The sequence below is a fragment of the Vipera berus genome, assembly GCF_964194415.1.
Source record: "Vipera berus genome assembly, chromosome: 3".
NCBI classification, from domain to species: domain Eukaryota; kingdom Metazoa; phylum Chordata; class Lepidosauria; order Squamata; family Viperidae; genus Vipera; species Vipera berus.
The window spans coordinates 65,016,386-65,138,281 of record NC_138204.1 but is presented as its reverse complement, the minus strand read 5'-3'; the positions used below and the strand labels follow the sequence as shown (position 1 = coordinate 65,138,281).

General features: G+C 41.0%; 6 protein-coding genes across 8 annotated transcripts in view; 5 read left to right on the top strand and 1 right to left on the bottom strand.

Moving 5' to 3' along the window:
- The first annotated feature begins 564 nt into the window (after window positions 1-564).
- Window positions 565-15,758, top strand: DHCR24 (24-dehydrocholesterol reductase). Its single transcript, XM_081323951.1, has 9 exons — window positions 565-1,334; window positions 7,106-7,261; window positions 7,758-7,863; window positions 8,072-8,190; window positions 8,278-8,541; window positions 9,484-9,627; window positions 10,592-10,789; window positions 11,219-11,397; window positions 12,066-15,758. Exons 1-9 carry the CDS (start codon window positions 1,104-1,106, stop codon window positions 12,217-12,219), a joined length of 1,551 nt encoding a protein of 516 aa, XP_081180077.1. The 5' UTR covers window positions 565-1,103; the 3' UTR covers window positions 12,220-15,758.
- Window positions 15,759-19,122: 3,364 nt separating this feature from the next.
- CIMAP2 (ciliary microtubule associated protein 2) lies at window positions 19,123-44,770 on the bottom strand (the record flags this gene model as incomplete). Its single annotated transcript, XM_081325487.1, has 10 exons — window positions 19,123-19,393; window positions 20,994-21,124; window positions 26,014-26,142; window positions 26,500-26,664; window positions 29,825-29,968; window positions 30,345-30,473; window positions 37,622-37,744; window positions 39,015-39,185; window positions 41,128-41,215; window positions 44,721-44,770. The coding sequence occupies 10 exons, from the start codon at window positions 44,768-44,770 to the stop codon at window positions 19,339-19,341; spliced, it is 1,185 nt and encodes a 394-aa protein (XP_081181613.1). The 3' UTR covers window positions 19,123-19,338.
- Window positions 44,771-46,832: 2,062 nt separating this feature from the next.
- Window positions 46,833-62,833, top strand: TTC22 (tetratricopeptide repeat domain 22). Its single transcript, XM_081323681.1, has 7 exons — window positions 46,833-47,449; window positions 52,991-53,046; window positions 57,248-57,363; window positions 58,888-59,006; window positions 60,832-60,993; window positions 61,699-61,851; window positions 62,196-62,833. The coding sequence occupies exons 1-7, from the start codon at window positions 46,892-46,894 to the stop codon at window positions 62,724-62,726; spliced, it is 1,695 nt and encodes a 564-aa protein (XP_081179807.1). The 5' UTR covers window positions 46,833-46,891; the 3' UTR covers window positions 62,727-62,833.
- A 24,119-nt stretch (window positions 62,834-86,952) lies between these two features.
- Window positions 86,953-92,503, top strand: PARS2 (prolyl-tRNA synthetase 2, mitochondrial). Its single transcript, XM_081325988.1, has 2 exons — window positions 86,953-87,001; window positions 91,004-92,503. Exons 1-2 carry the CDS (start codon window positions 86,982-86,984, stop codon window positions 92,457-92,459), a joined length of 1,476 nt encoding a protein of 491 aa, XP_081182114.1. The 5' UTR covers window positions 86,953-86,981; the 3' UTR covers window positions 92,460-92,503.
- Window positions 92,504-95,908: 3,405 nt separating this feature from the next.
- TTC4 (tetratricopeptide repeat domain 4) lies at window positions 95,909-104,472 on the top strand. 3 transcript variants are annotated; one of them, XM_081323680.1, is made up of 10 exons: window positions 95,909-96,156; window positions 97,337-97,454; window positions 97,597-97,623; window positions 98,222-98,299; window positions 99,016-99,140; window positions 99,244-99,330; window positions 99,428-99,642; window positions 101,282-101,363; window positions 102,370-102,452; window positions 104,119-104,472. In XM_081323680.1, the coding sequence occupies exons 1-10, from the start codon at window positions 96,058-96,060 to the stop codon at window positions 104,219-104,221; spliced, it is 1,017 nt and encodes a 338-aa protein (XP_081179806.1). In that variant the 5' UTR covers window positions 95,909-96,057; the 3' UTR covers window positions 104,222-104,472. The 3 variants fall into 3 exon arrangements, with proteins under 3 accessions (XP_081179806.1, XP_081179804.1, XP_081179805.1); XM_081323678.1 differs by having other exon boundaries at window positions 95,913-96,156; window positions 97,597-97,758; XM_081323679.1 differs by having other exon boundaries at window positions 95,939-96,119; window positions 97,597-97,758.
- Window positions 104,473-118,893: 14,421 nt separating this feature from the next.
- The window catches only part of FAM151A (family with sequence similarity 151 member A), a gene marked incomplete at its 5' end in the record, with an annotated part of 12,923 nt that continues 9,920 nt past the window's right edge, over window positions 118,894-121,896 (top strand). Inside the window, 2 exons of the mRNA XM_081325486.1 lie at window positions 118,894-119,011; window positions 121,100-121,246. Coding sequence (XP_081181612.1) covers window positions 118,894-119,011; window positions 121,100-121,246 — 265 coding nt within the window. The remainder of the gene's footprint in view (window positions 119,012-121,099; window positions 121,247-121,896) is intronic.

Here is a 121,896-nt window from a genome sequence, read left to right as displayed (position 1 = left end):
CCTTCCCTGGAGCGGACGTTGCAGCCGGGCGGAAAACGCCAAGTTTCTCTTCTTAGCTTGGGCAAAATCGATCCTACCAATAAATCCTTTTGCCCGGTCAACAAACACCCGCTCGTGCCATTCTGATGGATCTGATATCGAAGAAACGCCTGGGGGAAATCTCCCCACGCTCAGAGGCTAGGTTCCATTTGGGTCTCTCGCAAGGCTTGAGCCTTCCTTCCACACCAAATCCGTTTGGCAAATCCGTTCCGAGGGCGCGGACGACAAGAGTCCACTCCTCACGCGAACCCACGCTCACGCTCATCCCGCAAGCCCGATCTCCAGGCTGGTTCCTTCCTCGCCCCTTCTACCGGCCCTGGCTCTCTCAGCCAATCCCGCCGCTCGGCCCCTGATCCGATCCAAACGGCGCTTTCTCATTAGTTAAACGGCATCCCTCTCCTCACCGCTCAGCCAACCCGAAGAGAGACGCGCGGAGAGCCGGGTGGTGTGGAGAGCGACGGGGAGGTGGCTTGGCCGCGGTCTAATAGATTAGTGCGGGTGGGCGCGATCCCTGGCTTTCGGCGATCCGTTCGACTACTACGGAGACCTCGCGCGGGGGTGCAGTCCGAGGGGAAAGGCGGAGTCTGGGAATAGACTTTTGAGGGGGTCTTGAGTGGAACGAAACGTGGTGGTTGGAAGTGGGCGAGGGAGCATCTTATGAGTGCACTTTGGGGGGTTCCTTGAGCACCGCACATAGCCACGGGCTACGCATTAGTAGCCAGAGAGAGAAAGAGAGAGAGAGAGAAAGAAAGGAAGGAAGGAAGGAAGGAAGGAAGGAAGGAAGGAAGGAAGGAAGGAAGGAAGGAAAAGAGAAAAAGAGAAAGCATAGCAGACCACTCTGGAGCTCTTCTTAAAAAAGGCGCGGTTTTTTTGATTACAAGACGCCTCGGTAGGAAGCGGCTTGCAGAAAGGTGGGGGCCCGAGGGGAGGTTGCAGGTTGTTTGGAAGCGGCGACGGTTATGTGAAAAAGGCAGCGAGGTGTGCGTAGAGCCTGGCGCGATCTTGCAGCCCCGGTTAAAGAGGAGAAGCGGAATTGGCCAACTCCCGGAGAAGCTTGGTCGACGATGGGGCCTCTGCTGTCTCTAGGGATCGGGCTTCTGCTCTTCTTGCTCTGGGCTCGCTACAGAGGCATTGAATACGTGCTAATCCACCAGCGCTGGATTTTCGTCTGCCTCTTCCTCTTGCCCCTTTCGGTCCTTTTCGACGTTTACTACCAGCTCCGGGCTTGGGTTGTGCAGAAGCTGCACTGTGCTCCTCGGCAGCATGACTTGCGGGTTCGGAACATCCAAAAACAGGTAAAGGACCAGCGGAACTACTTGGGTTTTGTTTTGGTTTTTCCCGAATCCAGAAGGTGGTGAAGGGGCCGTTTATTCTGTGATCTTAATGAGCTTTGAGGGTGTTTCTGTATCCCTTTAGCAGGGGTCTTCAAACTTGGCCCTTTTATGACTTGTGGACTTCAACTCCCAGAATTCCTCAGCCAGCTTTGCTGGCTGAGGAATTCTGGGAGTTGAAGTCCACAAGTCATAAAAGGGCCAAGTTTGAAGACCCCTGACTTTAGGATAGAGAGGGAAAAGACTGCAAGCGTGAGTAACCAGAGTTCCTCTCGCAGTTCCGAATTGCATTGTCTAGCTCAGGGGTCCCCAACCCCGGAACCGGGCCACGGCATGCCAGCAACTGGTCCGCACAAACAAGCAAAGCCCCCCCACCCAAAAAAAATCTGTGGGATGCAGGCAGCACACAAAACCACCCACCTTCCGGGTCTGCGAGGGGAAAACCTCTCTCCACGAAACCTGGTGCCCCAAAGATTGGAGACCTCTGGTCTAACTCATTTGAACTGTTCAGCAAAACCAAAGCTGAGGGGAATTCCCTTCATTCTACCGTTTTCATTTATTTTCATTTTAACTGATCAAAGTTTTTTTTAAAAAAAGCAAACCTGTTAATAAGGAGGATAATCGTTAACATGCCCTTGATCTTTTGTTTGTTTGTTGTGTTTTTTTTCATTGGCACCTCAACAGCAGTTTTACCTATGCAGTGCCTAAGTTGCGATCCTTGAAGCCAGTTTGCTTGTTTGTACTGTGTTATCTAAGCCAAATCTATTTCTTTCTTGACACTGGGTCAGCCTGGTAAATCACACAATGCAACCCTCCCCAGTTAATAACTTTTTTGGGGGGAAATGTAGTAGTTGGTTGAAATTGCAGGGAACAGATGGAATATGGTCACTTGGGACTGATGTGGAGGATCAAGCAGTCTTTGAGGTTCTTGCAACAGATGTCTAGTAAATGATGTCCTTCCAAAAACAACATTCACTTGTGCTTTTGGGCACTCATCTCATGAAGTTTCATGTTGCCTATGGCTGCCAGGCTAAGTATATCCATGAGGAAACAGGCAGGTGCTGATGAAATTGATGTACACAGTATTCCCACTGCTTAGTTATGCCTGTAGTTATTATCTATAATGCCTTGATGAAGATAATAATTTCACATTTGCATTTATAGCAGCATTCAGCCGTGCTTTGTCTATTCTGGGATTGGAGGGTTGAATTAGGATTAATTTAGTGTGGGAACTTCTCTTACAAGAGCAGCTGAAGGAACCTTTACCAATGGTCTCTTATGTTGTTTAATGCCTCTTTTTAAAAATTTGGGATGCCAAAGATGATCTCGAACAGACATGTCCAACTTGCGACGTCGCGCGACGTATCGGAACTTTTTCCCTTTGCCGGCAATGGGATGGGCTTGGTTTCTCCGTGACGCTCCGGCCGGCAGTTTGACACCCCTGATCTAGAATGTTCTGTATGCAGAACACAGACTCTGCCATCTATAGGGACGATGTGTTACTATTAGGCTATAAAATAAGAAAGCTTTTACAAGTTCAAGTCTATTCACAGACTAAAACTGTTATTACAATCTAATATTGAAAATGCCAACAAATTTTGTTTTAGGGTTTCAGTTCCTTAAAAATTATTCACTGAGATTTATATCAGACATATGCAGGCAGTATAATTATATGCAATAGCTTTATCATGAACAAATATTAAGTAAATTACAAAGAATGACAATTTCCTAAGGCCAGGGGTAGGCAACCTTGGCTCTTTTATGACTCATGGACTTCAACTCCCAGAATTCCTGAGCATAGTTCAACTTCTAGGAGTTGAAGTCCAAGGTTGCCTACCCCTGCCTTAGGCTTAAAAATGCAGTTTGCAGGCTTGCACGAAAGAGCAAATAAGTGTTGACATAATTACTTCAGAGTTGCCTTTCAAGTCATGTGCTGACATTTGGTACATTTTCTGGATTGCTGAAACAAACTATCTGCATATTGTTGATATTCACCATATAGTGCTTTTGCTATGGTTAGTAAACTAAAACCAGATCAATTATTTTATCTATCAATGAATGAGCAAAGAAAACAAGCAAGATTCCTCATACTAATATGACGTCGAGTTTAAAGCAGGGCTTTTCAACCTTTTCACCCATTGTACCACTTTTAGGATAAGGCAATGTCCGAGTACCACCAGTCGCCCAGCAAGGTGTCAAAACATGACCAAAAAAAAAAGGAAAAAAATGATAAAGTACAGATAGTCCTCGACTTACAACAATTCGCTTAGTGACTGTTCAAAGTTACGACAGCACTGAAATAAGTGACTTATGACCATTTTTCACACTTATGACCATTGCAGCATCCCCAGGGTCATGTGATTTACATTCGGATGCTTGGCAACCGATTCATATTTATGATGGTCTCATTGTTCCAGGGTCATGTGATCACCTTTTGCAACCTGACAAGCAAAGTTAGTGGGGAAACCAGATTCACTGAACCACCATGTTACTAATTTAATCTCCCTCTCTTTCTCTCCCTTTCTCTCTCCCTCTTTTTTTCTCCCTTTTTCTCTCATCTCTCTCCCTCTTTATCTCTCCCTCTTTCTGTATTTCTCTCTCCATCTCTTTCTCTCCCTCATTTTCTCTCCTTCTCTCTCCGTCTCTTTCTCTTTTTGTCTCCCTTTCTTTCTCCTCTCTCCCTCTTTTTTCCTCTCCTTTCCCTCCCTCTTTTTCTCTCTCCCTTTCTTTCTCTCTCCCTCTCCCTCTCTCTCCCTCCCTCTCTCCCATTGTCACTTTCTTCCCTCCCTCCCTCTTTGTCCTTTCCTCCTTCCCTCCCTCCCTCCCATTGTCATTTCCTTCCTTCCTTCCTAATCCGTTTTTTACCAAGAAACCTGATGCCCATTTAACTCTTTATGAAGCACCCGAGGAAAGTTGGGGAAGATCTATCAACGATACTCGGGAGGTTGCCAGCTCATTTAATAAGCTTTATTCCAGCAACAGAAACACCTCGCATTTGCTCACAGTCGATCCATGCGCGCCAACAATGCTGCTGTGGACCGCGGGGCAGGAAGGCGCCCTTCACACAGGAGGGATGGAAGACACGCCAAAGCACCCTTTCCCCTGCTGCCTTCTGTAGACGCGGCCAGAGTCCTGGGTGGGGGGAGATCCGGGGCTGAGGCGCAACTCACAACCAGTTGCTTTTGGGGGACGGACGCACAAAGCCGGCCAGACAGGGCTCGGAGCGGTTGACCATCCCGGACCACAGCTGTACTTCCACCTTTCCCAGGGCGGCCCCTGCAGACAGAGCGCAGCGCAGGGAAGACGCGCCAAAGCTCGTCCTGGAGCCTCCTGCTGCTGGAAGCCTGCAGCGGCAGCATAACGGGGCTTGCAAAAAGCGGGGCGGGCGGCGGCGGTTGCTCACGGCACCGGCCAAGGGCAAGCAGGGCAAGGCCGCTATCAAGCCCCTGGCTCGACAATCAACCGGGTGGGGGGGGGGAATCCGTGCAGCAAACCGGCTACCTGGCCTGCCAGCTGCTCATTGCAGAATACTCCCCAAAAGCATGACTTGCGAGTTCTGAACATACAAAATCAATTTAGGATGAACAGAACTATTCGGGTTGGGGGGCAGAGAAGAGATTTAAGGTCTAAAATCTGAAAATGGCATTTATTCTGCGATACTGAGTTTGAAGGTCTTTTTATCTCTGATCATCTTTTCTGTTAGGAAAAAACATGTTTTGACGAAGGAGAATGGTTTGTTATATTTTTCCCCTTGATGTTTACAGGTGATACATTTGAATTGTGCTTTGTAAACACTCCCAATATATTTTGAAAATATATTGTAATCGTGCAGTTAATTATTATTTTTTAAAAAAAATCTTAGATAAATTATAGTGAGTAACATTCTCCCCCCCCCCTCGCCCACTCCCCGGAAAAAAGAGATCCCTCTTAATAACTTGGCCACTACAGTTTTATTGGCTTTGCCTGGAAGGAGAAGAATTAGCAATGCTATATTGCAGATTTTTGTAATAAGAGAGCTTAGTGGGGCTGTGATGTTCAAATGTCATATGTCTAAACAAGAAAAAAAAACCAAGCATAATAAAACAAAGATCATATCATAATCTCTGTTCCTTGGATCTGTATCCTTCTTGAATTCTTTAAATTTGATGGGCGGACTAAGAACTCTGCCAACTTATTCTGCAAGTTCATCTTGAATAATGTGCTGATTTCATTTTATTGTGGGCCCTTCACATCAATGCTATATGCTGGGTCCTGCATATAACATGAAAAAATACCCTTATAATTTGCCTTGTGACATAGGTATGCCAGAGAGGGTGGGGGGATTGTGGCAATGAGCCACAAACATGACTTACCCTGAAATAGTATGAGAGAGTAGTCACAGAAGCAGTCAAGAGTGAGACATGCCCTCCATTGGGGGGTTGAGTTAAAGTGCAATACATGAAAATGTTGTATTGCCTTTGGAAGAGTCTATGGGATTTCTGTTCTTACAAATACATTTTTTTGGAAAGTTAAGCAAAGTGTATAAAAGTGAGGTGAAGACAAGAAGTCAGCAGTGGCCAAGTGGAACATGATAGGAACATCCAGTGCTCCACTTTAAAAAAACAAACAAAAAAACCCCTGTCAATTGCATGACATAAAGGGCAACTGGAGAAAGGCAGGCAGGTGGAGGATGCTAAAATAAGCTGGAAATCCACACTGCTATCTTACTGCCCTGCTTTTCTGGGAAATAGGTTTGGGAGACTCGTGTAGCGACTGAAGATGGCATGGTGCTTTCTCTTGCTGTTCCTTCTTTGGACCATCTGAGAAGTACAGTCTGTACTTTCCAAGGTATTTTGACACCGTCCATCTTACATGGATTACTGACTATGTTCATTCCTAAAGAGTTATGATAGTTAGTTTCAGGGGCCATCTGCATGGCAAGTTTAAAAAAAAGGCAAAATTGTGAGGAAGACATTGCAATTACACTTTTGGTGTTAGGCATCGATTAGAGAGCCTGTTGATAGTTCATTAACTAAAGAAGGAAATTATAGCTTATGATATGGTAAAGCTTTAACTTTAACCTTAGGAATATTTACCCAAATATCGTACAGAAACAAAACATTGATTTTTCAATTCTTATTTTTTTCCTCAGATACTCAATATGAGTGAAGCCCATCTATGCAAATGTGCGGTTATTTCTAATAACAAACAATTTATTATTCAGTTTAAGAGTAAGAGTTGCTGTTATTTAAAATGTATGATAATGTATGTTAATTTGACAATATTGAAAGTTAATGTGGAACAAATTTATGACATAAGATTCTAGTGCTTTGGAGTCCCTTAGCTCTCATTCTGATCTTATTTTTAACTAATAAACAATGCAGTCCTGTTTAGCTAATAAACAATGCATGTTTAGTTGGCATTCACCAAATATGTTTCTCCTGAAAACTTTATATACTGTAAGGTTGCACTGAAGCTAAGTTTCTTACTTGCAAGCTATTTGCTAACAAATAAAATTGGGAGTAATTTTCTTAATAATACATGAGGTCGATGTCACTTTAATGTTAAGTGGCTGTAGGTCACATTGATTGATAGTGCCACCTCAAAACAGTGCAAAGATTTGCATTTTTAGAATGATTTGGAAGGATGGACAGCTTTGGCACCCCGTAAGCTTGATGCCCAAGGCTAATATCTACTTGGCCTTAGCCTCAAGTTGGTCCTGTACAAAGAAGTGACTCTATCTTCTTTTCTCGTAGGTTCGAGAATGGAAAACAGAAGGCCAAAAAACATATATGTGCACAGGCCGTCCTGGCTGGCTTACAATGTCTCTTCGTATTGGGAAGTACAAGAAGACTCTCAAGAACATCACAATCAACTTGATGGATATTTTAGATGTAGACATTGAGCGACAGGTACCTTTGAGATTTTTCCAGATGAAATTGCTTTTAAATTGAGCTCAACAACTAGTCCATATGGTTGTTGTGGGATTGTCACCACTTCCTTCCAGGATGTTTTTTCAGCACTGCAATTACTTCCCACTCTGGACTTCCTGTTGACCTCTGTTATCTAGCTTTATAATAATACTTCTTAAGATGCAACGATGAAACTGTACATGATCCTATTAAGTGTGGTACAATGCTAATTTTCATAAGGGCACTGCTATAGTCAATGGTTTTATTTCTATATCCTTCCTAAATATTCCAAGAATGTTATCTGCCTTTTTAAAATAACAGATATACACTGGATTGACATTTTTCATCAAGCTGACCACTATGATTTCAGGATCCTATTCCTGATCAATCACTTCCAGTTCAGATCCTATTAATGTATTGGTTGTTGTGCAAATGAAGGACCTGTTATGCAGACTGATGGGATGTTATCTAAGCCATAAAATGTGTTCTGTTGTAGGTTGTCCGGGTGGAACCTTTGGTCTCAATGGGACAATTAACAGCTCACCTGAATCGCATGGGCTGGACTATTCCAGTGGTACCAGAACTTGATGATCTTACAGTAGGTGAGAAGCCTTGGAACATGGAACTCACGACTATCCCTTTTATTAAACTACTCAGTCATAATTTCACATATGAGAATGTTAAGCATAAGAGGTTCCAGGCCAGTATGATTTCCTGTTTTGCTTGTTGTAGGTTCTCTTGTTCTGAAGTACTGTTCTGTAAAGTTGAGCATGTATTTCAGCTCATTCTTGATCATGGTCTCTTGCATAGGTGGTTTGCTCATGGGGACTGGCATTGAATCTTCCTCTCATATCTATGGATTATTTCAGCATATCTGTGTGGCCTGTGAGCTTGTTCTTGCTGATGGCAGCCATGTGAGATGTAGCCCGGTAAGAAATTATATTTCCTTGCCATGATTTAAGAAGTTACAACAGTTCTATTTTGAGTTGCTGCTTAGCATGGTGTGCTTTTTGCAGGAGGAGAACTCTGATCTATTTTATGCAGTGCCTTGGTCTTGTGGCACATTAGGCTTTCTGGTTGCAGCAGAAATAAAAATGATCCCATCTAAAAACTATCTGAAATTACATTATGAACCTGTCAGAGGGCTGAAAAACATCTGCAAGAGATTTGCTGAAGAATCAGAAAAGAAAGAGAATCATTTTGTAGAGGGCATTGTGTATTCTTTGGAAGAGGCTGTCATAATGACTGGGGTTTTGACCGATGAAGCTGAGCAAGAAAAGGTAACCTAACTATTATCCTTGTTAAGTAAAGGGGGGCACAGGAGACAGAATGACAAAACTGTCTTTCATATGTTGAAAAAGCAAGTTGTTTCTTCTAAAAACTAGAGAGTCCACTTATACCGTCAGTGTATATTTCTATATTGTAAAGATTATTTCTCCCCCAAGAGCAGTGTTTCTCAAATTTGGCAACGTTAAGATGTGTGGACTTCAGTTCCCAGAATTCCCCAACCACTATGGTTAGCTAAGAAGTCCACACATCCAAGTTTGAAAAACATTGCCCTAAAATTCTTTTTTATTGTTCCATGCAGAATAATAATTCCAAAGACCCCTTAGGGCTGGGGTATTGCTCTATTGTTCTTAAACTGCCTGTGAAATAACTAGATCTAACTTCTCCAGCAAGTCTACATCTATGCTGACAGGGAGACAATAGAAGTGCCTGCCAAAAAAGTTGGAAAAATCTAAGCTAAACAAATTAAAACGTTCTTAGCTCTCTGCGAATTAAAATTACAATTCCTGCTAAAGACAGTTGAATTACAATATATTTTTTAATTTTTTTAAAATTTTAATCCCATTTATATCCCGCCCTTCTCCGAAGACTCAGGGCGGCTTACAATTTAAGCACAAACCAATGTGCTTAGCAATATGGGAGGAAAGGCTCAACCAAGGTTGCTTACAAGGAATAGAAGGGTGTCTGGTGTCTGCATTCTTTTGGGCAAGGTACATTTAATGTAACTGTATTGGCATCCATAATAATAATCATTTGTGGAAATTATATACTGCCAATATTAATCCTACAGAAAATGCATTGTATTTTTGGTGCTTTATTTCAATAGTAGTAGAAAGTTGCCTGATTTTTAAATCAGATCTTCAATTAAACTATAACTTGGTAAGGCTAGATCATTCGGCAAAATTATATTTTTTATTCCTGTTCTTTACATTAAGGTCAATAGAATTGGGGCGTACTACAAGCCATGGTTTTTTAAGCATGTGGAAAATTATTTGAAAGCTAATAGCACAGGAACAGAATATATTCCAGCAAGAGATTATTATCATAGGCATACAAGGAGCATTTTCTGGGAGCTCCAGGTAAGGATCTACTTGTAATTTATTGTACTGTGAATACTTAAGACCAGTCAGCCTATGGATAGCTCCTATTTTAATTGTTAATTCACTCTATATCATGCCCATTTGAAGTTTTGAATATCTTTAGTGCCTAATACCCCTCTTTTTCCTCTTCCAAGAGAAAAGGCAAACCTAAATTAGGTGCCATGTGTAACATGTTAGATAGCTGTTTGGTCATTCAAGCCAGTAAATAGTTCACAGCCAAACGGACAACGGGGAAGAATTAGTGTCTGTGATAATGGATTTAATAGTCCTTTTGTAGATAAGGCCTATTATCTTTTCTTAGCATTCTGATTTCATCTAGACCAGGCATGTCAAACTCGTGACATCACATGACGTCGCACGACGTATTGTGACTTTCCCCATTGCTGGCAATGGGGTGGGTGCGGTTTCAGTATGATGCATCTGGCCCGTGGGATGCAGTATGATGCATCAGTTTGACATGCCTGATCTAGACCTATTAATCTAGACCTAATCTGGGGTATCCGTTCCTGAAGATTTTTAAAACAAATGTTGGTATCCTTTTAAAGGGTTGGTCCTTATACCACCCAATTAGCCATTAAAGCTTTTCCTTAAATCTTAATATTCCAATGTAGTATATCTTGACAAATATATAAATCGATAATTGACATTTCTAAGTTTACTCACCAGCATTAGCAGAGTAGCATATAGAAATTAAAAACAGAGGCATAAAACAACAAGCACAAATAGGGGGGAAAAGAGATGGTTTTCCAGATAGAACAAAAAGTGAATTAACAAGGGACTTAACATCTCACCCTGCTCAGTTCCTAAGGAAAGCGCTAGGCCTTCAACCCACATTTAGTCAATAGTGAATTTTTAAAAAATACTGAATAAAGTTGCTGATATATGTAATTATACTAATTTTAAATCTTCCCTTTTCTTACTATTAGCATTGTTTCCCTTACAGGACATCATTCCGTTTGGCAATCATCCAATTTTTCGCTATCTCTTTGGCTGGATGGTTCCTCCTAAAATCTCCCTTTTAAAATTGACTCAAGGCGAAACCATGAGAAAGCTCTATGAGCAGCACCACGTGATACAAGACATGATGATCCCCATGAAGAGCCTTGAACAATGTATTCAAACCTTCCACAGTGTCATTAAAGTAAGACCATCTTTCCTAAATCCAAGACAGATCATTGGAGCAGGAATAAGATTAGTTTCTTATTTAATACGTGAAGAACATTAAAACCCAGAAATGTAAAACAAATAAGTAAGTAATGCTTAATGTAACCCCATGTACCAATGGTAGGATTCAGAAAGGACACAAGGAGCTTCCACAAAACTAATGGAATACTGTAGCAATAGTACTTAGATTTATATGCCTCTTCATTGTGCCTTACAGCCCTCTCTAAGCAGTTTACTGAGTCAGCATAGTGCCCCCAATAATCTGGTCCTCATTTTACCAAACTCAGAAAGATGGAAGGCTTCAACCTTGAGCCGTATCGAACTCCTGAGAGTGGGCAGAGTTATCCTGCAATACTGCAAGCTAACCATGGCTCCTAGTGCATCTTTTTCCTCTTCTTTTCCCTAGGTTTATCCTCTGTGGCTGTGTCCATTCATCTTGCCTCACAATCCTGGAATGGTTCATCCAAAAGGAGATGAAGAGGAGCTCTATGTAGATGTGGGAGCCTATGGAATGCCCCAGACAAAACACTTTGAAGCCATGGCGTCCACCAGACAATTAGAAAAGTTTGTAAGGAACGTTCACGGGTAAGGATTTAAACACAGGAAAAGAGTTATTTCTAATGGTACAAGAGCTCTCTAGCAATTGGATTCCTAATTACCTATGATTACACCCCATTCTTTTGCTATTCTGTACAGTAAGTAGTTCAATTTTGGCTCTGCAGCACACTTGCTGGGACACCCAACTAAATGAAAGGGTTGGTTGGTTTGCTAGAACAAATTCAATTCTGACCATGGGGCTTGCCCTATTTTGCAGGCAAAGATCATTGTCACCTTCTAATGCAACAACTCTTAAGATCTTTCTCGTTTCCTTTAGTTTTCAGATGTTACATGCAATCTGTGCACAGCAGGTCCAAATGAAGTCAGAGATGCTGAGATGAACTTGTAGTTTTATATAATAAATATTTAGCATCTATATTTACAGCAGACAAGATAGTCAGGCACTTCACTATATCAAAGAAGAGCAGCATACAGAGCACAGAGAAGCAAAAGTGGGGGGGAGGGAAACTCCCCCTTTACACCCAGCAACCAATCATAATGTAGATTGCCTCATGCAGGAGCCCACACTCTCCAGCCAATCAAGTACAACTGTGTTCTGGCCCATTATACAGTTTACTGTTCCAGCTGTTAAATTACATAACTTAACAGTCACCTTCTAATGCCACAACTCATAAGAACTTTCTCATTTCCTTTAGTTTTCAGATGTTATATGCAGACTGCTATATGACCCGCGAGGAATTCTGGGAAATGTTTGATGGCTCCCTCTATCACAAACTGAGACAAGAGCTTCAGTGTAACAAGGCTTTTCCTGAAGTATATGATAAAGTCTGCAAAGCTGCAAGACATTAAATCCAATTCGTCCATGAAGCAAAATTTGGGTCTAAATAAAAACTATATCTTCTCTTTTCCAAAACCCCCTTGTTTCTACTTCAGACACTCCATTCCAAATGTGAAATTTAGAAGAAATACTTCTGCCTTCGTATGAACAATATAACTGGTAGTATTTGTCTTAAAAAGGTGTATGCTTCTTTATCTTCTTTCTAGGAATTTCCATTTTTGACCACTGTGGTTTAATGATAGCTTAGGTATAGATTGATATATTTAGTAGAAGGAGGAAAAGCAAGTTCAGAACTTTAAAACAGAAGAGTAAGCTATTATAGATAAACGAGTGGGAGATGTATGCAAGGTCTGCTGTTACAGATGTACTATAGGCTCTTTCTGAGAGTTGTGCCAAATAAGCCTGCCTTTCTAATGTCACAGTTGCCTATATCAGATAAGTTTCTTTGCCTAGGGTTGAAAAGTCATAATTTGCAATAAAGTCATAATTATAACCTGTCTGAACACTTTGAATACTATGTATTGGAGACTATTTTTTGAATTAGTGCATGTTCTTCACGATTCCCTCTCTTTCTTGTTTTGTTGACATTTTTTCTTTGACAATTTTCATCAACGTTTTATGTGCTGCAGGAAAAAAAGAGAGATTGTTACAGACATGTCCCCAGGAAGAAGACAATTTAAAAAGTATTTTTCCCCCTTGTTTATAAATTACTGCTTTTCTTGCCTTCTCCCTGTGGTCTTCTAGTGATCTGTCTCTTGGATTATGGACGCTGGCTGAACAGTTTTATAATGTATTGCTCCAAAGTGCAAGTTTGTACTTCTGTTTTAATAGTAAAGAGGGCTGTCAGTAATCTGATATAAATAGCAGTTTTTATAGTCATTATTGCGTCTACCTATTTTATTCTTATTTTATTCATGAAATTCAATTGAGCCCCAAATTTTTGTTGCTAAGCGAGACAGTTGTTAAGTGGCTTTTCCCCATTTTACAACCTTTCTTGGCTACAGTTGTGAATCACTGCACTTGTTAAATTAGTAACATGGTTAGTGACTTTGCTTCTCAGAAGGTCGCAAAAAGTGATCACATGACCCCGGGACATGGCAACCATCATAAATATGAACTAGTTGCCAAACATCCAAAGTTTGATCACATGACCATGGGGATGCTGCAACAGTTGTAAGTGTGAAAAACAGTCACATTTTTTCATTGCCTTTGTAACTTTCAATGGTCATTAAATGAATTATTGAAAGTCGAGGACTACCTGTAAATGATGGTGGAGATTTATATGGTAGATGATTAATTATTAATAACATTATATAGAAGAAGTATTCCTCCTCACTCCTCTTTCCATTGTTACTGTTATCATAGGATTTGTCATGGTTTTCTTCTACTGAGATTGTTTAGTGCCTTAAATCACATGAGAAAAACCTGGATTGTTTTAGGCCGCCTTACTTTCAGGAATACGTTAGATGTGAGAAATGGTTTAGAAAACTACTTGGAAGGTGGATCTCTTTAACCTCTTCCTACCTAACACTTAACAATGCTTGTAAAGATAGCGTTGCTGCGAGCTTTCACCATCAGATAAATACACACTACTGCAATATCAATTTTTATAATTATCTGGATGTTGTTGATAATCGAAACACTTGAAAGAATGCTGCTTGGAATATAATAATAGTATTCTGAGTTTTGTCCCATATTGCGGCCTGGACTTTGGAATACTTCCAACTCTTATTTCGTACTTGAGACAGTTTACACTCAAACTTTTTTGCATATCATTCCTTTGCTTTTTAAGTGGAGTGACAATGGATAAGCTAGAAAAGTATATCCTATGTGAATATGTTCCTATAGTTTAATATTATAACAAATAGGTCATTGGCTAGCCGTAAGAAAAATTGATTAAACGACTTTAAAGGTTTTTTATTTCAGTTTTGTATATATTTTAATGTCACTATTAACCAAAATTGGATCCAAGGACCAAGATGCACAATTCTAGCAAAGAATTAATTATTTGTAGTTAACACTTTGATGTTATCTATAGTATCTTAACATCTGAACTGTCTATGGAGTTTTAAACAGTTGTTGATATTTAATGGAGAGATTGGTTCAGAGTGAATCAGTAAAAACATTGTAGACCAGAGGTCTCCAAGCCTGGCAACTTTAAGACGTGGACTTCCAACTCCCAGATTCATCAGCTATGCTGGCTGAGGAATTCTGGGAGTTAAAGTCCATAAGTCTTAAATTTGCCAGGTTTGGAGGCTCCTGTTTTAGACTAGTCCAGAAATAGCTTGTGTCCCTGTTGAAATCTAAGCATTCTTTGAGAGAAAAACTTGCTTATACTTTTCTAGTGCCTTCTCAGGCATCTGAGAACCATTCCCATATGCTGGAACCAGTAAAACATCTGCATAACAACACCAGAGCATCAGGCATAAGTTGAATGCAGAAGCAAATCAGAAATGAGACTGGACTCAATATTTGTGTATAATTTTTGTAATGCGTCTCAGGTTGTAAACAGTAAGATGAGTACAATGTACCTTGGTATTCATCATTAATTGGTTCTCGGAGGTGTGATGAGTACTATAAACCCTGAGTATCAAACAAATTTTAAGGAAGAATGTGAGTCACAAAGCAGCTGACACTGACAAGTTCTAGCTTGTGCGTTGAGTATCAAGGGATGAGTACTGGGGGGGAAAAATTCACATCTAAAGGTATTGAGTATCAAATTTGAAAGCAGTTGAGTACCAAAGTACCACTGTATTTGCAAGTTTGATTTTTGTTGCAACAATCCTAGCACACTATTCCAATCTTGCAGATAAATATAACAGCATCGGTATACTTTGTTTTGCAGTTGTTAGTGATGTTGTATTGCTGCAGTTGGGCCGAACTTGTTCTTTCTTACAATTACAGCTTTGGTGTGCCTGAATAAAATTGTGCTGACAGTATTTTTCCTTTATTATACATCTAACGCCGGTATTATACGTCATTTGGTGCAATGGGATTCATAGGTATGTCATAGATCTGCTGTCCTTGCTGCTAGTTAATGTTTAAATTAAAAACAGTTGATTTCTTATCCTTGGTAAAAAAAATCTATTGATTTAAGGTACAATCCTAGACAAAAATATGTAAGATTAGGATTGTCATCACTAATCATTTGTGCTGGTAGAAATACTAATTAGTGGACTTTCTCTGGCTATCACCATTTTACTCCATTATTTTCAAGTTTGGATTCTCAAAAAAATAATAATAAATACATTGAGAGTAGGAATGTTCCTAAGTGAGACAGTGGTTAAATGAACTGACCCATTTTATGACCTTTCTTGCCAGAGTTGGTAAGTGAATCACTATAGTTGCTAAGTTACTATCACAGTTGTTAAGTGAATCTGGCTTTCCCATTGACTGCTCAGAAGCTCAGAAAAATGATAAATATGAATCAGTTGTCAAGTGTCTGAATTTAGATCACGTGACCACGGGGATGCTGCAACAGTCAATAAGTGTGAAAAACAGTTCTAAGTCACTTTTTTCAGTGCTGTTGTAACTGCTTATTAAACGAGCTGTTGTAAAGGACCATCTGTATTACTTAATCCTTTAAGTGTCTGTGTTAAATGACAAAGTATCGCTGATACGATTCAGTATTAAGTTCCAGAGCTGTGTTGTTCAATCTTAGCAACTTTAAGATGTGTGGACTTCAGTTCCCAGAATTCTGCAGCTAGCAAGCTCCAGAGAAAAACATGAGAACATAGGAGGGGTACATTCAAAAAGTACAAACGTTTATTGGGGATTAATGTTTCTAGTATAATTGTCTATGCTAATATAAACTCTCCTGAACCACTTTATAGTTATCACCCCTGTGACCATGAAAAACCCAGTTTCGCTTTGACTATTTGACAATTTTCACCATGACTATTTGAGGAGGGTGTGTGTGCAATAGAATAAAGCAAAGGTACGGCAGCAGTAAAAACAACATGAATGTCTAGAGCACAGGCGTCAAACTCGTCGCGTCAAGTGACCTGTTGCGACATATCGCGAGTTTTTTCACATTGCCGGAACGGGTGGTCACGGCATCCAGATGATGCAACCAGCCTATGGTCTATACTAGAGGTTATAAGTGGGGAAACAGCTTGTGGCTGTTACTATTAGAACACAAGCATGTTTATGGCCTTAGATCAGCCAAAATATAACCCTATTCTTGCAGTCCCATCTTCAGCCAAGACATCCTCTCTGTCAGGAGAGGTTTTGATTTGTTTCTGATGTGTGCATTTGAGTATAGCACTGGCATTGGTTCACACCAGTCATTGCACAGATCGCTCAGATGAAGTCCTTGAATCTTTAATCCATTTTTTATCATCCTTTGTCTTTTTTCTCAAATGAGGATCATTCCAGGCAAAAACGAGAGCTAAATTCCATAAAGGTAACTGGGTTTTGGGTTTTTTGCCAATTATTCCTTGAGGCTCTGGGAGAGAACTTCAGCCAAGGTGGCACTCGTCAGCCTTGGAGCAGTGGGCTAATGCCTCCTTAAGCAACACCAGCTGCCTGCAATTAGTGCAGGTTCGCATCCCACCAGGCTCAAGGTTGACTCAGCCTTCCATCCTTCCGAGGTAGGTAAAATGAGGACCCAGATTGTTGGGGGCAATTAAGCTGACTTTGTAATAATGCCGCTTGGGGTGTGTGTGAAAGCCCTAATAAGCAGGCATATACATAGAATGAAGGCTACTGCTAAGCTTGTAAGCCGCCCTGGGTCTTCGGAGAAGGGCGGGATATAAATGGGATTTTAAAAAAAATCTGCTCAAACTCCAGTTGTGAACATCCATAGAGGGCTTTTATCTATTTACACATATGATTGAATCATTGATACACCACCGGGTTTTCCCCTGCCTATCGCCCGCCCAAAGCAAAACTGCCTTTGCTGCTCTTCAGCTAGGAGTCAAGCTCACTTTCTTAAACTTACCGTTCGTAGATGTAGGAGCAAATCTGATCTCGGACTGGACCAGCCCTTGTGTGCCAAAGGAGCTAAGATTGCCTGCCTTCCCCATTTTATTTTTTATTTTTTTTTATTTTAATTGCATTTATATCCCGCCCTTCTCCGAAGACTCAGGGCGGCTTACAAGCTTAGCAGTAGCCTTCATTCTATGTATATGCCTGCTTATTAGGGCTTTCACACACACACACCAAAGCGGCATTATTACAAAGTCAGCTTAATTTTAAAGTGGAGGTGGAGGAAACTAGCTTCTTTTTATGTAAATACGGTTTAAGTGCTGTTCATGATCACTGTTCAATGGGTATGAACTGATAAAAGTCAAGATACGGTACACCTTGCTATGATCCACCCACTGGGGTAGACATACTGCGTATAACATTAATATGTGCATTATTTTTAAATGGAAAAGCAGTAATATGGGAGTGAAAAACTCCACTGGATGCAGCCCTTGAGTCGATCTTCTTTTCCTCCATAAATCCATTTTAATTTTTGAAAGCTACAGATTATTGTTAGTTGCAAAGTCGTGTCCGACCCATCGCGACCCTATGGACAACGTTCCTCCAGGCCTTCCTGTCCTCTACCATCTTCTGGAGTCCATTTAGGCTCACTCCTACTGCTTCAGTGACTCCATCCAGCCACCTCATTCTCTGTCGTCCCCTTCTCTTGCCCTCAATCTTTCCCAGCATGAGGCTCTTCTCCAGTGAGTCCTTCCTTCTCATCAGGTGGCCAAAGTATTTGAGTTTTAGCTTCAGGATCTGGCCTTCTAAAGAGCAGTCAGGATTGATCTCCTCTGGGACTGACCGGTTTGATCGCCTTGCAGTCCAAGGGACTCGCAGGAGTCTTCTCCAACACCATAGTTCAAAGGCCTCAATTCTTTGACACTCAGCCTTTTTATGGTCCAACTTTCACAGCCATACATTGCAACTGGGAACATGGCGTTGACTATATGCACTTTTGTTGGCAGGATGATGTCTCTGCTTTTTAGTATGCTGTCTAAATTTGCCATGGCTTTCCTCCCCAGGAGCAAGCGTCTTAATTTCTTGGCTGCAGTCCCCATCTGCGGTAATCTTGGAGCCCAGGAAAATAAAATCTGTTACTACCTCCATTTCTTCCCCATCTATTTGCCAGGAATTGAGAGGGCCAGATGCCACAATCTTGGTTTTCTTAATGTTAAGTTTCAAGCCAACGTTTGCACTCTCCTTCACCTGCATCAAGAGGCTCTTTAGTTCCTCCTCACTTTCTGCCATTAGAGTGGTATCTGCATATCTTAGGTTGTTGGTGTTTCTCCCGGCAATCTTAATTCCAACTTTTGATTCATCTAGCCCTGCCTTTCTCATGATGTGCTCTGTGTATAAGTTAAATAGGCAGGGCGGCAGTATACAGCCTTGCCGGACTCCTTTCCCAATTTTGAACCAATCAGTGGTTCCGTGTCCAGTTCTCACTGTTGCTTCTTGACCCGCATATAGGTTTCTCAAGAGACAAATAAGATGGTCTGGTACTCCCATCTCTTTAAGAACTTGCCACAATTTGTTGTGATCTACACAATCAAAGGTTTTAGCATAGTCAATGAAGCAGAAATAGATGTTTTTCTGGAACTCCCTAGCTTTCTCCATGATCCAGCATATGTTGGCAATTTGATCTCTAGTTCCTCTGCCTCTTCGAAAAGATTCTAATGAGACCCTATTGTTAAAAATCAAAACATTGGACTGCAGTAGTTTCCTTACTGCATTACAAACTCTTCTACCAGAATCCAATTTTTTAAAAAAAAAAAACTGATACAACTGTGGACTGTGAGAATTAGGATCAGGGAAATAATAGCCCCACCCACCCTTTTAATTCAATAAAGGAAAACATTTTACAAGTGGCTGCTAAATGAATAGCAAGCATTTAAGTTTCTAGCCATTTTAATACAGTATTGACATAATTATGGCAGCAAACTGATTTTAGAAGAGAAACCTACAATTATAAAATTCTAACAAATACCTTGATTTTTTTTTTAAAAAAAGGTGAAAGTGGGTACCCAAATTTCCAAGAGTGTATTGGATGAGAATAAGAAATTCCTCAGTGCATCTTTAGTTAGCCTGGCCAAACTAAAGCTATGTAGGCATGCAGCTCATACATGATTACTTAAGATTTTTTCCCCAGATGCAACAATTTCTTAGGCTGATTTTGGGTTGCTCCAGCGACCTTTATTAACAGGAGTGATCCTCTCCCTGTGGAAAAAAAAATCCAATAAATTTTTTACATGTTCAATCCTTTATCAAAGCCAAGGTTGAGACTGTATGTTCATCCAGATATCAGTGAATTAGCATCCCTAACAATTGGACATACTGATTAAAGACTGTTGGAAGCTCTAATTAAGGAACAACTGAAAAACCATGGGTTTTTCTTCCTCTGAAGAACTTAGAGCTGAAGGTAAGCATCCCAACAAACTTAATGACCTCTCCTAAGCTACTTAAGGGATTTACAGGTGAACAGAGCTATGAATTTGCTCAATATATAGGATGGCTAGACTTATCACAAAAAGAAGAAAGATTGGATGCAAGGCAACAGTAGAAAGAGAACTGTCACAACCATTCTCTTACATCTGCTTAGTTTTTCATATCTAATTTTTGAATTTTGATGATATAGGGATACTTAAAAACTCATACATTGTTCTTAATAATAGTAATAGAGTTAGAAGGGTCCTTGGAGGTCTTCTATTCCAACCTCCTGCTCAAGCCTATGACATTCTGGGCAAATGGCTGTCCAATCTCATCTTGAAACCCTCCTGTGATGGAGCACCCATACCTTCCAGAGGCAAGCCATTCCACTGATTAATTGTTCCCACTGTCAAAAAATGTCTCCTTAGTTCTAGGTTAGATCTATCTTTAATGATCTTCCAAGTCAGTGTAGATGTCAACATTCAATTTTATCAGTTTATCATTGGATGGGTGATTGTCTAAGGAATGGCTAAGAGTTTCTTATCCTGGAGCCATTTTTCATATTATCTTCGTAGGATCTAGCTCTACAGGTAATTCTGGATATGCTGTTTCTCAATTCTCAGCTAAACTTCTCTCTTGCATCCTTAAATTTTACAAGCATTAGGAGTTTACTGATTCATTCATTTAAAAATAGAGAACACAGCAGGATGCATGCAGTTTGCTACCATTTTATCTTTGTCTTCTACACAACTCTGCCAACACTTAAGTACGTAAACGTACAATGGTGACACAACTGTTTTCTGCTTGTGTATGTGTACACATGCCAGTTTTGCAAATATGCAGAGTAAAGTGTATGAATAAACCTGCAAAAGGTAGTATTGATATAATCACAATTAACATAAAAGATCACATTAAGGTGTTGTGCTCTTTTCTTTACAGAACTATATTGATGACGAACGTGGGGAGAGATTCAAAGATGCCAAAAATTGGAACACTGAAATTTCCAATTATGGCATGAATTTTAGAAACTGAGTTGAGTGAATTTAGAAGCAGAGCAAAATAGAGAGGGTAATGGTAATAAACTAAAAATATAATAACATCTTCACTCTAAACATTGTCCTGTTAAACCCTGTTGTTTTCTGTTTCATGAATCCAATTCCATCTGCAGGACGAGGTTTTATGAGACCCGATGTACCAATGGGAATCAGGCTAAATATTCCAAACAAATGGATACATTTCATTTTAGAAAGTAAGTGTGAAATTAAACTACATACAGAACAACTAGATAAACAAGGTCAGGCATGCAAATTAAAAATCAAAACTCCAAGCCTGATGGAAGTTGGGGGATTTTAAAAAAATGATTTGCCATTCTTAATTATGTTTCACTTACTGTAAACACTTGTCCTTTTCCAAGTTACTAAGATAACGTTGTGTTTCATTCATATAAAGGGAACGGTATCTCAACTTCTTTGGATATTTCTCATGCTTTGTGGTATCATAGCGGCCAACCCCAACAGGATTCTGTGTAATAGAGAATTGGGGGTATAGTGAGTGCTTAAATCTTCCTGGTTGCCCACTTCAAAGTAATGCCATGGCAAATTGCTCCCATATTGATGTCAAAAAGCCCACATAGATTTCCCTGTAAAGTTGAAGGAGAAGGAGGAAGAATCCTAGGGGCTAGGTATGGAATTAAGCTATTTGGAAGATTATCTTGGAATGACCACCAAAGAAAGGAGGTGGCTAAGACAGCACTCAACAGCATAAAAGAAAGCTGAGGAAGCAACAAGACAAGATTTGAAAACAATAAAAAATTGTATCCTTCTTACCACACCATGATTTTCACAGGGTCATAAGTACTCCCTTACTCTATGAGGCCCTGAGCAGCTGAGCTCCACCAGAATAAAAATTTGTTTAGGATGAAGGATTTTGTGTCCTTCAGTACAAATTGCCTTTCATCTATTGCAGAGGTACTGCAGAAGTCGTTCACAATCATGTGTCATTCTTGCTATGTCTACAGCCATGCCATGTTGGGAGTGCAATTTGTACTGAATGTTCAGTTGGATGGTCTGTGTTGAAACTGATGACAGCTCTCCAACTGATGTCTGTAGTATGATAATATACCCTCATTTATTCCATTTATGCATTCTATTACCTTGACAATATACTGTATTTATAGATAAAATTACTAAAACCAAATTTGGTGGAACCTCTAACTGAATTCCCATGAATTGGTTACACAAATGGAAGAGGGAAGCAGTAATTCAATAAATAAATGAATACATGTTGTGTCTCAAATGCTCTTGATATCAGTATAAATCTTAACTTTGACCAATCCCTTAAACTTAAACAAAAGATTCTACATCTTATATCGATATCCTTGAAGGATATAGGATTACTGCCTGTTTGTTCTAATTTGTATAATAGAAGCTAGTTGGTTTTTGTGGAAAGAATGTTGGAAGAGATGTACTATTTTATCTGATCGAAATCTATATTTGATGACAATGATGATGGTGAAGATGATGATGTCCAGTCAGTTGAGTTCATCTCTTGGCAATTCAATGCGCCAGGTCTCTCCCCATCTCACAATCTTGCACTATTTCTTTGAGTATGTTCTGTTTCGTGTCAGCTTTGATGGTGTCCAGCCCCCATGTTCTTTGATGGCCTGGTTTTCTTTTACTGCTAAATCTTCCAAATATAATCGCTTTCTCCATTGAATTCACCCACATGACATGGCCAAAGTAAGTGAGACACAGTTTTGTGGTTTTGTCTTCTGGTAATATGTCTGATGTTATGCGCTCCACTACTTGCTTGTTAAGATAGGGCTCGCAACTTGGGTGTCCTCCTAGATTCACAGCTCTCCTTGGATGATCATATAGGAGCTGTGACTAGGGGGGCCTTTGCCCAGGTTCGCCTGGTGCGTCAGTTGCGGCCCTATCTAGACCGGGATGCCTTGCGCACAGTCACTCATGCACTCGTGACCTCCCGTTTGGACTACTGCAATGCTCTCTACATTGGGCTGCCCTTGAGGACTACTCGGAGGCTCCAGCTGGTGCAGAATGCAGCCGCGCGAGTGGTGGTGGGGGCTTCCCGATACTCCCATGTAACACCTCTACTCCGTGAGCTGCATTGGCTTCCGGTTGCCCTCCGGGTAAGATTCAAGGTGCTGGTTACGACCTATAAAGCCCTAAATGGCATGGGTCCGGGTTACTTCCGGGGCACCTGCTGCCGGCATCAACTTCCCTTCGTCCAGTGCGCTCCCACAGAGAGGGCCTCCTTAGGATGCCATCGGTCAAAAAGTGTCGACTGGCGGCCCCCAGGGGGAGGGCGTTCTCTGTGGGCGCGCCAGACCTTTGGAACCGTTTACCGGTGGAGCTCCGGACGGCTCCCAACCTTCGCTCCTTCCGACGTGACCTAAAAACATATTTATTTGAACAAGCCGGCCTGGACTGATGGGTTTAGGGGTATTTTAACGCTTTGTATTAATTTATTGAATTGGGCCATTGTATTTAATATTTTTTAAATTTTTATATATTGTATTTTATTGTATTGCCCTGTACACCGCCCTGAGTCCTTCGGGAGAAGGGCAGTATAAAAATTAAATAAATAAATAAATAAATAAATAAATAAATAAATAAATAAATAAATAATCACTTTCGCTATCCAAGAAATATGCAGCGTAAGTCTATATTTACATTGAGAATATTGTATGGACACCTGTATTCTTATAAGGAGAAACTGCTGGCTCTTAAAGAGAACAGGGAGACTAAATGTATAATTAAACAGAGGCCCCTTATAATCACCATATCTTGGCTTTATGTCAAAGAATGATAGGTTTGATTATTCTGTCTCTGGAGAATAGAGCAGTTAAGCTACTATAGATCACCTATAGCAGACATGTCAAACTCGCGACATCACATGACGTTGCACGACGTATCGGAGCTTTTTCCCCATTGCCAGCAATGGGGTGGGTGCGGTTTTGATATGGCAGTTTGACACCCCTGAGCTATAGGCATTTCATCCAAGACCCACTTCACAATTACTTTAACCACATGTGTTTTAAGCACATCTGCCTCAACACTGTTTACCCTGAACGCAGCAGTTCTTTAGTTTTTTCCTATCACAACTCAAGTGATAGAACTCAGCTTGTACATATATTATTGCCAGAGTAAGCTTTGCTATTTAGCTATACCTCTGAGGAGAAATCATGGCACAAATTACATTATTTCCTGTAGCACACCATATATGCAGACAATGCACTAAATCAGAGGAAGCCTGTTGCAGCCGCTTAGCACATCTAGCCTGAATCTTTGTGTAGGCAGGCAGCAACTTTCTTAAGCCTTGTCCTGGGTTTTCATATGGAAACCAGAACTCTATTTTGCCAGCTCCACCTGCCTTGAACCTAAACTGCTGATGAGCCCAGATCAGTGGGGAAGTGAGACTTTTTCTAAATGAAGCTTTTCCTAGCTACTTGAGTGCTTCTAACATCACCACAGTAACTTAGATAAATGCAAATGGTAAAAGAAAAAGCATAAACAAATATATCACTAGCATCACCCTTTGGCACACCAGAATTTTAAAAACATTGAACTGAAGGACAAAGCAAATATCACACTCTGAGGCTGCTAAGAAATTGTCTTAAATCCAATACAGAGGAAGGAGCAGTTGAACTACTGGAGACTAATTCTTTGGACTTCAGTTCCCATGAATAATAATTTCAGTATGGCCAATAGCACAACATTAAGGCAACTAAAATTAAAGTTATTCTGAAAGCTATAAAGTTGCCTGTCTCTGATTTAGGCTAAATATTACAAAGGGGTTGAGAGAAATAAATAAAAATTCATATATACTAGGAGAAAAGCAATTTAGTCATCATCTACTCATGTTGCCATTGCCATAGGCCAGTTCAGTAAATACATACATTCCAATAACTGTGTGTGTGTGTGTTTGTGTATAAGCAAATAAAGAGTGCTTCAATACCATTTACTGTTGGCCTGTAGGTTTTGCTTGAGAGAATGTGGCCTTCTGGAGAAGAGACAATATTCCTCCTGAAGCCTCTAGATGGCTTGGATTACATGATTCCCAGACACCACTGGGCCATGCTGGTAGGGGAGAAAAGCTATACTTCAAAATGTTTAGAAAGGAAGCAGATGGATGGATGGATGGATGGATGGATGGATGGATGGATGGATGGATGGGTGGATGGATGGATGGATGGATAAATGATAGATGTGTGTGTGACTGAGAGAGAGCGTGATATGGTATAGATAGGATAGATAGACAGACAGACAGACAGACAGACAGACAGACAGACAGTAGATAGACAGACAGAAATGGAAGGCAATGTTCTTCCCTCCCACCCCTATCTCTTACATATGACCTACAAAGTGAAATTAATGGCACTACGAACAGGCCCCAAGTTATTAGAGCACCTTGGAATGATCTCCTTCATTGAAGAAACTGATCCATATGTGGTTTTATCTCCTAAGAGACAGTGGCAGAACAAGCTTTATTAAAGCATGGTTTTGAACCCAGTTTCTCTCCCAGGGACATCTGCAGAGGGGGTGGCATCTCAAAAGTCAAGATGATGGTTGCAACCATGTCTTGCAAGCCCCATCTCTTTTGCAATGCACGATAAACCCCGTTGTGACAGTCATCTGTCTTTGTCTTTCTAGTCCCTGCTCCCTTCCCTAAGTGAAATTCTGCTGACTGGGTCTTACTGGCTGTCTTTTTCAGAAGGCAAATGGACTTCTTTGGGGGGGGGGGTTCCCTTTGAAAACGTTTCGCTTCTCATCCAAGAAGCTTCTTCTATTCTGAACTGAAAAGCTGAAGAAGCTTCTTGGATGAGAAGTGAAACGTTTTCAAAGGCAAAAAATACCCAAGAAAGGTCAGTTGCCTTTTGGAAAAAGCACCTTTGGGACAACTACAGGTAGTCCTTGACTTATGACCACAACTGAGCCCAAAATTTATGTTGCTAAGTAGGACATTTGTTAAGTGAGTTTTGCCCCATTTGACCACTTTTCTTGCCCCACTTGTAGTGAGCCACCGCATTTGTTAAGTTACTAACATGGTTGTTAAGTGAATCTGGCTTTCCCCATTGACTTTGCTTGTCAGAAGGTCACAAAAGGTGATCACGTGATTCCGGGAACTGCAAACGTCATAAATAGGAGTCAGTTGCCAAGCGTTTTAATTTTGAGCAGATTTACCATGGAGAGGTCCATAAGTGTAAAAAATGGGTCGTGTCATTTTTTTCAGTACTGTTGTAACTTTGAACAGTCACTAAATGAACTGTTGTAAGTCGAGGACTACCTGTATGACCTGGATGATTGAGAAGCTCCATAGATACTGGGTGTCCTGGACACAGTATCAAGGCTGCAATGAGAAAAGGAGTTATAATCAAGTTTCTGCCTTACCGTATTTCCAAAACAGAGGCGGTATGCTCTTCGGTCAAATCTTTTTGCACCAATCCAGAACGGTGGTTGATTTTTATATTCTGTTCTCTTAGTGGGCTTTATGTCATAGGAGCCTGGTCCTGTTTGATACTGGGGAAAAAGAAACAGGCAATTATTTTCTGTTATTGACTGATCTTACTATATGTTCATCATCCTGATTAAACACTCATTACAGAAATACATCCCGGAGAAGATTTGCTTTCCAGTCCCCCCTCCCCACCCCATTTTTCTTCTTTGCACAGCTGCCTAGGTAAATATAATTCTGGATGTCCTTTAATGTTTTTTGCTTAGAGAAACTATTTTGATACGTATATTCTTTAAAATATGTAAAATATGTTCTTTAAAAAAATAACCAATTGTACTTCATTCTGTTCCTATCTGCTTTGTTAATGTACTGGCAGAAGAAAATCAGTGCCGGCTCATTGCTGAAGAAGCAAAGTCACCTACTTGTTCACATGGAAACATGCCAATTTTGGACCAGAAGATCCGTTCAGTTGGGCAATCAGGATCCCGTGAAAATGTACTAAAAACACCATGTTTCTTTTTCTCCTTTGTCTCCAGTTCATCCAGGAAGGATTTGATATTGCAACCAGACAACTCAGAGGTTTTTCTCTGCCGTGATTGAATAAGAACAAAATACTGCTTTAGAAGTGGAAAGTGGTAGAATGTACCATATAGATCACCCTAGTTTTACAACCACAATTGGGACCAGAATTTCCATTGCTAAACAAGGAGGTTGCTAAGTGAGTCACTTAGGACCTTATTTGCCATGGTTGTTAAACAAATCACAGTGGTCATTAAATGAATCATACAGTCATTAGATCAGTGGTGGCAAACCTTTTAGAGACCGAGTGCCCAAACTGCAACCCAAAACCTACTTATTTATTGCTGAGTGCCAGGTGGGCGTAGCCCACTGGGTGGGTGTGGCTGTGGTGGTCATGGAAGATTGGGTGGGTGTGGCCAAGGTGGGTGTGGTCACCTCAATGTTGCTCGTGGGGAGGGACACCTGTGGGGGGGTGGGCAGGGTTGGTGGAGCTCCAGGAGGTCTCTGGCAGGTGGGGCAGTAGGCAGGAGACTCATCCTGTGGGGTGAGGTGAGGCAGGGTGGGGGTGTCATTACCATGGGGCAAGGCAAGGGCTGGACCAGCTGCTGCCTGACACCATTGGCCCCCGCACACAGAGGCCAGCGAGCACATGGGGCCCAACGGTGTCCGTCAGTAGGCACAACCTGCTGGTCCCTTGGCAGGCACACTCCGGGGCTCCACAGCCCATTGCCAGCAGTTTAAAGAAGCCGCCTCCAAGATGGATGGTCGGCCAACAGCTGAGGAGGTGATGCAGTGTGTTGTGCCTGGGAAAAGGAGAGCATACGAGGCCAGGAGGGACGGGATCGGGGGGGAGGGAAACCAGCCGTGCCGGGATTCATTCAGCCATGTGGGACCTCGGCAAATTAGCAGGCGGCTGGTTGCAGAGGGACAGTTGCTACCTCCAGGGCATGGAGCGGGTGCCCACAGAGAGGGCTCTGAGTGCCGCCTCTGGCAGCCTTGCCATAGGTTCGCCACCACTGCATTAGATAAACCCCACTTATATTTTTGACTTTCCTTGTTGGAAGCCAGCTGGGAATAGTTATAAGTCGAGAACTACCAGTATATGTGTGCATACATACAGAAACCTGTGAACAATTAATCTAAGACAGAACTGCAGAAAATCAAAGAATTTATTTCAAATGAATGTATCTACTATGGGAAAATATAATAATCTGTAATCTGTAAGAAATCTGAATCCTGTAAGAAAATTCTCACTAGTCACAAATGATGAGGCTTAAATTATCCTGCTTTGGATATATTATGTAAAGACCTAACTCTCTACAGAAGGCTCTAATGCTGGAAAAAATTGAAGGAAAAAAAAAAGATGACCAGCAACAAGGTGGATGGATTCAGTTATGGTGGCAATGAGGGCACCTGAAGGACCAAATTAGGGATCGATCTCCATGGAGAAAATTTATCTGTGTGGTCATAAGAGTCGATTTTGACTTAATGGCACATAATTAAATACATTAATCTATGATATATAATAGCAGTTTTTGTAGAATCCATGGTTCCCGAGTTCAGATAACCTGTTTATAGGAGCAAAGCTTTTCATATATTTAGAATTATTTTAAATTAAGTTGGAATTAGTCCAATTGAACAAGTGCAAAATCAAGACATTTGACAACGTCTACCAAAGCCCACTGATGTAAACTAAGTACCAGAGATGAAAACACTGCTAGGTGTTTTGTTGTTGTTTTTTTGCTATCTGTTAATTTTCTGCCATCTAATGGCTTCATATTATCTACAGTGCTGTGTATTTTGTTCTCATTCTAGAATGTGAGAAATATTAATAATAGCTGTCCTATTATGGATCTATTTCCACTGCTGTCTACAGGATTTTCCTCATGACTCAGCTAATGTGCTTTACTACCCAGAAAAGGTTTTTTCAATTGCCATTTCTAATTTATCAGTGGGAGAAGTCCTTGGTGCTCTCTGAGCTTGGTTGTTTTCTTACAAATGTTTCATTTCTCAAACTATTTAGAGTCTGATGAAAGTAATGAAACACTGCAAGAAAATAGCCGAGTTCAGAGAGCACCAAGGAACCCTCATTTCAACTCTGAGCTAGAAATATTCTCCTTTATCAGTAATTTATTCTGTTTTGGTTGCAGCCAGAGGATGATATAGTCATTTCCTATGCCAGGAAGCCTGTTCCCCACCAGCTCTTAATATCACCAGCTCTCAGGAAAATGAATAACCTATCATAGAATTACCCCAAGCTCGGAAGCTGACTTGGACCAAATAGCTGAAAGACATGTGTGTGATCTGGTTATCTCCATGAGGAATTCAGATTTTGCTTGTGCTTCTCTTGAATATGTATTTACTACTGCTCTGGAAGAGTGCTAAGCCTGTGATCGAATCAGTAAGTTTATTACAGTCAAAGACCAGAGACCAGAACAAATTAAACACTCAAGGAATGTCCAGTTAGTTGGGGTTTTTCTAAAGCAGCCTAGCTTGGTGCAAGCATGGTGGTAAGGATTTCACAAGCGGCTTCTTTTTTTGCCGCTTCACCACATTTGTCAGCTGTCGTTCAGGTTTTAGCACCCTGCTAGAGCAGTAATAAACCCATTATTAAACGTGCTGTTGTCTAATCTTTCTTTTTTTGAAAATGATCTTAAATTCAACACTGTCTTCCTGTCAGTGTGACATTTTCACTAAAATATTTAGTTTTCCAAGTCTAAACTTCCTTAAAGAACTGAATCTAGGAGTCACAGAATGCCAATCTAATACAGGATTGCAAAATGTAACGTGACTCTTATTATTTGCTCCTATTATAATATTACAGCATTCATCACCTTTTTTTTTTAGAAAATTCCCAACCAGAAAATTTCTTAATTCTATTATTCCTAAAGTCATAGAACCTGTTGGCTGGGGGAATTCTGACAGTTAAAGTCCACAAGTCTTTAAAGTTGGACAACCCTATCCTAGATTGTTTTTAAGGAAAGTGACTGGGAGAAAGAATTCACTCCTCTGTTGAAGTTGTCTCAGTCAAATGACAGCTTTCCCCAATTTGGGGTCTTCCCAAATCTTTTAACTACAGCTTTGATCATTCATAGCCAATGTGATGAATGGCTATAATGAATCAAAGCTATAGTTCAAGAAATCTGATGATCATTCAGTTGGGGAAGTCTACGTATTAGTAACCAAACTATGGAGTACTCTTGCAAGCAGGAAAGGGAGAACACATACATCACCAGCAAAATGTCCAGAAACCATAGGCTTTGATCTGTCGCCAGTGAAGGTTTCATAGGGACCTCGAATACTGATCACTCGTTTCAACATCTCATCTACACCATTTTTGATATTGTAAGTACCAGGTCCCAAACCGCTTCCCTAAAGTCAAAGAGGAGAGAAAGATTCAGGAAGACACACGTGAAAACAGCTGCATAGTGTGGCACATTTAGGCTGGTGAATATTGATCCCTATCTAGCAGTAGTTGTGCTCTATCTGGAGGTCTAGGACTTGATTACATAGCTTCAGAGGATTTATGTTTGTTCCATTCGTGGACTGAAGTGAGATGACTTCAGGGGGATGTAGCCAAAAAAAAAATGTTGCCAGAGCATAGTTGGACCATAGAGAGCTGTAGAAGGGGAAAAGTTCATAGTCCATATCCAACAAGTAAATTGTTGAGCTGTTGTTTCTATGGGAGCAATGGTGAAAACCCCTGCCAAACACAACAGCGAGGTGGAAAATGAGATGATATACTTGCCGTATGGACGAAAGTGAGTTGTTTAGGTGTTTTACTGTCCATTATTCCTATGTCAGTCACTGGGGTTTTTTCCCTTTCTTCTAGTTTGACATATGGATTTCCATAGGTACCAGGGCCAGGATAACATTCCTAAGAGTACCAGGAAATATGAGGGGGGAGGGAGGGAGGGAAGGAGAGAGACAGAGACAGAGACAGAGACAGAGAGGATAATAAATATCGCAAGAAAATAACAAATATCTTATCTGAACAATTCCCTAATTCCAGAATTCAGCTTAGGTGCTAAGGTCACAATTCCTTGCAAACAAGGACAGCTGTATTTGTTTACTGAGTGGTATACACAGATTTTGCCCTATATCCTTCAGGTCTTTTTTATATATATCCAAGGTTGATCATCATTATTTATTTTAATATAACCTAATGGGATCTATATGACATTAGCAGCTATTCTTTAGGTAGATTCCCCACCACCACCATGCTGACGTCTATGTTAGAATGGTTGAAAGAGATTGATATATTTATTTTGGAGAAAGACTTTTCAAACAAATGAAGGTCAGGCATGCAGAAACAGGAACAGGCTTGTTTTCTGGTGCTCTCCTGGACAGGACTTGTGGCTGAAAGATTACTGATTTACAAAAGATAATTTTTAACAGTTCAAAGAAACTTCCTAATAAAAATTGCTATTCATGCTGCAAGACAAGAACTCAGGAAATAGTTGTCTGAAATTCTTAATTTAAGGGCTATATGGTATTGCTGGAATTCTCAACAAAGGGTGTGCTAGATATCCACCAAAACTCTTTCTCATTGTATGTCTCTATGGCCTTTCGCACAATATAATAACTCCAGACAAATGTTTCTTGGCTAACCCAGATTTGGGGGTATTACCTGAATTACTACCTCTTTTAGGTCTGTCTATATCCTTTCAACCCTTATGGCATGGGAATACAAGCCACATTTCATTATATCAATAGCCACTTTCTTATCGATCAAGCAGAAAGTGATAGCAACGTTTGGGTTAAATTGCTACTATTGTAATACAACTACAACAACTACTACTTGGCAGAGGTTTTCTACACTGCCAGGTCTTGGAGGTGAATTCTGCTTTAATTCTGCTGTTTTTTTTCTTGCCATTTTATAGCTTCAACAGTTTTTTCTCAGAGGACTGTCTGAAAGAGGTTTGATAACTATCCAAGAGTTAAATCACTTTTATAGTTACTCACCAGGGAAACATAGTTTAACCAAAAATATACCCAGGGCTATTTGATGTTAGGAGCATTCCTCACCAACCCCATTGCTAACTGAGCTGTGGTGTTTACAAAATATATTTATCCTGCTCTTTGTCTTCTTAAACATGCTGTATGAATAGAGACTTTGTCAGAATAGGAAATTTGCTTATTTCTTGGCTATCTGTTTGTTATGTTGCAATGAGAAGCACATAAAGCCAAGCAATGGAGAAACTTATTAGCTTCATCCATTGGTTCTTAGATAAGCATCAGTCTGAAGATTATATATTAGATTTTCCTGCATAATAAACAGTTCAAGCCCTTTTAAGTAGAAAAAAGAATGCTAAATATTGATTTCCTTTCAGTAATGTATGCACTTCACATTCTGGGCTCATAAATATAGTATAATAAAATTAATATCACACGCATCAGTTTTGCCGCATTGATGACAGTGATGTGCAAAAGGATGGGATAGAAAGTAAAAGAAAACTCAAGATGGCAGCCATAACCTGAAATCAAAATCTTACCTCTTTTTGTGTGTGTTGCATATGCACCATATCAGGGGCAGCACTGAAATTGTGTGTCCATAGTTGCCATCTTGATTTTTTTGCCCCAGCCCTTGCCTGCAAGACTTTCCTGGTATTAAAGTATTTTTTTGGAATATATTAATGAGGCACAGCTTTCCTTAATTGTGTGCTGGATTATCATATTACAGCTAGTAATGCCAGACAAGGAAAGGCTAACCATAAATAAATATTAAAATCTTCCCTGGAAAACCATTAAAATGTCAGATAACTATATCCTAGTAAAATGAAAGATAATGGTATTAAAGCAACATGCAAAATACTGCTGTTATACTTATATTAGATATCTGATTATTTTTCTAGAGAGTAGAATGGTAGTAATACAAAACTGATTTTCACCTACTAAGCCACCATGACTCACTCTTGCGTTGCAGTTACCGACCTCAATCAGTTAGTTACCATCAGTTGCCAACATTTCTCTGAGGAAGAAATGTAATTCCATTCCTGAATAAGCAAGTTGTTTACCTGGCATTAGCTTCTAAAAGCATCAAGAATAAAAGATGTATCTTTTCCTTCAAAGTTGTTCTTTCTTTTTCTTCAACACATGCTGAAGGATAGAGATTTGCCCGCAGAGATTTCACAAAAATGGTATGGATTTCAGATTATTTTGACAGAAATGGACAATCCGTAATCCAAATGCCAATCTTAGGTCTCCCTTATCAGGGTTACTTAATCTGAACAAATGAATTAGTCAAGGATCTGGCAAGCTTGTTTTAAACATAAAGCTGGCTGGGGAACACCAAAGGCATCAGAGTCATGGCTTGATGTCAAGAGGAAAGGAAGACAAATGAAAAATACACACCAGGACATAACTATGTGTCTCATACATTTATGCCGATGTTAAGACACATATACATAAGAGCAGGTTTTATATCAGGCTATCTTTAAACAAGTGTTGCCAGTTTGCATCATTGCAGGATTATGCTGGATTGTATAACACTCTACACTGAAATGTAATTGGCTTATTTCTGGTACAGTATACCATGTAACCACAGCTAGATAGTATACAGTACTTATAGACAACAACATGGAGAGTAGACTAAAACTTTTTATATTTTCAAGCCAGAATAACATGCATTATCCAACTGTAAACAAGATGAATAGATAACTACTGAATTAGGTTGGCACCTAAATGAACTCTGCTCTTCTACATCTTTATGGCACTAAGCTGAAATTATTTCTATGTAGGTGGAGTGGCAAGAAAGTGATTAAAAAATAATAATCCAAGATCGGACTTCCGGTCCTGCGTGGTAGCGACTGGTTGCAGGCTTGCAGACCCCCGTGGCTAACTTTTGTCCTGCCTGGAGACCTAATGGGTCCAAACCGCCCCAGAGAGGCAGAGAAGAAAGAAAGGTGCCCCGGCGACTCTGGAATGATGGTGGTCGTTCCGTTCATCTTGGGGAAAGCCTTCTAACCTGACAGGAGAAAGGCTGTATTTCACTGATCAGCCCAAGCTACTTGCAACCGGAGTCCAAAAGAACTAACCAGCACTATAGTAAACAGCTTGCTTGAAACTGGGTGAGGAATCTGCTATTCCCTTTTCTATCCTACACTTAATTTCCTGGAAAAGATCCCCAAGAAACAAAATACCTCCGTAAGTGAAAGAGGGGGACTTCTGTCCCATCCATATACTAATGGAAATGGCGAATTAAAATTTATATATGGTAGTGAAATAAATTTATAAACCTGAAAGCTAAAATTTAACTTTGGACAAGTTTAAGATTGAATAGTTAAGAATCTCATTTTAAAGACCATTGTTCATATTGAAAACTAAATAGATGTTGATACCTAGTGGTGGATGAAGATTATTTCCATAGAGAACTTGCCAAACCTGGGAAAAGCTAATCTGTGTTTGTGACCTTCAAAGCTTTAACAATAAAGAACAACTGGGACAAAAAAACAACAACAATCTGGGCTGCAGACAATGAGAGAATTACAAACTTTAGGGGAAAAATATCTTTTTGGAACTCTTTGGATTACAAATATCCATTTAACTGGCACTCCAAAGCTATTTGCAGATAAGAAGAAAAACTTCAACTTTTGGCCATCATAGATCAGAGTCATGTAGACAGAACACGCCAAGAAAACATAAATACCTCTCAGGAGGAGATATATAGTATACTGCAATTAATTTTCTAAAGCACCTGAAGGCAGGACAAGAAGCAATGGATGGAAATTAATCAAAGAGAGAAGCAACCTAGAACTGAGGAGAAACTTCCTGGCAGTTAGAACAATTAACCAGTGGAACAACCTGCTTTCAGAAGTGGTGAATGCTCCAACGCTGGAAGTTTTTAAGAAGAGACTGGACAGCTATTTGTCCAAAATGGTATAGGGTTTTCTGCCTGAGCAGGGGGTTGTACAAGATGACCTCCAATGTCCCTTCCAACTTTTTGTTGTTGTTGTTGTTGTTATTTCAAATAAGACTGAGTTCAAAGGACAAAGAAATCCAAAACAACTTTGAAAATACAAATCAATCTATCTTTAAGTTAACTTTACAACAAAAAAACTTCCAGGAAACAACAACAGAGAAAGAGCAGACAAAACAAACAAGTGGACATAAAACTGAAAATAGAGACTCAAAGACTGAATTTAACAAAGCAAGAAAACATGATTTAATCCTAGTGGGGGGGAAATTACAAGAAATGGAAAAAACAACTCATTCCTTAAGATTACAAAATAAATCTGAGGACAAAAAAACAGATTGGATAAAATGGAATGTAGACATGTTGAAAACATCAGAGAGAAAGGAAGTGATAAGAGAAGCAAAAAAGAAGAAAGAGAAAAAGATTTTCAAGAAACATGGAAAGGCAAAAGCCTCACATAAAAGATACTTTACTCGATTTACTTCTTATACCTACAGCAACAGTCATGAATATATGGAAAAACTTTTTGATTCAGCAAAACACATTGATCAAAAGAGATACTGGTCAAAGGAAAAAGATCAAAGTGAAAATTAAGAAAATAAATGATGGGATCTACCAGAGAGAATATTTAAAAAAGAAACATTTGTTTGACTATGGTAAAGAAATAGAAAAGATTCTGAATACATATGTCATTCTAAGAGAGATGAATTCCTTAAATGATACTGTATGCTTTCCCCCCCCCTTTTTACTTTATTTCTTGATATAAGTAATATAATACTGCTGAAATGGCCTAGATGAAAGGAATGTTTTAGATAATTAAATGTGTCTGAATTTAGGGAAATTATAATGTATAAAAAAGAAAAAAATGTTTTGAATAAGAGTTAAAGGATTAGATGACTAGACACATTAAATGGAATATTTAAAGATTAAATATATTTTAATCATGGTTAAAAAGAATAAGAAATTTTGGGAATTAATATATATTAGCTTAGGAGGAATACATATTTAAGTAGTATTTTACTTTTTATGTTTCTTTACTCTTGCTCTTTTTTTCCTTTTCTTTACTGTTTTTACCTATTCTTTAAGAAATATAAAAGTGTTGAGATGGTTTATATGGGAAAAATGGATTTAAATCTTTAAATCTAATTATCTGTTGAGAAAATCTTAACCAGCAAGAATACTTTGAAATAAGTAAATAAATAAGGACTGTAACAGGATATAAGATGAGGCAACCAGAATGATTAGATAGAAAAAAAATATTATATTGATGTGATCATTATTTCTAGGAATATTGGGGGGGAATCATATATGTAACTATTTATCAAAATAATAAGAACTGTATTATTTCAAGGTTTGCAAAGAAGACATTTTGGGGAAAAGGGGGAATCAGCTAAATGTACTATGTGGATTATGGATTACAGAAACCAATTGTTAATGATTTTTCTTTACAAATGTAAACCCAGCAAACAAACTGTTTACCAACTATTAAGTGATTTATGTTTTAAAAAATCAATAAAATATATGGGGAAAAATCCAAGATCATGGTAGCATCAATGCAATCAAAATCCCATCTTTTATACATACAGACACACAATGCTGATGCATGTGCAAAAGGGCCAGGGCTTCCTTCTCATGGTTGCAACTGCTAGTTTGATCTATTTTGCTGTTCTCCTGCCCACCGCAGATGCCACCTGCTATTGTTATTCCAACAGTCCCCTCCTTGCTATGCATACCTGAGTAAGCCCAAGGGAGAGAAAATGAATGAGCCAAGAGATTGAGGGGGGACAATACAGGCTGAATGAGAGAAGAAACTCTTCCCAGACAATTAGCTCAGATCTATAGAAAGAGCAATCTGTTCCTTTATCAGCACCCTTTTTGATGGGGAAAACATAGTGGTGAGGGGAAAAGAGAGGAGGCATCAACTTAAAAACAGCTAAGGATGATTCCACCCACCTTTGCTTTCTTCTAGCCACCATTGTTACAGCCATCATCATGTTATTAGGCAAAATACCTGAATCTAGTCAATACCATTGACTAGCTAGAGCCAAAATAAATAACCAGGTACCTTCCAGAATTTTTGCCAACAACTATCATATTTCCTGACCACTAACCATGCTCGCTGGTGCTTATTGCTAGTTATAATTTAAAACAGCAAGACACTAGGTTCTGGGTTGGAATCAGGAATGACAATGCAATGAAACTTCCAATTGTAGGGAGAAACTTCAGCTTCCAATACTCAACATCCATATTCTTACATTACAGTAACGCATCTGACTTCTGCTTCCTCTCTTTCTGTTGCACTGGAGAGTGCTGGCAAACTTTCCCAATGCAGGGTCTTCTACGTTGTTGGATGTGGCTGGGTTTATATGGTTCATACCTAGATGCATTTTAATCAACTATGTTGTGTGAACCCAGCTTGTTTTTGGTTCAGTCTGCAGTGTAAACTCAAAAACTAAGATTAATTGTGTAAAACTTGGTCCAAATAACATGAAGAAATATATCCCGTAAATATAGCCAGTAATCTGATGTTGAGATGTATAGAATCTCACTGCCCCACAATGCTGATTTTATAGATGCAAAGTTCCCTTATGGAAATAAAATAATCTTCAACTGGCTTTAAAATAATTTATTTTTAGACCTGTGCCACAGCAAAAACCAATGAAAAAGATACATATTCAACAAATTATAATACCTTATAAACATGAATTTTGGGTTGTTTTGTTCTGTTTGGTTGGTTGATTTTCCTGGAAATTGCTGTTCTTCACTTATGATCCCAGATTTTTTCCCCCCAATTATAATGAACTATTCTACATCTCATACCATCTCTCCATATTTTAATTAGCAATGTCCAGGACTATTTCTTTCTCATTGATTATGTTTCATAAAGAAACTGTAGTGCTGATTTATCCAACTAAGCATCATTCAAATGTACTGAACTACATACACTTTAATCAGATGGCTGTGCTAAGGGTAATAGAATATATGAATCATTCTATCCTAATAATGATGAGTGATAATTCAACAACATAGAAGCCAGTCTAACTTTTAGTTTCTTTTTTAAAATGTTCTTCAAATTATTAGTTCCAGCAAAGATAACAACTAAGTCATACCCTCATGCGGTCTTTAAATCTTACTGCTCCAGTATCACAAATTCCTCTAATACTGTGTGGACGTCTTTCCATGAGCTGCAGAAAATCTGTGTGATTATAAGTCCCAGGTCCCAGTTTTCTTTTCTTGGAGAAAAATAAACATGAGAATATAGTTGAGAAAATGGATGCATATCTCTTGAATTGCCCATTATCAACTGTTAGAAAGACTTGAGGGAGAGAGAGGACGAGAGAGATACACATATACATATTGCATTTAAATGTATTTTTGAACCCTAGCATTCTTGCACATAACTATTGTTTTCTCATTCCTAATAACAATAGGGAATTTTGGTTAGGGTGAGTGTTGAATCTTGTATCCTCTCCTCTATAATAACATGTTCCTCAATGCCCAAGTGATCAACTGAAAAGTGAATGTGTTTGCCAGGGATCTGTGGATTAAAGAAATATTAGATTGTGTTTATGTGTTGTTGGGATTATATCCAACATGCAGAAATTGGAATGCCCACGAAATGAAAGTAAAGAAATATCAAAAACTGTCTCTAGCCAAGGATGCAGATCATGGATAATTTCATATAATGCAGAATTTTACATAAATTAGAGGAAGGTCTCAAAGATGTTGGAGGAAAGTAATAAAGTTATTCATAATACTTGTATGTCTCTGGGAATAATTGCACAGCATTGTGACAGTTACCTTCTGAGAGTCTTTAACTTAACATTTGCCATTGTTGAGTGGCCCACCTAAGAGAATACTGTTACAAAGAAATGGGATGGATGGATAGATGGATGGGATTCATTGTTTTGAATTCTAGTGTTGCTGTGAGGGACATTGCTGGGTGACAATGTGATAGTCCTAAAAGTGGAAGACTTGATGTAGTTCTAAAAAAACAAACCTTGGAATTAAGTTGTATTAAAATGGATATTTATTTATTTATTTATTTATTATTTATTTGGATTTATATACCACCCCTCTCCCAAGGGACTCGGGGCGGTGTACAGGATAGCCCCCTTCATGCTTCACCTGTATGATAAATCAAGCTCTAGAGTTCCAAAGATATTTCTACTTATATTCAAGTAAATGTACAAGAACCATACTATACTACAAGTCTACCGGGTCTGTTAGTTTTTACTAGCTGATAATAAAGGAATGAATTTTCAAGAATCCTTTTCTGCATCTAGTGGCCAATCAGACATTTGCAGACAGACCGGGTAGACTTAATATCAGTTAGCTGGAGCCTGAAAAATGAAGCATTTATGAGGAATTTACAAACTGGGGCCACAACAAACAATTTTGTTACCTTGCTCACTTTGACATTTTATTGTTTCAATGAATGCATGGATTGAACGAATGCATTCTCAGCATTCAGTGCCATAGACCTGAACAGTATCCACTCACCCGAGCTTTCTCCTGCTGGCATATTTCTTTAAATTTAAAATGTGGCATTTGAGTGAGTCTAGCCGCTTCCTGAGATTTTGCCCAGCTAGAGCTTGATGCCCTCTTCTGTAAGGCAGTATTGCTGAAGCTTCCATTGTCAGTCACATAGGTGCCCGGTCCTAATTTTCGACACTAAAGGAAGTATGAAGTTAATATTGTTCTCTCATTCATAGATACACCTTCAAAAATAGACTAACCGGAACTAGATCAGGTACAAAGTGCTATAAGTCAGCTTTCCACAACTGTGTGCCATCCAGATTTTGTTGACTACTGTTCCCATTAAGCTAGCCAGAATGGCTAGTATTCAAAGGTAATAGAAATCAGAGTTCATAACATCTATAATCGGTCTTATATTGTCTTTGATACACTATTGCCTGGTTCAAACAAAGTGCTAAATCATGAGGTGGACTGTTTGTTTTTGGCTTAATGTGGTGTATGAATTCATAGCATCTGTTCAAATAAATAAATTACCTTGGGCAGTAAATGCAATAACTATTTATTTACCAATAAACAAGTTACCAAGGATAATAAATTACCCTTGATTTTAGCCAAAAGGTTGAGAAGCAATAGCTATTAAAAACCGTGATGATGTCAAAATGACAATATATGCATTATGATTCATTGCAGTAATGATACGAGTATGTAATTTACACTAGATGGAAATACATAAACGTATATGTATTATCTGTTCCTCCTCTGCAGGCCCCACCTATGTTGACTCTAACCCAGAGTTCCAGAAGGAAGCTAGGATTTTTAACCACAAAGGATACATTTCATATCACACTAAGAATAATGGGCAGAGGGAATAGCCTTGATGAATAGGAGGAAATGCTGCAACCAAAACAATTGTCTGATAAAAGAAATTTTAAGTTCCGATCAAAATTGCAACCAGAGAAATCATCTTAGGCAAGGCCTCCATTATAGCTCCCAAAGATAAAAAGAGGGAGAGGAGAAGCCTATTCAGACTTGCTACTTGTTGTTGTTAGCTGCAAAGTCGTGTCCGACCCATCGCGACCCCACGGACAACGTTCCTCCAGGCCTTCCTGTCCTCTACCATCTTCTGGAGTCCATTTAAGCTCACGCCTACTGCTTCAGAGTTTCTACTACAACCTTGTAATAAAAGTATTATAAGTACCTGTATTTCCCTGGAAATAAGACTGGGTCTTATATTAATTTTTGCTCCAAAGGGGGTTATTTTCCAGTTAGGTCTCATTTTGGGGGAAATACGGTACCATATGCATCTGTCTGGCTGACAATCCTTTTTGGGTAGGGCTTATATTACAAACATCCTGAAAAAAAATCATGTTAAGGCTTATTTTCCGGTTGGGTCTTATTTTTGGGGAAAGAGGGTATGCGTTACTTTGGTTTCTAGTCTAGTCTAGTCTTTGAATGGCTGACATTAAGCGAAACCCAAGCATATTATAACCTAACCCAGGGGTAGGCAACCTCGGCTCTTTTATGACTCATGGACTTCAACTCCCAGAATTCCTGAGCCAGCTGAGAGTTGAAGTCCATGAGTCATAAAAGAGCCGAGGTTGCCTACCCCTGACCTAACCAGACATATGTCTCCAGTTTGTAGCTGGTACGTTCATTCTGCCTTCTCTGTGTAATTCTGTAAAACACCAGCCAAGACATGGCTGCATCCGTTGTATTCCAACATAGTGATCATGTTCCTACATTTTTGGAAATTCAAAATGGGGGAAAAATGTATACCAATGGAAGAAGCAGAAAGGCAAAATATTGTAGAGAAGACTTTCTGGGCTAGGGATGAGATCTTTGCGCACAACACTATGCCAGGAAATTTTAAAAAGGACATCAGAATTCATGGCACTTTGGAGAGTAGTGATGCTGATTTTTATAGGTTTCCCACATCTTTTAGCCCAACATTTCTGTGAAACAGAAAGTCCCAAGAAATTATACAGGAAGTGGGTTCAAACTACTGTATATGTTTTAGGTTTCAAAAAGATCTTTTTGATTGTAAAAAAATGTATTTTCTTGTTCAACCTCATAAATAGGAAACTGTGAAAAATAGTTTTACTTTGTGGATGTGAGATACATTAAGAAATATACTCACCAATTCTGAACAGACGCTCTTACAGTATGGGGCCTGGAGGTAAGTACTGGGCTTCTTGCAATTAGGATAAATGGCTGATACGTCAAATCTAACCAAGAAAAAAACACATTCAGAACACACGGTCAGAAGAATAACATCCCAAAGATGAAAATATTTTTATTTTGCCTTTAGTAACATTTTAGCAAAAAAAAAAAAATAGCCAGTCACGGTGACAAAATAAAGAAGCAGGATGTAGTAAACTTCTAACTGGTCACTTGAGGTGAGTACAGAAGTTTTGTTATAGGAGGACACTCCAGAATTAGGATGGGATGAAGAACTTGTGTGCTGTTAATCATCCCAACCAGCATTGCCAATGGTTAGTGGTGCAACTTGTTGTCCAGGGGCTTCTGTACCTGACCCAGAACAATTTTAGAAGTCTACTATGTGTAAATTCTAATATTCCTATATGTGGCTGCTCATGAGGTGATTCTGATCTACAGAATTTGAACACAGGGCTTTATCTAATTACCTCTCCTTGACAGAATTGAGTCCTCTCTTTTTTCCACATGCTTATTTCAAATCTGCTCTAGAGCAGCAAGAAACCTACACAGCAGATCTGAGAATGTATAGACATGGGGCCGCAGCAAGAAAGAGAGAAAGGAATATGACATTGCACAAGTGGCAATTCTTTCACATTACATCAGATATCATTCCTAGTAATTTACGTTAAAATCTATATTAAAATCCAAGAGTTCATACAGGAAGTTTCATCAGCATGAAACATGTGAGAAGCAATTGACCATCTGGCTTGTGGTGATGAGCTGTATAGGCAAAGACAAATAACGATATTGAGCTGAGGAAGACCACTTAATTAAGTCTGTAACATATTCTAGGCTGTGTGATTTTGAAAGCAAGGAATAGGAAAACTATTTTAAATAAACAGCTTGGAAAAATATGACATTTTTTTTCCATTTTGAGACACTGTATTTAAGCTGCTTTATCATTTTTCTGGTAAACCTTGAAAATCTAAGACCTAACGGGTGTCCTGTGCCTGATTGCTTAATTGGGTGTTTTGTTTGTTTGTTTTTGCATTTCCCCCCATTTCTCTCATTTCCTTTCCCTGGAAAGGGGAGAGATTGCTTAAACAACCTATCTCCACAAGCTATCTCTTCCTAAGCAATTGTTCTTGCAACACAGCGCTTCCCTAAAAGGCGCTAACCACAGGTTAACAAGCTCAGCTCTGCAACCTTAATTAATTACAGTATAGAATAAAGAGAGATGGAAGGGACCTTGGAGGTCTTCTAGTCCAGCCCCCTGCTCAAGCAGGAGAACCTATACCATTTCAGACAAATGGCTCTCCAGTCTCTTCTTAAAAATTTCCAGTGTTGGAGCATTCACCACTTCTGGAGGCAGGTTGTTCCACTGGTTAGTTATTCTCACTGTCAGGAAATTTCTCCTCAGTTCTAGGCTGGTATTCTCCTTGACTAGTTTCCACCCATTGCTTCTTGTCCTGCCTTCAGGTGCTTTGGAGAATAGGTTGGCTCCCTCTTCTTTGTGGTAACTCCCTAATTAATTAACTGAGCAGCCTTGAGCAAAAGTAAACCACAGCTTATATACCTTTGGCCTAGTACTTTACAATGACAAGAAAAATAAAGGCAAACAAAGTTGCATGATATTGAAATGTTTCTGATAAAGCAACCTAGTGACCTTGTTATTAGTTATCACTTCTTAGTAGGCCAGTGTGCTAGCTCTATTCCCTTTGAGATATGGTCAATGAATATAACAACTTGGCTTAACTGGGCCACAGGTTTTTATCGGTGTCCTCCCCCTGTCACCACTCAGGATCACATTTATGTGTGGAAGAGGGCATTTATAGGATTGGTAGTGAACGCAGCTCACGTGTGTGGGGTGTAATTTCCACACATGTGGAACTCTGTGGGATTTCTCTGAGAAAATAAGAGTAACAATAACAACAAAAGTTCACTCAACAGAGCCAGTGTTCTCTCACTTGTGCTTTGCCTCTCAACCTGAGGTTCCAGGGGTAAAACAAACAGGTTTCATGGCCTTTGGGGAGGCAGCTCGCTTAAAGCCTTAATCACTTTCAGAATGTGGAAATTATACCTGAATGGCCTCTTACGAACCAAGGGCATACTGTGGTTTTCCAAGAGGTGCCAGGGAATGAACAAAGCAAAGAGATGCAGAGAGCACCATTGTTGTAAAATATGGAGCGATTCTGACCAAGCACTGATAAGACTCCATAGTCAGGCTTATGCCTTTGCTGACAAGAGCAATTAAATGTTGATATTTTTCTATTATCATCTCCAATACTTGAAGGGCTATCACAAAGAAGAAGTATTGTCCATAGTACCCAGAAACTCTAAATGAAAACAGCATGTGATGCAATTATTACTATTTTATAGTATTAACATTATGATGTGTGTGTGTATTATGATGTGTGTGTGTATATGTGTATACACACACACACACACACACACACACCAATTCAGTCCTGAGCTTTCTTTTGACAATTGGGCCTGCAATACTAGGTGATGTCATCAATCCATCTTGTTTTATATCTCTTTCGTGGAAAATATGAAACAAATTTCAATTTTCAAGCAAATTAACAACAAAAACATTTAATGCATCCTCATATATTCTATTCTATTCTGTTCTGTTCTGTTCTGTTCTGTTCTGTTCTGTTCTGTTCTGTTCTGTTCTGTCTTGTCCCGTCCCATCCCATCCCATCCCATCCCATCCCATCCCATCCCATCCCATCCCATCCCATCCTATCCTATCCTATCCCATTCCATTTCTCTCTTCCACTTTTGGAGAAAACTTGTGAAGAAAGCTGTTGGATTGATGCTGCAGATGGCACTGGAGGAAATAGATTATCTGAGCCTGTTTTTGTTGAGCTTCAGATCCAGGTTCACCACAAAAGTGGCGTTAATCCCACATTGATTGTTTCTGGTAGGACGGGGATAGGGGAATGCAACCTGGCACTAGTGATCTCTTTTCTTGGCCATTGATCACAGTATCCTTCTGACCTATTCCAAAAGCTAGGAATGGCAAACACACTCTTTCATGTTTCTCTATTCTTCTACAGGTATGGTTCCAGTTAGTAGTGGTAGGGAAGAGTTTTTTGCCACAGTTGTTAAGTGAATCAATGCAGTTGTTAAGTTTTTAACACAGTTGTTAACTGAATCTGGCTTCCCCATTGACTTTGGTTGTCAGAAGGTCACAAAAGATAATCACATGACTCCGGGGCACTGCAACCATCATAAATAAGAGCCAGTTACCTAGCATCTGAATTTTGATCACATGACCATGGGGATGCTGCAACGGTCGTAACTGTGAAAACCAGTCATAAGTCCCTTTTTTCAGTGTCGTGTAACTTTGAATGGTCATTAAATGAATGGCTGTAAATTGAGGACTATCTGTACCAAATAAACAATTTTCTGCCTTGTGTGATAATTGGCAACTTCGCACCAGGGAAGAATAAATTCAACATTTGGCGTGTGTGTGTGTGTGTGTGTGTGTGTGTGTGTGTGAAGAGACAGCGGGAGAGAGAGATACACAAATGCACCTGCCCGGAATCCTGCTGAAGTTGTCCTTACCTAGCTTGTTGAGTCCCAAAAGGGGCACCTGTGAAGCCCTTCACTTCCATCTTCCATCTTCTGCTGCCCAGAAGAAAAGAAAAAGAAGGATCACTCTCCTGATTGGCAGCTGTAAAATAAAAGGGCTCTGGAATTTTGTTGCCATGGCAACACTGGACGCTGGAGCTTCTGTTTCCATGGTCCTAACAGAGGTGTGTCTTCAGGGCAACCGGCTATGTTCACAAAGACTTGTCAGTGCTGTTGGCAGCTATTCCAGCTCAGTCTTGGACTATGCTTTGAAGAGATGGTTAGGTCCTGCCCAGCTGGCCTTTCATGGGAACTGTAAAGTAATAGCAAAGAAAGAGTAGCAGAAAAAATGGCATGGATATATTTAGGGAGGACACATACCACCATTGTTCCTTCTTTGATTTATATCGCTCATGCTAATCCCCAGCCTTAGTCCACAACTCTCATAATTCTCAGCTAGTGTAGTTGGCCTTGAAGCTAATGAACCGGTAGCTAAATTTTGTTGAGTTTGGAAAACCAGCTGAATGCACACTGCTTCCGGAAGTTCAGTTTAGTCCTCGGAGGCCCGGAGGAGGAGGCCTCCTAGAATGGCCCGCTGGAAGTGTGTGGATGCCACTTCCAGAAGTCCATTTTAGGCCTTGGAGGTCCAGGCCTACATCCAATAATAGAACCATTTGTTCAGGTATTTGAATCCCACCACTGGGCAAAGCTCACTTAGCAACTGTCTCACTTAGCAACAGAAATTTTGGGCTCAGTTGTGGCCATAAATCAAGGATTATCTGTATGATAACAGAGTTATTGTTTTCCCCGCCACTCCTTGCAACACAAATATCAAGGATTCTCCCATACAAAATGCAAAATCAGACAAAAACCTGGGAATTAATCAGTTTGGAAAAAACAATGAGCAAGAAATCATAACCTGCCCTATTGTATTATTCATCTTCAGTTATACACTGCTCAGTCCCAAAGCGGTGCTTTGATCACATAAGCAGTGAAAGTTGGACCATAAAAAAGGCTGAGCGCCAAAGAATTGAGGCCTTTGAACTCTGGTGCTGGAGAAGACTCCTACGAGTCCCTTGGACTGCAAGGCGATCAAACCGGTCAGTCCTAGAGGAGATCAACCCTGACTGCTCTTTAGAAGGCCAGATCCTGAAGCTAAAACTCAAATACTTTGGCCACCTAATGAGAAGGAAGGACTCACTGGAGAAGAGCCTAATGCTGGGAAAGATTGAGGGCAAGAGAAGAAGGGGACAACAAAGAATGAGGTGGCTGGATGGAGTCACTGAAGCAGTAGGCGTGAGCCTAAATGGACTCCAGAAGATGGTAGAGGACAGGAAGGCCTGGAGGAACATTGTCCATGGGGTCGCGATGGGTCGGACACGACTTCGCAACTAACAACAACAAGGCTGGAAAGCAACGCTGAGATCTTTCTCCATATCGTCTACTCATGGATTTCAATTCCCTGAATTCCTCAGCCAGCCATGCATTCTGGGAGTTGAAGTCCATATGTCTTAAAGTTGCCAGGTTTGGAGACCCCTGTTCTGGAACATAGATATAAACAAGTTGGAGATTTCAAGTCACATATGACTTCAGAGTTTCCAGTCCCTTGAATTTTTTTTTTCTAAATTATGAGCTGAAACACAAATTTTTTTAATTACATTATGTTAATGTTATTATTCATACACTAACAGTTGTATTCATTAATTTGATTTTAAATGTAAATGAAATCAAGTTTAGTTTTTGTCTGGCCTCACACTCTCTGTTTTGAAGTATGCTCCAGGCCAAGCGTGATTCTAGGCTCCAAACTCAATCATAATACATGGAGATCCTAGATAGGTGATATGCAGAAAGATCTCTGTTTTGCTTTCCAGCTGACTGATTCTGAAATGCATAATACATTAGTGTTACAGCTTGTAGCTTGAACTATTAATCTTTTTATATACAGCAAATGGCGAATATGAAGCAGTAAGTTGACTAAGTAAGAAGAGGCATTTAATCTGGCTCCTCCTTTTGCATGCATCATGTGAATCAGCAGTTAAACCAGAAATACTGGTAAAGAAAGAGGAGGAGAATTCAGAAAGGCAAACAAATTTGAAAGACGGGAGAGAAAGAAAGGAAATCCTGGAAAAGCTGCTAACTGAAACCTCCTGGACTGCTGAGGGAAAATGGATGAAACCACCGTGGACATTGACACTCTTATTGATGAGATGGACTACATTCCTGGTCACTTTCATCTGGATATGAATTTAAATTTTGAAACTTCTGCACCAATCAGCTTCCAAGGGAGAGACCTGAAGTTGAAACGAGAGAGTCTGCTCTACGAGTTGGAGTTTGAAACTGGCTCACAGCAAAATGCCATTCAAAACCTCCTCGGGGTATTTTCCTTCTACCTGGAGGAAGTGGAGCAAGCCAAGGAGATTTTTCTGCACATCACTCAAGAACAGCCGGAGAATTTAAACGCTTGGGCCAACCTGGCCTACATTTATGACAGGTTGAACCAGGAGCAAGAGGAGGCTGAGTGCACTGAGAAGCTCTCCCACTTAATGGGTTTGGATTCAGAAGACAAACTGCAGGGAAATCACCAGGTCAGAGCAGCCCGTTGCCTGGCTGAACAGGGCTATGCTTATGCTTTTGACATCAGGCTAACAAACGAAGAGGAGAAGGTGGAGAAACTGACTGTAGGTCTCACTCTTTACAGCAAGGCTCTGGCCTATGGAAAGGAGGTAAATAAGTTATCATGCACCTTTGTGTCATTTGCATTTAGTGGGAGATTGGACTTCTATCACATACAGGTAGTCCTTGATTTAAATTTAGTGACCGTTCAGAGTTACAATGGCACTGGGGGAAAAAAGTGAATTACGACCATTTTTCACACTTATAACCGTTGCAGCATCCTCATGGTTTACATGATCAAAATTTGGACACTTGGCAATTCTCTCATATTTGTAACGGTTGCAATGTCCTGGGCTCACTGTTTGTCACCTTCTAGCATGCAAAGTCAATGGGGAAGCCAGATTCACTTAACAACAGTCTTAATTTAACAACTGCAGTGATTCACTTAGCAAAACTGTGGCAAGAAAGGTTGTGAAATGGGGCAAAGCTCACTTAACAAATGTCTCACTTAGCAACTGAAAATTTGGGCTCAATCGTGGTTGTAAGTCGAGGACAGCCTGTATACTGAACAAAAAGTAGGCGCCAAACACTGGGAGCTAAGAGAAGGAGGAATTTTGCAGGAGACAAAGTGGATTCTTCAGCATTCTGTGTCCCAGATGACATGGTACCAGGAGAAAATTCCTAATAGCCTTCCTCAGTGTAATTTCTCCAAATATGTTGGGCTCCGTGAATATGTCCAGACACCATGAATATTGACCATGCTGGAAGAGACCAACACATGTGAAGGTCACCATGGTGGGGAAAAGGCTAGTCTTGTAAGATGATCTTTCACCAGCATCAAGACAATGCACTTATCTATTGCCCTCTTTGGGTAAAAGTGTGAGTTATTAGACCAGGCAGTACATCTACAATTATGCTTACTACACTAAATAAAACATTTAGGAGGCTGAATCAGGCTTTTTCCATTATAAGCTGTACCTTTTCCATTTTTGAGCCAAGATATTGTTCAGAACTGTTGTGATCACCAAGCTCCTCATCCTGCACGAGAAAGTGAAAATGGCAGTGCCAATGGATAATAATGTGAAAAGGATTTTTTGGGTGGAATCTTAATTTTGTCTGTCCTTCTGTGTAAGGTATATAGAGCTATCCTGGTGGCTTAGCATATTATGAGAACCTAGCCATTGTGGCTTATAAAGTAGAGGTGACGGCTTGGTGTGTTCTGCACAGTCTGCAATAATTTAATCATGAAGTCATGATTACATTATGTTGTAGGAAATTGCACAGAACAGTCTATTACCTACTAATGAGTAGAAGTTAGCAAAGAAAGGATACCATGCTTTAGCCGGCTTTTGATCATGAAGGAGTTAAACAGATTAAATAAATAAGCCCTAGCACTCTGTAACTAATTGCTTCATGGTTGGCTGAAGCATTTTAGAGGCACTTTTTTTAGGACTATAAGAAATATACCCAAATAATCAGGGTAGGAAGGATTTAGGTTAATAGGTTAAAACATTTAAAGTTGAATGTCAAGGACATTTCTGAACAGACCTGGTCCATCCCAAACAGTATTAACTTTCAGTTTTATGATTAGGATCTTCATTATTGTGGTTAATTACACAGCCAGATGTTTAGACTGGGTTTGGCATTTTTATCCACCTGTCAAGTCCTTCCCAAGGACCTGAGATAGGCAGATGTTGTTTCTTATTTTGTTACTATTATTGTTCTGTACCAGCCTGCTACCGGCCCTGCAGAAAAAGCAGGGACAACCCCTTTTACAAGAAGGCAAGAGGCTGGAATTACGCCTGCCAAATTTATTGTTACAAAAACAAATAGAACAAGACACAAACCAAGAAACAGGAGCTTTTCAAGCGGTTGCCTTCAGCAAACCAGCCCTCCCACGCATTCCCCCTTTTATACAGTTCAGGGCGTGGCTTCTCTCTGCCTCCTTCCGAGGAGCCCCATTGCCTTCCTCTGTTTACTCCTGATTGACTGCCTCCTGCGTCGGGCGTCCTTGAACAGGGCCAGCTGTGGGTCATCTTCATCCGTGCTGTCAGGCTCACACAGCTGGGTCTGCGTTGTGACCAGGTGAGAGGGGCCTGGCTGAGGGCTCTCATCAAGCTGTCCAACCCCCTCAGCAAGCTCTTCAACACCCCCCTCCTCCTCCTCCTCTGAGTCGTCCAACCCAACTGCCGAACCCACAGGCTGACCCTGAATCACAACAATTATTTCCCAGTTTATAGCTCCCAGCCACTACAGGCCACAACACAAGATAGGACGCTAAACTGGGACTATTTGTTTTAGCACAATATTTACACTAAAGGGATGGTCTATGTTTAATTTTATATCATTGTGCAGGATCCAAAGTTCTTAGTCACTGCAAAAAACAGACAGAATGGAATCAAAATGACCTTCATAAATATGTTTTAAAGTGGTTGCCTGATAGACATATAGAGTAAAAATATTGTTCTTTAACCAGGAGCTTTCTGTAATAGGAAAACTAATTTTTTTATTTGCTGTATTTGTGATATTTTGAACTATCACCTATATAAAGAATTGTTAGTGAAGTAAGCCCATGATTTATAATCAATTACCAATTATTTATTTAAAAATATGCATATGCATAAACCAGCATAGTATCCAAGCAAATAATGTTTTCTCAGTGAAGATAGTTCATCTGACTGATTTCATTTAATTTGTTAGCTATATACAGTGCATTCAGAAAGTATTTAGATCCCCTCCACCTGATTCTACAGTGGTTGAAATTCATTTTTTTCTCATTAATCTACAGTCAGTACCCCATAATGACAAAGTGAAAACAGAATTTTAGAACTGTCTGTAAATTTATTAAAAAGAAAAAAACTGAAATATCACATTAGCATAAGGTTTCAGACCCTTTACTCAGTACTTTGTTGAAGCACCTTTGGCAGCAATTACAGCCTGGAGTCTTTCTGTGTATGACGTGACAAGCTTTACACACCTGGATTGGGGGATTTTCTGCCATTCTTCCTTGCAAATCCTCTCAAGCTCAGTCAGATTGGATGGTGACCATTGGTAGACAGACATTTTCAGGTCCCTCCAGAGATGTTCAATAGGGTTCAAGTCAGGGCTCTGGCTGGGCCACTCTAGGACATTCATAGAGTCATCCCTCAGCCATTCCTGTGTTGCTTTGGCTGTGTGGTTAGGATCATTTTTATGTTGGAAAGTAACCTTCAACCCAGTCTGAGGTCCTGAGCGCTGTGGAACAGATTTTCATTGAGGATATCCCTGTACTTTGCTCCATTCAGCTTTCCCTGACTAGTCTCCCAGTCCATGCTGCTGAAAAACACCCCCACAGCATGATGCCGCCACCACCATGCTTCACGTGTGGGATGATATTGGGCAGGTGATGAGCGATGCCTGGTTTCCTCCAGACATAACATTTAGAATTGAGGCCAAACAGTTCAATCTTGGTTTCATCAGACCAGAGAATCTTGTTGCTCACAGTCTGAGAGTCCTTCAGGTGCTTTTTTGCAAACTCCAAGCAGGCTTTCATATGTTTTGGACTGAGCAGAGGATTCCATCTAGCCACTCTGCCATAAAGCCCAGATCAGTGAAGGGTTAGAGTGACAGTTGTCGTTCTGGATCTCTGTCCCATCTCACACAAAGGATCTCTGGAGTTCAGTCAGAGTGACCATTGGGTTCCTGGTCACCTCTCTTACTAAGGCCCTTCTCCCCCGTTTGCTCAGTTTGACCAGTCACCCAGCTCTTGGAAGAGTCCTAGTTGTACCAAACTTCTTCCATTTGAGAATTATGGAGGCCACTGTGATCTTAGGAACTTTCAGTGCAGCAGAAATTTTATTGTAGCCTTCCCCAGTGCCTTGTAATAATCCTGTCTCTGAACTCTGCAGGCAGTTTCTTTGACCTCATGGCTTTTGCTCTGTTACAGTATGCAGTATACAGTACAGGTATAGTATGGAGTACCTTGCTCAATAGTAGTAACTGTGAGAGGGATCTTGGAGTCCTAGTGGACAATCACTTCAATATGAGCCAGCAGTGTGCTGCACCTGCCAAAAAAACCAACACAGTGCTAGGCTGCATTAACAGGGGAATAGAATCAAGATCATCTGAAGTATAAATACCACTTTACAATGCCTTGGTAAGGCCACACTTGGTATACTGCATCCAGTTTTGGTCACCACAATGTAAAAAAGATGTTGAGACTCTAGAAAGAGTACAGAGAAGAGCAACAAAGATGATTATGGGGCTGGAGATTAAAACATATAAGGAACAGCTGCTGGAATTGGGTATGTCTAGTTTAATGAAGAGAAGGACAAGGGGGGACATGATAGCAGTGTTCCAAAATCTCAGGGGCTGCCACAAAGAGGAGGGACTCAAGCTATTCTCCAAAGCGCCCAAAGGCAGGACAAGAAGCAATGGATGGAAACTAATCAAGGAGAGAAGCAACCTAGAACTAAGGAGAAACTTCCTGACTGTTAGAACAATTAACCAGTGGAACAACCTGCCTCCAGAAGCTGTGAATGCTCCAAAACTGGAAGTTTTTAAGAAGAGACTGGACAACCATTTGTCCGAAATGGTATAGGGTTTCCTGCCTGAGCAGGGGGTTAGACTAGATGACCTCCAAGGTCCCTTCCAACTTCTTCTTCTTCTTCTTCTTCTTCTTCTTCTTCTTCTTCTTCTTCTTCTTCTTCTTCTTCTTCTTCTTCTTCTTCTTCTTATTATTATTATTATTATTATTATTATTATTATTATTATTATTATTATTATTATTATTATTATTATTATTATTATTATTGTCAGTTGCATACAGTATGCATTGAAGCCTTCTATAGAGAGGTGTGTACCTGTCATGTCCAATCAATTTAATTTACCACAGGTCAACTCCAATCAAGGTGTAGAAACATGTGAGCAACGATCAAAAGAAATGGGAGGCATCTGAGCTAAATTTCAAATGTTGCAAAGGGTCTGAACACTTATGCCAATGTGATATTTCAGAAAACAGTTCTAAAAGTCTGTTTTCACTTTGTCATTATGGGGTACTGAGTATAGATTAATGAGGAAAAAAAATGAATTTCAACAACTGTAGAATCAGGCTGCACCATAACAAAACTGACAAAAGTGAAGGGGGTCTGTATGCTTTCTGAATGCACTGCATATGCATGAGAATATTCAGGCACAAGAGAGGTCTGATTTTGAATCCCCACGTATGGCATAATCTGTTCAGGTTTTGTTTCTGTTTTTTTCCCCTATTTCTAAATTATGTTTTAATTTTTATTATGTATAGTGCTTTTTTAAAATATTGCTCCTATAATTACATTCAATATATATTATAATACTTTTTTAATGTCAGTCTCCCCTCTCAGTGGATTTGCAGAACAGGATAAATAATTACTACTCAATCATTTCTATAGAGCTGACGAACTGATTAGGCTCTTCATTTATAGGATTCAGTTTATCATCTCAAATGAGGCGGGCTTTACGTTTTGTGTTGCATGGTTTGTGGATTGGAGCAAGAACAGGGCTGGCAACTACAATCTTTGATTTCAGGGAATAATGTCCTATGACTGCTATCCAGGGAATGCAATCACTCAGTCACCAGTGGCTAATCAGACTCTTTTTTCCCCTCACCTTCCCACTCTTCCTCTAAATTTCAGATACCTTCAGAAGAGAAAAGGAGCTGGTATTTTGCCATGGCCACTCTGCACATCAGGTGAGACACAGGAAGGAGTCCAGAATGAAAAGTCACCATCACTTGATCCCTCAAAGAAAGGATATCAAAATAACAGAAGGAGAACATCTTGGGACAAAGTGGCAGAGATTTCTTGTTCCACTGAAGGCTGGAGCACAAGTCCTCGACTTACAACCATTTTTTTTAGTGACTGTTCAAAGTTACTAAAAAAAAGTTACTTGACTGTTTTTCACACTTAAAACTGTTGCACAGTCCCCTGGGTCATGTGATAAAAATTCGGGTGCTTGGCAACTGGCATGTATTTATGACAGTTGCAGTGTCCCTGGTCATGTGATCACGTTTTGCAGCCTTCTGACAAGCAAAGGCAATGGGAAAGCCGTATTCACTTTACAACCTCAAGTGCAGTGATTCACTTAACAACTGTGGCTTAGAAAGGCTGTAAAATGGGGCCAAACTCACTTAACATCTGTCTTACTTAGCAACAGAAAGTTTGGGCTCAGTCAAAGACTAACTGTATTTTGAAATACAATTTTAAAAAAAAAATCTTGCTCTTATTCCAACCAGCTCACAACAATGTTTACCCTTATTAATCTGCTGACAAGATCCCAATTAAGGTATCAAGATGATAAGAGAACTATGAACAGATTTACAGAGTATTTTAAAATAATATAATGTTACAGCTAACTTAATTCATGTCAGTGGTATAGTATTAAATTAAGGGGAAAACATTATACTGTTTTCCTCATGCTGTTTTGCTGATCTAAAATTTACTTGCAAATATTTGCAAATTGCAGCAATGAAGAAATATATTTCAGGAAAACCTTGGTATTTTTTTTAAAAAAAAACATTGCACTCTTCCACCCACACCATAGCACTAACGTGAAGCAGATTGCTCACAGGTTTTATTATTTTTAAAACCAGCAAGAGATATCTGAGCACTGTGAAATGATCAGCATTGTCTCCCACCCAGGCTTTCTGATTGTCACATAAAATAGACTCAAGACTGATCAGTTGATGAATCTGTGCCACATCTTTCCTTCCTTGCAACTTCTTCTTGGTGACAATTTGGAATGTTTAAAATAATAATAATAATAATAATAATAATAATAATAATAATAATAATAATAATAAGAAGAAGAAGAAGAAGAAGAAGAAGAAGAAGAAGAAGAAGAAGAAGAAGAAGAAGAAGAAGAAGAAGAAGAAGAAGAAGAAGAAGAAGAAGAAGAAGAAGGAGGAAGGGACCTTGGAGGTCATCTAGTCCAACCCCCTGCTCAGGCAGGAAACCCTATACCATTTCAGGCAAATGGCTGGCCAGTCTCTTCTTAAAAACTTCCAGTGTTGGAGCATTCACCACTTCTAGAGGCAGGTTGTTTCACTGGTTAATTGTTCTAACTGTCAGGAAGTTTCTCCTTAGTTCTAGGTTGCTTCTCTCCTTGACTAGTTTCCATCCGTTGCTTCTTGTCCTGCTTCTTGACATGTACAGGTAGTCCTCAACGTACGACCACAATTGAGCCCAAAATGTATGTTGCTGAGACATTTGTCAAGTGAGTTTTGGCCCACTTTACGACTTTTCTTGCCACATTTGTTCAGTGAATCACTGTAGTTGTTAAATTAGTAACACCGTTGTTAAGCAAATCTGGCTTCCCCATTGACTTTGCTTGTCAGGAGGTCACAAAAGGTGATCACATGACCCCAGGACACTGCAACCATCATAAATATGAGTCAAGTGTCTGAATGTAAATTATATGATCATGGGATGCTGCAAGGGTCGTAAGTGTGAAAAATGGTCATAACTCACTTTTTTTTCCAGTGATGTTGTAACTTTGAACAGTCACTAAGTGAACTGTTGTAAATCAAGGACTACCTGTATCATAGCCCAACTAAAAAAACTGACAGGTAGCTGGCCATGCCGAAGTTTTAACACACCCCGTGGATTGTTTGCTTTCTTCCAAATGGGCAAGGCAGAACAAGATTTTCAGTTTTAAAAAGAACAACTTCCTTGAAATGGAAGTTCCCTATACACAAAGGGGATACATTGAGATTTGTCAACTTGCCCGTTGTTGGCAAAATCGAGGAAGCAAGAATTGCGCAAATTTTAGGAAGGTATCTTTAACACCAGTCTGGGGTATATACAAAATGGTGAAAACTGTAACAGGAAATTCTCAACCTTATTTCTTATTTTATTGTTAACATTTATCGAGTCAGTTTTTGAATCCTCGCAACTGCATGAACGAATCTCTGAAGTTTGCTTGGCAAGGTTTTCCAGATGTGCCTTGCCATTGCCTGCTTCCCAAGCCAACTTTGTGCCTAAGGCGCGGGACTAGAACTCATGGTATCCTGGTTTTTTTGCCCGATGCCTTAACCATCACACCAAACTGGCTTTCTTTAACCTCAGTTATAATGAGTTACTTAAGGAAGAGCCTCTTTGAAACACTGTCATCCTATATCTGTCTCCTCTAGATTGAGTTCTTCTCCATTAAGCCCTTTATCTTTCATTTCCCCAGTTGTTTCCAAAACAATTGCTAGCCCCTAGTTAGGATAATGTTAGATCAGCAGGAACTCATCTCCTACTAAAAGTTATAGGTCATTTACTAAATGAGTATGCTTCATCTAGTAAAGATCTTGCATGGAGCCTTGAGCACAAATGCCCCAGTCTGTATTCTGTTGTGCTCCTGGATCCAATATTACAGCTACTTTCCCGTACTGACATGGTTCTGATATCTTGAGAATTCACCTTTGACAATTCCCAGAGTTGGTGAGAAACTGGCGTGCATCATACAGTGAATACAACTGGGAAAGCTGCATTATACAAGACTCTGAAAAAGGGATCAGTGCCAAAATAGATGAGCTTAAACATGTCACATCACTTAAAAAGCAAAGGTCAAGATCAGATAATTTTGGAATGGGAACAGGGAGAAAAACAATAATATTGGTGAGGGGGGACTAGCTCTCCTTAGTGGCCCCAGGAATGGAATTTTATACCAGTGGAAAGGAAGGGGCCATTTCAATCATGAGAAAGAGGGAAAATCTTCATAAAAGTTACCCTTCCACCTGGCTAAGGTTTTTTTTCTTTTAACTGAATATAACTGCAAGTCTTGTATTTAATTTGACATTGAGATAAATATGTTAACACTTCTTGTAGACATACGTAGCTAATGAATAGAGGTAGTCCTTGATTTACAGCCACAACTGAGCCCAAAATTTCTGTGGTTAAGTGAGACATTTGTTAAGTGAGTTTTGCCCCATTTTACGACCTTTCTTTCCAGTTCTTAATAACCGTTGTTAAGTGAATCACTGCAGTTGATAAGTTAGTAACCAGGTTATTAAGTGAATCTGGCTTCCCCATTGACTTTGCTTGTCAAAAGGTCGCAAGAGGGGATCACACGATCTTGGGACACAGCAACAGTCATAAGTATGAAACAGTTGCCAAGCATCCAAATTTTGATCACATGATCATGGGGGATGCTACAAAGGTGGTAACTGTGAAAAATGGTCATAAATCACTTTTTCAGTGTTGTTGTAACTTTGAATGGTCACTTAATGATCTGTTGTAAGTCGAGGACTACCTGTACACGGATGAAGTACGATATTAACTAAAATATATATGGGTAATTTGAACTCAGCACACTTCCAGTCAATCTCTATATCCAGATCAGACCAAACACACAACAGGCTTCCATGGCAATTGATGAGCAATACTGATCTTAAACCAGGGGGTGAAAATAATGATTTGAATGAGGCAAGGTGGTAGTACATTAAGAACTTTGTCTGCAAGGATCCCTTATCTGATTATTTTATACCAACTTATGTCTCTGGAATAATTTGACAACCTCCCGCTATCAAATTTAAAGAATGAATCAAAAGATAACAGAAGTGGCTAATTCACAATGATACAACAAGTTTCCTCTGGATCACATCACCCTCTAGGACAGCGGTCTGCAAGTTTGACAACTTTTAAGACTTGTGGACTTCAGCTCCCAGAATTCCTCAGCCAGCATAGCTGAAGTCCGCAAGTCTTAAAGTTGTCAAGGTTGCAGACCCCTGCTCTAGGAGTATCGCATTTAAAAGTGGATAATGGAAAGAACAGAATTCAAAGAAGTATTTGCAACATTTGATTTTTAAAAAAATAATAATAATTCTATCAGAATTTTTTTTTAAGTGCATTGCCTGCATGTACACATCTGTATGTATGAATGATATTAGTTCCTCTTTTTTACTTCAGACTAGATGGAGTGTGGATGAACAAAGGTGAGGATGAAAAGAAGAGACTGACAGCTTTCAACAGAATTCTGGTTTTGCTTCAACAAGTACTGAAGTCATCTAATCTGCACTACAGAGGTAGGGGAAATGATTCATTAGCCCCCCAAAGGCTATAGCAAGGACCGAGCTGGGTCAGACCATTGGGATACCACTGCCAGAATGCATGTATTTGCTTGCACACACACATACACACCAAAAAAGTCTGTTAGCATCTTTTCCGATTAACAGTTTTCATGATAAGGCATAAGCTTTTGTGCTGCATCTCACTTGATCAGATCCATCGTGTCTCAATTGATGTAGGTTTTTAAATTGGGATAGAGAAGGAAAACAAAGGGAAGAGAGGTTGATGGTTGCCATGGACCAATATGGCTCATTTCCTACGGCAACTCAAATGTACACGCAAATATACGTACACAATTCCATTTTCTTATCAACTCACTTTCAATCAATCAGTCAGAATCGAGCTGGAAGGGACCTTGGAGGTCTTCTAGTCCAACCCTCTGCTCAAGCGGGAGACCCTATACCATTTCAGACAAGTGATTCTCTAGTCTCTTCTTAAAAACCTCCACTTATGAAGCACCCACAACTTCTGATGGCGAGCAGTTCCACTGGTTAATTGTTCTCACTGTTAGGAAGCTTCTCCTTAATTCATGTGCATTATCACAACGGTTACATCCCCCAGGCTGATTGCAATCAATTCTTCATACTCAGATGCTTTTGTCTCTATAATGTCCTGGAACCAAAAGAGCATTCTGCGCTCTTGTAGCAGTTTTGTTGCTGTACCTCTCACACATGTTAATCGGGGTCTTTTCATTTGGAAAAAACAGTCCAATCACCTGTTGCTTAGAATAATATATGCAGGCATACAGATTAATTTTTTAAAAAATGCAGAGCAATATAAACAGAATGATGAATGTGTAAGTACTGTATGTGGGCATTTACTTATTTCAATTATTTGCATAATGTGAGCTACAACAAATGTAAGCTGATCTCTACTTTCCATCAGTTCACATGTTCAGAAGCAGTGAAGAAAAGAGGCATGCTCTAATGCAGGGGTGTCAAACTCACAACATCACGTGACGTGTTGCGCCGTATCGTGACTTTTTTTCCTTTGTGGGCAATGGGGTGGGTGCAGTTTTGCCATGACGCATCCGGCCCACGGGCTGGCAGTTTGACACCCCTGCTCTATCTTCCAGGATACCTTTTCCATTTCACAGTCTAGCCCAGGGGTGTCAAACTGCTGCCCCGCGGGCCGGATGCATCATCCAGAAGCCACGCCCACCCCATTGCTGGCAATGGCAAAACAGTCCCAATACATCTCACAACGTCACATGACGTCGTGAGTTTGACATGTCTGGTCTAGCCTATAGGTCTGTGTTGCCCTGACGGTTGCCCATCCAGATATTAACCAGGACTAAACTGGCTTAGCTAGAATGCATCAGAATTTTCTGATGTGGAAAACCCTTTCTATACCTATACCTATACCATCCCAGGGGCTGTCTCCAATTAATAAGTAAAGATTTAAGTTTAATAAGGCACAAACTTCCTCTTTATTTCTGTAAGGAATGATCTGCTCTGAAGTATTTCCTACTTTTTCTCTAGCTTTGGCTTGGTGCTATCTTGGGATGCTACTAGAAAGGAAATATTCTTTCTTAACTACTCCCCTGGGCATTGATGAGTGTGGTTATGCTGGAACTGATCCCCTGGATTGCTTTGGAAAGGTAGGCTGATACAATTAATCACTACAAAAAGACAAAGAAGGGAATGGTACCCAGGTGCCCAACATTTTTAATGACAATATTTCAATAGCAATAGCACTTAGACATATATACTGCTTCACATTCTTCTCTAAGTAATGTACAGAGACAGCATATTGCCCCCAACAATCTGGGTCCTCATTTTACCCAAATCGGAAGGATGGAAAGCTGAGTCAACCTTGAGCCTGTAAGGATCAAACTTCTGGCAGTGGGCAGAGTTAGCCTGCGATACTGCATTCTAACCACTGTGCCACCATGGCTTATAATATATTAGTTGCTTCTTTGTTTAATGTTCTTTCTACTGAATAACACATAACAAGCACTGTATCTTCCTTCACCATTTTACTCCCTTTTACAATTGATGGTGAGATTCAAAGTTGATTCCTTCCCTCAACACCGGTGAGTGAGGCTTATCCTTCCCTTCTCAATCCTAAATCAAGCACATCCACATCCCTAAACTACATTGCAGGGACAAGGGCAATGCATAGCAAGGAAACTTGTTGATTGATTAATTGGAAGCAGGTGCAAAAAATCCTGGTTGTGTAGGTAATCTACCTGAGCTGGGTACATCCTTCTCTATGCTAGCAACTTCAGCCTCCCAACATTGGATAGTATAAGCACAGCCATTTCCATGAGTGTCTCTAGAATGCTGAATAGGAAGTTCTACTTGATCACAATCCCATTCATGCAGTTTTCTTCAAGGGATGTAAGAGGAACAATACTTCAAATCTTATTTTAGAATATGAGGTTTTGAGCATTGATGTGGGGACAAGTTCAGTCCACACAGAAATGTGGGGACAACACATACTACCCTCCCCCACTACTTTTTTAAATATAGGATTGAGTACTTAGAACAAAGAGATGTGCCCAGAAAAAATACTTCAGGGCTATAAGGAAAGGATGATTTTATTGGTTTCATCTTCTCCTTTGTATGCAAGCAAGAGAAGCAAAAAGCTTCTTCCAAGAGTCACAGTTACAAAGGAGGAAGAGGAGGGATATTGCTTATCTGCTTCTATTGTACTGTAATGCTAGTTCACTGATATGAGGAATATTCCTAAAGCTTTAAATATTAGCCAAGTGTAAATAATTGAACATGCCATTTTTTGTGTGGTGGCACAGTGGTTAGAACGCAGAATTGCAGGCTAATTCTACTGACTGCCAGGAGTTCGATTCTCACTCATTCAAGGTTGTTTCAGACTCCCATCCTTCCGAGGTCAGTAAAATGAGGACCCAGATTGTTGGGGGCAACATGCTATAAACTGCTTAGATAGGACTGTAAAGCACTGTGAAGTGGTATATAAGTCTAAGTACTATTGCTATTCTATTGCTTTGCTAAATCTTCAGTTCCTTCTAGGGAACTGGCCAAATATTTATTTTCAGCCACAAATTAAAGACGAGGGCATGTCCAAGGTGGGATCTTCTACTTTTAAAATGTCTTGGCAGACAGCCTGGGGACTTTACAGTCTTGGACTACAATCCCTCTCACCCCAACCACCTGGCTGATTATTATGGAAGATGGAATCTAATCCAGCATCCAGGTGGGGGTGAAAAGGTGTGAAAATTCAACAACTTTCTTGGACGTTAAGTCAAAATGAGTAACCAGGCTTTTACAGTAACAAGAAGTATTAATATAGTAGAGAAATCCTTTCTTTTGTTCAATTGCCACTTAGCACAAGTGGCCAAAGATCTCCAGCTGTTAACCTGTGTCCAAATTGTGAATGTAATTGATCATAGTTTCCCTGTTCATGCCAACTGATGATTAATGGAGAAAAATGTATTTGCTTTTAAGGCAATAGAGGTTGCTAGAGATAATCCACCTGTTCTCAACCGTCTGTCAAAAATCTTCCATTTCCTTGGCAAGCTAGAGATGGCAATGGCCGTTTGCAACATGGCTCTGGATGTATTGCCTGATCCAGGACTTAACTGGCAGGCATATTGTATGCGTGCTAAGGTAGGTAGCTCACCCTTAAAAAATAACTCACTTAGCAAAACAATTGGGAATACTTTTGTATAGATGATTGAAGTTATCCATGCAGTCCTACCCAGTGAGAGCATTTCCAAAGGATCCAATGCCTTTTTTAAAAACAATAATAATAATAATAATAATCTTCTATTACATCAAACTAATTGGACATGATTGAACAGAATTTTTAAAAAGCAGGTAAAAGGATATACATTAGACTGTATACACAACATTATATAACTTTGGCATTAAAAGGAGGTATAGCAGACAATTGGACCAACACATGGAAAGTCTGAAGTTCTCAGAATTCCTCACCTAGAGACCCTTATGTTTTCATCCCAAACTTCCTGCCTTGGTATAGTTGTTTGGTAGTTTACCACCTCTTGTTTTCCAGGGGAATGTTTTCGTTGGCATCTTTTTCCTTAGACCAGTATTTCTCAACAATGGCAAATTTAAGATGTGTGGACTTCAACTCCCAGAATTCCTTATGCTGCTGGGGAATTCTGGGAATTGAAGTCCAATCTTAAGGTTAAGAAGCACTGCTTTAGATAGATCACATCCCTCCATTCCCTTCTAGGAGGCTCAAAAGCAGAGAAAGGCACATAGAGTCACAATTTCTCTCAGCAGCTCCCGAACGTTTTAGCAGTGATAAAACCAAATCAAGTCAACTAAGCTCTATACATCTATGTTTAGATGCTGATTAAACTGTATTTACGGGATGTGGAACGTGTGAAGATAGGCTTGGCTGAAATGCCAGACCAGAGCAATCTTTTGGGGGCCAAAGTTGATCTTGAAAAAGTCGTCAAAGTCCAACCCTGCGTGAAAACTTACCTTGATCTCGGCCAGGTAAGTGAAATCGTCCACGCTGTCCAGATATTTTCACTGAGTTACCTATTTTAGGGGACTTCCAGATGGAGAACACTAAACTACTTTGGGTACTAAACCAAAGGTTTTGGGTAGCTATTCCATTTTTTTTTCTCCTAACAAAAAGAGGCAGAAGGGTTGATGGAAAGAGTGGGGAGATGAACAGAGAGAAATTGTAGTTTTCATTTTGTAGTTTTCATTTTGTAGATTGTAGTTTTCCACATCCTGTGGACTTCTTGATTCTTTAGATTAAAAAAAATGATGCTTTTTAAAAAAATTATGACCTTGGGTTCCCTCCCCCCCTTTTTTTTTGAAAAAAATTCTAGGTATATTACTACCTGGGAGTTGATGCTATGCAGGAGCTTTTCCTTGTGGATGAAAAAGCCCTCAACAAAGCCCTTGTGCTCTTTGCTAAAGCCATGGAATTAGACCTGGGAAATGTCTTGCCTGAACTCCAGGTGCTGAAAGGGAAATGTCTTTGGATTAAAAACGAGACGCTGGAAGCCATGGAGTGCTTCAAGCAGGCCATAGAGCTGGACGATGTGGGTTCCACGCACAGAGAGAGCTTCCGGTGCTTAATGGAACTTCTGCTTACTCTCTTTGCTCAGAAGAGGATCAATATGGAGACGCTAATGAAAGAGGTAGAGCTGTGGGTGAAGAAGGCAGAAGAGAAATATGCAAACCAGCAAGTGCAACAGGAACTTCGACTAGTCTGTCGGCATCACACCAATGAGGTACTTGAACTTTCCAAGGCTATGTTGGCTCAAGGGAAGACCGAACTGGTGAAGCTGCTTTTTGAGACCATGAAATGTGATTTTCATCGACCCAGGCTCAGTGAACGTTCATTCTCTTTCTGACCTGCGGCTTCAAGTATCTCTTCGTCTGTCTACTACCTAAGCAGTTACGGTGATCTTCAGAAATGGCTGTTCTTTCTCTGTGTGTCTTTTTTTAAAATAATAATAACAATAATAATACATTCAAAAATATGGGTTCATTGAATATTGCCCGTATAGAAGTGTTTGTGCATGTTACCTTCATTTGCATTGAAGCAAAATTAGTGTACAAGTTTTTAAACCTCAGCAAATTCTTACAGGAGTCAGACAAGATGTCAGAGAAAAGAGGGGAAGTAACAAAGAAATTATGAAAAAATAAGTGAAATATTTAACCCAGGGAGTCTGTACTTTACACAGTGCTGATACTGTACAAAGCTTCCACCTTAGGACTGATTTTGAACTGCAGATCTTAGCATATGAAAATTGGTTCTTTAACAATAGCAAAAGCACTTAGACATATACCGCTTCACAGTGCTTTACAGCCCTAAGCCATTAGATTTACCCCAACAATCTGGCTCCTCATTTTACTGATCTTAGAAGGATGGAAGGCTGTGTCAACTTTCAACCCATCAGGATCAAACTGCTGGCAGTCAGCAGAATTAGCCTGCAATACTGCATTCTAACCACTGTGCCATGATAGCTCTAGCTCTGGGAGGAGTTTGATTCTGTGACCCCTGATGAAGTGGACAGGATTATGGGGAGGCTGAGCTCCACCACATGTTTATTGGACCCGTGCCCTTCCTGGCTGGTTTATGCAGCTAGGGAGAGGACACGAGGCTGGTTCCAGGCGGTGATATCTGCTTCTTTGAGTGAGGGTAATTTCCCCACCGTCTTGAAGGAGGCGGTGGTGAGACCCCTCCTCAAGAAGCCTGCCTTGGACCCAGCTGTGTTGAACAACTTTCGTCCAGTCTCCAACCTTCGCTTTCTTGCGAAGGTTGTTGAGAGTGTGGTGGCGCATCAGCTCCCTCTGGTCCCGGATGAAGCGGATTATCTGGATCCGTACCAATCGGGTTTCAGGCCCGGGTACAGCACGGAGACGGCATTGGTCGCTCTGGTGAATGATCTCTGGAGGGCTCGGGATAGGGGATGTTCCTCTGTCCTAGTCCTATTAGACCTCTCAGCGGCTTTCAATACCATCGACCATGGTATCCTGCTGCGACGTCTCAGGGGATTGGGAGTGGGAGGCACAGTTCTTCGGTGGTTCTCCTCCTATCTCCTGGGACGTTCGCAGTCGGTGTTGGCAGGGGGGCAGAGATCGGCCCCTAGGTCTCTCGTTTGTGGAGTTCCTCAGGGGTCGGTTCTCTCGCCTCTCCTGTTCAACATCTACATGAAACCGCTGGGTGAGATCATTCGTGGTTTTGGAGTTGGGTATCATCAATATGCTGATGATACCCAACTTTTTATTTCTACCCCAAACCACCCCAGTGATGCCCTCGCTGTGATGTCCCGTTGCCTGGAGGCGGTTCGGGTCTGGATGGGGAGGAACAGACTTCAACTCAACCCGGACAAGACTGAGTGGCTGTACATTCCGGCATCCCGGGACATTCAAAATGTTCCATCCCTTTCTATGGGGGGTGAGCTGTTACCCCCCGTGGATAGGGCTCGCAACTTGGGAGTCCTCCTAGATTCACGACTTACCTTGGAAGATCATGTAGCAGCTGTGACTAGGGGGGCTTTCGCCCAGGTTCGCCTGGTGCGCCAGTTGCGGCCCTATCTGGACCGGGATGCCCTGTGTACGGTCACTCATGCGCTCGTGACCTCTCGCCTTGACTACTGTAATGCTCTCTACATGGGGCTTCCCTTGAAGACCACTCGGAGGCTCCAACTGGTACAGAATGCGGCCGCGAGAGTTGTCTTGGGAGTTTCCCGGTACTCCCATGTTACACCTTTGCTCCGCGAGCTACATTGGTTACCAGTTGTCTTCCGGGTGAGGTTCAAGGTCTTAGTGATGGTTTTTAAGTCCCTACATGGCATGGGTCCGGAATACCTTGGGGACCACCTGCTGCCGGCGTCAACTCCCCTCCGCCCTGTGCGTTCCCACAGAGAGGGCCTCCTCAGGGTGCCTCCAGTCAGAGAATGCCGGCTGGTGGCCCCCAGGGGGAGGGCCTTCTCTGTGGGCGCCCCGGCTTTGTGGAATCAACTGCCAGTGGAGCTCCGGATGGCACCGGATCTCCGCTCCTTCCGGCGCGGGTTAAAGACCCACCTGTTTGAACAAGCTGGCCTGGCCTGATGGGGAGTTAATTTGGGTTTTAAATATTTGTATATTTTATTGTTTTATCTTGGGCATTAATTTAATTCTATTTTAACTTTTGTAGTTTTGTATTTTTATCATATGCCCTGTTCACCGCCCTGAGTCCCTCGGGAGAAGGGCGGTATAAAAATTTAATAAAACTAAACTAAACTAAACTAATTTGTTTAGACCAGAATGTCAAACTCGCGATGTCACATGCCATTGCGCAATGTATCGGGATGGTTTTGCCATTGCCGGCAATGGGGTAGGTGTGGCTTCCGGATAACGCGTCCGGCCTGTGGGCCAGCAGATGGACACCCCTGGCTTAGACAAAAACTTTTGAAGATACCTGATTTATGCTGCAGCCCAATTTACACGTATGCCTCCAGATAGGTAAAGCTCCTTCAGACTGAGCCTGACTTATAATATCCATGTTGTATTCCTAGCCACACGATAGAAGTGATAGACTTGTCTTCTTCCAGAGTATTTTTACTTCCCAGTCTACCTTACAGTTCCAATTTTTCCTAGTGGTCCTTCAGTCTAAATGCTAAGCAGATCCACCCTGTTTATCTCTTTGAGATCTATTTGTAGTAAATTCTGAGTTGAAACTATTCTAATAGTAATGAATACTATTACAGTTTCCATTATTTAGAAGATTACAGGTTGTTAAATGTGGAAAAGGAGCTAAGATGCAGAACAGGGATAGAGAAACTGCACCCCCCAGACAGAACTACACTACCCTGTAGCCAGTTTGTCCATTAATTAAGAATGCTAACATTTCAGTAACATCCAAATGGCCACAACTTCTTATGTGGGTTAAAAGCCAATCAAGAACCTCTTTCTCTTGGTTTGAATGAGGTAGCTATTATTATCCCAAAGAAGGAACAAATATACCATTGTGCAGAAAAGACACATTTTGTACTACCTAAAAAAAAGATGTAAAAAGAAACCTGTATTTGGTTGACAATTTAGGGATTTTGTTGTGCAAGGCTTCTGTTTAGATGTTTAGTATGTGGAATATTGTTTTGCTTCCATTTATGTTCTCTAACAATTGTAATTTATTTTAAAATGTCATCATTCTCCAATGACTCCTTCCCCAACAAAATCACACCCAGACAGCTGGAACTTTTCACCATGTCAGGGAACAGAGAACATAAAACTCCCCCATCGCATGCCTTAAATTAGAATGTATTCACTGGAAGAGAATGATTGTATACATTTTCATTTTATTCAAATGGCAAACTATCTTGTGCATGTCAACTCAAAAGAAAATCCCAGCGATCTTCATTCTAGTATCAGAAAATGGCAATTGCAGCATAAATATAAAAATGTCTAGAGCAAAAGATCCCATGGCTAGCATAAATGGTACTAACCACCCTCTCTTGGTCTGACCTGAGGTGAAAAAAATTATCACTCATTACACTTTTAATCTATCCCGCTTTATGTTTAATTATATACATAAACACGGAAAACTTCAACATAAGAAATATGTTTCAAATGCAAGCTACAGCTTCTTGAATATGGAAAACACCCTTCCCCATAAATAATCTGTATATGAGCTATTTAATACAAAACTATTATTATCATTATTAAGTTTATGTGCTGCCCCTCTCCCCAATAAGGCTACTCTGGGCAATTTATGCAGAGTAAGCTATGCAGGCACATCAAGATCAAAAGCACATCTTGGGTTATCTCACCTCTATCACCTTCATCTTTGTGTGTGTGTGTGTGTGTGTGTGTCTCCAAATGAAATTAAATATCCAACAGCAATTCATACAGTATAATTTCCAAAAGTCCTATTTAATTCAAAAAGCCATTTTCAGCTGGAATCAAAGAAGTGCTACTATTTGGGTGGGTTTGTGACAAAGAGAATGTGTACTACGCGAATGCACACAAGCTTAATTCTTTCTTTGTCGGTTTTATTTATTATATTACTGCATTTATACTTCATCTTATACCTCATATATTTTTATCTTGTGTACAGAATAGAATTCCAGCAAATATGGAAGATCTAAATGTTGGAGGTGTGGTAGTTTAGAAGCTACCTATTTTCACATGTGGTGGACTTGTAGAAATATAAAAGCTTTTTGGATTAAAATTTGGTGGAACATTCAAAAGATTTTTAAGAGAAAGATAAAGTTTTCCCCGCAATTGTTTTTATTGGGCATTGTTGTAGATTGTGATGTTAAAGAAACTAACTTGATGTTGAACATGATAACGGCAGCACGGTTACTGGTGGGACAATATTGGAAGAAGGATAGTTTGCCCACTGTACAAGAATGGGTGTTTAAAGTTTCGAATGTTGCAGAAATGTCTAAGATTTCTGCTTATCTGAAGGATCATTCACAGGAAAGATATATTTCAGTTTGGAGGAGATGGATAAATTATATTCAAAACAAATATGGGACTAAAAAGTACCATTTAGCTTATGAGTAGATTTTAGTGGGATATTGTTATTGGTACGTTGTTTGTAGTTATGTTAAAAGAGAGTTAAAGCGCATTATGAATTTGGTTAATTGTATATTATGCATAATTTTTATTTAGAATATGATTATTGTAACTATAATCCTGTATTTAGCTCTGGGAAGTGGGGGGAAGTGGGTGGGTTTGGGGTGGGAGGGATTTGGGGATATATTGTAAAATTTTGTTTTTGTAAAACTCTTTAATAAAAAAAAATATGGAAGATCTCAAGAACACATTAACTAAGATCCAAACTGCATTACAATATAGGAACATATATGCCTTATACTGTATGTCTTCAGTTCAACCTCCCTAAATTTGATGCCTGTCACTTGTTTTAGACTTCAGCTTTCATAGTCTCCCTCTAATTCTATGTCTTCCACCAGCAGCCATCATCTGGGGACAATTTTGCATGGCCAAGTCAGTGTAACAGTTTTTGAGCTGGCAGGAAAAAAATTGCTCGTCATTGGCAATACCTACCCTAATACAAATAGCTTATTAGAAAACTGTGTTATTTATGCTACATCAAGAACAAGGGTGGATGGATTACTCAGTGTTCTTACCCTCTTGTCTGCCCCCATTTCCAAAAGCTCTAGCAGAAAACCTCCACCAATCTTTCTCCTTAACATGGGGTGGCAAACAGAAGGAGGCAGAGATTCACAGGCAGCTAGGTCAGTCGGTTTGGCCATCTGCCCAAACCGACTTCTATACAAGTATTTTGTACTGGTGCTTCCACAAAAAGGCAGAGTCCCTTGACTCTCCTTGTTACTTGACATGAAGGCAATGAGAAAATGACGCTTGCAAAAAAAAATAATTGCAAAATGTGAATATTTCAGTCTACTAACCCAGTATTTTGTTTTAAGGCCAGTTAGCTGCTCCTTCAGGAAAAAACATTAAAAGCTAAGCATCTTATGATGGCGTAAAGGGCAAAGCTGACTTTTCCTAGAATGTTGATTCATCTTATAAAGTGCTTCACCGTCTGGCCCTCGGTGGAATGTCTTGGTCCGTTTTGCAGATGTTGCCTGGCAAGAGGACTATCAGGATAAAGGTGGGTAAAACGAGCCAATGCAAAGATGGGAAAGATGTTGCGGTAGGCTGAGTAATGGAGAATGCCAGCTTTGTAGAATCCGGTAGCAATATCACCCTAAAAAGAGGTAAGAAAGGAATGTCCTGAAAAGCCTGCTTATGCTTTAATGCTTTCACATTAAAGATAAAAACCAAAACAATAGGATGTGATAGTTACTCATACAAAGAACAAACCTCTTTCATAAATTGCCCAGAACTTAGTTGGCAAATAAAGTGGAAGAATCAGCTCTCTAACTCTTTAAAAGACTGGAGTCAAAGCAGTCTTCCTATTAGACTAAGTAAGATAATCTATGGCAGCAGAGAGCAAGAGACACCAGGGCAGTGTTGGGGGGAAAAAACCCTTCTTAATCAGTACAGCTGATTTTTTTTTCATAACAACAGTGCCAACATTTACTTTCCCATGTTTTAGAAGTGTAATATGTAACTCGGTCCTCTGAAAAATATTTTGGCATCTGAGAGCAAATATCCAAATTCTGTATGGCGAAACCAGATCTACCTGCCAAATCAAACCAATCCTTGTCTCAGGCTTACGTGTTGTGCTAAGAACGTGAATGTTTCCATGCTTTAATTTGGGCATCTCCCAAGGAAGCTTTTGGGGAAATGACTAGTCCAGTGCAAAGGAGAGGACAGCAAACACTTTGGCAGCTTTTTTTCTTACTGTCATATTGGCGTCATTTTCATGCATTACAGAAAAGTGGGGGAAACCAGCAATGGGGGAAACATCTTTCTAGCAGCAACTACATCGAAAAGAGAACATGTTAACTATCTCTATCTCCTAATACTTGCATCTGTATTTGGAGGACCTGATTGGATCCCGTCCTGTTCTTGTCGAAGGCACTTTTTTTTAAGGTGCTTCCAGGTTGAAAGAATTAGCAAGTGACATCATTGATGTCTAGGGGACGCCCGTGGGGGGGGCTCCTTTCACATCCCTGTCAAGGAGCTGGAGCGAATGATGGAAGCTCACCCAGCCATGCAGCCACACCTGGGTCTCTAATGTGGGCTTGGTAACCTCCAACCCAGCATCCTAACCACATGAGCCAGCGTGCTCTACCTGGTTGGATTAAAACAACAGCTATTCACACACCTGAGGCCAGTCTCCAATGGCTCTCTGTTTGTCAATCAAAACTTGGATCCCCCTTTCTAGAACATGAACATCGGGATACCTGCAAAACAAATGGAACAATGGTCATTAGTCAGAGACTCAGTCAGAAAGCCCTATTTGGTTTTCTAGAATGAGAATGATTTGTATTTTTTACTAAGATAAGTTAGTAAGATCAGGATGAAAGTTATTTGTAACTCTTTTCTCTACTATGTATTGGAGACCAGACACACACACACACACACACAAACACACACAGAAACATATATATGCCTCACATATATATATATGTATGTATGTATGTATGTATGTATGTATGTATGTATATGTATATGTATATGTATATGTATATGTATATGTATATGTATATGTATATACACACAGACACACACATACAGACACACAGACACAGACACAGACAGACAGACAGACAGACAGACACACACACACACACACACACACACACACACACACACACACACACACACACTATATATATATATATATATATATATATATATATATATATATATATATATATATATATATATATATATATATATATATAATTGTTTATATATATATTGTGTCTGTGGGTACGGGTGTGTGGGTGGGTGTTTATCAGGGTTTCGCGTGTGGGTGTGTCAAGTGAGGTGTCAAAGCTCGTCCTGCAGCAAGCAGGGCAAAATGCCGAACACAGGAACGAGAGACTTCCGATGCGATCTGCAAGCACTTTATTCTTCAAGGCAACAGCCGCAACAAGAAACAAAGCCAGCGTTGGCCGCTTTCTGCAGCCAACGCTATTATATACACACTCAAAACCCCCACCCATACTCCACCCAAACACGCCCACGCCCTCCCATTCCCTATAACTGCCCCACCCCACCCCTACGAATCCCTTTGCTCGCCGCCCAACCAGGTAAGCCTCCTCTCGTGCGTTGCCGTCACCGTGCTCCACCCCCTCACCAACTCCCTGCCGTGCCCAACTCCGAAACCCCCTGTGGTCATTTACACCCGAAGCTCCTAGCCACCCAGGCACCGCGGCGGGAAGGAGCTTGTCCCCTAACGAATCCCCCGTAGGTCCCGAACCCCCCCCGGCCGCCGTGAGTGGACCCGAGCCTCCGCCGGTCAGCCGTGCGGAGGCGGACGACCGGGGCGGCGGCGCGGCCTCCCGGGCCCTCCGAGCCGCCGACGCGCCGCCAGTCAAAGTCAGCTGTTGCGCGGCGGAGAAGGAGGACAGCTGAAGCGACGGCGCAGCCTCCCGAACCTTCCGAGCCGCCGCCGCGCCGCCAAGCACAGTCAGCTGTTGTGCGGCGGGGGAGGAGGACGGCTGAAGCGGCGGCGCGGCCTCCCGAGCCTCCCGGGCCGCCGACGCGCCGCCAGGCGTTGTCAGCTGGTGTGCGGCGTCGGGCGAGGGCGGCGGAAACGGCGACGCGGCCCCTGGAGTCTCCCAGGCCGCTACAGAGCCGCAGTTCCCCGAGGAGGCAGGCTGGTCCAGCGGGCGGTAGGCGGGGGTCGCCGGGGAGGTGGAGGGACCCCCCCTCGAGTGTCGGGCTCCCGAGGCCCGACATGCTGCCCCCTCTACCAGGGGCCCACCTGGAACGCAAGAAGAGAGAGGTGAGTGCTCCGTTATGTGGCCTGCTGTCCCCCCCTGGATCCCTCTCGGCTTCCCTGGATGTTTTTGGTGGAACGCACGGAGAAGGCGTGGTGCGCACACATCCCCATCCCGCACCCAGGTGGCCTCCTCCATGGGGTATCCCTTCCAGAGCACTAAGTACTGCACTCGTCCCCTCCGTTTCCGGGAGTCCAAGATCTCCTGTACCTCGTAGTGGTTGCCGTATACAGGCCCAGGGCCGCCCTCCCCCACTGCCACAGAGGCAGTTGTAGCAGGTTTCAGCAGGCTACTGTGGAAGACGGGGTGTATCTTCCCAAGGAGGGGGGGTAGCCGCAACCTGACGGTGACAGGGTTTACCACTTGTATAACTCGGAATGGGCCGAGATATTTGGGGCCTAACTTTTTGCAGGGCACCTGTAGCCGCAGGTACTTCGTGGAGAGGTACACAAGATCACCTACTTTAGGGAGTGCAAATGGCCGTCTCTTTTTGTCCGCCTGCTCTTTATACGTTTCTGTAACCCGCTCTAACGCCTTCTTTGCCACCCCCCACACTTCTTCCAACTGGTGCATCCACTCCCCAGGTGTGCAGGATGCCGGGGCACCCTGTTCACAACCGGCAATGGGGACGAATTCATAACCTGAGACTACTTTAAAGGGGGAGAAGCCAGTGCTGCTATGCACTGCGTTGTTGTAGGCTACTTCCGCAAAGGTCAGCAGATTCGCCCATTCAGACTGCTGATATGAGACGTAGCAACGCAGGTATCGCTCCACCGCCGCGTTTGCACGTTCTGCAGCTCCATTTGTGCTTGGGTGATACGCCGAGCTCAGGCCCTGTGTTGCTCCAATATAACGCACGAAGTCCCTCCAGAACCGGGCCGTGAACTGTACCCCACGGTCGGAGATGATACGTCGTGGCACCCCGTGGAGACGATATATATGTTGGACAAACAGCCAGGCCAGTCGACGGGCTGAAGGCAACCCCTTGCAGGGGATAAAGTGGGCTTGTTTCGAGAACAAGTCTATTACTGTCCACAAAACGTTATATCCCCTGCTTTCCGGTAGCTCGACCACAAAGTCCATGGCAATGTCCTGCCAGGGTCGTATGGGGTCTGCCACCTGTTGCAGAAGACCCGCCGGTTTGTTAGTAGAGGACTTCGTGGTTGCGCAAATGCGGCACCTCCGCACGTAACTTTCAATATCTCGTCTCATGGTCGGCCACCAAAACTGGCGGCGGGCCAGATGCAGGGTCTTCACGAACCCGTAATGACCTGCCTGCCTGGCGTCATGGCATTGATAGAGCGCTTGATCCCGTGCCGCTGCAGGCACATACAGCCTGGCCCCGTGCCAAGCTAAGCCATCCCGCAACGAGAGGGTGTCGGGGTGCGCCTGTGCCCATTCATCAGTCGCCAAAGCCCCCTTACAGGTCCGCAGGAAACCGTCTGTCACGACATTGGCCTTGTGCTCCGTCTCCTCTACCGGGCGGGGCGGCGGTACCAGTGCCTGTACTACCTCCTCTTTCCGACAATCGTACTGTGGTAGCCGAGATAAGGCATCCGCCAGGAAATTTCTACCCCCGGGCACATACTTGAGGCGAAACCGGAAGCGTTGAAAATATTGGGCCCACCGTACGTGTTTCGGAGACAGACGGCGGGGTGTCTGCAGGGCTTCCAAGTTTTTATGGTCCGTCCAAACCTCGAACTCCTGGCTAGCCCCCTCCAGAAGATGTCTCCAAGTCCCCAAGGCCCAGCGGACCGCGAAGGCCTCTTTCTCCCAGATAGCCCAAGCCCTCTCCGCGGTTGTTAGCTTCTTGGAGGCGTAAGCGCAGGGCCGTAATCCTCCCATTGCATGCCGTTGCAGAAGGACAGCTCCAACAGCCACATCGCTTGCGTCAGCCTGTACTACGTAGGGCAGGTCAGGGTTCGGGTGTTGTAGGACGGGCTCCTTAGCAAATTGCGCCTTGAGCGCCTCAAAAGCCCGCTGGCATGTAGTGGTCCACGCAAGCTTCTGCCCTGGCCGCGGCAATGTTGCCAACTGTTTAGTCCGCAGTAGATCCGTGAGCGGCAGGGCAATGGAAGCGAAGTGTGGAATAAATTGTCGATAAAAGTTAGCAAAGCCTAGAAAGCTCTGCAATTGTTTCCGGGTCCGTGGGGCCTGCCACTGTTGGATAGCCTCCACCTTCCCCGGGTCCATCTCCACCCCGTTGGAGGACACCCGATATCCCAAATAGTCCAGCCGGGGCTTGTGAAACTCACATTTAGAGAGCTTCACATATAACTGGGCGTCCCTCAGCTTGGTCAGCACACTCCGGACTAAGGCGACATGCTCCTCCAGCGTTGACGAATATATGAGGATGTCATCAAGATAGACTAGGACCCCCCGGTACAAATGGTCATGCAGGACTTGGTTGATCAACTGCATGAAGACCGCGGGGGCTCCTTGCAGTCCAAACGGCATTACCCTAAACTGAAAGCTCCCCAACGGGCAGTTAAAAGCCGTCTTCCATTCATCACCAGTTTTAATCCGGACACGGTAGTACGCCTCCCTGAGATCTAACTTGGTGAACACCCGGCCCGTAGCCAAATGAGCTAAAAGGTCCTTCACCAAAGGGAGGGGGTACAAGTGCTCTACACATACCGCGTTAACCCCCCGATAATCAACGCACAGTCTTAGGGTCCCGTCTTTCTTTTCCCTGAACAAGACAGGGGCCGCCATCTTAGACCGAGCGGGCTGGATGAACCCCCTCCGCAGGTTCTTGTCTATGTATTGACGAAGCTCCTGCATCTCCCGGGGTGCCATTGCGTACATGCGGGGTTTCGGCAGTTTTGCCCCCGGCTCCAGTTCAATAGCGCAGTCCGTCGGGCGGTGGGGTGGCAAGACATCACATTCCTTCTCATCGAAGACATCTGCGAGATCGCTGTACTCCCGTGGCACCTGTGTCTCAAACTCAGTTCCCACCCCAGCGGCCCCCTCTGGCCCACCAATCCCCTCCGGACCCATGAAGGAATGCTTTGCAGGAGGCTGGGGCCCTGTCCCGAGACGGAGGTGTCGGCATCCCCCCTCCCACCAAACCGTGGGGCCCCACCTGTCCAACCACGTAAGCCCCAGGATAACCGCCCCCGTCATAGACGGCACCACGACAAACCGGAGAGTCACCCAGTGCGTACCCAATTCCATTCTCACCGGTGCCGTTACATACAAAGCTCGTCCTGCAGCAAGCTCGTCCTGCAGCAAGCAACAAAGCTCGTCCTGCAGCCGCAACAAGAAACAAAGCCAGCGTTGGCCGCTATCTGCAGCCAACGCTATTATATACACACTCAAAACCCCCACCCATACTCCACCCAAACACGCCCACGCCCTCCCATTCCCTATAACTGCCCCACCCCACCCCTACGAATCCCTTTGCTCGCCGCCCAACCAGGTAAGCCTCCTCTCGTGCGTTGCCGTCACCGTGCTCCACCCCCTCACCAACTCCCTGCCGTGCCCAACTCCGAAACCCCCTGTGGTCATTTACACCCGAAGCTCCTAGCCACCCAGGCACCGCGGCGGGAAGGAGCTTGTCCCCTAACGAATCCCCCGTAGGTCCCGAACCCCCCCCGGCCGCCGTGAGTGGACCCGAGCCTCCGCCGGTCAGCCGTGCGGAGGCGGACGACCAGGGCGGCGGCGCGGCCTCCCGGGCCCTCCGAGCCGCCGACGCGCCGCCAGTCAAAGTCAGCTGTTGCGCGGCGGAGAAGGAGGACAGCTGAAGCGACGGCGCAGCCTCCCGAACCTTCCGAGCCGCCGCCGCGCCGCCAAGCACAGTCAGCTGTTGTGCGGCGGGGGAGGAGGACGGCTGAAGCGGCGGCGCGGCCTCCCGAGCCTCCCGGGCCGCCGACGCGCCGCCAGGCGTTGTCAGCTGGTGTGCGGCGTCGGGCGAGGGCGGCGGAAACGGCGACGCGGCCCCTGGAGTCTCCCAGGCCGCTACAGAGCCGCAGTTCCCCGAGGAGGCAGGCTGGTCCAGCGGGCGGTAGGCGGGGGTCGCCGGGGAGGCGGAGGGACCCCCCTCGAGTGTCGGGCTCCCGAGGCCCGACATGAGGGTCTTGTGATGGGTCAGGTGTGAGTCATTAGAAAGAGGTTTGTGATGGGTCTTGCGATGAGGAGGTTATTTCAGGTCAGGGTCACTCACCCATCACAAGACCCCCACTTGACACACCCACACCTGAAGCCCTTATAAGCAGAAGACCACTGACACAGACATCCCCTAAACGCCGCTGAAGATGTTACCTAGCCTGCTAACGAAATGTTCAGAAGCCAACCCACAAGCTCGGAGAACAAACTTCTACCCTCATCCTATAACTGAGCTATAGATATTCGCCACTATTGCAAGCTTTTACTAAGGCCTAGGGCAGGGGTAGGCAACCTCCGCTGGCTCAGGAATTCTGGGAGTTGAAGTCCACGAGTCATAAAAGAGCCAAGGTTGCCTACCCCTGGCCTAGGGTAACATTTGTATTAATGATCTGTTCTTTCTTTCACATGACAGTCCATGGAGGAAAAAATCAAGCATTTTCACCACAAAAGGAAATAACAGAGCAACAACAAACTGGAAATGATGAGATTAACCAGATAATGTTTTCCTGCATGAAGTGGGTTATGATTTGTGAAAGCTCCAGTTTTAAAATTCCGTAAAACTGAAAAAAGAGATGAATTAATTCGCTTTTTGTCCTTAGCTCACAGAAATCTCATCTAATGTCATAGACATAATTTTTTTTTTAAAAAAAGTATCATATTTCAAAAGATGTTATTTTCAGTGTTAAGTCATATGCCTTAGTTAGGGATCTTTACTGAATCACAATTGTTTTGCATTACTTATCCAAGATAATTATAAAATAATCTGGGCATCCCCACAATAGTAGCATTAATCAGGTGGTTGGTTTTTTTTAACCAAGTTTAGATTTGGCCAAATCTAAGTATTCACAGAGAAATTTAGAAAATTTCCATCTGCAGAAACATATATTAAATACTAAAGCACATAAACAATGGAGAGATATTGATACTTTGTGGTTAAGACTATAAGAGCCAATGCCTTATCAGAGCATATGTCTATCTAGTCCAGTTTTTGGTGGGACAAGATGGACAACAACTATAACAGGGAAGGTCCCAGGGCTTGAGTGGAAGATGATAATTCCCTTCCCCCTCTTCCTTACCAGTGCAAGGGGATCTAGAGCTTGCTTAAAATCAGAGGTCAGCACATCCTCATTGCAGCACAGAATGATTTATTGGAATGTGCAAGAGGTTTACACAAATTAGAATATGCATTTAATTTGCAAGCTTCCAGAAACTGTCATTCCAGCCCACTGAATTCAATTCTGCAGTTATTATACTGTTGCATAAAGCTATTTTCATATCCCTACAACCTGTTTGTAGACCTGAATAGTTATTGCTTCTTCCAAGCAATGAAGTTGAACAATTCTTTAATTGCGGTTGTATTCCAGTAACAAAATAAAACTTTTTGTCTGTTGTAAAACCGGAAAGTAAGTACTGCTTTTATTGGGATGGATGGAGACAACATCCCTTAGTTCCCCCTGCTGGTTGAAGGGTTATTGGTTGAAGTGTTAATTTTAGTTCAAGCCATTTTTTTCATAGGAATTCGGTAAGAAATTGACAAGGACGCATTGGCTGTGAATTTACCTTGGGAACAGCTTTCTTGGACCAGCAAATGTGGAGAAAATAAACAAACAAAAATAATCCATAAAGCAACATCTACCTAAGTTAATTATATCTAGCTAGCTCTGGAGATTAAGAAAGCTCTCTCACATTATGAGGTATGGGAAATATTTGCTTTTCCGGAAGTATAAAAAAGGAAAAGGAATCAAGATGCAATTCAAATTATATGTTTCATTTGTTGAAGAAACCGGGAGTTTCCTAGGACCACACAATATAGTTTCTTCACCAAAATCAAGAAGGCGCGCAAAGAAGCAACATTTGAAAAATCTTCTCACATCAAAAGACCTATTCATTGGAAATGCTAGCACACTGTGGAATAATATTTCCAATTTGCTTTTTCATGCCTTATGAGTCTTCCACATATCACGAGAGAGATTCCATATAAAATTCTTCTTGCATTTGCTTAAACCAGAAGCCAGTATACTCTCATTAGGGCACCGATTATACTGTATCTTAAGTAATGTTATATCTCCTGTTTGGATACGGAGTAAGTGAGAGAATGTGTGAATATTGTTCTTTTACCTGCCTGAGACTCCGGATCAGTTCATCTTCTTCTGCACTCAGGCGCTTGAGTTGGCAGTAGGTCGTTGCAAGCAAGATATGACGGGCATGGCACCAATAAGTGGAGGGATGGCCTGGCACCCAGGTAGGCAACAGCCTGCCTCAGAATGAGGGAAGGAAGAGGATCATATAGGTAGAAATCTCAAACATAGTAGGTAAAACTGTTGCCTGGTTTGCATATCTCAGAACATTTGATTTCTCATTGTAATTCACCATAAAGGTATTCCAACCATTTTGAAAAACATTAAAGGACAGCAGTTTCTAAGACTAATTTGAAGGTTGGGCTTCATTCATCTATGGATATTGAGGCCTTTGCAGGCCTTCAACTTTGCTGAAGATGGAATCAGTGGGTTTAGAACTGTGTTGAATTCAGACCCATCCATACAGTGTTCTCGGCAGAAGTATAGAATTCTTAGAAAATATTTGTCTGAAATGGTATAGGGCAGGGGTAGGCAACCTCAGCTCTTTTATGACTCATGGACCTCAACTCCCAGAATTCTTGAGTCAGCTATGCTGACTCAGGAATTGTGGGAGTTGGAGTCCATGAGTCATAAAAGAGCCAAGGTTGCCTATCCCTGGTATAGGGTTTCCTGCCTGGGCAGGGGGTTGGACTAGAAGACCTTCAAGGTTCCTTCCAACTATTCTATTCTATTCTATTCTATTCTATTCTATTCTATTCTATTCTATTCTATTCTATTCTATTCTATTCTATTCTATTCTATTCTATTCTATTCTATTCTATTCTATTCTATTATTTTTTAGCACGTATGCCTCAAACTATCCAAGTGAAATCTTGTTTAGCTTCTGATAGAAATTAACGTCGGCTAGGTATTGCAGCCGCTGAGATGACAGATAACAAAAGTAGCCTAATAAGTTTCAGTCTCTTTCAGCGAGACCATCATAGCATATCAACTGTACAAATGGAAGATACTGTGAAATATTCATATGTACAATGGAGTACAATTTGAATTTAAAGATGACTAAATATTTATGGTATTAAAATCAAGTCCCATTTCCATTCAATGGCTGAGTTGACTCTTTTACTAATTCATTCAACTTCAGTTCCGGATAACTCCCTGAATTACTCATTTGTTAGTTTATAGTAATCTTTTGTCAAAATAGTTCATAATTGGACATTTTACTTATCACTTCTCAGTCTTATTGGCTAGCATTAGAGGACTATTTGCTGACACTTATATGCCCCACCCATGCTAAGTTCTTCTAAATTTCTAGTCTACTGCAGTTTGACTCCTGAATATATTTTATTTATTTATTTATATTTATATTTCATATTTCTGAACTGCCCATCTCCCTCAAAGAGGCACGCAAAAAGTTAACATTTATAAATTGAAAAACTTGTAAACGTATCCCAGGAGAATCAAAACTTAGAAGCCATTATAGCTGCAAATATAATTCAGATATCTGCATATGCAATTTGGGAAAGATTGCAGCTGTGTAGAAATCTTCAGGGTTTTACAGATTAGATCAGGGGTCTTCAAAGTTGGCCCTTTTATGACTTGTGGACTTCAACTCCCAGAATTCCTCAGCAGTGTGCCTGGCTGAAGAATTCTGGGAGTTGAAGTCCACAAGTCATAAAAGGGCCAAGTTTGAAGACCCCTGGATTAGATAGTATAATACTGCATTTGGTTAATTTTATGCAATGGCCCCTTGAAAGCAAAAGAAAATGCAAGACAACTTTAGAGTGCATACCACAACTCAGGAAACGGTGCATTCATTCCCTCCCAGCTGTGCACGTTCATAATAGCCAGCCAGACTTTCCCCAAATGTGGGGCTCCAAGAGCACCACCTGGAAAGAGAGTTGTCAGTGGGGGTGAGAGGGAAGCAGGACCCACTCTAAGTAGAAGCAACACAAGAACCACAAACCTTCACAAATCTACAGATCTATATAACGCTGGCATATTCCTTGATTTGCTTTGATAATTGTGCAGCTGGTTACTATCCTATGAATAATAAACCTTGATTTAGATTTTGATTATTAGATTAGTTTAGATTAGACAATGCACCCTCTTTTAGAGACTTAAAAACAGTTACTCTTTATGCTAGAGGGAAGAGAAGGATTAATAAGCTTATAACGACCAGATTTAGCATTTAGCTGGCCATCTCTCTACACCCAAGAAAATTACCTTGCTCAACTTCATGATTTGGTTGGCCTGAAGCAAAAGGCATGTATACTCAGTGACTAACACATTGCCAAAAAACAACAACACCCCAAAACCCCACAACCCTAGCCTTAATAGAGATAAAGGGGAAGCAAATATTTCAGGCTTCAGTCAGAATATAGGAACAGCAATCATGTTTAAAACTGCCATTATGATAAAAAGTAAAAATGCTTACATGTTCAAAGACATAAAAGTCACATAGATGGGAAGACTTTGACAACATACGGGGAGGAATATTTCTGGATATTTCTGACTTGATTCTCACCTTTTTTATGGAGACAAATTCAAGCTCTCACTATATCTGGATGATCAGGTCCATATCCAAGGATTCGCATAGCTATGTAGTTGAGGGCAGTGCCAAAGATGGTTGGTTGCTGCTCCCTCAGATAGCTACTACATAGAGATTTAGGGGGGGGGGAAGTTTTTTTTTTTTTTAAAAAGGCAAATGTCCTAGATAGCTAAGTCTCCTATCCACAGGCCAATCTACAAATTATCTTCTTTGGTTACTTTCTATCATTCTGAGAGTACCTGCTAGTATTATTTGATTAATGAACTACAATTAATCTAGAATGTGGATGGAATTGGAAATAAAACTTTAGAATTTAAGATGCTTTTAAAACTTTTAACTGCTGTTTTATTTGACAGTGTAAAATAAAAGTTTTACCGCATAAACCTCCAGCGTGAAAACTACAAGGTCTCTCTCAGAATGTCTAAGTAGCCAATAAATATTTAATTTTTTTTGAAAATAATACAGCATGCAAGTTTAAAAAATGCTGGTCCATTTGGAAAAGTTTTAAAACCTTAAAGCCTTTTAGAGTAGGTCAACGTTGAAGCAACCTCTAAGTATAAGAAAAACAAAGAACTAAAATGGAAAATTGTAGTGCTGAGGTAAGTATGTCAGTAAATAAGCAGAAGGGGGTATGGAAATTTGTGAGCTATTATTCCACAGCTAATGTTATGTTTAGGTTAATCTACCATTATCTTGATCTGGATTTTAAAACAAAACAAAATGAAATAATTCAAGAACTAACATGGGAAATTGTAGGTGCTGATGTAAGAAATAAGTACTTTGCACTGTATTGTAAACGCTGCTGTAAGTATAAGCAAAGGAGCAGAAAAGGGTCTAGAAAGTTGTCAGCTAACCTTCTGTCATTATTTGGAATTTATCATAAATTATCTCAAAAAAAAAACAAAAAAACCCAAACTTTCATTTCACTTACAGACCCCAGCCGCCATCTGGAAGTTGTCTTGAACGTATATATCGTCGTATTTCTTTCTTTACCTCTTCTGGCAGGGAAATCTTAGCAACATAGCATGCAATTAAAAGACCTGTTTGATGAGAAAGAGCAGGGCTTTTTTCTCATAGAAAAAAAGAGAAATTGCACTCACATGTTGTCTGACATCTCTCTTGCTTGATGTCTGAAATCACCTGTTTTGAATGATCCTAAGATGTTTCTTTGCAGTGTGGTCAGGATTGTCAAGCAAGGTACTGGTGATTTCTAAAAGCTAAAATTGAGGTGATGTTTCTGAACCATCACAACTGCAAAGAAATATGGTGCAGAAACGCTGGAATAAACCTGGTATCCTTGGTGTGCAGGAAGAGGATGTTTAATGTCAGATGTAAGGAAACAAGAACAACACGATTTATTCAGAGTAGTCTCTTTACTGTTGTTTGCCCATAGAAAGAATCTTGCCAGACTAAAGCACAACCTCCATAACTGTCAGATATACCCAGTGAACAGTTAGGGAGGGTCTATTCTGGAACTCTTCCTGCATACCAAGGGTTCCAGACTAATTTGCCTCTTAGCTCCTCCTGAAAGACTCTCCTCCCTCCAGCAACTTTGCACCAGATTCCACTACAACAACCCCTAAAATAGTTAAGTTCTTATCCATCAAAAAGAATTAAGGTTCACTTGAGCAGATCTGTGGTACCAGACCAGTCATAACAAGGGCACCAACAAGGCTCGGTTAAGGGTAAGCTAGAAATAGGAATGGGCGGAGTTGCAGTTGTGCGCTATCGTACTGTACAGGGAAACTGTAAACTTGTTTCTTTCGCGGGGATTATCATTTTCTGGAATCCGCCATGATTTTCCTTCACTGATCATTCTGAATATGTACTTATCTGTTATTCCATTAAAATTCACATTGTAGGAAGTGTCCAAGGTCAAAAAAAATAATAATCTGAAAAAACCAGCCCCTCCCTCCCTTTTTGTAATGAAAACTAGGGAGGGTCACGTCTGAGACACTTTCTCATATGGGAAGAATTGTAATAATTGTAAAAAGAATTTTTCATTCAAAATTAAATGTATTCCTTGGAACCTACCTCCTTTTTAATCATTAACAAGACCCACCAGTAACCCAAACCTGAAAACCATGTTGCAAAAATAATCAGTCCATTACTACTGTAGTAGCTAATGACCAGGCCAAACTAATTAACCATCACAATTAATAACAAACAGGGAAAATCCTTTACATACATTTCCTTCAAAAGTTAATTAAAATATTTTTCCCACCAGAGTTGCATGTGCATCAAGTTAAACATCACCGGAGGCACATATATACTCATGCCCTACACCCCCTCACAAAGATCAGTTTCCCTATTAAAGTACCTGATCTTTTGTACCCCATTTTGTAGCGTCCTTCAAGTTTTGTTTCTATGCTTTCAAATAAACCTACCAGCCTCCTTTCCAACTGTGTGTCCATCATCATTCTTACAGAACCCAGCTTGAAACTGGACACGCAAATTATAAATAGTCCTCGACTTACAACAGTTCATTTAGTGACCATTCAAAGTTACAACGGCACTGAAAAACGTGACTTATGACCGTTTTTCACATTTACATCTGTTGCAGCATCTCCAAGTTCACATAATCAAAATTCAGATGCCTGGCAACTGGTTCATATTTATGACAGTTCAGGGTCCTGGGATCATGTGACCTTCTGACACACAGAGTTAATGGGAAACCAGATTCACTTAGCAACTGTGGCAAGAAAGCTTGTAAAATGGGGCAAAACTCACTTAACAAATGTCCCACTTAGCAACAGAAATTTTGGCTCAGTTGTGGTTGTAAGCCAAGGACCTACCTGTACATTTCTGTCCCAGGGTCTGATTTCTGTTATCTCACCTTTGCCTTGGTTATGGCATTTTCACTGATACAATCCAGTCGAATTTCCATCTGAACTTATGGCATTACAAAGACTATCTCTTGACAGGGTATTTATTAATCTTATTTTTTTAAGAACAACATTTAAAGATTTCACAATTCAATGGAAAACAAATCCCAGAGCAGGAAAAAACCATTAGAATCTCCATATCATATGTTACATAAATCAATTTTCCTGCCTTAGTAGGGGGTTGGACTAGATGACCTCCAAGGTCCCTTCCAACTTCTTCTTCTTCTTCTTCTTCTTCTTCTTCTTCTTCTTCTTCTTCTTCTTCTTCTTCTTCTTCTTCTTCTTCTTATTCTTATTATTATTATTATTATTATTATTATTATTATTATTATTATTATTATTATTATTATTATTATTATTATTATTATTATTATTATTATTATTATTATTTACAGAACTTTGAATGCAATTTAGAAAGCCCAAGTCTGAAGCTGAAAGCACCCATGACAAGCTATGTTAAACTGGAGGATCCAAGTCCAGACCTGCCTTTATGCAGAATTGACTTGGGTGTTCATGTGTAAGGGGATAAGTGATAGAAAGAGTAGCAATCTGTATTTTCACGATACGTGGGCAGACTTAACAGTAGTTTCATCTAGAAAACTGTGAACAACTAGACTACAAGGGAGATGGGCAGTTAAGAAGTTAGATAAATAAATAAATCCCAAAATGCTAGGAAATTCCTGGAAGTCTGGCACTCAGATAAATTGGCCATCAACAGGCACATACAGATAAAAGCATTTACACACTAGAAACAGTAAAGAAACAATAAAAAGAAACAAATAGAAGAAACAATAGAAAAAAGTTAAAAAGAAGCAATAAAAAAGCTAGCAGGAGAAGATCAGACAAACAACATCCTAATTAAAAAAAACCTACCAAGGAGAAAAAAGCATGTCCACCAATACTGGCAGCACAAGTTACTGTATATAGAGAGTAAACCCCACTCCCTTCTGGCGCTGAAGATGTAGTAATGAAGTGTGTGCAACAAAACAACCAAGTTCAAAAAGCACCACAGACTCCACAGAGTAGCAGTCTCCTAAATTTTTCCTGCACCCCCAGCCATTTCTCTATGTCAGATGTCATGGATTTGCCCTCCACCAGGAAAGATTCCATGAGGATAATTTAAGATTACATATTTAAAGCAGACCATACATCACTCTTTCTCTCACCCAGCTTAGATGTGTATTCATTCACCTATTTCAACGCACTTGCTTTTGTGACTGCAGGTAAGTTGAGATAATTCAACATATTCTTCTTTAATGTAACTTTTATAACAGTCTTCAGACAGACATCATAAACCCTCTTTTACTAAGGGACCCTGGGAGAACAGACAATTTTTATACCCACCTTTAACTTTCAGATTCATACTAGAACCACCTACACAATAGCCAAATTTATTGTTGTATCAACACTTGACATCAAATATTACACAAAAATCTGTTCTCTTTCCTTTTCTTTTAACTGATTGATTTTATTTGGATTTTTCTATTGCGGACCTCTGAGGGTAAATAAAATAATTTAATTAGATGAACATTTATGTTTTTAGACAAGATTCTCACAACTTGCAGTTATTACTTAAACTGCAATTAGCAGGACTAACCATTGCTAAGACAAACACCTTTTACAAAGTACACTGGCTTACTGTTATATCAGAACTCTAATATTCAGTACAACCTTTGATAACTGAAGAATTATTAGAACCACAGATTTTATTCCACTTACACTGTTTAAACAAAATTGCCTAGAGGAAAACAGCCTAAAACAGAAAAACAAGAAGGAAATATACCAGTCCCATATTACTTAACTTTATGGTATCCTATTGCTGCAGGCTTCTTTAACTTGAAAAAAAAATCTCTAAAATAGTTATCTAACCTTGTTGATCAGGTTGTAAAAAACTGAATATTATGCAAGTAATAGTAAAGCAGGATTTGCAGGAAAATTAATAACCCATAGGATAAATGTCAGTTATCTATGTAATAGTTCAAAATCAGAAAATTTAACTGAGAAAGTCCTTGATAACCAAAATTAGAGATAAAGACTCACTCAAGTTGTGCTTAGCATCTAGTAGCTGTCTAAATATCTCCACATGTTCACATGAAGATGGATGGATAGATATACAGACAATATAGTTTGCCATTGCCTACATCCAAGATGCTTTTTTTTCTCTCTCCTTGGTCTAATGTATAGCTCTGAGATCTTCCAGTGGTCTTCCATTCTGCACCAATTGAAGTTTCTGGACACTCTTCAAGGGCAGCCCCATGTAAAGCACATTGAATAGTCCAATATGGAGGTGACTAGGGCATAAGTGACTGTGAGCAGATCCTCCCAATCCAGCTCAACTGGCACCTAAGACAAAGCTGTGCAAAGGCCCTCCTAGACACAACTGCCACCTATTTGTTGAGCAGGAGTTGTGAATGCAGGAGGACCTCCACATTGCACACCAGATCTGTCTGATCTATCACCCTATCCAGCACCAAAGATGGCATAGTTCAGGGGTCAGCAACCTGAAACAGTGAAAGAGGCACTCGGAACCGGTTCCCTCACAAAAGGAAAAAGTGGGAGCCGCAAAAAATGTGTGCGCATGTGTGTACATGCGCGCATGCACAGAACAGGGTTTGACTGAAGAGTGGAGCCAAGGCGAGATATGCACCTACCCTGCATATTTGAATTGATTGGTTAAACTTTTTTAGTCCCACTTTTTTTTTTGGACTGCACGTGGCAGATGACTGGGAGCTGTGGCTCCGGAGCCGCGGGTTGCAGACCTGTGGCATAGTTCTACAACCAATAGGTCCCAAAACCCAAAGCTATTCAGTGTTGCCAGAGTTCAGCTGAAGCCTAGTTTCCCCCATCCGGATCTGCAGACTGCAGATCCCAGGATAAAATATTCATCATCATCATCATCATCTGAGAAAGACAAACAAAACTTTTTTTAAAAAGAGAGATTCCTTTTGTTTTTCTCTGTCAGTTCTGCTGTAGCTGGCATAAAATTTCCTGCCACAAGCAGGCATCTACCCAATAGCACAGCCCAACATGGATGTTACCACTTTACATCCTTCATGATGAAAGCAATAGCCAGGCAATAAAGCTAAGTCTATCAAAATAGCACTGCAGCACAGGACTTGTTCAGCATAACTGCTTTAATTCGTACCAGTTTTATTGCAAGATTGAAATAGTAAGAATGTAATGACAGGACCAGTCCTGATCTCTGTTGCCACCTGAAGGGAAGGGACATTGAAAATTTGAACGTCATATGGGGAGAGAAGTTCTAAATCAAAATACTGAACGTGATTCCTTTCTCTTCAATCTGTTTTTTCTTTTTAACTTTATTCAGCTCCAGAAGGAATGGGACAGAGGATAAAGGGCGCAAGGAGCCTAGAAATGGATGGACAGTCTTGAAGTTAGACCTGCCCCATTTCTGATGTGATCTGACGGAATATTTTTTTCTTCCCACCAGCTGGAAAAGTAGGGAAGAGGAAAATCAGCAAAGCCAAAATAATCAGCTATTCTCTTTGCTCATTATGCATTGCCCTACGGGAATAGGGCGGTATACAAATTCAATAAAATAAATAAATAAAATAAATTATCCACATGTCATCTGGACGGCACCGTTACCCAGCGATCCAGTTCTGTCTCGATATAGGCTAGACTAGAGACTTACTGGCAACGTGGTTAGTAAATTTCACGCTGCAATACTTTTCTGAGGATTCACAGATGAGTGCTAGCCCTTCAATAATTGTTGTTAAAATTAAAGAACATTCGAATTTGCCACCTAACAGGCATGAAAACGAAGCACCTTATAACCCTGAAACGTGGGCGCGGGTGTAACAAACAGAATGTCGTGCTTATAGCCAGCGCTCTGACCACGCATATCGAGCATTTGTCTCTCAAGTAAAATTAAAAACCTGTCGACAAAATGTTACAAAAAAAATAGTTTTGCACTGACTCCTTGCATGTCACATAACGGAATTTGGGCCAGAAGCATTTGCCTTATCCCTCCAAGAGTTTTAGACGCGGGAGGAAATAACTCTCCCTTGCTAAGCTGCCCAGGCCCGGAAGCGTTCAGAAATAAAAAGGAAAGTATGTTTGCGCACGCGCGTAGATGCAGGTCTTGCACAAGAGCTAGAAGGAAGGTCACACTCTGGATTGAATGGCATCGGTGAGTTTTGCAAGGAGGAAAATGATTCTAGCGATGGCTCCGTAAGTGAACGCAAGAGGGAAGTGGGACGGAGGGTTCTCGGGCTGTTCGTGCCGAGTTTGCTCACGGAACTGTTGTTTTGTAGACACCGAGCCGTAGATCTGCAACTGGGGCAGCGGTGCAGTTTTAAATATGTTGGTTTTCCCTGCCCGTTGCGTGCAGTGCGTCCTATTTCCCAGAATTTCTCCCTTTGGACGCTTGTCGCTGATGGATCTTCACAAAAACGTCAGGAAGCATTTTATTGAACAAAGTACGCATCGGACTAGCCCCCTCTACATGTACTGCGCTCCCATACTTTTCCAGAAAACTGGAAGGCGCCGGCTTGGGAATGGCTGTAATAAAGCAGAGGTAGAAAATTTGCATTATTCCAGCTATAGCTGAACTAAAGTTCTCATTAGCCGGCAGCACTGGCCATGCGGGCCATGAGTTACAATTGGTCAACAAGACTGTGCAGTGCTTCATATTCGATGCCCAAAAAAGTGCTTGGAATACATAGGAGCATGAATGTAATACCTGCCTGCGATTCTTTAAAGCTGCCCTGTCTTTTCCCTTGAATCCTGCCACAGCTGTGGGAAGATTGGGTTGTTCTGAGATAAAATGCAACTGCTTTAAAAAGTTACAGACAGGGATTACATCCATGTTGTCATTATTTCAAGCACTTTGGGGGCATTGAATTCCCTGTTCAGCAAATCTGTGTGTCTATATCTAAATGCCAATCTCACTCTGAAAAGTAACTTTGGATGGTTTGGCTGAATGGAAAGCCTTTATTCCCCATTTGCATTTTATACAGATGATTGATTCATTATGTTCCATCAAGTCACTGTTGACCCTTAGTGACTACATAGACTAATGCTTTTCAACTTCAGCAACTTTAACATGTGTGGACATAGTGGATAGGGAATTTTTGGAGTTGAAGTGCACTTATTTTATATTTTCTGAGGTTGAAAGACACTAATTTAGACCTTCTCTAGGATATCTGTCACCAGTTGACTCTTCAGGTCTTCCAAAAGTGTACCCATCATCATCATCATCATAAGTTGGAAGGGACCTTGGAGGTCATCAAGTCCAACCCCCTGCTCAGGCAGGAAACCCTATACCATTTCAGGCAAATGGCTGTCAAGTCTCTTCTTAAAAACTTCCAGTGTTGGAGCATTCACCACTTCTGGAGGCAGGTTGTTCCACTGGTTAATTGTTCTAACTGTCAGGAAGTTTCTCCTTACTTCTAGGTTGCTTCTCTCCTTGACTAGTTTCCATCCGTTGCTTCTTGTCCTGCTTTCAGGTGCATCACTGTAATCAAGTCCATCCACATTGCTACTGGTTGCCCTCATCTTCTCTTTTCTTCTACCTTTTCCACCATTATGGCCTTCCAAATGGAGCTGGGTCTTTGCCCAAAATATGATAATCTTTGCCTTGAGTTGTTGTTGTTGTTAGCTGCGAAGTCGTGTCCGACCCATCGCGACCCTATGGACAACATTCCTCCAGGCCTTCCTGTCCTCTACCATCTTCTGGAGTCCATTTAAGCTCACGCCTACTGCTTCAGTGACTCCATCCAGCCACCTCATTCTCTGTCGTCCCCTTCTTCTATTGCCCTCGATCTTTCCCAGCATTAGGCTCTTCTCCAGTGAGTCCTTCCTTCTCATTAGGTGGCCAAAGTATTTGAGTTTTAGCTTCAGGATCTGGCCTTCTAAAGAGCAGTCAGGATTGATCTCCTCTAGGACTGACCAGTTTGATCGCCTTGCAGTCCAAGGGACTCGCAGGAGTCTTCTCCAGCACCATAGTTCAAAGGCCTCAATTCTTTGGCGCTCAGCCTTTCTTATGGTCCAACTTTCACTGCCATACATTGCAACTGGGAAGACCATAGCCTTGACTATACGCACTTTTGTTGACAGGGTGATGTCTCTGCTTTTTAGTGTGCTGTCTAGATTTGCCATGGCTTTCCTCCCCAGGAGCAAGCGTCTTTTAATTTCTTGGCTACAGTCCCCATCTGCAGTGATCTTGGAGCCCAGGAAAATAAAATCTGTCACTACCTCCATTTCTTCCCCATCTATTTGCCAGGAATTGAGAGGGCCAGATGCCATGATCTTGGTTTTCTTAATGTTAAGTTTCAACCCAACTTTTGCACTCTGCCTTGAGTTAGAATTCTGAATTCTTGTACACAATTATCTCATCATTAATAATGCTTATTTGCTTCCTTTGTTGTCCTATAGGATAACACTGTAAAAAGAATAATGAGTGGTATTATATTTATATTTATATTTATTAGATTTTTATACCGCCCTTCTCCCAAAGGACTCAGGGCGGTGTAAATAACTCATTGTTTCTTTCTGCATCAAAATGATGCAAGATCTAATATTACAAGAAATTTGTGCAATGTAGCAACAATGTCTATACAAAGAGGTAAGGTAATGAAAACTCAGCCAACTTTTAGGTACATTGAATAGAGTAATGTTTAAATAGGAGTTAGGATGTTTAATATTAAATGTATTCTATTTATTTGAGTGCTTACTAAGGAAAGAGGTTTTTTTAGAAGAAATAAAAATAAAGCAATAGTGAAAGAGAAAGGAAAGGAGAAAAGGAACCAATATATCGACCCAGAAATATACACAATGAATACACACATTGTTTTGTCCAGCTCTAATGAAGGATTGTTGTATTTTATTATGCCCTTCAATGTGTAATCAATGTTCTAGTTGCAAGTAAATATCAGTCCATTGAGTAATTTGGGTCATTAATGCTCTTTCCAATGTTGAAGGACACTTGGCAATGAGAAAGACCTACATAATCCATGTCTGTTGTCCAGCCATCAATTTTCATGTAATAGGTATGCAGTTTAAAAAATGGATATCCAAAAATATTCAAACTTTACTCAAAGTCAAATTGATGTACCGTATGTAATTTTTCGGCTCCTTTTGAAGTTATTTTTTTTCTGCTTACTTCAGCAGCTACAAAGCGGTTGTTTCTTGCATTAGATTTCCTTGTAATTGTTACACAATTTACAACATCAAAATGTGTTTTAAGAGATTTCTGTCTGTGTAGCTCAATTGGAATTCAGGATGGATCCAGTTAAATTGCCAGCTACATTTTTTTAAAGACCAAACTACTATTTAGCTAAATACTGGTAAGCAGACGTTGTTGTAACAAGTTTATATCATAAATACAAAAGGAAAATTCCACTCCTCTTTACCCACTTTCTCTCTTTCATGTCCCTGAAGCGATTTAGAAAAGAAAAATGTTTTAAGAATTTTTTTTGTTTAGCTAAGAAGTAGGTGAAGGACATACTTGGGTTTCTTTCCATTCTTCCTATTTAGACACCAATTGCTTGGGGATCTGGAGAAAATTAGCATTTATAAATATATTTAAATGTATGTGAGGATTTAAGATGTCTATTTTGTTTATCGTACATGTATTTAGAACAGGGGTGTCAAACTCAATTTCATTGAGGGCCGCATCAGCATTGTGGTTGCCCTCAGGGGGCTGGGTGGGTGTGGCCTGGGTGGGCGTGGCCTACTGGGTGGGCGTGGCTAGAGTGCATATGGCCTACTGGGTGGACATGGCCAGCTCTACATAGTTCGCATCAAGGGTGCCTATGGGGCCCTGGGCAGGAGTGGGACAGATCGGAGGGTCTCTGGCAGAAGGAGGGTCTCTGGGCCAGGGCCAAGGCAATGGGGGCCGTTCCCTCACTGTTTCCAGCATGGCTTTGCGGGCCGCATGAAACCACTTCATGGGCCGGATCCGGCCCCCGGGCCTTGTGTTTGACATGTCTGATTTAGAAGATGAGAGGACACCTTTTAATGGCTCTTTGAGACAGTCTCTGCAAACAAGCTTTTCAAGTTTTTGTTTTCTAGAAATGCCTTATTTTCATACCGATTTTCATCCAGAATAGTTCTTATTTATTTGTCAATCAATGCAGTGTGGATTGTTTTATCATACAAGCTACAGCACAGTGTAGCTTATAAGCTTAATTTTGTGAAATTAGTTTTTTGTTATTTTCTCTTTTCCTGCAGATTTGGAACTGAAGCTTCCTCTATGAATGTTAAAATGAATCTTAAAATGGATCAACTTTTTAAAACAGGAAAAATGGCACCGCCTTGTTTGGCAAGTTGGGTTCTATGGTGTCAAAGACAGAGTTACAGGTCTTACTGCAATTTTCATAAAAAACAAAAGCTTTTTCCACAAATGAACCTGCGGGATGACACTGAAACATTCCAGGAGAGCAAATCCGGAGAACCAATGTGTAAAAGCCAAACATTGATGTTACAAACTGGGTTGATTTGTCCTGCCAACCCTGGATGCTATTACTATATGCCTTATACTGTCCGAGCGATGGAGAAGCTTATCAAAATTTTAGACCAAGAAATGCAAGCCATAGGTGGCCAAAAGGTGAACATGCCCACGTTATGCTCAGGAAAGCTCTGGAAAGCCAGTGGAAGATGGGAACTGATGGGCAAAGAGCTTCTGCGTGTGACAGACAGGCATAGTCAAGAATATTGTTTAGGGCCTACCCATGAAGAGGCCATCACAGACCTAGTAGCTTCTCAAGGCGTCTTGTCCTACAAACAACTTCCTCTTCTGTTGTATCAGGTGACACGGAAGTTTCGAGATGAGCCAAGACCTCGTTTTGGGTTACTCCGTGGCCGAGAGTTCTACATGAAGGATATGTATAGTTTTGATGTCTCAGAGGAGGCCGCTCTCCAGACCTATTCCCTGGTATGTAAGGCTTATAGCAACATATTCAGCCGGTTGGGGCTTCGGTTTCTGAAAGTCCAAGGAGCAACAGGAAGCATCGGAGGGACATTGTCTCATGAATTCCAGCTACCTTCTGAGGTCGGTGAGGACCGATTGGCAATGTGTACCAACTGTGACTTTTCAGCCAATCTAGAGATAGTAAAGTCAGATGAGATGCGTTGCCCTGTTTGCAAAGGAGGACTAGTTGAGAAGAAAGGGATTGAAGTGGGCCACACATTCTTCCTGGGAACTAAATATTCTTCTGTTTTTAAAACTACTGTCCAAACCGTTGACAATGTGCCCGTTCTAGCTGAAATGGGATGCTATGGGTTGGGTGTCACCCGCATCCTTGCGGCCTCCATTGAGTTGCTTTCAACAGAGAATGCCATTCGTTGGCCAAACCTCATAGCACCCTATCAAGTTTGCCTTATTCCTCCCAAAAGTGGCAGTAAGGCACACAAGACAACAGAACTTATAGAGGATTTACACAGGTGTGTTGCTGAAGCCATACCCCAACTTAAAGAAGAACTTGTGCTGGATGACCGGACTCAGTTCACCATTGGAAAAAGGTTAAAAGATGCTGACAAACGTGGCTACCCTTTTGTGATAATATGTGGGAAGAAGGCTTTGGATGACCCTCCTCTCTTTGAAGTTTGCAACCAAAACACGGGTGAAACCCTATTCCTTACCAAAGAGGCCACAATTGACTTGTTACGTAAAATCCAAATTCTCTGAAAACTAGATTGGGATGGTGGTGATTCTAAAATATTAAAACTTTGTCATATCAAAACATACAATAATTTGGGTATATTGGATTTTTTTGTTGTTGTTTTAATTCCTAGTTTGTAACCCAAGCATTACAGTGAAGCAGAATGATGATGCCTCTCTTTCTGTAGCTCTGTGTCTGTCACTTTTACTAGGCAGGCCAGATAGGAAACATGATCAGATAAGCTATTGTAAGGTTATATGAACAGAGTCCTGCAAGTCTGGGCACTTCTCACCACATCTCCTTTACAGCCCCAAAATTAAGGGGGGGTCTCTTCTGAGCCTCTTATTCTTACTATAACCTAAGCTGCTTTTTTATTTACTGATTATTTTATATTCCACCTTTATTATTTTTAGAAATAAGGCAGTGAACATATCCAATACACCTTCCTCCTCCTATTTTTCCCAAAACAACAACCCTGTGAGGTGAGAGTGAGTGGCCCAAAGGCACCCAGCCAGCTTTTATGGCCAAGGCAGGATTTGAACTCATGGTCTCCTGCTTTCTAGCTTGGTGCCCTAACCACTAGACCAGTGGTAGGCAACCTTGGCTCTTTTATGACTTGTGGACTTCAATACCCAGAAGTTGAAGTCCACAAGTCATAAAAGAGCCAAGGTTGCTTACTCCTGCACTAGGCCAAACTGGCTCTCTCTTTGAAGCTAGGTGTACATTTCAGGTACAGAAACAGCAGGCCAACCTACAGAGATTCTTTTACCAGCTTTTTTTTCTACAATGAGAGTGAACTCCATATAAAAAAGGGCTACCATAGCATTCCTAAGTACTTTTTTTTAAAAAAAGCTACTCCCTTTCTTGAATGAGAGTGGATTACCTGTTTGTGTAGGCTACCACATTTTTATTTTTTATTTTTATTTTAATTCCATTTATATCCCGCCCTTCTCCGAAGACTCAGGGCGGCTTACAAGCTTAGCAGTAGCCTTCATTCTATGTATATGCCTGCTTATTAGGGCTTTCACACCCCCCCCAAGCGGCATTATTACAAAGTCAGCTTATTGCCCCCAACAATCTGGGTCCTCATTTTACCTACCTCGGAAGGATGGAAGGCTGAGTCAACCTTGAGCCTGGTGGGATGCGAACCTGCACTAATTGCAGGCAGCTGGTGTTACTTTAAGGAGGCATTAGCCCACTGCTCCACCAAGGCTGTTCATTGCTTTGAGTTCCATTTTTATTTTGGGAATTTAAACCAGTGTTTCTCACCCTCAGCATCTTTTAAGAAATGTGGACCTCAACACCTTATGATAGTTGGGGAATGTGCACATTTCTTAAGATTGCTGAAGTCGAGAGATACTGATTTACAGGCACAAACCTGTAAAAGGAATGCTAGGCTACTATCTGTGGAGTGCAAGTCCCTTAAAGTCTTTTGTGGTTCAAATTGCATATCTGATCAAACTTTCTATGAGAGCTTTTGCCTTGTATCTTTTGATCATAAGGTTCTGCCTGCTTCAGAATCTATCTTAGGCTGACTTCATCAGGCAACGGGCCTTATTTTAAGATATGGTAAATGACTTATGCTATTACTAGTTAAAATAAGGGTGGGGAAGAGCCTCCAAATATCTGGAACTGTCCATTCTTTTCTGTCCACTCTGATTTAGCTTTATTCCACTTTCTCCTCTTTTCTTCCTTCTCATACGACCTATGGACTTCAACCCCCAGAACTGACTAGCTCAGGAATTCTGGGAGTTGAAGTTCACAGGTTGTAAAGTTGCCATAGTTGCCCTACCCCTGTCATATAGAAAGCAGGAACTATTTGATCATTCCATAAATCCAGGCTAGCCATTTCTAGAAAATTAGTCTGGAGGCCAAGAGAAATTAGTCTGAAGTCTCTCTGTGGCACTAAGGCTGTCTTTTACTAGAGCATCCCTATTCTAGAATGATGTCGAGATTCTCAGTCGTCCAGGTCATGGTTGTCTCAAAAGTGCATTTTCAAGAGATAACTGGACTTTCTTTGAAAGAAAGTCCAGTTGCCTCTTGAAAAAGCATCCTTGTGACAACCTATTCTAGAACCTGCACATAAAGTTGCAGTCTTAAATATGCACCCTTCAAAATGCCACCAAACTCATTAGGCCTGTTTTCCAAAACATACCCTTAGATATACTCTGAGAGTAAGTTGCAAAGGCCCTTCAGTGCATTCATACTATATATTAAGTTCAGTTATCTTTGAGGTTGGGTCTTTTTGTGGCTCAGGCTGAGGTGCAAACCTAGACCTTTTCCGTGAGCTGATAATTCAATGTATTCTAGGAATTCAGATAATAAACTTAGTAATAGAGCCGAATGTGCTCTGCATATCCTGTACTTCTGTCTGGATAGGTGTTGCTGGAGAGAGAGAAAAATCTCCTTTGAGTTAAATTCAATGGCTGGTAACTATGGACATACCAGTGGTGTCTTCTGGGACATTGTTTGGCATTGTCATCTGTGATTTTTAAATTTTAATTTCACCTACAGTCCTGGGGTTTTCTGCTAGTGGCCCATCCTAGGACTAGCCAAAGTGATCCTGCTTAGTTTTATGAAGTTAGCCAAGGTCAAGGCTGCCACCATGCTGTGGAGCAGAGTGAAAGCAGTCAACACTGGAAAAAATCTCACAGCCTTTGAACAGACTCAGGATTTTAAACTTTCAAGGGTATGAACAGTGAGGCTGGCCAGAGTTGTAATCTACGACTGACTGCTGGCAGTTCTGCAGTTTGATTCTCACTGGCTCAAGGTTGACTCAGTCTTTCATTCTTCCGAGGTGGGTAAAATGAGGACCCAGATTGTTGGGGGCAATAAGCTGACTTTGTAATAATGCCGCTTGGGGTGTGTGTGAAAGGCCTAATAAGCAGGCATATACATAGAATGAAGGCTACTGCTAAGCTTGTAAGCCGCCCTGAGTCTTCAGAGAAGGGCGGGATATAAATGGAATTAAAATTAAAATAAATAAAAAAAATAAAATGAGGACCCAGATTGTTGGAGGCAATATGCCGACTGTGTAAACTGCTTAGAGAGGACTGTAAAGCACTATGAAGTGGCATATAACTAAGTGCTATTGCTAAATGGCAGTCATTGGGCTGATGGACAAATGTGAGCACACTTAGGTGGGGGGAGCAGTTATAATTGTTTTCTCTAGCCAAGTTTTCTAACTAGAGCAGGGGTAGGCAACCTCTGCTCTTTTATGACTCATGGACTTCAACTCCCAGAATTCCTGAGCCAGCTGGCTCAGGAATTCTGGGAGTTGAAGTCCATCAGTCATAAAAGAGCCGAGGTTGCCTACCCCTGAACTAGAGCAGGGATGGGCAAGTAGGGCAACTTTACGCCCCATGGACTTCAACTCCCAGAATTCCTGAGCCGTCCTTGTACAGTCATCCCCGTACTGAGCCTCTCTACTAAGGATCCCGATAAGGATAATGGGAGTTGTAGTCCAGCGGCCCTGGTCAGCCGCAGACAGAAAAGGCGGGGAGTGAAACCGCGGTCTCGCGTGACCATCTTCACCGCGAGCCCCGCTCGCCTTTCTCGCCGCTTTCGGCTGCGAGAGCCGCCTCCGGAAGGGCGGAGCGGCCGAGCGGGGCGACGCTTTCGCACATGGCGGAAAACGAAGAGGGGGATTGGGATGCCTTCCTCGACAAATTTCAGGGCCCGCAGCGGTACGAGGGGGCCCTCAATCCCACGACATGGGAGCAGGTGCGGCTGCGGAGCGGGGGGCGCTGCCAGGCGGGGAGGCTCTGCTCTTCTCCGGGAAGGCGCGTTTCGGGTCTGGGTTGGAAGGAGCGGGAGAGGTGAAGCAAAGCTGCAGGGTTGATCCAGGGACGAGATCGTCTCTCTTTCTTAGAGATTTGTATACAGTTCTTCCTCCAGAGGTCCCGAGGGAGCGTTTTGATTCTTCCGAACAGCCCTGTAAGGTGGGCTGAGAGACGTGGAAGGGGATGACCCCGGTAAGGGCACCAGACTGGATGCAGTTCTCCAGCGATTCTTCCTGGTAATACAGATAATCCTTGACTTGCAACCATTTGTTTAGTGACTTTTCAAAGCTACAGCTGCGTTGCAAAAGTTGACTCATGACTTAATGAGGGTTGCAGCATCCCTGTGGTCAAGGAATCACAATTCGGATGCTTGGCAACAGGCATGTATTTCTGAGGGTTGTCAATAAGGAAACCAGATTCGTGTAACAGCTGTGTTACTAACTAAATGGTTCACTTAACAACGGTGGCAAGAAAAGTTGTAACATGGGAGAAAATTCAACTGTCTTGCTTAGCAATGGAAATGTTGGGCTCAGTTGTGGTCATAAGTCAAGGACTACCTGTACAGCAAATTGAACCTGTGAGCAGCCTGTGCGCTACTGTGCCAGTCAACAGGAAGCCTAGGTAGGGATTTAAATCCCTCTTTCCAAGGATTATATCCTTTTGCATGCAGTGTCACACTAGTCTGATCACAGATCTGCTTCTTTTGATGGATTACTGATTATCTGCCCTCTAACCGGTGTTGACACTTAACAACCATGTAGATAGCTTTTGTTAGTGACAGTTGTTTTAGGGAAGGTTAAATGCTGTATTTCTTAACAATAGCTACTAATTTAGAAAGTTGACAGCTGAAAACTTAAGGCTTCTTTAAAAAAATTAAGAGCACAATTAAATTTTCAGGCCAGGTGTAAAGAACGTATCCTCCAAATGTGCTTAATTGAAATTCACAGTATTGGCCCTGCTGACTAAATGAACTGCAACGTCTGGAGGCCCCCAAATTTTCAACATAAGCAGAATTTTCTTTCTTCTAGATATTTCAAATATCAGATATATTTTCAAAATCAAAAGTTTTGAATTATTTTCTTCCATGCCTGCTATCTTGAATTACCTGTATGTGTTCATAGGAATTTGATCAGATTCCAATGTTCATGAAGAATCCTCCCTCTGAAATAAATCCAGAGCAAAATCCTGATCTGGCATGCCTTCAGTCTATCATTTTCGATGAAGAACAGAGTTCTGAAGGTAGCCTTTTCTACTATGTATAATATTTTAATATTATACGTGTTCTAATTTTTCTCTTTGGAACCGTATTGGTGGCTGAAACAATTCATATCAGACGCTTCCTAAAAAGGGTGATGTCTATTGTGTTTACTTTCCTCACCAGAGCAAGCTAAGACTTATAAGAATGAAGGTAATGATTATTTCAAAGAAAAGGATTATAAGAAGTCTGTGATATCTTATACAGAAGGACTGAAAAAGAAATGTAGTGACCTGGAACTGAATACTGTACTTCATACAAACAGAGCGGCAGCCCACTTTTACCTGGGTAATGTGATGCATTCAAAGTTATACCTAGAGTCTGTATTTTTTTAAAAAAACAAAAGTATCTTTTGTAATGTTAACAGTGAAAATCAAAGCATCGGAAACTGCCCTGTACTACAAAATCAAAGCTACAGTTACAAAAAAATATAATTCTCTCAATATTAACATTAGGGAGGACAAGTTGCATCATATTTTGCTCTAATCCAGGCATGCCAAACTCACGACGTCACGTGATATCGCGCGACGTCTCGTGACTTTTTCCCCATTGCCGGCAATGGGGTGGGTCCAGTTTTGGGATGACGTGTCCGGCCCGTGGGCCGGCAGTTTGACATGCCTGCTTTAATCCATTCAGCATTCCAATACGGAATCAGTCTTATAGCAGAATGCTTCAATTTTTCCTAATGAAGATCTCATCATGGAGACTTTGCATAGGTGTAACTTTTAAATTCAGGTTATATTTTGTTTAGGCAACTATCGCTCAGCTCTAAATGATGCTGTTGCAGCAAGAAAACTGAAACCCAGCCACCTCAAAGCAATAATAAGGGGTAAGAAACTCCACTCTTGTTTTTATATCCAATTCTCTGTTATGGAATATGTAGGGATATTTATACTGAAGATTTTGTACCCATTATCAGTTTTTAATGAATATTAGCTTCCATGTTAAGGATGTTCTATTTATCAAAATAAAAGATACAAAGCAATACATTCGTGCGTATTGCAAGATGTTATTTTGTGGAGACTTAAAAACATTCCGATATTAATACTGTAGTTTTAAGGGTTGTTTGCATTTTTCATCAGCAAGAGATAAAATAAATAGAAGTAGCTGAAATGATCATCTCTGGTAGGTTAATGATGAAAAATAGTCCCTCTAGCTTGGATAAATTGTTCAGTCCTTCAATCATTGAAGACCTGGCTCTTCGAGCTCTCTGGCCCAGGCTGAGAATTTTAATTTTAGTTTTAATTTTAATTTTAACTGGGGTTTTACTTATGCAGGGACGAATAGAATTTTTTTAATCTGTTTTTAACTTTTGTATTTTTGTTTTTAATCACCCTGTAAACCGCCCTGAGTCCTTCGGGAAAGGGCAGTATATAAATGTAATAAAATAAATAAATTGAGTCTTTACATCCCATCATTTCTTTTTCTGGTACTTTTCTGCACTTTCGGTATTAAAAACCGTGACCAACATTACTACATTGGCCTGCTGAAAGTATATTGTTTGCTATGGAATAAAAGTATAAAAAACATGTTGTACTTTTATAGGAGCACTGTGCCATGTGGAACTCAAGCATTTCTCTGAAGCTATGGCATGGTGTGAGGAGGGTCTGAAATTAGATCCACAGGAAAAAAAACTTCTGGAAATAAGAACAAAAGCAGACAGACTTAAGGTTAGAAAGGATTAAAAATAAAAACATGTAGTCCCTCTGATAGAGTTTGGTGAAGCCTTGGCTGCCCTTATGCTATCGCTACATAGCTTTACTTGTCTTGCAGCGTACTGAAGAGCGAGATTTGAGAAAAGCAAAATTTCAGGAGAAGAAGGAACAATGTCAGAAAGAAGCCTTACTTAAAGCTATTAAGGTAGCTGCGAAAAGAAAGCAATACTTGAAATGTGAACTTATCAAGATGTGCTTTAGATCTATGCCTCAAGCTGGATTGTTTTACTTTTCTGATTTAGGACCGAAACATCAAATTATCTCCGGTGCCCTCAGCAGATGAGATGGCCATATCAAAAGACCTCGGGGAGATGTCTTTAGATGGATTCAGCTCTGAAAGCGGCACCGGGGCCAAAGTCTGCCTGGAAGACAGTGGCAGCCTGACCTGGCCAGTCTTCTTCCTGTACCCGGAGCATGGACAAACTGACTTCATTTCTGCTTTTCATGAAGAATCCAGGTTAATGTTTCTCAAAGCACAAAATAGCATTTTAAATTACAGGTCTAGTTTGTATGATTTATTCACAGTATTTTCCAGTCCAACACTTGAGTGGTTTATGCCAAGTGATGTATAGAGCAGGGCTTTTCAACCAGTGGTACGGGTACCACCTGTGGTACATTGGCACCTGGCAGGTGGTACACGACCATCCTAGAAAAGTGGTAGCAGGGGAGAGGAATGAGCTGAAACAATGGCAGCACCACACAAGTCTGAGCTAGAGACGGCTGGAGCTGCAGGGCTGTCAGGGCTCAGCGGAAGCGCCAGGATCAGCACTTCCTCGGGGCTGTCAGGGCTGAGTGGAAGCTCCAGGATCAGTGCCAGGCTCAAGCTAGAGCTCGACGCTGATCCTGGTGCTTCTGCTGAGCCCAGAAGAAGCGCCGATCAGCTGGAATGTTGCAGCATCTCCAGGGTCTTGTGATTTACATTCAGATGCTTGGCAACTGATTCATATTTATGACAGTCAGTGTCCCAGGGTCATGTGAAGTGACCAAAGCCTGCTGCAACCACCCAGCAGACGGGGAATAAAAACCAAACACCCCCTCACCCCATCCCCACTGCCAATCCTCAACAGAAATGCTCACAACAATGAAAACCTTGGGACAGGAGGAAGAGCGCTCTGGAGAGGAAGGCAGGTGTCTTGCTCAGCTGTGGCTTGGGGGGCACTTTTTCCAGTGCCATTGTAACTTCGAAGAGTCACTAAGTGAACTGTTGTAAGTCGAGGACTACCTGTACTTCATCTTTTTTGGGGGGGGTCATCAAGTTTTTGACACCTTGCTAGGCAACTGGTGGTACTCGGATGTTGCCATATCCTAAAAGTGGTGCAATGGGTGAAAAGGTTGAAAAGCCCTGGTATAGAGGAATGAGTTTATGCCTGCTGACTTGACCTGCTGTACATGTTGAAGTTGAATCGCAAATGTATCCTGTTCTACGTATTTCACCCACAATACTGTAGAAATAAGAGAGGTTCTGATGAGCAGAGCACCCCTGTCATTTTTGAGGAACTTTGCTGTTTTCTCTTGTTGAAAGAGAAAATGGAATGTTTTCTTGGATCATTTTCAGCCAGACTTTGTTTTGCTTGGTTGTTTTGTCTTTTTACAGTTGCACGTGGAGCCACATAAAATCATGTCACTTGAGGCAATAGGAAGGGAAAAATTCTAGGGCTGGTTTAGTTTTTACCTTCCATTCTGGGGAATATCAGGGAAGCTCTTTTAATCCTGTAAGTCTCTCTTGTTCTACCCCAAGAATGTTTTAAGGCCCTTTTCTATCAGATATTACCAAAACAGGAGCTTTTCCACCATACAGCATAAGCTAGCATGGTGAAACCTCATTTCCATGGTGAAGCAAGGGTTCTGCTATTTCTTTGATACATAAGACACTTTTGACTTTAGTAACACAGCCTTAAATCAAAGGCAATGAGATTCTGATCTTTTTTTGAATTAACAGATTTGGGATATAATACTGAAGATTTTGGTCCCCATTATCAGCTTTTAATGAAACTACCTTGCTGTGAAATAACAAAGCAAAACACTGCTCAAGTTGAACTGGAGAACACTTTGGGTGGCTAAAACACTATTTTCATTTAATTCCTTTTGTGCTTCAGATTTTCTGACCATTTAATTGTCATGTTTGAAGAATCACCTGCCTGGGATACAGAAAGAAAATACGTTCCTAAAAAACTAGAGGTACAAAAGCACTGTCAGTACTTGAACTTCTTTTTTTAAAAAATGATATATTCTAATAATAGCCTCCTTTAAATATTAATTGGGTTAGGATATTTTTATATTAATTTGCCATGGTGTTAAAATTGTTTCACATATGTATGTATGTATGTATGTATTACTTTGGATTCCTTGCTTACTATTGTTTGAGCTTTTTGGAGAAGGGATATTTTAAATTCTCGATTTAAATTGCATAATAGATCCTAAGGAGCAATTTTTTTAAAAAAGTGATAATATGGTATCTTAATTAAGTTTGCATTAAGTTTGCATATCTAGGCCAGTTTCATAATATGATCAGTTATTAAAGCTTAGACAAATCAATATGGTGGATGGAATCTTTCTAAAAGAATTCCTTCTTGCTTGTCATGAATATCTTTTATTTCAAAAAAAAGAGAAAAGATTAAGCTTAGAACGAATAACGTATTTTGAATCTGATGCATTTCAGTAGTAAAAGTTCCAGGAAATACAATTGAGTGGGTAGAACTTTCAGCCCTCAGATGCATGATTTTTTGCAAATTTAAAAGGAGTCTGGACAACTTCATGGAAGAATGAACTATCAAAGACTCTTTTGATGGCTGTGTCTTACCTCCTAACTCATTGGTGGTCTATCTTCAATACCAGCTAATTAGGGACCAACAACAGTGAAAAGGATCTGTTACCCACTATCCCTGTTTCTGAGTTACCTCAAAACATCTCACTGATCACATGTAGCACAATGCTAGACCAGATAGTCCCTTGATCTTATCCACTAACGTTTTTCTTCAGTTCATTATCTTTAGTAGTTCTCAAATTACTAAAAGCTCCAGACTCCTCACCTGCCTCTAACCAGAACAAAATATTTAAGTCTTCTGTTTCTCATCAGCTAATTAATTGCTTGTTAGTTTTTTTAAGTAAGTTCTGCCTCATCTGTATAATATGTTAATCATTTTGTTCATGTGTTATTTTTTTGGGGGGGGGTTCTCCTGCACAGCTTTATTTTGAGGATGAAGGAAGAGGGGATATATACCAGATAAACCCAGAAACCACATTGTTAGAAGTGCTGCAGCACGAAAGGTGAGATGTTGAACTATGACCTGGGTGTTGGTGTTGTTGCTGCTATTTTTATTTATTTTTTAAAAAATGTATTGGCCACCCAACTCCAATGGGCTCTGGGCAACAAACAAAACTAGAAACAAACATAAAAACAGCTAAAAACGTGTTATTAACCCTGACTCTCAAAGTGCAAGGTACTTGTATTGAATGAATAGGGTCATGACTTCAAAAAGAAAAATAATCAAAATTTATCCAGGTAAGAGACCTTGCTTACTTTTTTGATTACAGAAAAGACATTACCTCTATTTATTGGTGATTAGAAGCTTCTTACGGACTTTCTGCATGAAATTTAAACTGAACTTGTGATTCACGGTTGTGTTGATTAGACAGGATAGGTTATGGAATGAAGAGAGATATCTGATGTAACTTTAAAGAGATAGGTTGAAACACATCTGTACTTGTAACTGTTTTGAAGAGTATCAGAAACCACTCCCTTGTATCCTTTTTATTTCTTTTCTATTTCTCTTTTTTCTTGTCTTCTTTCTATTTTTTATTTTTTCCCTTGTTTTATATTCATTTGTATTTGTTTTTATTTTAAAACTTTTAATAAAAATTATATACAAAAATATCACCCTACTGTTGAGAAGCATAGGATTATCAACAATACGTTATTTAAAGAAGAAGAAGAAGAAGAAGTGGTACAGAACTTAGCCTGTGTTGTCCACTTAGAGTAGACACTATGTACCAGCTCCAGTTAGCTAATGTATTTCATTGAAGTTTTCCAGACATAGTTTTAATATTTCCGAACATTGTTTTAATGGTTCCGTACCACAGCACTATAATGGCTGGCTGGTCTCCCAACAAGCCTTTAGTTGCAAAACAGTTGCATAAGTTAAAAAAAAAAGATGGAGAGAATCCTATAGTTTTGCCTATGTATATTTCTGTAGGTAGATCTTGCCACATAAGGAATGGCGAGCAACCCCTTCCTTTCTCAGTTGCATTGTGATGTCTTAACACAACTCTGTAGTGAAGAAATTTAGCTAAAGGGCTGTACATGCAAATGCTTCCCTATGATCTTCATTTTTTACTGAAGATATTTATGCTGTATTTATGGATGACTGACATGCCAATGTGGCTGGCCAGGGGTGATCTCTTCACTCTTTACATCTCTACCTGAATGAAGCTGTTGCCCCCTCCCCCAGTTACACTGGAGCACAACTCCCATCGTTCTGCCGACTGAGGGTTATAAGATATGCAAACCTATACTTCACCCACTAGATGACTTGTCTATAGAGAATCTCTGTAGGTGAAATAACTCTATATACTGGGATAGCCTATAGGTTTCCTTCAAAAATTGGAGTCCCTTGCTTATATCCTGAACTAGTTTTTCCCATGCTAAATCGCCTCAGAAGTGTTGTAATTAGTGTTGTAATTAAGTTTTGTAATTAACTCAAGCATGTATATTGAATGGAAATTTATGGGAGCTGAAATTCTACATTATCTGGAGGCCATCTCCTTTTGGAAAAGTTGATCTAACCCATGGGATTGTAGTAGTAGCTACCAATTTTGGAATTATAGAAACAGTCATGTAAAGCAAACATTTTCAAACACCAATCTAGATTATTCTGAAATGTAGTTAAATATATGGTAGCTAAGACCAGAACATGACTTTCTAAATATTTTTCAGGTACTTTGTAAAAGGAGGAACTCCTGCCTTTTTAGTCCTGGTGAATGATGCTCCTTTCTCCAAGAACTATTTATTTGGGAGGACAGTTCATCAGTTAAAGTGAATTGAGATGACCTCAGCAAGAAAGCAAAGATCAGCAGTGACTCTTTCTACCATTTATGCAACATCCTAGATTGGAATGTTTTGGAGTATATATTTTTCTGTAACAATTACGATGAAGAAAAGATACGGATATATCAGGCTACTATACTTTTAACTTTCCCTCTGTATTTGAATAACTAAGCTCCCTTAGTCCTCCCTCTCCTTTCAATAAATAAAAACAGTGAAACAAAATAAATATGGTGTTTAAACACACATGGTGTTTAAAGTGTCAGACTGTTTTGCATGAGAGAAGCAACTTTTAGGATATTAACTAACCTGTTAAAAATTCTCAGTATCCAAATTTCCATTTTTAGATTTATGAAACCATTTGGCTTTGGGTGAGCATTTTTCATACTTACGTTCAGTAACAGCTTTTCACCTGTTACTATCTAGCAGATTCATGCTGATCAGCAAATAGTTCAAGAAATAGTTTCTTGGGACAATACATATCAAGGTACAATTTATCCATGTCTGTCTTTTAAAAAGAAAACAAAAGAATGCAGAGCTGAGGAGTCTACAATTTTACTGGATTTTTGCTCCGCTAAGAACGAATGAATATACTGGGGGAAATACAAGTTTTTTTAAAAAAGATGGAGCATGATAATTTATATGTAGCCTGCCCCTTCTTGTGATTTTAGGTGACTCAGAAATAATAATAAAATCCAAAGGAACAAATTACTAACATTTGTCCAAGAAATTTAAACTGTAAAGGTTAAAGAGGTTTTTTAAATCTCCTACTAAACTGCAAGGAGGAAGATAAGTCTCAGTTCTAAAGGCGAACTATTCCATAACCTTGGAATTTTGTATTCTGCAGGAAGTCTTGTTAGAGGATGTGCTCCTGAACATTATACTGAAAGAATCCCAAGTGAACAAATAGTAGAACCTCACATTGAAAAAGTAAAATAATATAGTTGTCTTGGTTGCAGATTATTGGTTTGGCTCAGCCATTGAAATATGCTAACAAATATTCATTATATCTGAAAGAAAGGATTAAGCCTTGTTATAAGGAAGGGACTAAAGAGAGGAAGGCCCAGAAGTTCCTGTTGCCTCTTAAACCCCAAGATTTATTTAATTATCAGGCCAAATGTTGGTCCATCAAGATAGACCAAACTCAGAAACCAACATTGTATAAGTCAGGACTAGTTTTTATAGTTTTTTCTATATCAGGAGTAGGCAACCTTGGCTCTTTTATGATTCGTGGACTTCAACTCCCAGAATTCCTGAGCCAGCCATGCTGAGGGGAAAGGGAGATATTTCCAAGCTGAGCCATGCTGGCTCAGGAATTCTGGGAGTTGAAGTCCACGAGTCATAAAAGAGCCAAGGTTGCCTACCCCTGGTCTATATTAACAGAATCTTGCAAGTTATATTATTTATTCATTTGTTTATTATTTTTTATTATTATTTTTACTGAACATAGCCAATGCACTTCTCCTATTTTTCCCATTTTGTGAGGAGGGTTGGGCTGAGAGCGCCTGGCCCAAAGTCACCTAACTGGCTTTCATAGCTAAAGTGGAATTTGAACTCACAATCTCCCACATTCTAATCTGGTGCCTTAACCACCAGACCAAACTTGCGCTTTGGATGTTCTTCCTTTTCCCTCTATATTTGTGTGAGAATTAGGGAGGATTCTGGCATTAGATGCTATGATGTCCTAAACTGATGTTTGTGTGTGTGTGTGGGGGGGGGGGGAAATTGTCTCCCTGTAAGCGTGGCTTTTTAACACACACACACACATCAACTGTAAGCAGTGCGAGAGAGAAAAATATATTAGAATTTGCATTTTCTAGAAAGCTAAAGGGAAAAACTGGCTGGAGCACTTTTCCTCAGAAAGAATCTTACCTGTAGGTATTGTGCTTTGGTGTACATAACCATTTGCAGAGCCCTTTAGTCTGCCTTCATCCTGGGAAACTCCTTCAGCTGTTCAGAGCCATCCGTAAGAAAGACAAAATATTTTACCTGATATATTCTGTGCACTGAAGCAATGTTCTCCAGAATTCAAGTGACTGCTGGGGGGAAAAAAACATGTTAATGGCAACATATTCTTTGAGGTACATGTTCTTTAAGAATCTACAAATCCCTTGCTGGGTGCTGAGCTGGAATTAAATTCAAATGAATTGGCTAATGGTGCCTAAGAAGGTTCAAGCACACAACTCCCAAGAGAAGCCCATTCTGAGCCAGCTGTGAACAGCCACTCCAATCTCTTCTCCCCAGTGAATTGATGCAAAGATGGTTACAGCCACTTGCCATATGCCACCATTAAGACAAGTTCAAGTTTTAGTGGTGCCAGGCAACATCTGGAGCGATTAACTTCAATGAAGATTTAACCACTGGTTGCAGTAGGATATGAATTATACTCTTACAATATGAATTGTACTCTTAGAACTTAACAAAATGAGAGGGGTTTTTCTTGCACTTAAATTTACAATAAATGGACAACTATTATATCTCCCCACTACCTCCTACCATCATCCAGTTCTTAGCCTTAAGTTTATTCTTGGACTAGAGAAAAGAGGATTACAGCTATCCATAATTCAAATAGCTACTACCCCATTTTATGTATCACCAACTTCCAACAAGCATCTAATGAACTGTGCAGCCCTTTGGCTTGTGGGGGTATTAATGTAGCACCAGACTCCTTAAAACAGCTGTGCCTTTTCCTGGGATAAGGGAAAATGTGACTTTCATGCAGGGGAATGGATGGGAAACGTGTAGTTCTTGAGATGCCATTGAACTATAATTCCCAGAATACCTCATTCTCACTCATCATGACTGACTGGAGCCCCTGGGAATGTCAATTCAGCAATATCTGGACAGTCATCGATTCTCTATCCCTTCCAAGGCAAATTGATCAAGTGGGATCAAATGCTCTGCTATGACTTTTAATTTTGGAAATGATAAGCAGAAACCCTATCCTGCCAGGCATGTACAGGAATGAAACAAATATTCCAGAGCCGCACTGCAAACAACAGTAGCTTTTACAGTCTCTACTTCATCCACTTCCAAAAAGTTAAAAAAAAGAATATTTACACAACACACAAACCCGCAGACAATCCAAACTTACCTTTTCCCTCCCTCTTTCTTTCTCTCTCCCTCTCTCTCTCTCTCTTTCTCTGGGTAACCACACACATCACATGGTTAGAACTTACGTTTCCATTAAGGTTACCATACCTGGCCTGCAGATATTTGGACAATCACCAGCAAAAAATCATATCACTAATAAGTCTCCTATAACGTGGTTAGAAGATGCATGGATTTTTGCACCCCCAGACTTAGATCCTGTGTCACATGAACCCAGGAAACTGAATTAACAGGATGCTTTAACTATGGGTAAACCATCACACAAACACAGCTTTTTATAGTTTTTCTAATTGAAAATCTCATGTCCTTTCCACATCTGGCAATAATAATTTCAACCTATTGCAAAGGTGGATGATTTTTCAGTGGCCTGGGGCCCCTCAATTTTTCCGAACCCAGACTACAACTTCATGTATCTTCCGTTCAAATTGCTTCATTGGATTTCTGTTAGCTATCCTGATAAGAGTACAATTTATATCCTATTGCAACCAGTGGTTAAATTTTCATTGATGTTAATCACTCCACATGTTGCCTGGTGCCACTAAAACTTGATAGATAGCTCATTGGCTACACAAAGGGGCTTAGGGAGCAAGGTACCCACTACCTACCAGTTGCAGGAAAGAATAAGAGGGTGCAATTACAGCCCTTGCAAAAAGAAATGCTTCTGGTCATCAAAACCTATTGGGAAAATATTTCTACCAAGGATACTGTGATCCTTGGAGGTTTCAAAAGATGCAACATCCTGATCTGAAGAGAACAATTGGAATGCAGGCTGGAAGGCATCTTTACAAGTTTTAACATCAAATTTCCCCCCCACACACACACACACACCACCACCCCCAGGGATATTTTGTCTTTACCCTGGAACATAAAGTAAGCTCTGATGCAATTTCATATCCACTTTCCTGTCAGTCCTGCTCAGGATTGTACTCTGAGAGATGAGCAAGAGAAGATAGACAGAGCCTCCCCAAGGATTTCTCAAATAATAAACACATCCTGTTTGACAATTAGGAGGACATGAACACTGCTGTGGTTTTTTCTTTTTTCTGGAAAAGTTAATTCAGAAGGACTGTAGTTCCTGTTCTGATAATAATAAAAAAGTGAAACATTCTAGTTTAATAAAAATGAACAGATAGAAATAAGACCACGCCCAAAACCATTAATCTTTTTTTTTTACGACAAATGCTCAAAATGGGAATGGAGCCCAGCAGTGCAACCAAATAGGTTTAAAAATAAAGATTTCGGGGGCTGACAAGGAAGAAGTCCAGCTTCACAGCATTTCACCATTACCAGGAAGAAGAAAAAAGGTTGTACAGGTCGTCCTCGACTTACGACCACAATTGAGCCCAAAATGTTTGTTGTTGAGACATTTGTTAAGTGGATTTTGCCCCATTTTACGACCTTCCTTGCCACAATTGTTAAGTGAAACATTGCAGTGGTTAAATCAGTAAGGCAGTTGTTAAGAGAATCTGGCTTTCCCATTGACTTTGCTGGTCAGAAGGTCACAAAAAGTGATCACGTGACCTTGGGACACTGCAACCATCATAAATATGAACCAGTTGCCAAGCCTCTGAATTCTGATCACGTGATCCTGGGGATGCTGCAAAAGTTTCAACTTTGAAAAATGGTCCTAATTCACATTTTTTAGTGCCATTATAACTTTGAACAGTCACTAAATGAACTGTTGTAAGTCAAGGACTACCTGTACAGTACATTTAACATACGTGTATTTTTCAGGGCGTAACTCAAAAACTTTCCAACTCAATACTGTACTGTAATTTGGAAAACCCTAAAAACACCGACAGTACAGTTGTAAAATTATAAAATTTAATGTCCAAATAAGGATAAGCTGCACTGTATTCACTAAGTGAGTACATTCAAAGAATATATTCAAGAAATACACATTCGACGCCAAATACTTATATACGTTAATCCAGTGCTTTTCAAACTCGGCAACTTGAAGATGTGTGAGTTTAACTCTCAGAATCCCCTAACATGTTTGCAGGGGAAGCCTGGGAGTTGAGATCCACACATCTTAAAGTTGCCAAGTTTGAAAATTTATATCATTAGCTGTACAGTAGAAAAACAGAGAAAAACACACTGGGTCCCAATTACCCTGTCCATGCTGGGTGGAAAATGCAAGCTTTTCTCCAATGCATTGAAAAGTTTCTTGCTTGAGGAACAACTCCTATGTTAGCCTGCTTTAACTGATTGAAATGAGATCCTTTGGGATCTCATAAGCATCTCTCTTAAGCAGCCAGATTTCTTTAGAACAGGTACTTTTGGGCCAATGGAACTTACAGAGGCAAATATTAACCCGACTTTGGCCTATGAATTGAATGGGAAGCACACACATACACAAACACACACACACACACACACACCAATCTACAGGAGAAAAGACCAGATATAATGGTAAACAGTAACAGTAATACTGTACATAAGAATATTGGGGAGTTAACCTTCAGAAAGGCTACCAATCAAAATGATTATGCAGAGATTCCATCTTGCTCTTCTTCATACATTTGTTTCTGGTTAAAAAAAGAAATGTTGCAAAAACTCAAGAGGGTTGCAAATGGATGAAGATACCTGGGCCATCTCTAAAATTCCATGAAAGGTGGAAACCGTGTCTAGAAGCATCATTAAACCCATAAATGCTGAGTCTGTGCCCTGGTAAGTAGCTATGCTGTAGTAGTCGCACATTAGTATACTATGGCACACTGGCAAAGATTATATTACGCAAATCCCCTTCAGCAGTAAATGGAAAGCTATAGGTTAACCATGTTTGGAGGGCTTTGTGGTTTTCTCCAGATCTGGCTGCAAAAATGTGAACAAGATGGCCACAAAGCATTTTTCTGTACAGGTAATCCTTGACTTACAACTATTTCTTTAGTGACCATTCAAAGTTACAGTGGCACTGAAAAAGTGACTTATGACTGTTTTTCACACTTACGACCATTACAGCAACCCTGTGGTCACATGATCAAAATTCAGATGCTTGGCAACTGGCTCATATTGATGGCGATTGCAGTGTCCCGAGGTCATGTGATCACCTTTTACCACCTTCTGACAAGCAAAGTCAATGGGGAAGCCAGATTCACTTAAACACCCGGTCTGTGGACCGGTACTGGGCTGCGGAATGCCAGCAACCGGTCTGCACAAACAAGCAAAGTCTCATCCGTGGGATGCAGGCAGCACACAAAACCACGCACTCTCCGGTCCATGGAAAAACCTCTCTCCACAGAACTGGTCCCTGGTGCCCAAAAGGTTGGGGACCTGTGACTTAAATAACTGTGTTACTAACTACAGTGATTCATTTCACAACTGTGGCAATGAAAGACGTAAAATGGGTCAAAACTCAGTTAACCATTGTCCTTCTTAGCAACGGAAATTTTGGGTTTGGCTGTGATCATAAGTGAAGGACTACCTGTATGTTTGCAGCACTGCTGATAGGGGTCATTCATAAGAGGCAGGTCACATGGTAAGGACCCTATCCAATAATGTTAATATTTCTCAGTTACTGGGAATGTTCATGTTTCAAATACGATTTGGAGGAAATGTTCCAACCTTATGTGGGGAAAAAAATCTTTCTTCTATTTGTCAAGGAAGCCCAATTGTTGTTTTTTTCAGATGCTTTAATCAGGGGTCTTCAAACTTGGCAACTTTAAGACTTGTGGACTTCAACTCCCAGAATTCCTCAGCCAGCAAAGGGTTTGAAGACCCCTGCTTTAAATCATTGCAACTAGTTCAAGGGCAGGGTTCTTCGGAGAGCTTCCAAGCACAGAATCTAGAAACCTCTGCCTGGAGAACTTTATCGCAGACCTGTGGTCGTTTGCAGTCATTCTTTTCTGGAAATTAGGAAGAAATGCAACACAAGGTTTAAGCTTTTGGCAGAACTCTTTGCTTCAGAGCTTGAGAAGAAAGTGGTTTTTTAAAGGATTTTTTGAAAGAACAAAATGCAGTAGAACTGGTAGAGCTTGTCCCAATATGATAGCCAGAAGATGGCAGCATAAGGGAGCCTTTGAACGCTTGGCAGTGCTGATGCATGGAGGTCTAAGAAAATAAATTTAAACCAACCTGCTCAGGAGCTACCCCTGCAGCCAATCAATCACGGATCAAGCTTTTTTTCCCCATCCCCATTCCGTTTGATTGGGTGAAATGATGTCATTCCTCACCAGATGCAGATACTGTACACTTCTGGTATAAATTAAGGGACTAGGTGACAGCACAGGAAAAAATGTGTTGCAGTTTGCACCTCCCTCCTTTAGCTTGTGTGCATTAGCAAAACTCACGATTCCTGGAACAATAAGCAATATTAGAAGAGCAAAGAAGACTGCGTCAGTCAGGCAGAGAACTAATTATTGGATTGGTAATGGATATTAATATGGTCTCCAACAATGAGCTGCTATTTGTATTTAGACCCTAGTTCTATTGGCATGAAAATAATCAACTCGTTCTTTGTTCAAAAGCCCTGCCTGATGATACCTACATTCACAAATTAGCTCTGATAGAGTAGAGCAGACATGTCAAACACAAGGCCCGGGGGCCGAATTCGGCCCACGAAGTGGTTTCATGTGGCCCGCAAAGCCTGCCCAGGCCCCCATAGGCACCCTTGATGCGAACGATGTAGAGCTGGCCATGCCCACCTAGTAGGCCATACGCACTCTAGCCACGCCCACCCAGTAGGCCACACCCACCCAGTAGGCCACACCCACCCAGTAGGCCATGCCCACCCGGCCCCTTGAGGGCAACTGCAATGCTGATGCGGCCCTCAATGAAATTGAGTTTGACACCCCTGGAGTAGAGGGAGGAAATGGAAGCAATGAAATCTATTTCATCTTCTTTGCTGGGAGATCCCATATCTTCCTGAAGGGTTATCAAGTAAAAGCTCTGTTTTTCAGGCTTATTTACTTTATTGTTTTTTTATAAATAACTCAAGGTAGCGAACATGTTTCTCCAAAAATAAGACCTGGTCTTATTTTATTTATTTTTTTGCCTCCAAAAGAGGCAGTAGGTCTTACTTTCAGGGGATGTCTTATATTCCCCCCCCAACATTTGCCTCACCTTTCCACAATGGCACTGACAGCCCTGTCCAGCAGGAACCTGCGTGGCCACTGGCCCACTTCTGTGGCTGCTCACAGCTGCTCATGGCAGGAGGCCAAGTAACCCACTGTGCTGTGCCGCCGCCATGAGGTCAGGCAGGTGGGGGAGGGGGTGCAGCTGCCCAAAGCACCCCATAGGCACCGAAACACTTCACCCGGATGGAGAAATGACGGAGACTGGAAGCTTCATCTGCTTTAAAATGGGGTGGTTGGAAACGGAACTGCCTCATTTGCAAGCAGACAAAAGTTCCAGTCTCCCTCTGGGTGAAAAGTGTGCGGTGCATCTGGATTGCCTGCCTCCCCCTTGCCCATGTCCTTTGCACTGCGCTGCTCCAAGGGACTGGTGGGCTGCGGCTGCTGCCGGACACTGTCGGGCCCCACACACTTGCCACTCTTTTTGCTGGCCATGCTCACCCCCAGGCTTATTTTTGGGGTAGGGCTTATATTGTTGTTAGCTGCGAAGTCGTGTCCGACCCATCGCAACCCCATGGACAATGTTCCTCCAGGCCTTCCTGTCCTCTACCATCTTCTGGAGTCCATTTAGGCTCACGCCTACTGCTTCAGTGACTCCATCCAGCCACCTCTTTCTCTGTTGTCCCCTTCTTCTATTGCCCTCAATCTTTCCCAGCATTAGGCTCTTCTCCAGTGAGTCCTTCCTTCTCATTAGGTGGCCAAAGTATTTGAGTTTCAACTTCAGGATCTGGCCTTCTAAAGAGCAGTCAGGGTTGATCTCCTCTAGGACTGACCGGTTTGATCACCTTGCAGTCCAAGGGACTCGCAGGAGTCTTCTCCAGCACCATAGTTCAAAGGCCTCAATTCTTTGGTGCTCAGCCTTTTTTATGGTCCAACTTTCACTGCCATACATTGCAACTGGGAAGACCATAGCCTTGACTATACGCACTTTTGTTGACAGGGTGATGTCTCTGCTTTTTAATGTGCTGTCTAGATTTGCCATGGCTTTCCTCCCCAGGAGCAAGCGTCTTTTAATTTCTTGGCTACAGTTCCCATCTGCAGTGATCTTGGAGCCCAGAAAAATAAAATCTGTCACTACCTCCATTTCTTCCCCATCTATTTGCCAGGAATTGAGAGGGCCGGATGCCATGATCTTGGTTTTCTTAATGTTAAGTTTCAGCCCAACTTTTGCACTCTCCTTCTTTACCCGCAACAAGAGGCTCTTTAGTTCTTCTTCTTCCATTAGAGTGGTATCATCTGCATATCTTAGGTTGTTGATATTTCTCCCAGCAATCTTAATTCCAACTTTTGATTCATCTAGCCCTGCCTTTCTCATGATGTGCTCTGCATATAAGTTAAATAGGCAGGGTGACAGTATACAGCCTGGCCAGACTCCTTTCCCAATTTTGAACCAATCAGTGGTTCCGTGTCCAGTTCTCACTGTTGCTTCTTGACCCGCATATAGGTTTCTCAAGAGACAAATAAGATGGTCTGGTACTCCCATCTCTTTAAGAACTTGCCACAGTTTGTTGTGATCCACACAATCAAAAACTTTAGCATAGTCAATGAAGCAGAAGTATTTGATCTCTAGTTCCTCTGCCTCTTCAAAATCCTGCCTGTACTTCTGGTAGTTCTCGATCCACATACTGATGGAGTCTAGCTTGTAGGATTTTAAGCATAACTTTACTCGCATGTGAAATGAGTGCAATGGTGCGATAGTTTGAACATTCTTTGGCACTGCCTTTCTTTGGAATTGGAATGTAAACTGTTCTTTTCCAATCCTGTGGCCACTGTTGTGTTTTCCAAATTTGCTGGCAAATTGAATGTAGCACTTTTACTGCATCGTCTTTTAAGATTTTGAATAGCTCAGCTGGAATACTGTCACCTCCACTAGCTTTGTTGTTGCTCAGTTTTTCTAGGGCCCACTTCACTTCACATTCTAGGATGTCTGGCTCGAGGTCAGTGACCACCTCATCGTGGTTATCAGGGACGTTAAGCTCATTCTTGTATAATTCTTCTGTATAATTTTGCCACCTCTTCTTAATCTCTTCTGCCTCTGTTAGGTCCCTGCCATTTTGGTCCTTTATCATGCCCATTTTTACATGAAACTTTCCCTTCATCTCTCCAATTTTCTTGAAGAGATCTCTGGTCCTCCCTATTCTATTGTTTTCTTCTATTTCTTTGCACTGTTCATTTAAGAAGGCATTCTTATCTCTTCTAGCTATTCTTTGGAATTCTGCATTCAATTGGGCATATCTTTCTTTTTCTCCCTTGCCTTTTGCTTCCCTCCTTTCCTCAGCTATTTGCAAAGCTTCCTCAGATAGCCATTTTGCTTTCTTGCATTTCTTTTTCTTTGGGATGGTTTTAGTTGCTACCTCTTGTACAATGTTGTGAACCTCCGTACATAGTTCTTCAGGCACTCTGTCTATCAGATCTAATTCCTTAAATCTATTTGTCACCTCTGCTGTGTATTCAACAGGGATATGATTTAATTCATACCAGAGTGGCCTAGTGCTTTCCCCTACTTTCTTCAGTTTAAGTCTAAACTTTACAACGAGAAGCTCATGGTCTGAGCCACAGTCAGCTCCTGGTCTTGTTTTTACTGACTGTATAGAGCTTCTCCATCTTTGGCTGCAGAGCACATAGTCAATCTGATTTCTGTGTTGACCATCTGGTGATGTCCATGTGTAGAGCCGGGTTGGGTTGTTGGAAAAGAGTGTTTGCTATGACCATTGTATACTCTTGACAAAATTCTATCAGCCTGTACCCTGCTTCATTTTGTACTCCAAGGCCAAACCTGCCTGTTATTCCGGTTATCTTTTGGCTTCCTACTTTAGTATTCCAATCCCCCACGATGATAAGGACATCATTTTTTGGTGTTAGTTCTATGAGGTACTGTAGGGCTTCATAGAACTGGTCAATTTCATCCTCTTCAGTTGGGGCATAGACTTGGACTATTGTGATATTGAATGGTTTGCCTTGGATTCGAACTGAGATCATTCTGTCATTTTGGGGATTGTATCCCAGTATTGTTTTTCCTACTCTTTTATTGACTGTGAAGGCTACTCCATTTCTTCTGAGGGGGGGGGGGTTGGGCTGAGATAGAGTGGTTGACCCAAAATCACCCAGCCGGCTTTCATGCCTAAGGCAGCACTAAAACTCAAGTCTCCTGGCACTTTAACCAAGACTAAACCAAACTAGCTCCTTCTGAATTGTTTCTCCTAACAAGACCTGCTGAATTTTAAGAGGGGAGCCAGGATTGGCATTTAATAGTCTTTTTCCCTGTTTTTTTCCTCGTTGTGAGTCATATTTTTCATGTTACAGGTTTAAGAGAAGGGTTTGCTATGCTATACACTTGCTCTGGAATCCTCTGACTAAAGAAAGGATGAGATGATGATGATGATGATGATGATGATGAATAATAATAATAATAATAATAATAATAATAATAATAATAATAATAATAATAATAATAATAATAATAATAATAATAATATAAGTTGGAAGGGACCTTGTAGGTCATCTAGTTCAACCCCCTGATGAAGATGATGATGATGATAGCCACATGGAAATTTTTTTATCTTAGGATAAAATTTTGTCCAGAAAAACAGTGCACTGTAAATTGAAAACAAATCTGGCCAACAGAAGTGTGGTCAGATCAATAATGATCTGGAGAACAGTGCAGAAACGTTCAGGAAGTACAAAATAAGAAACCTAATGAGAAATTAGAGATGGGCAAGCTGACCACACCAAGCATGTACTGAATCATATTCCATGGCTCTCTGTTCATTTTGGAGTCCAATTCAAGCACAGATACCAGTATCTGATGCCTCTTTTATATTTCTACCCAAGTCTTGTGGTCATCAACAAAAACCCAACTTAAATGTTGAAGTGGGCCATGAGTGGGTCTTTTCAGTTCTGACTCAATGGCTGTGCTGTCGTCCAAAATTTGGTTCAGCCTGGCATAGAAGCCAATCAGAGCCAGACACGAGAGATGGACTTTTGCAAAACTTTTATTGAAGCGCTTCAGCAAAAGGGTCCCAGTCCAGTTTCACAAAGCTATTTCCTTTTTTGGGAGTTCTATCTTGCTTTGAATGTACATGTCCATTTCTCTACGGAGTTGCACCTCGCCTGAGCTTATATGTCATTTTGCCCCAAAAGAGTTATATCTTGCTTAAGATTTATGTGTCTTTCATCCCTACTTGGCCTTCTGCAGCTTGTGTTCTTGTTGCCAAATCTTGTAACTTCCTATCTATTTCTAAGTACGTGTTGTTACGTTTCCTTCATCTCTAACTGACACATTGCACAGTTGCATTCTTCTAAATTTTTATCCCTTCCTGAAATGGGGGTGTATGGCTTCTTAACGAGTGATCCACCAATGCAAGGCCTATTCATTCTCCAGACCTTTCATATCCTGACCTTGTGCTGCATGTGCTGTTTTAAGTCAGTTTACTGGTTTCAGCTGCTCTTTTATTCACAATTTTGCTATGTTTGGCATTATTTACTTTTGCAGCATAACACCCTGACAACAATTCCTATACAGCGGCTAACACATTTTGGGGAGGGGACAATAAAATAATTACAGAATCTACTTCACAGAACATATTGCATATCCATAGCAGAGCAAAACCTGTTCCGATCTTCTCGGGATATAACTCTAGTGCTGTGGGTTTAATAATGGACCGTGTCAGTTTTCAGACCAGTTCAAAATAAATATCATAGAATTCAGCGCTCTCTGACTGAAAGAGAAGCAGCCAGGAACTTATGGAAGGGGAAACTGACGAAACTTTGTGATCCTTAAGAGTTGACGCCAACTTGATGGCATATCGTCAATGCAGCAGATGAAATTTGTGGAATCCTTCAAGATGCTCCTTTTTTCTTGCAACCCCTCTTTGTGCCTGCAGCCTAATAGCTGGGCTACAGATTTAGCGCTCTTATAATAATGCTAAACCTGATTTCAAAAATGGCTAATAGGTCATAGGCATGGAGCACTTCTGTGCCAGCAAAGTAGCATAACCCATCCTTTATAGGGACATAACCACACACTAGATATTAAGAAAAGGGGTGCTTTCTTCTGCTGGCATGTGATGCTTGGTGGAAGGAATAATTCCAAAGGGACCCATCAGCTGCTTAACTAGTTCCATATTATATTTATAAAGATAGGCACCAGTCACTGGCCTCATTTCTGTGTCAGAATACGGACTAGCAGCAATAAGGGCAGCACAGTTGATGCTGGCATACTTTTCTGTCAACTCATCGACTGGAGGATAGCAATTTAATATTGTCACCTGGCTGTGCCCTAAAACACTTCCTTCTCCATGACGCTCTTGTATGATCGCAATCTGGATCAGCTTGAGCTGGTTGCCATGGTTCTAACTTGACAAAAATGAGAGCAGACTCAGGAGTTAGTCCTGTATATCAATTGTAAGCCCATTTTCACCTTGGGATATGCAAAGCCAGACAGATTCTTAAAGGCTTTATAGAGATTTGCGAGGGTTTGTCTCTAGTCTCCTGTATGTACAGTGGGATAAGTTCAGTCGTTATGAGATCTTCAACCTCTGCATCTCCCAGGATACATATAGCTGTAGATTAATATGTTGTTTTTTTTAAAAAATCTGGCAAGGATAAGAAAAATGAAGATGTGATCGTATCAGCGTGATTTCTAACCTGCTAATTTAAAACTGGCAAGATTTTCTTTCTGCAAGATGTTTTGAAAAGCTATCTGAAAAAACTCTCAACCCTAACTTTCACACGCACAGCTCCAGTGCCACAAATATCTGACAGGAAAATCTTGTTTCCATTTGCAGTTGTTCGAAACATGGACTTTAAACTCAAAGCGCTGTTGTGCTGATCGACACGGAATGAAGGAGGGACACAAATTCCATCTATAATAGGCATAATCCGAGAGACCTTTTTGCGGAGTTCTTCATGAGCCACAAAGCAGACAAATTATTGTTGTTTGGAGTTTCCTTACGAGAACCTGTTCTGTGGTTACGCCTTCATTTTTAATTCCAGCACGACAGCCTATATAACTATTAGGAAGCACATTCTGCAAGGAACGGAGTATCTGGTAAAAAGGCTTTTGCTTTGTTTTTTGGGTGACAGTACCAGATGATCAGAAGTTTTTCAGCCATGTTATAATTCTTCAAGGAAAAAAAATAGAAAAACGGGTTACATAGTGAAGTAGTAGTAAAGTAGTAAATAGTAGGACAGTACAAGAAATTTGTTCAAGAGAAAGCTCTACCATTAGCATCGTTCAAATAACTAAGAAAAAAGTGTAGATTTTAAAGAAGAGTTTTGATCAAGAAAATACTTGGATGTGTACCCTGTTCACTTTGTTTTGAATCCTGGTTTCATCCGCCAGGGCTTCTGGCTGGAATGAAATTCTTCAGAATTCGTTTCAACTTCCTTTGATCTTCTTGCCTTACACTGGAAAAGAAGGTGTCATTGTTGAAACACAGATGCCGGGAAACTTTTGCACATCAAAAATACGATGATTTCCAGGATGGGCTGTTCTTCTGGAAGAAAAGGAACGGTTGTTGCTTTGATCAGTGCTGGAGCAGTGATTTCTGGGTGCATAGCTCTCTTAGTGTGGCTCGCAGTCAGAAAACAATTTCTGGAAGGTACGAATGCCAAGCCAAACAAAAAGCTTTTGAATTGGGAGCCAGTGTTTTCCGCAAGGGGGCAATTGCAGGGTTAGGGTTTCATATTATTATTATTATTCATATATGGATTATATTGATAATTGACAGCTGTGCTGGAGTTTGGTTTATTTTAAACATAACCTGACTTTTACTTTAATTCTTTAGGTTCTTTACAGTATTACTGTGCGCACGGTGTTTTTCGTTATTGCAAATTGCCAGAGTCAATGGTTGATTCAGCGGGTTATAAAAGGCATTTCAAAAAATTACATATTTTTTTTAACATGTCAGCCCTACAAAAACAATGTCAGGGAACCATTCCAAGTTTTTTCCTGACAAAATCTTGGCACATAAGAATCAGTTGTGACAATAAAGAGCAATGAAATACATACGTGTAAAAAATTTTTACATTCTTAATTCTGTAACAAATTATATAGAGATATGGATACAGATAAAATAACTGTACAATGTTAACTTTGTGAAGATTTGTTTTCAAAGACTCAGTTGGGGTGTTGGGATTTTCCCCATTTAATCTCTTACGTGTTTCATTTATTTTTTTCTAATACTGGTATTAGAGATTTATGCTTTTATTTTGAATCCCACCATTTTTTATTAACTGTTGAATTGTTTTAATTTGCATCTTGTTCAGAGCTTGTGTGTCAAGTCTCCTATTTCACAAAACATTTTGGTTAGCAGATGATTCTAAGAAAGGATTCTGTATGCTATGAATGCTTGCCCATTGTGTACTGGACTGAGCTATTGCTATAATGAAAGATACCATTTAACTCTAGATCTGTCATAAAATATTCCTATAAGGTATCGTTTAAAAGTATCTCCCATTGTGTGAAAGGTCTTATTTCAGTTTAATGGTAAAGTCTCATAGGGTCTCTCCTGGAGCTGAATTCATGAAGAAAATAACCTATAACTGTAGAAAGTGCCTGTTGGTAGGATATACAGACAGACTCAGATATCAACCATGGAGAACGATACACAATGAAAGTGATTCCAGATGGAGGGGTCCCCTCAGAAGATAGATGAACAATTCCATCTTTTCCTCCTTAAAATGTTTTATCTGGAAACCAAAATAAGGGGTGGGGGTGGGGAAAACTGTAGGTAAAGATTGGAGGATTTCACATGAAGGACATAACCATCTGGATCCAATAACATTTGGCAAATAAAGCAAATTGATTTCATGCAAACATCCTACTAACCTACAATGCTCCATCTGAGTTCCTTCTTTTCTTTCTCAATCAGTTCAGTTTGCATTGCACTTTGGGCAACAAAGGCCCTGAATCTTTGCAGTCTGAGTACAGAAGAAACTAAACCTAAGTGTTATGAAGCTAACATTAGAATTCAAACATAGGTCCACTTAAGCCAGGTAATATTCCCATGGTTAGTCCAGCTTTGTAATTTCTTCATGCATTTGAAAGAAGACTATAAGACTAAATGTAGGCTTGTTTCCAGAAATATATCTTACATGGGAAGAAAAAGTGTATTCTTACCTGACTCAAGAGAATTAAATGTGTTCCTATAACAAAGATAAGAAACTTCAGTTAGTCCTCAACTTACAAGTGAGCCCAAAATTTCTGTTGCTAAGTGAGACAGTTGTTAAGTGAGTTTTGCCCCATCTTATGACCTTTCTTGCCACAGTTATTAAGTGAATCACTGCCGTTGTTAAGTTAGTGACAGTGGTTAAGTGAACCTGACTTTCCCTTTGACTTTACTTGTCAGAAGATCACAAAAGGTGATTACATGACCCCAGAACACTGCAACTGTCATAAATATGAGTCAATTGCCAAGAGTCCAAATTTTGATCATGGGACCATGGGGATGCTGCAATGGTCATAAGTGTGGAAAATGGTCACTTTTTTCAGCATTGTTGTAACTTTGAATGGTCACTAAACGATAGGTTGCAAATCAAGGACTATCTGCATGTGTTAATAGATCCCAAATATTGATGATACCCCAGAGATGGTAGTATTCCTTAAATCTTCCTCATCTTGGTCTAGAGACATTAGTATGAATTGCACATATTTATTTCTTGTACAATGTCCTGATTGAATCTTTCAGACACAGAACCAAGGCCATCCTTTTATTCAGGTGGAGATGTATTAGATTATTTGCTTAATCTGAAGAGAATAGACAAAAAAGATGGATTGTTGGTCACCTGGTATCATGCTGCAAATAGTAAGCATGACATGGAAGAGGCCTTAAAAGGTAAGTCCTGTGTTTTCTTTCTAGATTGGACATAGGTAGCAAAGAGCATTGTGATCAAAAGTAAATCCCACTTAACGAAATACATACTCTATGTGTATAAATTTGCAGCCTAGATGTATTAGAGTAAGAATGAAATATCAGTCTTTATATTTTAGGACCAAAAGCATGCTGAACCTTGAATTTCTTTTAAAAACAAGGATCATCACACAATAAAGTCTCAGTGGGTTAGGACGCTGAGCTTGTCGATCAGAAGGTCAGCAGTTTGGCGGGTCAAATCCCGAGTGCCGCGTAACAGAATGAGCGCCTGTTATTCGTCCCAGCTTCTGTCACCCTAGCAGTTCGAAAGCACGTAAAAATGCAAGTACTGTAGAAAAATAGGGACCACTCCGGTGGGAAGGTAACAGCGTTCCGTGCGCCTTTGGCGTCTAGTCATGCCGGCCACATGACCACGGAGACGTCCTCGGACAAGCGCTGGCTCTTCGGCTTTGAAACGGAGATGAGCACCGGCCCCTAGAGTTGGAAACAACTAGCACGCATGTGTGGGGGAAACTTTACCTTTACCTTTACAGAAAAATTAATCTTGTGACCAGAAAAAAAAAATCCCATAAATTTTGTTCATTTTTTTTCATTTTACCTTATAATTGGCCAAG

What these genes read in the sequence shown, in the direction of transcription:
- TTC22 (XM_081323681.1), top strand. Translation starts at nt 46,892, where the DNA reads ATGGATGAAACCACCGTGGACATTGACACTCTTATTGATGAGATGGAC. An exon ending in CTCTGGCCTATGGAAAGGAG is followed by an intron (nt 47,450 to 52,990) that starts GTAAATAAGTTA and finishes TCTAAATTTCAG; the next exon opens with ATACCTTCAGAAGAGAAAAG. An exon ending in ATCTAATCTGCACTACAGAG is followed by an intron (nt 57,364 to 58,887) that starts GTAGGGGAAATG and finishes CTTTTTCTCTAG; the next exon opens with CTTTGGCTTGGTGCTATCTT.
- TTC4 (XM_081323678.1), top strand. Translation starts at nt 96,058, where the DNA reads ATGGCGGAAAACGAAGAGGGGGATTGGGATGCCTTCCTCGACAAATTT. An exon ending in GGCAGCCCACTTTTACCTGG is followed by an intron (nt 97,759 to 98,221) that starts GTAATGTGATGC and finishes TATTTTGTTTAG; the next exon opens with GCAACTATCGCTCAGCTCTA. An exon ending in GAAGTGCTGCAGCACGAAAG is followed by an intron (nt 102,453 to 104,118) that starts GTGAGATGTTGA and finishes AATATTTTTCAG; the next exon opens with GTACTTTGTAAAAGGAGGAA.
- DHCR24 (XM_081323951.1), top strand. Translation starts at nt 1,104, where the DNA reads ATGGGGCCTCTGCTGTCTCTAGGGATCGGGCTTCTGCTCTTCTTGCTC. An exon ending in ATGAAGCTGAGCAAGAAAAG is followed by an intron (nt 8,542 to 9,483) that starts GTAACCTAACTA and finishes CTTTACATTAAG; the next exon opens with GTCAATAGAATTGGGGCGTA. An exon ending in CCTTCCACAGTGTCATTAAA is followed by an intron (nt 10,790 to 11,218) that starts GTAAGACCATCT and finishes TCTTTTCCCTAG; the next exon opens with GTTTATCCTCTGTGGCTGTG.
- PARS2 (XM_081325988.1), top strand. Translation starts at nt 86,982, where the DNA reads ATGATTCTAGCGATGGCTCC. An exon ending in ATGATTCTAGCGATGGCTCC is followed by an intron (nt 87,002 to 91,003) that starts GTAAGTGAACGC and finishes CTTTTCCTGCAG; the next exon opens with ATTTGGAACTGAAGCTTCCT.